This window comes from Telopea speciosissima, chromosome 9, assembly GCF_018873765.1.
Source record: "Telopea speciosissima isolate NSW1024214 ecotype Mountain lineage chromosome 9, Tspe_v1, whole genome shotgun sequence".
Lineage (NCBI taxonomy): Eukaryota > Viridiplantae > Streptophyta > Magnoliopsida > Proteales > Proteaceae > Telopea > Telopea speciosissima.
The window spans coordinates 4,119,104-4,262,538 of record NC_057924.1 but is presented as its reverse complement, the minus strand read 5'-3'; the positions used below and the strand labels follow the sequence as shown (position 1 = coordinate 4,262,538).

General features: G+C 38.0%; 10 protein-coding genes across 15 annotated transcripts; 5 read left to right on the top strand and 5 right to left on the bottom strand.

The window, feature by feature from the left end:
* Window positions 1-3,702: 3,702 nt before the first annotated feature.
* LOC122640255 lies at window positions 3,703-4,480 on the bottom strand. Its single transcript, XM_043833403.1, has 2 exons — window positions 4,007-4,480; window positions 3,703-3,915 (listed from the first exon to the last, which is right to left on the bottom strand). Exons 1-2 carry the CDS (start codon window positions 4,478-4,480, stop codon window positions 3,772-3,774), a joined length of 618 nt encoding a protein of 205 aa, XP_043689338.1. The 3' UTR covers window positions 3,703-3,771.
* A 1,104-nt stretch (window positions 4,481-5,584) lies between these two features.
* LOC122640254 (pentatricopeptide repeat-containing protein At4g21065-like) lies at window positions 5,585-7,897 on the top strand. Its single transcript, XM_043833402.1, has one exon. It carries the CDS (start codon window positions 5,585-5,587, stop codon window positions 7,895-7,897), a length of 2,313 nt encoding a protein of 770 aa, XP_043689337.1.
* A 3,525-nt stretch (window positions 7,898-11,422) lies between these two features.
* On the bottom strand, window positions 11,423-22,078 carry LOC122640369 (chitin elicitor receptor kinase 1-like). The gene is made up of 10 exons (XM_043833534.1): window positions 21,433-22,078; window positions 20,281-20,386; window positions 18,232-18,475; window positions 16,164-16,253; window positions 13,822-13,915; window positions 13,553-13,704; window positions 13,384-13,472; window positions 12,153-12,291; window positions 11,961-12,059; window positions 11,423-11,874 (listed from the first exon to the last, which is right to left on the bottom strand). Exons 1-10 carry the CDS (start codon window positions 22,067-22,069, stop codon window positions 11,710-11,712), a joined length of 1,815 nt encoding a protein of 604 aa, XP_043689469.1. The 5' UTR covers window positions 22,070-22,078; the 3' UTR covers window positions 11,423-11,709.
* A 6,542-nt stretch (window positions 22,079-28,620) lies between these two features.
* Window positions 28,621-43,966, bottom strand: LOC122640250 (cysteine-rich receptor-like protein kinase 10). Its single transcript, XM_043833398.1, has 10 exons — window positions 43,342-43,966; window positions 42,914-42,953; window positions 42,800-42,804; window positions 42,628-42,680; window positions 31,929-32,061; window positions 31,313-31,428; window positions 30,284-30,494; window positions 29,820-30,057; window positions 29,120-29,270; window positions 28,621-28,972 (listed from the first exon to the last, which is right to left on the bottom strand). The coding sequence occupies exons 1-10, from the start codon at window positions 43,964-43,966 to the stop codon at window positions 28,649-28,651; spliced, it is 1,896 nt and encodes a 631-aa protein (XP_043689333.1). The 3' UTR covers window positions 28,621-28,648.
* A 10,464-nt stretch (window positions 43,967-54,430) lies between these two features.
* LOC122641088 (chaperonin-like RBCX protein 1, chloroplastic) lies at window positions 54,431-56,820 on the top strand. Its single transcript, XM_043834406.1, has 6 exons — window positions 54,431-54,649; window positions 54,735-54,829; window positions 54,919-55,036; window positions 56,025-56,041; window positions 56,143-56,205; window positions 56,298-56,820. The coding sequence occupies exons 1-6, from the start codon at window positions 54,499-54,501 to the stop codon at window positions 56,367-56,369; spliced, it is 516 nt and encodes a 171-aa protein (XP_043690341.1). The 5' UTR covers window positions 54,431-54,498; the 3' UTR covers window positions 56,370-56,820.
* Window positions 56,821-57,678: 858 nt separating this feature from the next.
* On the bottom strand, window positions 57,679-67,198 carry LOC122640973 (malonyl-CoA decarboxylase, mitochondrial). Of its 2 annotated transcripts, XM_043834277.1 has the most exons (16): window positions 67,092-67,198; window positions 66,863-66,975; window positions 66,697-66,787; window positions 66,489-66,615; window positions 66,200-66,383; window positions 65,462-65,606; window positions 65,209-65,299; window positions 64,447-64,505; window positions 64,250-64,327; window positions 63,798-63,881; window positions 62,073-62,257; window positions 61,484-61,612; window positions 61,050-61,122; window positions 58,510-58,595; window positions 57,882-57,966; window positions 57,679-57,714 (listed from the first exon to the last, which is right to left on the bottom strand). In XM_043834277.1, the coding sequence occupies exons 1-16, from the start codon at window positions 67,173-67,175 to the stop codon at window positions 57,688-57,690; spliced, it is 1,641 nt and encodes a 546-aa protein (XP_043690212.1). In that variant the 5' UTR covers window positions 67,176-67,198; the 3' UTR covers window positions 57,679-57,687. The 2 variants fall into 2 exon arrangements, with proteins under 2 accessions (XP_043690212.1, XP_043690211.1); XM_043834276.1 differs by lacking the exon at window positions 67,092-67,198 and having other exon boundaries at window positions 57,679-57,764; window positions 66,863-66,960.
* Window positions 67,199-77,120: 9,922 nt separating this feature from the next.
* LOC122640970 (protein STRUBBELIG-RECEPTOR FAMILY 8-like) lies at window positions 77,121-91,725 on the top strand. 3 transcript variants are annotated; one of them, XM_043834272.1, is made up of 16 exons: window positions 77,121-77,397; window positions 77,582-77,714; window positions 77,852-77,923; window positions 78,039-78,104; window positions 78,191-78,262; window positions 78,371-78,442; window positions 82,161-82,232; window positions 82,328-82,393; window positions 82,465-82,530; window positions 82,625-82,965; window positions 86,870-87,129; window positions 89,644-89,915; window positions 90,004-90,139; window positions 90,486-90,625; window positions 90,770-90,926; window positions 91,404-91,725. In XM_043834272.1, exons 1-16 carry the CDS (start codon window positions 77,313-77,315, stop codon window positions 91,554-91,556), a joined length of 2,163 nt encoding a protein of 720 aa, XP_043690207.1. In that variant the 5' UTR covers window positions 77,121-77,312; the 3' UTR covers window positions 91,557-91,725. The 3 variants fall into 3 exon arrangements, with proteins under 3 accessions (XP_043690207.1, XP_043690208.1, XP_043690206.1); XM_043834273.1 differs by having other exon boundaries at window positions 77,582-77,722; XM_043834271.1 differs by having other exon boundaries at window positions 77,582-77,729.
* Window positions 91,726-98,111: 6,386 nt separating this feature from the next.
* LOC122640972 (O-fucosyltransferase 2-like) lies at window positions 98,112-104,974 on the top strand. The gene is made up of 10 exons (XM_043834274.1): window positions 98,112-98,836; window positions 99,455-99,544; window positions 99,668-99,767; window positions 99,879-99,940; window positions 100,086-100,174; window positions 102,970-103,090; window positions 103,193-103,336; window positions 103,516-103,850; window positions 103,945-104,185; window positions 104,518-104,974. The coding sequence occupies exons 1-10, from the start codon at window positions 98,261-98,263 to the stop codon at window positions 104,830-104,832; spliced, it is 2,073 nt and encodes a 690-aa protein (XP_043690209.1). The 5' UTR covers window positions 98,112-98,260; the 3' UTR covers window positions 104,833-104,974.
* An 11,716-nt stretch (window positions 104,975-116,690) lies between these two features.
* Window positions 116,691-123,871, top strand: LOC122639351. 2 transcript variants are annotated; one of them, XM_043832177.1, is made up of 5 exons: window positions 116,691-117,125; window positions 117,463-117,584; window positions 121,662-121,753; window positions 123,367-123,453; window positions 123,645-123,871. In XM_043832177.1, the coding sequence occupies exons 1-5, from the start codon at window positions 116,755-116,757 to the stop codon at window positions 123,750-123,752; spliced, it is 780 nt and encodes a 259-aa protein (XP_043688112.1). In that variant the 5' UTR covers window positions 116,691-116,754; the 3' UTR covers window positions 123,753-123,871. The 2 variants fall into 2 exon arrangements, with proteins under 2 accessions (XP_043688112.1, XP_043688113.1); XM_043832178.1 differs by having other exon boundaries at window positions 123,367-123,469.
* Window positions 123,872-125,760: 1,889 nt separating this feature from the next.
* LOC122640119 (serine/threonine protein phosphatase 2A 59 kDa regulatory subunit B' gamma isoform-like) lies at window positions 125,761-137,987 on the bottom strand. 2 transcript variants are annotated; one of them, XM_043833254.1, is made up of 3 exons: window positions 137,909-137,987; window positions 136,235-137,721; window positions 125,761-126,491 (listed from the first exon to the last, which is right to left on the bottom strand). In XM_043833254.1, exons 2-3 carry the CDS (start codon window positions 137,474-137,476, stop codon window positions 126,102-126,104), a joined length of 1,632 nt encoding a protein of 543 aa, XP_043689189.1. In that variant the 5' UTR covers window positions 137,477-137,721; window positions 137,909-137,987; the 3' UTR covers window positions 125,761-126,101. The 2 variants fall into 2 exon arrangements, with proteins under 2 accessions (XP_043689189.1, XP_043689188.1); XM_043833253.1 differs by lacking the exon at window positions 137,909-137,987 and having other exon boundaries at window positions 136,235-137,754.
* Between the last annotated feature and the right edge of the window lie 5,448 nt (window positions 137,988-143,435).

Here is a 143,435-nt window from a genome sequence, read left to right as displayed (position 1 = left end):
CTTTACAATTTTCATTAATTTTCACCAATTGATATACATATAAGGCATTCACCTCATATGGAAACATACTTGGAAAGCCAAATTTTTTTACTTGTTCAACTCATCCTTCTCAAAACCTGGTGATCCAGACAAGTCAAACTTGGTAAAAGTGAGTCATGTTTTTTTTTAATATATTTATGGGTAAATATACATAATACCAAGACTGGCATGACCTTTGGATGTTTTTCACAATTAAAAAGATAATTGAGGGACATTAAATATACCATTTATCAAAAGAGGCCAATGCATTATTATTATTAATATTCGTTAGTAATTGTGAATAAATGTATAATTATATGCATATAACTTATTATTATAATTATTATTACATATTTATAGATAATGGATCTATACCCTTACTTATGCAAAAGAAGAAAAAAAAACAGCTTCCCTATTGGAAACTAACAAAAAGTCGTTTGGTAAGAGAAAATTTTGGTCGAACTCATCGAATTTTATGTGAATCGGGCATAAATGCCAAGTCTAATCATTTTTAACACTAACGGAGTCTACATGACTTAGGACTAGGTTTGGCAATTTTATTGACTCAACTCGAGCGACTCACCCGAGTCAAGACCCGGTTTTCCAACCACGTTTGGAAAGTCAAAAAAAAAAAAACACAAAAAACCACCACCATTGACATTACATAAAAATGTAGTAATTTACGTTAATTATCTTACTTTGAACTTAATGTTGGGGAGGTACTCGCACTTCCCTTAATTATTTTGGGTTCATTAATGTGTGTCCTTTACCATCACATGGACTTTTTTGTTTTTGGGTAAAACCACCACATAGACTAACCGCAACACAAATCTTTTACGACACACTGCCCTATCCTGCCTGTGCTGCGTAGACATTGGGCCGCACGCAATGACTGCCTTATTCTTACTTGGACAAGGCGCTCAGACAGGGGTAAGGCGGTCAATGCGCACCACCTTGTGTCTACGCAGCACGACAGGACGGACAGCCCGTCGTAGAAGATCTGGATATGATGGATATAGAAGACACAAATTGTAAGAAAGGAATTCGACAATTCTAAAGAAAAAGGAGGGCACGGCATGCGAGAGAAGCATACACGGCCCTCATATGCTCTCTCTCCCTTCTCCTAAACATATATGATGGAAATATAAGTGCACTGCTTGCCGATCTCCCACTCTAATATAAGGAAAAGTTTCTATTAAAAAAAAAAGGGTTGATGTTCTCCGCAGCGCAGCTTGTGTCCAGACACATGGGCCTGCCATTCAGGGGGCAGGGTGGTCATTTCACCCACCCCCTTGTGTCTGGGTGCAGCTTGCGCCCCCGGCACAGAAAAAATTCTCTCTAAGAAAAAAAAAAATTTAGGGAAAAGGCTGGGCATGCCGCCATAGTACCTAGCATGTGTCATCATCTTCCTCTCCTTTAGAAAAGACTCTTTTGCCCTCCTATGTCCAATCATGTGATTGGTGCATGTTGTTAGCTTACCGAAAGCGCACGGCACACCCAACCCTCTCCCTTTAATTATACTGCCTAAATATCACCACTTGTGTGTTTATCATGAAAGTTAACTTGGAATCTTAAAAGATCCAAAATCTTTTTCAAATGAAAGGCAGAAAGAAAGAAAACTAGATTGCTTCATTCATAAGAAATCTTCACTTTCCTTGATGCCTTCTTTTAGTTTCTAAGTTCCCTTTTTTTTTTTTTTTTAACTTAAAGTTTTATATCGAAAAAGGGAAAGAGAAGGCTTGGTTGCAAAATACATGCCGCCCCTGCACCCTGACACAAGGGTGCGCAAAATGACAGTCGTGAACCCCAGAAATGACTAGGGTGTGGCGATAATTCGTGCATCTCTGTGTCAGGGCACAAGGGCGACATGTTTGATACGAATAAGTGGTGTTCTTTCTCCCATCAAATAAATAAATATGTCATTGCGCATCATTCTTCACTACCACATACTTATTTGCTAAATTTCAATTAGAAAAACAAGCTAGAACAAAATAGAGCATGAAGTATAATCCATCAAACTAAAAAATCTTACAAATTTCCTGACTCGTATGGTGTTCTTTTTCTTTGATATAATATTAAGTGATTGACCATGTTTGATTAATGGCTTGTAGACAACCATCTATGGAAGAATAGTGGGTCCCTCCCATTAATTGATTATCAACAACTCAATACATATGGATATGTTCTATTTTTTTCTTTTTCATGGTAGAAAAAGATCCAGTTTTGGAACAATTGGCAGAATTGAGAAGTTCAGATATTTACATAAGGTCTAAGTTTCCTTTCACCCATAGAGGTCGGACCACCCACCATCTTAGGATTTATAAATCACTCCTAGGATTTTAGTATATTTCAAAATACCCTTCCGATACCTTCTCCCGCTCCGTGGTGGTCCTTGACATAAGTATTCAAAAAGATGAATATTTTTTTGCTTCAACTATGGTGAACAGAGAATCTTTTCGTCAACTCCATCCAACCCTCTGGTTGAGAGTTGGGACCATTGAAGAAGTGCAGTTCACACCATGAACAATGAAGGGTGAGAGTTACATGTCAAGTACGAGGCTGAATGGAGTTCATTAAGTGGCAAAATAAAGGTTCGAAATCCAGAAAAAAAAAATAGAAAACATGCAATAAAAAATACAAGAGAAATACCGATATATGAGAAAGTAAATAATAGGATTTGAATATGAAATTTAACACGTGACCCACTTTCCCCCCTCCCCTCCTAAAAATATGGATCCCAAATACAATTTTCATGTGAGTTAGACACATAATTAGCACATTTGAAAGCAATAGTTATTTAGAAATTTTGGTCTTGTCAATTTAAATTGATAAAAAAAGACAAGCAAAATAAATTTCGATTCGAATTCAGAATCGAGAATTATTCAATCAAGATAAATATTCGGATGCTATTTTTAAGATGGTAATTGATGTTTCTAGAAATTACAAGATAAATCTGAGTCATCCATTTTTATAATATTTTTAATCTAAATTGTCTATTCTCAATCAATGTTGAGAGAATGAACAGTAATATCTAGAGTAACTATACAAATGGATGAACATACACGTGATGTATTCAATACAAAAGAGGGGGATTTAATTGAATTTTAACATATGACTAATCTAGACCATGTCCTTTTTATCCAACGATCGAATGGATATATCACTTGTCCACATGGCAAAATAGATATTTTCTGACATTTGAAAAATATCAGACCATTGTAATAATTAGAACTCACCTATTTTTAATGTTTGTAGTACCTATTTTACATTATCAATCAATTACCATATGTATTACCCCAAAAAAAAAAAAAATTAATTACCACATGTGTAGAATATACATTGAAATAACATTTGATTCATTAATCACAAAACATTTCAAAATTCAAAATCATAACATTCCAAGTAAAAGTAGTCTACTGAGGGAGCCTTGGCGCAACTATTTAAGTTGCGCTAATTGCAACCTGTTGGCTGTATACATTTGCCCTATGGGGCGCTGTTCTCTGTGCCGCAGCGCAGGCTAAGTCCAGGCACATGGGGTGGGCGTAATGACCACCCTGCCCCCATGCACAGGCTGCCCTTGTGCCTGTGCAATGTGGCACAGAGAACATTCTCCCTAAAAGTATTCTCTGCTGCATATTGTTCTCGTATAATTAATATTCCAAGTAAGTTCTTTCCCCTGCAGAAATTTCAGAAAACTAATACAGACAAGAGTTTTCTTCCATCCCATGCTCCCTTTCAAAGATCGCTCCGTTCCTAAGTGGAATAGGACTGGGAAGCAATATCTTTGGCTACCTGAAGGAAATCTTTGAAGTCATTCGTCCCCAACTCAAGGCAGTCCCTCAGCAAACCCCCTTCCACTTCTCTCTGTATCGTCAACACCAAATCCCTCAATGGACCCTGCAAATTAAAAAATGAAAAAGAAAAAAAATATTAATAACCAATATAACTAAGAGGAAAAAAGATGAACAATTCATATGCAACAACTAACCGATTCATGAAACACTCGCAGAAGCCTGAGAAAGAGCGATTTCGAAACCCCTAAGACTCTCTGGTAATTTTGAACAAACCAAGTCGCCCTATCCTTGTTCGATCCCATCCGAGCCAAATCGTTTACAGCTCTCAAGAGACTGTCCATTTCCGAAGTCACACCAAGCATCTCACTCAATGCAACACCTCTCCAGGCGTAGTTTCTCATGTAGTCCCAACCCATTGACAACATTCCTCTCCAAAACCCTAACCCAAACCCTCTTTCCAGCTTCTCTGCGATCGTTCTCGCTCTGGCGGCGCCTACGAGATCTCCTCTAGAAGCACGGAGGTTAGAGACTCTATACATGAGGGTGTGAGCCAGAGAGAATACGATTCGCCATTGTCCATATGGGAAACCTTCGACTGTGGGTAATGGCGTCAATAAAATGAGGAGTAACAGCAGAATCGGCAAAGGAGAACTCGTAGATGACGACATGTTTGGGAGGCAAAGGAGTGGGATCCTAAAGGAGTGACGGGTATAGAGCTGCAATGGTCTTAGAATCTCTATCAGCGGCAATTGGCATGGTTTTAACAAGCGTAGATCGGATCGGTTAATCGGTGATTCAAATCCGAATCGTCCTTGACCAATTCGATATGGACGATTCATTGGCTAAAACTCTAGAACCGTTAAGCTTTCATACATGAGTGCCGATTCTAAGATTTTTGGGACCGATTTCGGCTGATTCGATGAAATAGGCTCTGATCAATTTGATATGGTCGATTCATTGGTTCAATTAAGAAGACCAATTCTAAGGTTTTTGGGACCGATTTCGGCTGATTTGATCCCTAATTTCTGATTTTGAAACCTTGATCAGTGGAACATAGTTAGTAAAATTGGATTGACTATCCGCCATCGTCGTCCCATAGCAACACTAGCTCAGTTGCAGAGTCAAGGTCTCCAAGACAAAGTGGGGAGGGACAGATTCGAGTTCGGCCAAATAATTTGTAAAATGCAAAACGAAAGTAATTCGATGCATTAAATTGATGGACTTAAGGTTATAAAAATCAAAATTGAATTGGGCAAATTGATTGATTTCAATAGAAATTGGCTGAACCAGTTGCCGATCTTGACCCCATATACGATTCTGCCTTTTAAGACCTTGGTTGGCCAACCCCATTAAGTTGGGATAAGGTTGTAATGTTGTTGTTGGACGTGAATGTTTAAGCTTAATCTTGATTGATTCCTGTTATTATGTTATAACACTATCTTGGATCTAGTCTTGATGTAAGTTTAATCTGATCTGCTTAATCTCATAAGCAGGCTCCTCTCCTGCGACCCCAATGCCGCATACCCCAGTAGTCCAGCGCCGTTGAATGCCTCACTGGACACTCCCTAGGAGCTGGGGTCACAGGAGAGGAGTCGAATCCGTCATCTTAAGCCCTAAATCCGATTCAAATACAGGTTGGGTTGGACCAGGTTCGAGACATTCCATAGAAAATTTTCCATCTAAGAACATTAAAATACCGATTCTGATAGCAATTCCATGTTTTAAACCCTGAATTGTAATAACAATCAGAGTGGATATCGAAGAACAATGACATGAGTCAAACCCCACAAAAATGGACAAGAACCATCATCCACGAGCTCTTCCAATGGAACTCTGCAATTGCTCAGAATGCCTCCCAAAATCCCCAGTATTCTCTCTCAATCTATAAACAAGTGCAAGCACAGGGTATCTCACCAAACAACTTCACATTCCCACCCTTACTGAAAGCCTGCGCCACTCTTGGCTGCCTTCGCACCTCACAACAAATACACGCACATGTCGCCCGCCGTGGCTTTGCTTGCGACAGGTTCACCCTCGCCGCCCTTATCGATGCTTACGGCAAGTGTGCCAACGCTGATGATGCGAACCGATTGTTTGAAGAAATGCCTCAACAAACAGTGGATCTCATTTCGTGGACTGCTCTCCTTTCTGCTTTCTCTTCAAACGGTTATACCAGAGAAGCATTTGAAGCATTTTCACGGATGAGACACTCAGAGGATCCTGAGTGCTCCAAGGGTGATGTAGTTAGCATCTGTGCGCTTATATCGGCCTGCACTGTCGCCCATGATTTGAATTACGTGCCCCATGGCCGAGCTGTCCATGGACTTGCCTTTAAGTATGGATTTGAGTTGAATACCCGCCTGGCAAATTCTCTTGTACATATGTTTTCTGAATTTGGAGCAATGGAAGTTGCATTGAAAGTGTTTGATAGGATTCCAATCGAATGTAGGGACGTGGTCTCATGGAATACTTTGATTTCTGGGTTTGCATTGAATGGAGAACCAGAACGAGCATTGCAAACATTTGAGGATATGATATCGTTGGGGTCAGTGGCAGTAGCACCGAACAGAGTGACCATTATTGCTCTCTTGAAGTCTTGCGCGGAGCTGGGTTGCGTTGAGAGGTCTCGATGGGCCCAAAATTACGTATCTGTTCATCGTTCCTCGCTCATATCTAATGATATTGTGGTCTTGACGGCTTTAATTGATATGCACGCCAGGTGTGGAAATTTGGAGTGGGCAAGGAGGATCTTTGACGGAGTTGAAGTGAAGAATGTTGTCTGTTGGAGTGCCATGATTGCAGGATATGAGCAGAACTCGAGCCCTGAAGAAGCTCTCCGGCTTTTCCGTAAAATGCTATTGGAAGATTATAACCAGGCTGTTAAAGTTCAACCCAATGCAGTGACCATGATGACTGTCTTTGCAGCTTGTGCAGCTCTTGGAAGCTTTAGGCTAGGGAAGGTATTTCACAAGTATGCTGTGTCCACAGGAATAGACCGTGATGCCCGAGTTGCTTCTGCACTCATCGACATGTATGCAAAATGTGGGGATATAGAACCTGCAAGGCAGATTTTCACTGAGATGGATGACTCGAGCAAAACCTTAGTTTCATGGAGTACTATGATTGGAGTGGAAGGCCTTCATGGGGAAGGACGCCGTGCCCTTAATCTTTTATCCAAAATGCGGACCTTTGGATTACAACCCAATGAAGTTACTTACATTTCAGTTTTGTCTGCATGTAGCCATGCCGGTTTGGTTGAAGAAGGTAAGTCCTGTTTTAGTAGCATGTTGAGAGAAGATAGGGTCTTGCCTACTGCAAAACACTATGCTTGCATGGTTGATCTCCATGGTCGAGCTGGTCAACTTGATGAGGCATATGACCTCATTCGAGGCATGCCTGTTGAAGCTGATGTAGCTGTGTGGGGTTCTCTGCTTGCAGCTTGTCGCCTTCATGGAAATTCTGAGCTTGGAGAGGTCATCGAGAAGCAGATTTTAAATTTGGACTCACATTCTGTGGGGCATCGTGTGCTACTGGCAAACATATATGAGGATGCAGGTAGATGGAATGATGTAATCAGGATGAGAGTTGACTTAAAAAGGAGTGGATTACGGAAGATTGCAGGGCAGAGCTTCATTGATGTTGGAGAAGAAGTGTATAGCTTTGTAGCAGAGGATCGATCTCATCCTGAATCTGATAAGATATATGATGAACTAAATGCTCTTGATGTAAAGGTGAAGAATGCCGCCAAGTTTGCTAGAGAAAGCTATACGGAAGGGGAAGAAGATGATATAGAAGAAATAATTGCGAGATGCATGTATCACAGTGAGAGATTGGCCATAGCTTATGGGTTGATGATAATGAACAGAAGTAGCTCCAGTAGCAGCAATGACAGAAATAACAGTGAAACAGCCAAAAAAACTTCAACCAATCCCATTCGGATCACAAAAAACCTTCGTGTTTGCAGGGATTGCCATTTCTACACAAGACTAGTATCTAAGGTTACAAAGAGAGAGCTTATTGTGAGAGATGCTCGTCGTTTTCACCACTTCAAAGATGGGTGCTGTTCATGCCAGGATTACTGGTGACTCTGATCATGAGCTTCATTCAATCAGCCAGTTATAACATACTACAATGCATAGTGTATTCTTTGCGTGAAAGAAGAAAAGAATTCAGTTTCAGATGCATTTATGAGAGCAGCTCCAATTCAGTCACCAAATGGTTCCTGATTTGATGAGCATAAGACCACCCATTGAGGTGCAACAATAGATTTGTTTTTCCTCAAACAAGCTTAGAACCTTACCTGACTCAACTCAACTAAGCCTATGCCATTCTTATCTTTTCTCACTACTACCTGCTCGCTTCTTAGTCTACTCTTTAGTTTTTTTAATCCTCTATTTTGTATTTTGTATCATAGCACTCCTCATTGGAACACTCAATGGCTTCTGCTGGACCGCTGCTTATATCGAAACAGTGACAATCTGTTGTCTTAAAATTTACAAAATTATGGACTTGCTCTTTCTTATTTAAGTTTAGTTGGGTAGCACATGCATAGTCTAGGTCTTGTACCAAGTATGACCTCGGATAGAGCATATTGGAGGGCAAAGATCCATGTAGCAGACCCCATTTAGCTGAGATTCTCCTGACTTGCTGGGCTGTGCCTCTTTCCTCTTACTTTCATCTTTCATTTTTCCTTTAATTTTTTATCTTTTATTTGGCATTTTTCATTTCTCATCTCATTTCCTATTCTTCTTTTCCCATCTCTTCATTCCCCTTTTTTTTTTTATTTTGGCATCAGTTTTCCTTTGTTTGGATCCATGTAGCCGACCCCATTAAGTTGGGATATGGCTGAGTTTGTTTGTTGTAGTTCATATGCCTTTGAAGTGGATATTTGAGGCAATGGGAATAAAACAATTTCACTCTAGGTGATTAACATGCAGCCTCAAAAAATGACATCAAGTTAAGCACATTTAGCATAGGCTTCTCAGATCATTTCCTTTCACTTGCATATCGGGCAAACAACCATTATTGTTGATGTATCATTTGAGTTGAGCTTTCTTTCATACTTGCACCTATTTATGCTAGGAGAAATCTAGAAATGGTTGTGAACATTGTTACTTTTCCATTTTCTGATAAGTGAATAATGTCCCTTTCCTTAGCACATTGGTCCATTAGGATGGAGGTATCGAGGTAAATCATCCTCCCTCTTCCATCTCTTTCCCTCTCTTGCAACTCTACCTATGACCTCTCCACAAGATACGTCAATGATCTCTCTCTCTACAACTCCTATGATCTCTGTCACCCTCTCTGCCACTCTGTGAACTCTAGAAATCTTTCTTCATCTCTTTCTTCAGCAATCTCTTTGCAAATCCGGTAACCTAGTTCACTGACATTTTATTTCCTCTAACTAGGTTACAATGGCATTTAAATGAATTCGGAGGTTTAGATTTCATGGTAAAATTTGAGTTTCATGGTGTACTCCAGCAAAACTGCCGAAGAAGAAGATGATATTGTTTTCCAAGCTTTGAAAAGGCACTCCTGAAAAGTTCATGATAATACGAAATCTCACAAATGGGGTTAGAATCAATCCCCCCCTTTTTAAATTAGGGTAATTTACACATACCACCCCTCAGGTTTGACGAAAGGATAATTTTATCCCGCAGTTTTGAAAAATTCTGCATACCCCCCTAAGGTTTGCAAACAGTAACAAATAAGCTCATGCCGTCAGCTAATGACTAACAATGTTAAAAATAAGAGGTGAACTGATAAAATTACCCTTGCAAAAAAAGAACAAAAAATAAAACCTGTAACTCATCTTCCCCAAATCGATTGGGGAAGATGAGTTACAGGTCTCAAACCTCTTTTAGCTCATGCCTTTGACCACTGGGGGAAATTTTACTTAAATATCTATGATGCCTAGATATGGCGTACCTGTAAATCTTAATAGAGAAGTATTACAATGGACATGAGAAGGGATGTAGCTATGAGGTTTGAGTTGGGTGGCGGTGAGCATGTTCTAGATCTGGAAACCGGAGTCAAAGATGGGGTTTTGGGTGGTGGAGGTGAGGTTTGTGGATGTGATAGTGGTGAGAAATTGGATCTGAAGAAGATGATTCAAGAGCTGGATTTGTCTGATGTCCCTTGGGTCTTCATCTGCCCCATTTCTCTTGAACCCAAAGTTGAAACCCATTTTCTGATAACACCCTACAGCAGAGGCATTTGAAGAAACGAAGAAGATCAGGGTTCCTCTCCATCTCCCATTTCTCTTATTTTTTTAATTATACACCTTCGCCCTCTCTCTCTCTTTCTCTAATTTTTTAAGATATGGATGTGGGCGGCTTGTGGCGATGCTTGGTATGCCAGTGCATGGATGGTGGCGTGATTGCGTATGTGGTTGCAACAATGGTGGCCATCTGTTGGGTGCGAGATGTGGCGGAGAAGACTGGATAGGATGGTGGCGGGGCTACAGGGGAGCGAGAGAAGGAGGATTTGAGGTGGTGGTGGCAGTGGCAGCGGCGGCAAAAAATAGCAGAAGGAGAAGAAAAAGGAATGGGTTGCTCTACACTTAGTGCTTCAATTTTGAAAATCTGTAAAACCACTTGGTGCTTCAATAACCTCATGGTTATGCTCTCCTTCATATGTTGCAACAAATATAGACTTGTCCTCTACACATCTCTACACCTAATCAAGATCGATGGGATACCTGTAACTCATCTTCCTCAATCGATTTGGGGAAGATGAGTTGCAGGTTTTTTTTTTTTTTTTTTTTTTTTTTTCCTTGAAAGGGCATTTTTGTCATTTTACCTTTTGATTTTAACAATGTTAGTCATAAACTGACAGAATGGATTTATTTGTTACAGTTTGTAAACCTCAGGGGGGTACGCAGAATTTTTCAAAACTGGGGGGTAAAATCATCCTTTCGTCAAACCTCAAAGGTGGTATGTGTAAATTACCCTTTAAATTATCTCAGCTAAACAAGCATAAGATAAACATTTAGAGATTGATGGGTTTCCTTGTTCCTGACTTCCTGTACCAGGAATGATCAAGCAATTTCAAATATACGTTTTGGCTTTCCTGCTTCAAGTAGGTCTTTGGAGCTTGTGCATATTTCTATCAGATCCTAAGATTTCTTGGGAGGTAGAAGGGATGTGAATGCCTGGGACTTTAGAGGGCATCTGCATGAAGAAGGTAAAAGCGTACATGAGAAAGCAAACGTCTTCTACTTTGTTTTGCCTACTTTAACTCCTACCTCCACCCTTGGAAACACAGTTCCCTCATCCTGGGAATGGGAGCTTAATTTGCAGGTGCTCCCTGCTTTAAAATTGCCCAATCAGCATTTCCCGTAGGAAACAACCTCTCTTTTCCTGGAAACCCATTATGAATCAACCAAAAACTTATGGGAAGAAACATTCTAGGTCAAGATTTAGGGCACTGTTCTTTTGCCAAGCTTAATATTGACCATTCAACTAAAGCTTGACATGCATGTTTCACTAACCTGTTTATGAACACCAATAATTCTGAATATGAAAATGATAGTGAAAGAATACAATTGCTATTCTGCTATGAACTCTTTACAATGAATGCCAGCACACCAAAAGGAACCAAAAAAAAAAAAAAGGAATAAAATCTGCAGAATTGTAGATTAATTTACTTATTGTACACACTGTTAGTATTATGTGCTAAATCAAGGTGATTGAAAATACAATATGTTCATTTTCTTTTTCTTCCCCCCTACTGTCACTGCTTTATCTTCATTCCCTTAGTCATGGCCTCCATCCAGCAGCATTTCACATTGGTTCGACCAACAAAATCTCATAATGCATGCTTCTACACATGTAGAGATGAGGAATCCAAAGTCATTCTGGAAGGAGGTACTTACAAAATCATCAGCTGGCTCTTTCTACCTTCCTGACACTAGATTTACCATTGCTTGGTTTCCATAGAATGCTCTGACATCCCATTCCTCAGTTGAGGAGGAAAGGGTCATCAGTGCAACCACTATCGACCTCATGGTTGGCCTCAACTGGGGATTTTCTTTTGTGCAAGCCTCGGCAAGCTGCGCCATCTGCAACCAAAACAGCCACGAAAGTTTATTAGATTAAGTATACTAACCAAACCTTGACAAGATCTTTTTCTTATTTCTAATTCCACCTTAAGAACTGCATCAAGTGGATAGTCATTCCCAAGCCTAGGGTCAACTAGTTTCTGGAGATCTGCTCTTGGGTCGGGCTGACTAAGAGCATCGTCGAACTGTACAGCACCAAGAAGTAAGAGTTATGTCATGGATGGTAGTTTCAGAAACAATTATACCATCAGTGAACTGAAAGGGAGTAAGAGAATAACCAATGCCACGAGTCCTTTTGTATCAGCAATACATCCTGCTGCCTTGACCACAGCTTCCTTGGCTGAAATAAGTTCATAAAGGACAACTCCAAAAGCAAAGACATCAACCTTAGGAGAAATATCACCATATTGAGCATACCTACACACAAGTGATGAGAAAAACAAGTTGTAAGTGTTTTAGAAATTAGAAGTTCATCGACTCCTAGTTTATTTGATGTTATAAGAGGTTGCCTGATTGCAGTTCCACCATAAGCTTATATTAGGATAAGCAGAAAATGCCCTGGAAAACAGGCCTTTCAAGGATCATATGGATTCTAAGGAAGCAACTATTCCTATAACCCAAGCAAATCAAGCAGTGGATGAGACCCTATATTTTATTTTGTCCATCAGGAATAGAACTCTGAAATATCCAACCATCCACCTCATTAATAACACTGAGGCCATGGGAACATTTTATAATAAGAAATCCTTCTGGACATAAAAATAAGACTAGCATGGACATTAATTATCAATATAAAATGCATAACTGATGCATGACACTGCGTAGCTTAATGCATAATATTTAAAGTTTTGCATGGGAGGCATTTAAATATCATAATCCTTCTGAGTGTCTGTATCAGAAAACACACTTCTGTAAGGAAGGTTCTATCAATCATACAGTAATGAAAGGAAGAAGGAACTCCAACCATTATTTAACAAAAAATCCAAGCAACAAAAGAATTGACAAGATAAGTTGGATCTTCAAATAACCACTTTCAGGTTTAACAAAATTCTTACTGCGTTAAATTAGCCTTAATCCATGCTTCCATGACATTAGAGAAAGCCCTTCCTTATAGAGTCATAAATCTCAGACCATTATAAAATTTCCCCAATTTAAAAAAGAGCTATTCCCTCCTGACAAGTATCTAAACCATTTAACTCTCATGTCTTGTGAGAAGTCTATTTTCATTGATAGTTAATTCCATTGCTATTAAGATAGAATTTCACTGATAGCTGTTCTTCAATCCACCCAAAACACTAGAATAGCATCCTACAGTTCAATACATGTAGACAGCATACTAGAATCCAGAACAAATATACCAATAGAAATGCTTTTTTGGGTTAAAGCATTTTATGAATATATGCAAAAGGAGTTAGTATTATCTCCTCCCCCCCCCCCCCCCTATGACAAATAGTTAGAAGAATTGAATGACAACGAATATAAAAAATAAACCAACAGAAACTATCTTACTCTGGTGGCATGTATCCAAATGTACCCACTAGACGTGTGGGCAATGTATTTCCAACTTCAGTCAATTTGGCTAATCCAAAATCTGCAACCTACAAGATAACAATTTTTTCCGATTTAGATAAACAAATTTTTACTAAGTCTGGGTCTTGCCTAGAGTGATTGTCATAACCTTTCCATGATAGTTCTGGTCAATCAAAATGTTTGCTGTTTTAATATCACGATGGATATAGACAGGAACAGTATGCTCATGAATATATTCAAGACCTCTTGCCGAATCAAGGGCGATTTGAACCCTAGTAGACCATGGAAGTGGATCCTTCCCTGTAAACAGAGGAAAGTAATCACAATTAATAATTGAATGGACTACAAGCAGTTAAAGGTGTTCAATTGTTTGTCAGAAAAGAATTTTACGGCACAGTTGTGTACTACTGTTCTCACCTGAACCACGCAAATGTTGGCTTAAATTGCCATTCTCAATAAACTCATATACTAGAAACAAAGAACCTTCAATACAGTATCCTATCAAGCGCACCTGCATTAGATTTTAATGAATATAGTCACAGATAATCAGTAAAAACCAAATTATAAATAACTACTCCTATTAAGGATCATATAGGCAAAACATGTAACTCAAAGCTGTCATTCAATCACAAAAGTAATAACTGGATAGCAACACGATCAAAACATTCATTGACGAATAAGTTCTAAAGGTAAGAAAATATATATTTAAGAGTCCAAATTAATGTACTAATCAACTTTTCACCCTCAAAAGTCTTGGATGTAAGCAAACCAGGCTTGAACAAGGTGGAGGTGGGCCCAGCCCAGCCTGCAAGTTTTTGGTCAAGGGTCGGGCTTGGGCTAGGTTGAATTTTACAGTCCTTGGTATGGGGCATTGAGCTGAGTGGAGACTAGCCCAGCGGGCATACCCAATGCATGAGGCTCCCACCACTGTGGGGCCTAGGGAGAGGGTCATAATGTATGCAGCTTAACCCATGCTTTCGTAGAGAGGCTGTTTCCAGACTCGAACCCGTGACCACTTAGTCACATTGGAGCAACCTTACCGTTGCCTCCCCAGTCCAGCCTGGCCTTGAAAATTTTCAGGTCCAGGCTTAGTCATAAAAATCAGCTCCATTTCAGGGCCAAGATATGAACAGGCCTCAGGCCAGGTCAGCCCAGCCCAAGTTTCTTCAGGGAGTATTGGCTTATTTGGTAAACAATACAGTGCCATCTCTTGTATCACAATTCACAGGATTGAACACTCTCTCTCTCTCTCTCTCTCTCTGAGACTCTGACCATGCATCCCAAAGGGTGCGTGAGGGGTGTCATGGATACTGTGAAAACCTTTCAGTTTACTCTTACAGAAACTGTGGCAAGGCACAGATCACGGTTCTATAGATGCAACCAAAAACAGTTGTTGGCCATGGGAAACATCCACTGTAATGCATATTAAAGAAACAAAAATACTACAAAATACTAAATGCAAAAGAGATGAATCAGGAGTAAAAAGGAATTGTTTTATCTGTGGCTGCAGCATACGATGTGTCACAGGCCATGAAGTAGTGCTGGTCCCCTCCAGATGTAGCCATCCGGTAGAGCAGAGTGTCTGGGATCTTCCAAAGGGATTTAACTGAAGGCTGCCTTAGGCATGTGCAACCACATGGTAGTGGTCTCCATGAACAACTCAAGACATTCCTCAAAAGAATTACATGTCAAAAGAGGACTACGTAATCTAAGAAATAAAACATAGAAGAAAACTACTTTTTACTTGTCTCTGAGATTGAGCCTAAATAAATTTATCAATACAGTTGCCATATTGGGCACATCAATTAGGAAAATAACAGTGCAAGCAGCAGCCAAAGATGGAAATCCAATGGATCCAGTCTCTCTGGAGGACAGAAGCAATAAAGGAAAACATTAACTACCAATCTAACAAAACGATAATTAAATAGATGACTACATGACAGACGTCTCATCTGACCTCAGCTCAGTGAGCCTGAAAAGGAAAACCTGGTTGGGGGACTGTACAACGTGGGTTCCAGACTGAAGTAAACTCCTACCTTCTCTTGCAAACCTCTAACCTATACAAGTGGGCTTAGAAGTTTTGAGAGGCTTGCAAGATGAAAATGAATATGAGATTCAAGTCTGAGGTCTCAAAAGTATAGAAGGTAAAATCTCAAACCTTATAACAATATAATATAGGATATCAAAACAACTGAAACAGGTAAGCATCGGTTATATTGAACATCCTCAGATGGAGTCAATGTACAGAAATGCAGCGACCATGTCGACTTCAGAGCTTGCAGCAGCATGAATAAGCATCACATAAATACATGACCAAGGGGAAGATTCCTGTGGATCAACAATTAATACTGATTGGATTTCCTTTGTGGGTTACCAAGGATACTGAACTGGTCCAGTAAGACAGGCTGGTCACTAAATTAAATTCATAATTCAGTAAGAAAAGAGGAAATGGAAGCAATTGCAATTTGATTAGCCAAGGAATTTTTCTCTAGTCAACCACGCTGACCAACTTCCGGAACTCCTTAGCTACTATTGTTGTTGAACATGGAGATTATCACCAGATAGACACAAGGACTTGATATTTGATAACAAAACCTCTTAGGTGTGAAAATGAATAATCAAATATTTAAGGAAATTCTCCTCAATGATTTAAGCTTAAAATGTTGAATATAATATGCTAGATGAATCTTAGACTGAAATACTATTCAAATAAATGGTCATGTCTAACCAAAAAGACTTTCTTCAGGAAAATACGATACCAGGTTCAAGTGATGAACATGCGTGAGAACCTTCAATTCCGCAAGGAACTCTCTCGATGCTTGCATATCCATCTTCTTGATGGCAGCTTTCTGCATGACAAGTAGGAGAAACAGATCAAGAAAAATCAGATATACAACTCCAAGGGGGAAGGAATCATAAAAGACACTTCAAAGCATGGATAAGCTAGAGACACTTCATATTCGTGAGATATCGTGAGTGATATCATGGAACTCGTGAGATATCGACGAAATATGGTATTTTGGCTTAAAGTGTCACGTGAAGGGGGCTTTAATACAATATTTCGCAAATTTCGGTCCATATTTCGACCGAGAGCTGCATTTGCTAAGGAATTTCAGTCTTTTGCCTATTCTTCCACTCTTCCAAGCTCTCATCCAACACTCTAGCCATTGTTCAAGCACATTGTTGTCGGATTTTCGCCGGTAAACTCATCGGAGGGTCATCTAAGCTCATCATCCAAGCTTTTTCCACTATTTAAGGTAAATTCTATTCCTCTAAAACTATTTTTTGAAAAGACTATGTACAAATTTTGTTGGATGGTGATGATATTAATATATGTTAGACACGGAGGCCGATCTATAGCCTCACGATGTAAATTTTTTTCCATATGTATTTTTTTTTTTTTTTCTGGTTTTAAAAATTCATTTTCCTACAATTAAAATAGGAAATAATTAGGGGTAATATGACTTAGATGGTAATGAATTAAATATATGTTAGACACCAATGGCGATCTACGGCTTCACGGTGTCGGATTTATTTTTCTGCTCTTAAATAATTATTTTAATTTTCGGACTTACTAACTTTGACACTTAGTGTATTGCCTTTAAGGCTTTAAGCGAGTTATTGAATATTATGGAGTTTATGAGAATCATGGCACTCATCAATGTGTATTGGCTTTAACTTGATATGTGATAGTTAAATACTATTATTAAATATTAACTGCCTAATCTATGTGTATTTAACTATTTATACATTAGTGGCCGTATGTCAATCAGGGTGCAAGCCCAAAACACCAATTTGAATTCACATTTTACAATTTTATGGTTTAAATGTGTTTATTAAGCAAATAAGGCTGTCCATGAAGTTTCGGCCTAGATATGGCCAAAACCCCGAGATGGACCCAATATTGCAGAAAAATGCAATATTTCGGTCATATTGGATATCTCGGATATTTGGATATCTCGTAGGCCAGATACCGATATATCGATATAGTACTATGCATGGAACACATGATCCTATTATATGCCTCTGCATATAGAAATTGAATTATCAAGAAAGAAAATTATAAGGGTAAAAAATAAATAGGCTATAGATTCACATACAAGGGGAGAAAAGGTAAAGCTGTAAAATATTGAGTTCTAACAGTACTGTCCACCAGCTCCTTTTTCGGTAGAGAGTAACCCATTACTTTCAACACCTCCAAGGCTAGTTTTATTCAATTCTGTGAATGTGAATCCCTGATTCTTGATGGTTTGGATTGCCAAAAAAGGAAACATTACTATTTCAACGGAGTTATGAAATATCTGAGGCAAATTTCTTGTAATTTTCTCTGCATCTTCAGATGCATCAAGCAGTGGTTGGGAATTAGACACCATGTTGGTTAGAATATATTGTCCATGGCAACCTAAAAGAATAATTGAAGTCGGATTCTCAAATTCATTATTAAAGGACTCCCTCATAAACCAGTAGATATGCCACTTCAATAAGAGGTTATTGAACAATGCAACTATTATTTTGAAATTTTATTGACTGGAAACTAATATAATTTTGAGTCAAATTATCAAGCATTCTTAGGAGGCTAAAATCAATCATAACCAAATACAAGACCTTGTAGACAAATGTCGACAGATTTTGGCTGAAATGACATGAATGTTACAGTTTTGAGAGGAATCAAAATTTAAATCTCTGTCACGTTGGTCAAAATCATCTAAAAGCCATATTGAAAAAAACTTTTTATTTCAGTCAAAATCATGTGAACATTCAATTCCATCAATGACTTAAATAAGACCAAAATCAAAATTTGTATTGATGTCCTTCAAGAATACAAACCTCGCCTCTTAGCTCCGCATAGTAAACCACTCCAAATCCACCTTCACCAATTTTGCTAGCAATACTAAAGTTATTTGTAGCCATGGCAAGCTCTTCGTATGAAAACTCCACTGATTTGTCCACACTGATAGGTGTATGTCCCGGGGTCACTCCACCAACAAAAGTAGGTGGTACCGTAGCTTTATCCAAGGCCCTCCCAGAACCTAAGCATGCACAAGGATAAATGATAACTGATATCAAATGCCTTCCTCCACAGTATCTAATGTACAGTTTCATCTGATTAGAAACATTTTACCCAAAAGAAAAGAAAAAAAAAAAAAGAGCGAAAGAAATAGCTATTTCACCAAAAGGAACAGATAAACCATTCAGTATGTTGAAGTACTGTTCACGTGAACAGTGATTTGGCTGACATGTGTCTCTTCTTTTTGTATTTTACTGTTTTATAATTAGGATTATAAAAGTCCTAGTTTCTAATCCTATTAGCAATCTTAGTTACAAACAGAAATTAGAAACTAGGACTTTATAATCCTAACTATAAAACACAAATAGAAGAGACACACATTAACCAAATCACTGTTCACGTGAACAGTACTTCAACACAATAATTGGGTACTTCCTTTTTGGGAAAAAAAAAAAATACTAGCCGGTTACCTCTCTCTCTCATAGACAGCCACACCTGCCATTCTTTGGCACTTCCTCCCCTCAAGCCTTTCCCTCCATCTCCCACAGTCCCACACTCCTATTGATTCTCCCATTATTCATAAAATTTATACCAAGTTTTCTTTCACCTAAGGTGAAGAGAGAATTTCTTAATCCATGAGATCTGACCCTTCGATTGAACCTAGGAATGGTATTTCAGACTTTCTTTTATAGGGATAGGGAGTTTATGATGAGACTCACTGTTCCAAGAGTCCAATCATACCGTCAAATCATTTTCACGGAAAAAATTTCTTCAAAATTTTGTCATTTTTTATTTATTTTTATTTTTGTTCTTTTTTCCTTTTGTCATATGTTGAAAACATGAACATGATGTTCGTTTATTTTAATTTTATAAAATTGTTATGACTCCTCCCTCCCTCCCCCCCTCTCCCCCCCACCCCCCAACACACAACACAAAAAAATAAAAGGAAAAAATTCTTGGGTCCACCCCTCTTTCTAATGTACATACATGAAAATGATTGTGTTAATCCATCCAGACTGACAATCAATTCGACCTACAAAAGGATATGAATAGGCCAAAAAAATGCCTTTTGGACTGTAATGACCATCCAATCAGTTGTATTCTTCAGATAGAAAGTCCCAAGAAAGAAACAATATTTTTATAAAAAAACAAAAAACAAAAAACAATACTCCAGTTCAGATGGTTAAGGCCACCAGAACAATCTGATTTAATGGCTAGCAGATCCCTCAGATCCTCCCTTGATATGCAGAACAAACACAGTAGAGAGCCTAAGTCTTTCAACACTACAGTGGTATCCCCTTTTCATTATACTTTGTAAAGAAAACATAACTCCAGTATTAATCTGTGATGACACATAAATAAATTGAAAAATTTACTGGTAATTCACAAGTTCCATCGAAACTGTCAAATTTGGAGAAAAGCATAAATAGCAACAATGGTTCTCAAATTACATGCAAGTTCACAGATTTATTCTACAGAATAATTATATTATAAGTATAGATAAGAAATAGAAAACAGATTAACAGTCGGAAGCAATACACCATAAAACGATAGCTCACATAAAGTATATTTAAAATGAAATCAACTTTAACAATGAAAACAAGGTAAGGGTGGTGATATGCATTTTGATGTTCTCCATAGAAATTTTTGTTACCAAACAATGGCATAAGAAAATCTTGTCTTGTCTTGGTCATTTGACTTGTGTCCCAAATTTTCAGCAAGAGAACACATCTGTTTGGAATAATCAAAACCCAGGAAAATCCTGAAGAAACATCTTTTATAAGGGCAAAATATAGCCATAAAAAGAAGGATTACCAAGCTCATGATATATAGATGGATGTCCAGATGCTGTGTGAAACAATGCTGGCTTTTTAACCTTCTTCCTTCTGTAAACCAGAAAATATATACTACCTGGCAAAAGCAGAGCCACAGCTGCTGCAATAGCTATGCCGGCAATTGCTGCGCTTGAAATTCCTGCTTAGATTTAGAGGTAGGGCATGGTCAGCTTAAATAATATCAATGCCCCAAATTGGCTTATTCAGATAACAAGCATAAAAATGGCACGTGAAGAAGATGCAAGCCACCTGAAGGTCCTGAACTGCAAGATGAGAATAGTGTATTCATGTTAGACAGCTGGAAGAGGTAGAGAACTAAAGACATAAAGCATCGATCAGCTTAAATCATTGAGCAAATTGAATACTAATTACCTTATTATTGTACCCAGGCCTAGATAACTTCCATTAGCATCTGAAGAAGATCAAGAATACTAGAAGATATCAATTCCAAGCTCTACATGTTGTAGGAAAGGTTTTTTCATTCAAAGAAGAGGAAAAGCTAGAATTTAGCAAGAGTCATTCAGCTTTATATCAAAATTAGGTCAGTCACAAAGACGAGAAGCTAAATTCTTTTCAACCTATGCAACCCATCACCCCTGTGTATGATGGTATCTTACAACGAAGACCATCTCAGGGGCTACAACTATTGCAAGTACCACCGAGAAGTCAACACTTGTAAGTCTTATTGATTTGGAATACTTCTACAGTATCAAGAAAACATTTTGCAATAAAGGGAATAAGAGACATATAGAAACCCATAGAAAAATGACTTTAGGAGTGATTTGTTTCAGATTGAAAGAACTAAAAGAGCCAGGGGCAAACCTAAAATGACCTTAAAAGAAGTGATGAGGCAAGACATTCATAGTTTAAGGCTTGTTTCAAATATGACCTCGAATAGAACTGATTGGAAGACAAAGATCCATGTAGCCGACCCCATTTAGTTGGGATAAGGCTGAGTTGTTGTTGTATAGAAACCCACAGAACAATGGCCTCTTTCTGTTCATGATAAAAAAAATCAGCAAACAAGATACTAAATTACTCAAATCTCTTCTTTTTTTTCTATAGTTTTGTCCTCAACCCCCTCCCCCCCCTTTTACAAATATATGCAATGCTTTATCTCATTTATAGAATTGTGGATGATCATAAACAGATAACAACACTTGCTAGCATAGAATAAGAGGTCACCTTTGTGAGGAATGAACACTACACCACTCCCAGAGCTGAAACTCACGGTGGGGTTGTACTGCTCCACCAATTGGGTATTATTGAAGTTGAACAAAGCAGCAACCGAAGATAAGGTGTCATTCGGGCGAAGAGGGTAAGTCACGAACAACCCATAAGACTTGGAGATACTACTATTCAAACAATAACAATTGACGCTAACATTGAGTTGGGCATTATTTGGAATATTGACTGTATCATAGCTGTTCTCGCTCTGCAACGATGCCGTGGTCGTGAGGTTGGAATAAAATTGCGTAGCTATAGTTTGGTAGGAATCACCAGTATTAACAGAGTATTGGAACACATGAGCATTGTATCCATTGATGCAATCGCAGTTGGAGAATGGAACGATTATATTGTCGTAAGCTTGAACAGAATCCTTATCGTTTATTTGAGGATTGTAGCTCCTAATCGATGTAATCGAAGAGTTCAAGACTTGGCTGATGAATGTAAGGTTACAACCCGGCCACACATAGTAAGAAGCCAAAGCCAGGTTGCAGGGTTGACAAACGGCTTCTGCTCCGACGAAAAAGAACAAGAGCAAGACGGAAAATCCTACCTCTAACCATGAATCCAGTCTTGTACTCCCTGCAACCGCCATATGTGGAAGATCGAACTCTGAGCAAATATTACAACAATTCACAAAGATGTTCAGAGCCCTGAAAACTTTGCTCCATACCCATTCTTCCGAAACAGAGATCAACAAAACAAAGGAGAAGAAATTGAATTTTTCTGAATATATTATAAAATTGAAGAAGGAATTACAGAAACTATAAAATAAAAATTTTCAAATATTTATGCAGTTGACCTGCTTGAACTGTTCTTTGTCGATTATTTCCTTTGTCCCTATTGAAGATTTAATTAGGGAAAGAAAAAAAAAATTCCGTTATAATTCGAAACAAAAACTTCTTCTTCGTCACCCCTCGCGATTCGCGCCTCGTCGTTCTTCAATTTGATTAGTTGAGGTGAAGACGTGCAGTAAGCAGTTGGCCATTTTCAAACTATTTTAATGATGTTTGCTTCATCTGCTAACCGCGTTTACCAGTAGACTACACTGGCGGGAGATTGAAAAAATTAATTTCTTATGGCAGCGGGAGATCAAAATTGATTTATTTGTGGGAAAAAAAAACGTTGTAGGGTTGTGTGTCCCTGCACCCAAGACACCGGAAAGCACAAAATTACTGTCCAGCCCTTTTGAAATAAAAAATCTCACGTATATTGATGTCTCTATGTGCACTCTCATTCGTCCTTGCACAGGTGCAAGGATTACTAGACAACGATCTCTTGTCCATTTTTAAAAGGATGAGGATTGATGTTAGACTGTGTGGCCCCTACACTAGTGTGGGGCCAAAAGAGAGCACGCAACTTGACTACCTTTTTTTCTCTTATTCCTTTATTATAAATAAGGTGAAAAGACCTTTGTTTAGGAACATGACCTACGCCAACGTTCCTATGTGTCTATCTCTCTTTTCTATATGAAAAGACATCTTTGCCCCTTGTTTAGGAAAGAAAGAGATAGACATTGGAAGCGCTGGCATAGGCCACACTCCCTCCCATGCGCCTTTCTATAAATAATAAGGAAGAGCGTTCTCTAAACATGTGGCATAGGAAAAAACCTACCCACATGAGAAGCGGATTAGGTGTTTCCTACATCTCATGTTCTAAGAGATTTTTTTTCAAATAATAAAAGGAGAGGGTTCTTTGAGGAAGCAGGGTACACTACAGCTTTGCACATTTTTTTTAAGTTATTATTTCTCTTTTTTTTAAAACAATTAATATGATGATGAATGTGAGGAGGCGCAATGTACGCCTTACGCTCAGAAAGCCTTTTCCAATAATAAATTAAGGAAAAAGATCATCACGAAATTGGGGAAGATTCCTTTCCCCACGCTCTCTCTTAATGAGCCATGGGGTGCACACTGATATTCTCTCCCACATACAAAGTATGGATCTCTAGTAAACAAATCCATCTTCCGCATGCTCATTGGTGTGGTTTCCCACCCTAGTGTCATGGGAAGCCTTAGTCCACTAAATTATTAAAGAAATGAGAGGAAAATGAGGCGTTAACAAGACTCAATCTAACCGGCATGCGGCATGTACAGAATAGCCAAATTGTTCAATACCATCTTGAAAGGTTGGTTAACCCTTTTGAATTGGTGTGTGCATTTGACCCAAAAAAAAAAATAGCATCTTTGAAATCCTCTTGTAATAATAATAGTACCTATTTAACCAAAAAAAAAATTATAGTACTTAAAAATAAAAAAATTTCTCGCGGGTCTACTTGAAAAGGAATCTCTAAGTTGATTCTTCATTTTTGTATTCTATATGAGTAATATGATAATTGAAACTATTGAAAATCTAAATAAGGTATGGATTTCATAACCTACTTCAATCAAATATCCTCTTGTGTAGTATCTTAATATTTTATCATGTATCTTAATTAGAGTTTGTGATTTTTCAAAACTTGTATTTGGCCACCTAAAAATTTCAAATGAATTGAAACTTCAGATGTGAGAAAAAGACCTTGAGGTTTATCTGTTCACAAAATGTGAGTCTCACATAAACTACTAGACAACAAATATTTAACTCTTGCTTCAATCTTCTTGGCAAGCTACCTATTTAGAGATTCTTCTCCAAAATAAAAATAAAAGTAATGATGATATTTTTTATGCCATAAAAATATCATTTATTTTTCAGTATTCATTTGTCATTTTTCATCTCTTATCTCATTTCTCATACGTCTTTTTCCATCTCTTCACTCCACTTTTTTTTTTTTTGTCTAAACCTCAATTTTACTTACTTTCTTTGTTTGAATCCATGTAGTCAACCCCATTAAGTAGGGATAAGGCTTAATTTATGTATATTATGTTGACTTCCGCAAAGTCAAATGCGGGTCACAGTTATTGTGTCGTGGCCTGGCCCAATGGACTTCTAAATAAGCCCAATAGGCTTGGTTTTGCCCTACAGGCCCACAAGAAGAAAGTAACTGCCCACTGGGCTTACATTTCACTTCGACACACTTTTGTGCTCTCACATTTGCATTTGCCACATGCGAGAGCTCTATTTCTAGGATTGTGGCTTTAATCCACATGAAACATGGTATGAGGAAACATATATGAGTTCTGTACTAGCTCTCCCTCACCTAGTCACCATGTTGGTACTACTATTTTTTTTTATTCAAGCCCATGTTGTTTTACATAAATATCCCTAAAACATTCATGGCATGTGAAGGAAAACAAGGGAGATTGAGGTGTTTTACGCCCGCCGGCCGGTCTAGAGAGCTTTCTTCAAGTGGACCTTGGTTCTACTATTTTGGCAAATCAAATAAGATTGTAATTCTGTGAATAGGTGGATCCCAGAGTCTTATGTCAAATGTTAAGTTTCAACCTAAACAGAGTTCATCACTTGTCGAAGCAAGGCATTGAAAAACAATAGTCAAAGAGTATAGGCGGCAAGTATAAATGAATATACACTGAAATGCGTGCCAATATTTTCACACAAAAAAAAAAGATGCATGCCAATAGACAATCATCCTTGGCCTTTTGTTTTTTTCCTAGAATGGTAGATATATTACATATTTTTTTAATCTCTCCTTTTAAACCTCCCTAATAAAGTGGGATTATTAACCCAAAAAAAAAAAAAGTAAAGTGGGATTCAATCTTAGGGTGTCAATTTTGGACCAGAACCGATAACCGCACCGGAATTGAAACCGACCCACCCATTAGCTTATTGGTCCGTTTTCGATCTATTGATAAGTTATTGGTCCGATTCCAGATCTACCAATTAGGAACTGGTAGAACCGGAACAAATTTACATCATAACCCTATATATGTTATGTAATTCTTTTGGACTCAAAGGTTGTGAGAGCTAAAGTCAAACCCTTTATTTTTTTTTGGTCTTTCAGTTTTAGCTGGTACCATTTGTCTCATGTGCTATTTTACCAAAGATTTGGCTATAAATTTATAAGTCTATTTGAGAATGCTAACTTAAGAACATACCTTAAAATAATCCTAACTTATAAGAGTTGTGATGCTCCTGCTTATTAATTAATACAAATCAGGAGGTAATATAGATAAGTTTTGTGATTTAAAATAAAAAAGAAGCATATCTCGTGTAATTGAAATTAGTGTCTTATTATAATATTATTAGATATATGTAGCATGTGTTAGGAAATTTTTTTTTTTTATTATAAATATTGGACTGTTTGGGACTGGAATCGATCGACCAATTAGTTAACAGTCTTGGATCTCAAGTTTGGAACTGATTAGCTTATTGGTCTAGTCCAGACCCCTTAAGGTTGGAACCGTTAAGGAATCAGACCAATAGCTTAAAACCGGTCAAACTGACACCCCTATCAATCTCTAGACCCTGCCACAATTAGATCAACCGTTATCTTTTCCCTTTTTTTTTGGGGCTAAAGAATATATTAGAAACAAATTGAAAAATAATTACATGAAATACGTTTAATACATAACACAAAGAGTTATGAGACCCCACCTTCGGCATTGCCCTTACCAGAGAATCCAAAATTTTTTTTTTTGGGGGTGAAGTAGGGAACCCAAAACTCATCCCATAAAGCAAACTTATAAAATAACTGAAATTTTAGCCTGCATTGAGCATCCCTCGATATTTTCTCTTTAATATAACAAGGAAAGACCACTTGATACAATAAAAATCATTACTTAGCTGTCATTTTTGTAAATAATCTGTTACCAAAAAACATTTTTTGGTCAAATAATCAGCTATTGAATTTGCCTCCCTAGTATGAAATTTTACAATCAGTTGATAACAGATAAGATAGAAAGAAACTTCAATCTTGCACAAAATACCATGGAATCGAATTGGAAGACAACTCTCAGCATAGTTGGTCACGGAAGTGGCAAATCTTGATCACCAACTCATACATGTACGATTCACACTTAATTAGGCGATGGCATTTGTCCCATTTACTATCACTAAGAATGCATGTATATTGAATCATTATCCTCTCATGTTACAGTATGGTACAGTAGCGTATCGTGCGGCACTGCAGAGGCCATGTGGCACAATGGATCCCACATGATGCACATGACCTCTGTAACTGCCGCACGATACATTCCATACTATAACTGAAGAGGATAAAAATTCATGTATATTTATAGAAGCAAAAAAAGATACATGTCATCACCTAACCATACATGAAGTATACACTTTATCAGTAGATGATCCAATCTCGCAAATTAGTTGACACAGCAGTTGGCATCACCCAAAGTGGCACGAAACATCTGGGTACCAATCCGTTCCCAATTTACCCCTCGTTTCATTTAAATTTTTTTAGGAGAATGTTCTCTTTGCTGCAGCACAGCCTATGCGGGGGGGCAGGGACGCAGGGTGTTCATTGCGCTCACCCTCATGTGCCTGGGCGCAAACTGTGTTGTGGCACAGAGAACAACGCCCTTTTTTTTTTTTTTTTAAACCATTTTACCCTTGATCCATAGTGATTGGCTGATACAAGATCGGCCAGGAATCGATATCAGCGTATCGGCCGATCCGACACCAATACCTCAAACATTGGTCCAGCAGGTCACCAGGCCTTGCAACTGAAACGTGCCACGTATAAAGTATAGATCTATTTGTGAGGAAAAGCTTCCATATCCGAGCGAGAACGAGGAGGTGTAGTCAGTCTTCAGTCACAGTAGGAGTGATTTAGAGTGAACAGAAGAACGTTGAGAGGCCATAATGGAGTCATTTCCGATTGCTCCGCACACTCAGCTCTCTTTCTTCCCATCTAAACCTAATAGAAGCAGAGGTTTTGCTTCTCCTACTCGGCCGTGGAAGCAAGGACTACCCAAACCACTCGTCTTCATTGTCAAAAAGATGTTCGTTCCTGGTGGGTATTCCATGTATTACTCTACGTTCTTGTGTTTCTTCTGTAATCTGTCGTTTGGTTCCTTTACTTATTTCCTATGGAATTGTGGGTATTCAACGATTGAATCACCACTCTCATTGTCATTTCAAACTCAAAAATGAGTTCATTTAAAGTAGAGGAGAATGATGTACTTATGATGATGAATATTTAATGCCCATTCCACTCTCTCCGACATCTTTCTCGAGTATCGATTCTTTTTTCAAAGATATTCCAATTGCTACATTCCAGCAATATTTTAATAGCTCTTTTTTCTTTTTTCCAAGAGTCCCCTCCCAATCTAATGACTTTTTTTTTTTTCTTTCCCTTTAAATACGTGTTTTGTTTATTTTAAATGTTTGTTTTTTGAATTAATTACAATATAATCATTGGGAGTGCTATTTATTTTAAACGCTTCGATGTGACTCTGGGTGCCACATACACGTCTGCCAACCCGTTCTTCCATGCACACACCAAACACGTAGAAATTAATGTCCATTTTGTTCGTGATAAAGTCACCAAATACAACTATAGATGCAATTTATCTCTACCAAAGATCAAATTGCTGACTTATTGACCAAGGTGCTTCCTATGGCACGATTTCAATTTATGAGGGACAAATTGAAAATCCACTCATACAGCCCTTCCACTTGAGGGGAATTGACTAAATATAGGATTACCATATTTTGGAACTGAATATTCGAACTATCTTCAGTGCAATCTTGAGTGGTGTATTGACTTGTATTGTTGGAGTCTATTATTGACAGCACAATCTTTCTTTGTATAGTTGGAGTTCATTTTTTTTTGTCTTGGATCTCTTGTAATCTTTCCATAATGGCCGCCTAGGCCATCTTGTAATCACTTGTATAAATCCTTTCTTTGAAGATCAATTCTTTCACATACGAAATAATATCAACTCTGACAAAAGGTGATTTGAAGGCACGTGATAGGGCTAAGGGGCAGCTCTGGCTAGCACAGATGAGTTTTAGAGGATCTTCTCATGCACAATTGCGTGTGGTTTATGGTTGTGTTGCATATTTATTCGAAATTTATAGTGCTATTTTTCTCTTTCATCATTTACACTTTTTGTGAACAAGTCCTTTCCTTTTTTGAGTACTCAAAACTACTCTTTCCTTGCTTTGAGGAATAAATGAAATCCCTTCACTTGCTTCAGTGAATAGATTAGTTCCATTAAAGTCATAACTCATAACTAATAAAATGTTGCACAAACCAAACCTCACTTGATGACTAGCATACAGTTATTTAATATTTTACATTACCCTTGATCCATTCATATTACCGAGGCTCTAACTCAGTGATTGACACTTTATTGACAGATTGACTTAACTCGGCTTCCTGCATTTCTCCCCCTTCTATAAGCATGTCTGTTTCCATTCTGGTTGGCACAAAAAATGCAGGTTTTGAGGGTGATGGAGGAGTAATTAAGTAGCTGCTCAATATAAGGACTATATTCGCCGTAGTGGGTCTGTCTGCTACATTTTGTTGAACACACAATAACCCAATATGAATGCATCTCATCACTTCACTTCTTGAACAATTTTCTCTCAGGATTGGATCAATCAACTCAAAGGCTGTTCCTGCATTCCAATGCCTCCATGCCTGCAAGATACATATAAGTCATTAGGTTTCTTAGGTTTTCCTCAGGTTTTGAGGCAAACTGAAGGAGCTAGTAATGTAATGTTCTAGTAGATAGTAGCAATATACATTTTTACAAAGGAAAAAAGAATTGCAGACATCCATACTTACATAGCTTAAAAGGTCCTCGGTGTCGTCTACTTTATAGAAACTACTGTTCTTCTTTCCAATTACAATCTCCAAAACTGATACACCAAAGCTGAAAACGTCTGATTTCACTGAGAACTGCCCACGCATTACATACTCCGGAGACATGTAACCACTGCAATCAATTATTATAAGATAATTAAGCAACTAAGGGTAACTACAGAGATTCTACTAGATCACATTTCTCCTCAGTTAATCACCAGATGCTACACATAGATTCAAGGCCTAACCAAAACCATTTTTTTTTTTTTTTTTTTTAATGTTAGGGTGGGGGAGTTGCCTAACCTCAGTTGTGGCAACTGATATCAGGTTGCTAGTCCTAACCAAGATTATATTTTTATGTCAACTATTTCCAAATGGGCTGAACCATCTTCATGAAAAATCATACCAGTTATTTTCAGCTAGGATAAACTGCTATAAGCCTTGTCCAAAATCAGCTCAGGATAACTTCATACCAGTTTTTTTCAGCTAGAGTGCATAGGATTGTGCACTTATTTTTCCTCATCAAGCCTGGCCAGAGCCTACATGTACTAGCCAACATTTCATGTGATGGTGGGGAGGTGGGGGATAAAAAACCAAGTAATTAAGAACTTGGCAAATGTGAATGCGTCAAAATGCTTTCTCTAATCATAACTATGAGAAGGAATGAGGCTTTGAAATTTACTAAGTCCCAACTATTCTGTTTGTATTTGCTTCAGTTTGGTCCACACCAAAAATTCTTGCCATCCCAAAGTCTGAGATCTTGGGATTCATTTCCCCATCTAACAAGATATTGCTTGCTTTAAGATCCCTATGAATAATTCGAAGGCGAGAATCTTCATGAAGATAAAGTAGCCCACGAGCAATCCCTTCAATGATCTTGTAACGTCTCTGCCAATCTAATTGCATGCATTTCTCAGGATCTGTGGTCATCCAAATAAAGGGTAGAATCAGAATTTAGAATATGCTCAAATTGACAAATAGTTCATCATGAAAGGTTGGTGGGTGGACAAAAGAGGATGAAGTATCATGAGTTTCAGTTTTACTTCCACATTTGCATATAATTGGAAAGTCTAATGCATGGAAATAACATGAGCAAAAATAACTCCTGAAGAGAGAGAGAGAGAGAGAAGTGTGTGTGGGGCGAACCAAATAGGAAGTAGTCAAGACTTTTGTTGGGTACAAACTCATAGATCAGGATCTTTTCTTCTCTCTCGAAGCAAAATCCTAATAGCCTAACCAGATTGCGGTGTTGAAGCTTTGCAACTAACACAACCTCATTCTTGAATTCTGTTGCTCCTTGCCCTGAACTTTTTGAGAGTCTCTTGACAGCAATTTCTTGTCCATTAGGAAGTTTACCCTGATGATATAATACAAGTGATTAGAAAACTTATGTAGCTTTAGTGTTTGGATTTTATGTGTCCATCAAACCCAATTTAAATTGTTTCATATTAATTTGCATTGATTTATTATGGGAAATTGATTGTCCTAAGATTAGATCTTAAACTAGTCACAACTACGATAAAATTAGACATATTTTTTGGCACCAAAAAGTCCTGTGAGGAGAAAATTTATTAAGCCACGTTGTGCCAAAAAATAGATACAATCCTGAGAAGATCCTCAAAAAAGAGGATCCCGAAATTACCAACTGAGGGTAGCTCAAAGCCCCATCTTGAAATAGAATCCGCAGAAACATTAAGAGCTCTACTAACATGGGAGGAATCTTCCATATAAGTGTTGATTTCCTTTAAAGGTACTGTGCTTGTGATACAAAGAGGTAACTTTAAACCCCCCCCCCTCTAATGGTTCTTTAAATACCCTAAGTTGCATGATCAGAAAATATTATTGGAAAGAATTTTTTATTCAACATCATGATTAAATGAAAACTACCTTCAATCATTCCAAATTCATGACTAATCAGTTCAGATTTGTATTCTATGGCAAAATAAACTTTGACATACTAGAATGGACCGAGTTTCCCTCCACCCACGGTGAATGGGATCCCATTCACCAAGGGGCAGGAATGGGTATCGGGAGGGTATTTTGGAATATACTAAAACCCTAGGAGGGGTTTGTGAACCCTAGGATGTCGGATGAACCGTCCTCTATGGGTGGAGGAAAACTTTGTCCTACTAGAATTCTAGTTCAATTACTACATGTCTGTAACTTCCTTCTTACCTTGTAAACGCCACCAAAGCCCCCTTCACCAATCTTGTTGGCGAAGTGTTCCGTGGCTGCAAGGACCGTTTTGAAATCAAATTGCAACGACTCCTCAGTTATAATTGTATTCTCACCTACGCACAAGCCAAAAGCAGAGAGAAATTAGAAGTTTGACCTTTCAAATTGCAATGACTCCACGGTTATAATTGTGTTCTCAGAAATTGAATCACTAGCTTCTTTAGCCATCATTTGAGATAAAAGATGCAATCTTTCAGATCTTACATCTGTTTATCTACGGCTCCAACTCAAAGATTGAACCGTTTCATCATGTCATCAAGTTCAAGGAACCAATTAGAGTGAACTTTGGATGATCAAGTAGAGCTTTTAAGTCGGTTAACCTTTTGGGATTGGTCTGAGGTTTGTGTGGTTACACTTTCATAAGAAATAAAAAAAGCTGTGGTGTGTGAGCTGGGTGTGTGCGTATGGTGTGTGTTGTTTATATCTGCCATTCCACGGTCCTGAAAGTCGATTAACCTTTTGGAATTGATGTGTGATTTGTATGATTACACTTTCATCAGAAAAAAAATAAAAAAATAAACCTTTTAAGAGAGAAAAAAAGGGCCAAAGCTTCTACCATTCTCCTTTGACAGGTTCTTCTTTTTCTTCTGGATTAGCAAACAATACAAGAGAACAGAGAAAAGAATCACTCCTGTAGCGGCAACTGGCACAACAATGGAAACAATTTTTCTGGACGAGCTTGGTACGTCCTTTATTCAAAGAAGTCCCTGGGTATCTCTAGTTTGACTGATAACCTTAGATTTGTGGGTGAATCCTTCACCATGGATGAAGAAAACTATCCTTTCGTTTTTTTTTTTTTTTTCTTTGGGGGGAAGGAAAAGGTTTATCAGAACTGTTAGGCCTTTCTGATCAGGAGAGGACCCAGGGGGAGTGAGGGGGATATACACTTTGTACTACATGGCTCCTCCAAACATTGTAAACATGTACAATACATATATATGTTACATATGATACTGGACTTGGGTAATGGATGTTGGGCCCGGAATGATGAGCCAGTAAAGGGAAAAAGAAAACAAATACTAGCCGGTTACCTCTCTCTCTCTCTCCTTCTCACAGACAGTCCAAGGTTCGAGAACTCGCGAGATCTCGCCGAGATCTCGCCGAGTTTCTCGGTTTTGGGCAAAACCGAGTCGAGTTCCTAGTCGGTACAAAAAACTACAATTTCTCGACCGAGATCTCGCCGAGATCTCGAGATCTCGCCGAGATCTCGGTGATATCTCGAAGGTGAAAATCATGGTTTTTTTAGTACAAAAAAACCAATATCTCGCAGAGATCTCGAGATCTCGGCGAGATCTCGGCTGGGCCCAAAGATGCTAGTTAGTTGTATTTAGCCCAATTTTCACCCAAAAACCATTTCCAACATAAGAGAGAGCAGGAACAGAAGTTCTTAGGCTCTAAACCAAGGGGAAAAAACCTCTCCTTCAAATTTCTTCTTCTTTCTTTCGATTGTTGGATGGAATGCACTGTTTGGAGTTAGATTGAAGTGCCAAAGTGAAGATTCAAGTGCCAATTTGGAGCATCATCACCTATTTGCAAGATTTCAAAGGTGTTTTCTATTTCTTCCCCAAATCTATTTTTTCCAAAAAAATTTTGTAGTCCTTGTTAGATTCATGTGGTTTTAATATATGTTGAACATCTTTGCCCGATCTATCACTTCATGGAGTCGGATTTTTTTCAGTTAATAAATTATTTATTATAATTTCTGGAAAAATAAATGATTTATTTGAAAAAGAAAATGAAAAAAATAGGATGAATAGTGATTGTTTGAAAATGATTTTGATATATGTTAAACTACTTGGGATGCTCTACAGCCCCATGGATTAATTTTTTATTTTCACCCATTAAAAAAATTATTTTATTTTTCAGATTTAATAAATATATTATAAAAATTAAAAATATATATATAATATTAAGGAAAAATACTTATTGGTTATGGAAAATTATGTACAACATATGTACATAATATTCAACTTCAAATGGTGTCAAATTCATCATTACATTATATTTTTCTTATACTTTAAGGTATAAATAGTTTTAAAAAAAAAATTCAAAATATTATTTTTAATTAACAAATAAATACTTGGGTTAGGGGATAAATAAGATATAGTTATTTCATAGTTCTAGTAGCTTGACATTACGTTTAAGAGTTATGAATAGCATACTTTAAGTCTTGAATACCTTACTTTAAGTGATCCATGGTTATTAATACATGCTTTTTTTTAATGTAAATGTCAAACATAAGACATTTTGTATTCAATGTCCGATATAGCATGGCAACATGGAGTTCCCATGTCCGAGACAAAAGAAGTCCAAATGCAATTATTGTGGGAAGTTGCTATCCGGAGGAGCCACCAGGTTAAAGCAACACTTGTGCAGTAGAGCAAGGATGTTTCATCATGCCCAAATGTTCCTATCCAAGTGAAAGTGGCAATGACACAACATTTGAAAGGAGGAAGATTAAAAAAATCTGAGAGGGAAAGAATGCAACAAGAGTTTAATGAGGCAATACTAGAGAGGGCTGGTGCGAGAGGTTTGTGGCGAAGATGATCGACATTGGGCCTCCACTGGTGAGTTTCAATCAAAGGTGAATGGAGAATTTACCAAAGACTTTGGGCGAGTAGACAAAGTTTTCATTTTGATAATATAAGAGCATATGAGCAAGCAAGAGGAGCTGGTGGATCTGCTCAGTGCACCGGCAAGAAGATGAGAGGAGAAGAAGCACTGGGACAAGAAATATACCACGACCCCAAACCCGACCACGAGTACAAGGTCCGAACCCATTTTGAGCGGGATCCCACCACTTTTAGGCAACAAGATGCCTACCGCCAACCATCCCACAAGTATTTGGTGGTAAACAAGAGAAAGCACGAAAAGCCTTGACAAATTCATGCTTTACCATGGCATTCCAGCCAATGTAGCACAAGGAACATACTATGATGCATTCCTTGATGCTGCGGAGGGCTGGTGCGGGATGGAAGGACCTTCACCATTTGAATTATACAATGTGTATTTGCCTCGGGAGGTAGAGGAGCTAAAAGAATACATTGATGGTTTGAAGCCAATGTGGGAGACATATGGGGTTACTCTTATGGTGATGGTTGGACTGGACCTACTAGGCTGTCCATCATAAATTTCATGGTGAGTTGCATGGAAAGACTATATTCTTGAAGTCTATCGATGCATCAAAGCATATAAAGGATGCATCATACTTGTATAAGGAGTTGAAGCAAGTGGTGGAGGAGGTAGGACCAAGGAACGTTATCCAAATTGTGACGGATAACGGTTCCAACTATAAAAGCTGGAGAGAAGTTGATGAATAAGAAGAGTAAGAGGATCCGGCTCTTTTGGACCCCATGTGCAGCCCATTCTATTGATTTAATGTTGAAGGACATGGGGAAAAAGACTTTGGTGGCGGGTGTGGTAAATAGGGCAAGACAAGTGACAACTTTTGTGTACAACCATTCTTATGCTTTAGCCTTGATGAGGAGAAATGCAATGGAGATTTAGTGAGGCCTGGTGTCACTCGATTTGCCACCAATTACATTGCATTGAAGAGCTTTGAGTAAGGCGATAGGTCTAAGGTGTATGTTTGCAAGTCATGAATGGTTTGGTTGGCAAGGTTCTAAGTCGGAAGAAGCAAAGGTAGCACAAGACCATTGCAAATGATGGATTTTGGAAGGACTTGGGGAAAGTGGTTGGCATATTAGAGCCAGTGGTGGCGATGCGAGGATGGTTGATACAGAGAAGAAGCCTACTTTAGGCCACATTTATGCTGCCATCCAAAAATGAAGGAAATGGTTAGAGCTGCTATACCTCGAAGTGCAAAGTCCTACACTAACATCATTAATGAGCGGTGGGAGAAGCACTTGAGTCATCCATTGCATAAGGTGGTGAGTTCAACATACTTTATACTTTAAATGTTATAACTTTTTACATTTACATATTCAAAACCCTAAAGGCATTAAAGCGATTAAGTCACTAACAAATCATATTTGTGGTGTTTACTTTACCAAAATACTATTTGAATCCAAAGTATCACTACTCCCATGATCTTGGGCTAGACATAGAATTGTTAGAGGCGGTTCAAGTCTTACTCGAAGTTGGAGCCCCATCCAAAGACACAAGCGCTTGCAACGATGAGGTGAGAGTATGGGACTTTGGCACTTTGGTTTTATGAATGTAATTACTAAATAGGAAATACTAATGCCTCATATTGAAAATAGATCAAATACTTGAGAGAGGCCTCAGCAAGTTTCGGTCGACTAGGCTGCGGTGGAGGGTAGACAAAAGTCGGACCCTGGTAGGTGGCATGATATTACATTTATGAATTATAATTTATCTCTTTATAATGTACATATTCTTACTATTCTATATTTGTAATGCAGCCGATGGTGGGTGCTTTATGGTACAAGTTCACCCAACCGAGGAAGGTAGCGGTGAGAGTGCTCTCACAAACTTGTTCATCCTCCGGATGTGAGCGCAACGAGTACATTCTCATTGATACATTCAAAGAGGCGGAATAGGTTGGGTAGCGAACGATGGAGCAGCTTGTGTATGTGCACTACAATATGAGATTAAGGATGAGGCACATACGTGAAGGAATTGAGGCCAATGATAAAGAACCCATTGAAGCTGTCAACATTTTTCAAGAGGACTACGATGACGATGAGGATCCCTATTCCGGTGGGTGAGGATCGTGGTACACTGATATGGATCAATCGGGGTAGGCCCGACCCCACCATTGCGTCTCTAACCGCACCGATGTTGATGAATATATGTCGACGCAAGAGGGGCGTGCACATGCGAGTCACCGAAACCTTTTGAGCCGCGCGTAGGAAGTCCTGGCGATGATGATGATGGTGGTGGTGATGACACGTGATGCTAGTGATGGTGATGGTGATGGTGATGGTGATGGTGGTGAAGGCTGCTCGCGCTGTGGCATGCGGAGTGGCGGTTATTATGATGATCGTCATGAGGGGATGCGCGAGCGATGCAAGAAGTTGGAGCGCAGGGAGGACCTGTGCGTTTCACCGGTGAGTCTCGGTTCGCATGCCACTCAAGATCAAGACCATGGTGGCTACCCTAAAACATACAACGAGAAAGAAGGGTCGCAAACACTCACATCAGTCATATGCTCGGGAGGAGGACAACGGCGTATGAACACCATGCTTACAAGTTTCGGAAGCATGAGTATAGATACTACTAGTGAGCATCGAGTCATGGCAATCATCTCGGCATCATCATGGCTATGACTATGGCCAGCGAGCACCGGTTCGATTATAGTGCCTATGGTCGATGGGCGATCAATGAGTATGACGATCAAAGCTCTAGGTCGTGTTGGGCATACATTCCTAGTCCCAAACCAGTCATACATGCCTCAAACTCAATATGACAGAGTGATGGATCTTACACCTCATACCAACAGACCTCCCATGTACCCTAAGATAGGGAGATTGGTATATGTTGATCGGAAGACTTATATGGAAGGCGTGTCACACTATTTGCAACACTATAGCAATTCCATGACATGGGAATTATATGTGGATCGATATAGGGATGAATTTCTTGTTCAATCTCATTTTATGTAACAAATTAAGTGAACATTGATGTAATGTACATTTTATTTGAATGTTTTGATTGATGTGTGCTAATTAGAATGTTTTGATTGCTAATTTGCTATGTTTTACTAAATTATATATAGATTATGTTGTTTTAGACTTTTAGTACGACTCGTCGCCTACCAACCTATGGTCCAAAGTGAAACTCATATTTGGACTTGTTTTTTGGCAAATCTGGGCATGCCATTGTGTTTAAATGGCCTGAAATAGGCTGGATACCAAGTTTCAGACCCAAAATATGTGTACAACCCACCGAGTTGGGGGTCCGAGTCCAAAAAAAAAAAATTGCACCAACTGATCTCGGCTCGACTCGGTTTCTGGCCTAGCCGAGATGCCACCGAGACCCGAGTTCTCGAACCTTGAGACAGTCACACCTGCCATTCTTTGGCACTTCCCCCCCCCCCTCCTCTCAAGCTTTTCCTCCATCTCCCACAATCCCACACTCCTATTGATTCTCCTATTATTCATAAAATTTATACCAAGTTCTCTTTCACCCAAGGTGAAGAGAGAATTTCTTAATCCATGAGATCTGACCCTTTGATTGAACCTAGGAAAGGAATTTCGGACTTTCTTTTACAGGGGTAGGGAGTTTATGATGAGACTCACTGTTCGAAGAGTCCAATCATACCGTCAAATCATCTACACGAAAAAACTTTCTCCAAAGTTATTTTTTCGCTTTTTATTATTTATTTATTTATTCTTTTTTCTTTTTTACCTTTTGTCATATGTTGAAAACATGAACATGATGTTAGCTTATTTTAAATTTATAGATTATTATGACTTCCCCCCCCCCCCTCAAGAAAAAAAAAAAAAGAAGGAAAAATTTTTGGTTCCACCCCTGTTTCTAATGTACATTCATGAAAATGATTGTGTTAATCCATCCAGACTGACAATCAATTCGACCTACAAAAGGAGATGAATAGGCCAAAAGGAATGCCTGTTGGACTGTAATGACCATCCAATCAGTTGTATTCTTCAGATAGAAAATCTCAAGAAAGAAACAATACTCCAGTTCAGATGGTTAAGGCCACTAGAACAAGCTGATTTAACGGCTAGCAGATCCCTCACATCCTCCCTTGATATGCAGAATAAATACAGTAGAGAGCCTAAATCTTACAACACTACAGTGATAGCCCCTTTTCATTATACTTGGTAAAGAAAACATAACTCCAGTAGCAATATGTGATGACACATAAATAAAATGACGAATTTACTGGTAATTCACAAGTTCCATCGAAACAGTCATATTTGGGGAAAAGCATAAAATAGCAACAATGGTTCCCAAATTACATGTAAGTTCACAGATTTACGCTACAGAATAATTATATTATAAGTACAACAACAACAACAAACTCAGCCTTATCCCAGACATGGATCCAAACAAAACAAAGCAGGGAAAACAGAGTTCTAACAGAAAAGGGACTGAAAAGATGGGGAAAGAGATGAGAAACGAAAAAAGAAAAAGACAAATGAAAGATACGGAAAAAAAAGTAGAGAGATGAAAGATAGTAAGAGGGAAGAGGCACAGCCCAGCACGTCAGGAGATTCTCAGCTAAATGGGATCTGCCACATGGATCCTTGTCCTCCAATGGGCTCTGTCCGAGGTCATAATGGGTACAAACCCTAGCCTATGCATGTCCTTCCTCACCACTTCTCCTATGGTCATTATAGGTCTGCCCCTACCTCTTTTAGCTCCTTCAATTGTAATCATATCACTCCTCCTTATTGGAGTGTCCCTAGGCCTCCGTTGAATATGACCATACTACCTTAAACGACTCTCTAGGAATTTGTCATCGATCGGGGCAACTCCCAAGTCTGCTCTTACATGTTCATTCGGTACTTTATCCTTCCTTATTTTTCCACACATCCATCCTAACATCCTCATCTCTGCCACACAAAGCTTATCAATATGACACTTCTTAAGTGCCAAACATTCTGCCACATACAGCATGGACGGTCGAACAACAGTCCTATAGAACTTTCCTTTAAGCTTTAAAGGAACATGTTGGTCACAAGCACTCCGGATGCACTTCTCCACTTCAACCATCCCACTTTAATTCTCTATGAAACATCATCCTCTATGTCACCATCTTTATTTATGATTGACCCCAGATATCTAAAATAGTCACTTTGCAATAGCTCTCTTTCCTCAACTCGCACCATATCAGTATCCAGCGTAGTGTGACTCAAATTACACATTATATATTTTGTCTTCGTTCTACTAATCTTAAAGCCTGCTTCCAAGGTTGACCTCCAAAGCTCTAACTTAGAGTTAATCCCTTCTTTTGTCTCATCCACCAAAACGATACCATCAGTGAAGAGCATACACCATGAGACCTCGTCTTGAATGCACAGTTATATCGTCTATGATAAGAACAAAAAGGTAAGGGCCTAAGGCTGAACCCTAATGTAATCCAATCGTAATTGGGAATTCCTTGTCGTGACCTCCTACAAATCTCACACTAGTTACCACACCCTCATACACATCTTTAATGACATCTACATATTTACTTGACACTCCTCTCTTCACTAGAACATGTTGATTAGATCTCTAGGGACTTGGTCGCAGGCCTTTTCCAAGTCGATAAAGACCATATGGAGATCCTTTTTGCTATCTCTATATCTTTCCATGAGCCTCCTTAGTAAGTAGATAGCTTATGTTGTGGATCTACCTCGCATAAAGCCAAATTGGATCATTGAGATATGAGTCTCTCTTCTCAAACGAGCCTCAATAACCCTCTCCCACAGTTTCATAGTGTGACTCATTAGCTTTATGCTTCTGTAGTTATTACAGTTTTGTATATCACTTTTATTTTTGTAAACCGGGACTACAAAGCTTCTCCTTTACTCATCTGGCATCTTCTTTATGTTCATGATCTTATTAAACAGCTTTGTTAGCCAATAAGCCCCACAACCTCTTATGGTTTTCCACACTTCGATTGGAATCTCATCTAGGCCTGTTAACTTTCCTGTTTTCATCTTTTTTAGGGCTTCTTTAACTTCTGCCACACTAACCTTTCTTACATATCTATGATGTGTAGTATCATGTTGAATAGAGTACTCATCTGGGTCAATTCTACTCGGCCTATCTCCATTTAGTAGGTAGTATATTCAGCCCGTCTCTTCAAAATGTCCTCATCCCTTACCAACACTTTTCCATCATCACTCTTGATACACCTCACCTGATCGAAATCTCTACTCTTCCTTTTTCTCATCTTAGCTGTCTTGTATATAGCTTTTTCCCCTTCTTTGTTTAGGTTGATATAGAGATCCTCATATTTCTTCGCTTTAGCCATCCTCACAATCTTCCTAACTTCGTTTCTGGCATCATAATATCTCTTTTTATCATCTATTTCTTTAGTCCTTTGCTATGTCTTAAAACAATCTTTCTTGGTCTTAATGGGAACTTGGACCTCATCGTTCCGCCACCAAGTCTCCCTAGGGACCTGGCGACTACCCTTCGCTTCCCCTAACACATCTTTGGCAACCCTCTTAATACATGTCATCATCTCGTGCCATATCACATTGGTGTCTCCTACAAAGTCCCACTTTCCTTGTTTGACCACATTATCAGTAAAAGTCCTTAGGTACTCCCTTTTTAATCTTTACCACCTCATCTTAGGGTGCATAGGTTCTCTCCTCCTATGCTTTTGGGCACTGAGACATATATCCAGGGTCACCAATCTATGTTGGGTTGTTGACTGGTATGAATCCCACTTTTGTAGGTAACTAAGTGTTCCTCTCTTTTTTCAAAGAAAATATTCACAATGGATAGATCATAAGCTACCACAAAGTCTAGGATTGAGGTCCCCTCTTCATTCTTCTCCCCAACTCCGAAGCCTCCATGGACACCTTCATAACCTCTACAATCGCTCCTAACGTGGCCGTTCAGATCACCTCTAATAATAATCGATTCCTCTTGGCCAAAACCCTACACTAAATCATCCATGTTGTCCCAAAATTGGCGCTTACTATTTTCATCCAATCCTATTTGGGGTGTGTAAACGCAAACAATATTGACAACCTCTTTCTCCAACACAAGTTTGATGGATATAATCCTATCACTCACTCTTTTGACATCCACTACATCATTCTTTAGATCTTTATCCCTCCTCCGTTTCTATTACTTTGGTCTCTGCATACCAAAGTTTAAATTCGTCCAATTCTTTAGCTTTGTTACCTTTCCATCTTGTCTCTTGGATATAAGCTATATTAATCCTTCATCTCCTCATAACATCTATCAACTCCAGGCTCTTACCCATTAAGGATTCAATGTTCCAGGTAGCTAATCTAATCCTACATTTCTAGGCTGGCATAATTCCTCTCACTTGCCCTTGCCTACTTATAGCCGCATCCAGGCATCAATGCAGCGCATCGCATATGGGGGACACTCTAGCAGAAAGAGGATGGAAAGACATGAGATCAAGAAAAAGATCAAAAAAACAAAAGGATCCATGCAAAAGGTGATTGGCGAAAATACTAAAGTGTCAGCTACCGGCCTGATGCACCGCCATAGTAAAATAAATTTATTTATTAGAAAAGTATAAACAAAAAGTTCCCAAGCATTAAATATTGGGATAAGAAAATGACCAAGACAGAGAAATACTTAGGCATCAGACAATGGAAACCACGCACATAGTACAAGACACAAGTACCAAAAGATAAATTAATACTTTCAGGCAAGTAACTCAAAAAGCAGCTAACGAACAAATGAAACAAATGAATGCAACAGGTGAAACAAATGAAATATATAGTGCAATATAAAAGTACATAAAAGCACGTAATGCACTAACAATAAGCAATAAAAGCAAGCAGTGTATTAGAATATAGTGCACTAACAATAAGCAATGGAATAGGTTCAGGCAGTGGTATTAGAGCAATGTTCGGCAGCAAAACACAGTAAATAGCACGCAGTGATGATGCAAAACCAGGGTCAGGCAATGAAATAAAGTTGCAGTGATAAAGCAAACAGAGAAATAAAGGTGCAGCAGTGTGTTAAGACACTAAGCAGCTAAACACAATATATAACTAAACATAAAAAGCGGCAGAGGAATAAATGGTGCAGATTACACTAGAGGCAATTCACAGCAGCCTTTCACACTTTAACCGGGTTAGCGTTAAACCAAAAAAATAATCTAACCAGAGCAGAAGTCAGGTGTGGTTTACTGCAATTGTAAGATGGATTCGTCCAGAATACTTGGAAGAGTCTTATATTATAAGATATAAAACAGATTGACAGTTGGAAGTAATACAACATAAAACTATAGCTCACACATAAAGTATATTTAAAATAAAATAAACTTTAACAATGAAAACAATGATAATGATGGTGATATGAATTTTGATATTCTCCATAGAAATTTTTGTTACCAAACAGTGGCATAAGAAAATCTTGTCTTGTCTTGTTCATTTGACTCATGTCCCAAATTTTCAGCAAGAGAATACATCAGTTTGGAATAATCAAAACCCAGGAAAATCCTGAAGAAACATCCTTTATAAGGGCAATATATAGCCATAAAAAGAAGGATTACCAAGCTCAGGATATATACATTGATGTCCAGTTGCTGAGCGAAGCAATGCTGGCTTTTTAACCTTCTTCCTTCTGTAAACCAGAAAATATATACTACCTGACAAAACCAGTCCCACAGCTGCTGCAGCAGCTATGCCGATAATTGCTGCACTTGAAATTCCTGCTTAGATTTAGAGGTAGGGCATGGTCAGTTTAAATAATATCAATGCCCCAAATTGGCTTGTTCAGATAACAAGCATAAAACTGGCACGTGAAGAAGACTCAAGCCACCTGAAGTACCTGAGCTGCAAGATGAGAATAGTGTATTCATGTTAGACAGCTGGAAGAGGTAGAGAACTAAAGACATAAAGCGTCGATCAGCTTAAATCATTGAGCAAATTGAATACTAATTACCTTATTTTTGTACCCAGGCCTAGATAACTTCCATTAGCATCTGAAGAAGATCAAGAAAACTAGAAGATATCAATTCCAAGCTCTATACGTTGTAGGAAAGGTTTTTTTATTCAAAGAAGAGGAAAAGCTAGAGTTTAGCAACAGTCATTCAGCTTTATATCAAAATTAGGTCAGTCACAAAGAAATGGCCTCCTTTGTGTTCATGATTGAGGGTCAGCAAACTAGAAACTCAATGACTCAATCTCTTATCTTATATATTTTTTCTCAACCCCCCCCCCCCCCCTCCCCTTTCGTTTAACAATAGTTACATATTTGAATCCACTTTGTTTACAAATTTATACATTCTCAATTTGTGTTTGATCTCATTATAGAATTGTGGATGATCATAAACAGATAACAACACTTGCTAGCATAGAATAAGAGGCCACCTGTGTGAGGAATGAACACTACACCACTCCCAGAGCTGAAATTCACGGTGGGGTTGTACTGCTGCACCAATTGGGTATCACTGAAGTGGAACAAAACAGCAACCGAAGACAAGGTATCATTCGGGCGAAGAGGGTAAGTCACGAACAACCCATATTCACTGGAGATCCTATTATCCCCACAAAAGCAATTGACGCTAACATTGAGTAGGGCATTATTTGGAATATTCCCGCTCTGCAACGTTAACGTGGTCGTGAGGTAGGAATAAAATAGCGTAACTATAGTTTGGTAGGAATCACCAGTATTAACGAGGTATTGGAACACATGAGCATTGTATTCGCCATTGATGCAATCACAGTTGGAGAATGGAACGATTAAATTGGAGGAAGCTTCAACAGAATCCATATCGCTTATTTGAGGGTTGTAGCTCCTAATCGATGGAATCGAAGCGTTCAAGACTTGGCTGATGAATGAAATATTACAACCCGGCCACACATTGTAAGAAGCCAAAGCCAGGTTGCAGCTGCGGTGACAAACGGCTTCTGCTCCGACGAAGAAGAACAAGAGCAAGACGGAAAATCCTACCTCTAACCATAAATCCAGTCTTCTACTCCCTGCGACCGCCATATGTCAAAGATCGAACTCTGAGTAAATATTACAAAAATTCACAAAGATGATCAGAGCCCTGAAAACTTTGCTCCATTCACATTCTTCCAAAACAGAGATCAACAAAACAAAGGAGAAGAAATTGAATTTTTTTAATATAATTATGAAATTGAAGAAAGAATTCAGAAACACTAAAATAAATATTTTCAAATATTTTTGCAGTTGACCTGCTTGAACTGTTCTTTGTCGATTATTTCCTGTGTCCCTATTGAAGATTTAATTAGGGAAAGGAAAAAAAAAAAAAAGGATTTTCCGTTATAATTCGAAACCAAAACATCTTCTTCGTCACCCTCGCGATTCGCGCCTCGTTGTTCCTCTGCAAAACATTGGTCGCCGCGTTTACCAGTAGAGTATACTTGCGGGAGATTGAAAAAAATAATTTCTTATATTGCAGCGGGAAATTTAAATTGATTAAATTATGGGAACAAAAGATCGTTATATGGTCGTGTCGCTCCTGAAGCAAGACATTGTAAAACGCAAAATTTATTGTCCAACCCTTTTTAAAATAAAAAATCTCACTTATATTGATACCTTTACAAGCGCTCTCATTGGCTTTTTTTTTGGGTGAAAGCGCTCTCATTGGCCCTTGGGATGATGTGGGATTACTTAGACAAGAATCTCTTGCCCATTATTATAAGGGTGGGGATGGTTGTCAAGTTGTGGGCCCCTACAACGGTGTGGGGGCCAAAGAGAGCACACAACTTGACTGCCTTTTTTTTTCCCTTTATTATAAATAAGGGGAAAAGATTTCGTCTAGGAACGTGACCTATGTCGATGCTCCCATGTAGGCCTGTAAATGGATCAGATTCGGCTCGGATACGGATCAAATGTAATCGGATTCGGATATTTCTTGGTCGAATTCAGATACCTCTAAACAGATTCGGATGCAGATCGAATTCGGATTTTCGACCCTCCGTTTACACCTCTGCCTTGTGTAACCCGAACCTTCCTCCCCCTAGTGGATACAATTCACTCTCAATCCATAGTTTTAGATCATGATTCTCTTTTCCTCGTATTTTAGAACATGTTCTTCAAAAACCCTCAAGATCATTATTTACTTAATTTTTTATAATTAAGTATTTGGATTCGAATTTTTATCAGAGTATTCAGATTTTTTTTTCAGATATTTCTAAACGAATTTAGATGCTCCGAAACGGATACAGATGCAGATCGAATTCGAATTTTCGGTTATCCATTTACAGCCATACTCCCATGTGTCTATCTCTCTCCTTTATGTGAAAATATACCTTTGCCTCTTGTTTGGGAAAGAGAGAAAAATACATTATTGTGAAAAACCAAGAAGGTGTTTCCTGTAAGGGTATTTATATAATATCCCTTCATATGTTCTAATATAATCCTACTTGTGTTAATGCCCAGACTATGAGGGGCAATCTAGTAATTAGTCCATCTGACCTAAACCCTAGTTTCCCTATATATACTAGCTGGAGGCAGTAGTCTGGGTATTCCAAACTAGATACTCAGGGTGTAATGCTTTAAACAACCTTGTGCTCAAAACCCTAACCCTAACAATCTTAAAGCATTAGGATTTTCGTTTCTCTGCGATCAAGATCGGCTTTGGATTTCGGATTCACGTTTGACTTTGTCTCAATTCTGATTTTCTGATCGACTTTAGAGTTTTTATTTGATCGACCTTTTGGTGATTACGGAATCTGATCACGGTTACTATTTTATCAAAGACGACATCGATCAAAGCTCTTGCATCACGGTTCCAGTTTGAGAGGTAATTCTTTATCAAACGATCAATCAAGCTTGGAGATCTGCCTTCACGATTTTGTTCGAACGTGCGTCATGGCTTTCGTTTCTCAAAGTTTTGTTTTGATTTGGTTTTAAAACAAAGCTACAACGTTTGCAGACCTTGGCAGAGAACTTTATCAAAGGTTTTTTATTTGGTTGTTTGATTACAAAGACAAAAGCAATTAATCCATTTTGATTTGATTGGTTTGAAAAAAAAAAAAAACAAATCAAAAGAAGTTTTGGAGTTTACCTTTTGGCAGAGTACGTTATTGGCAGGAAGCTTCTATTTTTCAAAGCTCTTTTCTACTTCCTTGATTTGACTATTAAAAAAAAAAAAAAGTAGAAGAAGACAAAAGGCTTTAACTTTTGACTTGTTTTTGAGATCGTTCACTACCTACGGGTTGCGATCAGTGTCAGTCATCACCAAACAGCAGCCAGAGACCCGTGCCTGCCAGCACTAGAGTGCCCACCACGACTGTCGACGTCGCTGCACCGCCGCCATCCTTCCCTCCGTCGTCTAAATCCAGGGTTCTTCATATCAGGTGTGATTGTTCTTTGAAATATTTATTTTTATTTGAATTTTTGCTTGGGCATATAAACAAATCACATAAATATGGAGAAACACGCTGTTCCAATTGAGGTGATCAAATTGGAAAGTTTTAGTGGCTCTAAGTTCAATTCTTGGAAAATGAGGACTCAGTTTGGACTGAAGTACCCCAATATTTTCTACACTGTAGTAAATAAATTTTCTAGTTGTACGGACCTAACTGAAGCCCAATGGATAAGTGATGAGGACTTTTGCAAAGACTACCTATTGAACTGCCTGTCAGATAGGCTGGCAGAGACCTATAGTAAATATGAGACTGCAAAAAAGATTTGGGTAAACCTAGAAGCCCAATTCAAAAAGGAGGATGATCTATCAAAAACTCACTTGGTTGACAAGTTTATGGACTTCAAGTTTCAAGAAGATAAGGAGATACTTCCACAAGTACCAGACTTTGAGAACTTGATAACAAAATTGAACCAAGAAAACATCCCTGTTGTTGATGCATTCTTAGTGGGTGCAATTATCTTTAAGTTACCCTCTACCTGACATTCCTTTAAAACTGAGATGCACAGAAAGAAAACACAAGTGGGGCTGGATGATCTCAAACGGTTCATTAGAATCGAAGATGAGAACAGAGCCAGGAATAACTTGGAGATGGTGAAACAACAACAGGCATCTGCCAATTTGGTTTCCCAACCCAAGAAATATCCTAGGCAGTCCAAGCCACCTAAGAAAGAACCCTAACAGTTGGAGGCTAAAAAGACTAATTTTAAAAAGAGGGACAAGTGCCGCAACTTTGGAAAGTGGGGCCACTATGCATCTGAGTGTATGGGTCCTAAGAAAGGGAACACTGACACACCACAGAAGGAAGTTCAGATGCTGGTGGACAAGACTGAGCCTACTAACTTTGTTGCCATGGTTGGCAAGGGTAAGGGGTTGGCCAGTACATCTTCAGATTGGTGGTTAGACTCTGGAGCGACTTGTCATGTTTGCAATAGCAAGGACCTGCTCACTGATGTTGTTCAAGTAGCAGAGACTGTCACTGTTGCAAATGGAGACGTCGTGGAAGTGGCTCAACAAGGGACAGCGAACCTGGTGTTATCATCAGGTAAAATTTTAACTTTGAAAAATGTTACAATCTTTCCTGGTTTGGAAAAGAATTTAATTTCCATTGGAATTTTGCTTGATGCTGGCATGTCTATTACTTTTAGTAGTGGTAGAGTAATATTGTCTATTAACTCCTTTTCTTTTGGATGTGCTTATAATTTGAATGGTATGTTTAGGTTTAGTTTAGCTAATGAGACAATAAACCAGGTTAACCATAACTCACTTGATCCCAAAATACTACATTGTAGGTTAAGACATGTGAACTATAGGAAAATGCTCAAACTAGCTAAAACTCATAATTTACCATTAGACACTTCAATTAGATTTAACAGATGTGAAGTGTGTGCTCAAACCAAAATAACTAAAAAACTGTTCAGACCGATTTCTAGGAGCACTCAACTTCTTGAACTTATACATTCTGGCATTTGTGACTTTAAAAGCTACACAACTAGAGGAGGTCGGAAGTATTTGATAACATTTATAGACGATTTTTCTAGATATTGTCATTTATACCTGTTAAAATCTAAAGATGAAGCATTTTAAAATTTTAAAATTTTCAAGAATAGGGTAGAAAATCAGTTGAACTTGAAAATTAAAAGATTTAGAAGTGATAGGGGAGGAGAATACAAATTGACAGAGTTCAAGGAATTCTGTGCCTCTGCAGGCATAATTCTTGAAACTACTGCTCCTTACTCACCTCAATCAAATGGCATAGCTGAAAGAAAGAACAGGACGTTAACAGAGATGTTAAACTCCATGTTATTGACAGCTAGCATACCCTCTTGCTATTGGGGAGAAGCAGTGTTGACTGCAAATCACATTCTAAATAGACTACCACATTCAAAACTGACTTCTACACCTTATGAACTATGGCATAAACATCCCTGTAGATATGACACTCTTAAGGTTTAGGGTTGTATAGCTTATGTTAGGATACAAGACCCTAGGAGACCTAAGGTGGGAACTAGAACAAACACTTGTGTATATCTAGGTTGTGTAGAAGGCAGTGCTGCAGACCGGTTTTTGGATCTATCAACCAATGTGGTGATAGAATCTAGGGATGTTATATTCTTTGAGGATAAATTCCTTAGAGATAAAGGCCTGACCTTGCCTGGTTTGACTGAAGTGGTTACAAAATCACCTTTGGAATCTGAACCAATTGTTTCTGACACTACTTCCACAATGCTCATTGAATCAGAATCTAGAAGAGTATCTACTAGAGATCGAGTTTCCAAGAATTTTGGTGATGATTTTGTAACCTACCATTTAGAGGTTGATCCATCCACCTATAAGGAAGCGATGAGATCTAGGGACTCACTGTTATGGAAAGAAGCCATTGATGAGGAAATGAGCTCTTTAATGCAGAATGAGACCTGACACCTTGTTGATCTGCCTAGAGGGGCCAAGACAATAGGGTGTAAGTGGGTACTGAAGAAGAAACTTAATCCGGATGGATCTATAGCCAGGTATAAAGCACGATTAGTAGCTAAGGGCTATAAACAGGTGAGAGGGATAGATTATTTTGACATCTACTCCCCGGTCCGCCATTTGGTAACAATAAGGATTCTTTTTGCCATAGCATCTATTGAGCACTATGTTGTGCATCAAATGGATGTAAAAACGGCTTTCCTTAATGGAGACCTAACAGAAGAAATCTACATGAACCAACCTGAAGGGTTTGTCTTGGAAGGTTCTGAAAAAAGAGTTTTTAAATTAAACAAATCTCTCTATGGTCTTAAACAAGCACCTAAATTGTGGCATGAGAAGTTTGACAAGACAATAAAGAGCCATGGTTTTCAAACCAGCAACTCGGATAAGTGCCTTTATTTTTTGTCTGAGTCAAACAAGGTCGTGATTATTTGCTTGTATGTAGACGACATGTTGATTCTTGGTTCTGATCTCTCTGTAGTGAGTGACATTAAAGAAACCTTGTCCAAAGAATTCGACATGAAAGATCTTGGTGTGGTAGACACCATTCTTGGGATGAGAGTAAGCTTCAGTGAGCAAGGGATCACCATTAGTCAGACTCATTACATTGAGAAGCTACTTTCTAGTTGGGGATACAGTGATTGTAAACCGATTGAGACACCCTATGACTATAACAAACGGTTGAAACCTAACACAGGTGACACCGTGAATCAGTTAGATTATTCTAAATTGACTGGTAGTCTCATGTATGCAATGAATTGCACTAGGCTAGACATAGCCTTTACGGTAGGCATGCTGAATTGTTTCACTAGTAATTCTGAAAAAGAGCATTGGGATGCCCTATCGAGGCTGATGAGATACCTTAAGGGTACTCAAGGTTATGCTTTATATTATACTGGACATCTTTCAACTTTGGAAGGATATTCTGATACATCTTGGTGCTCAGATTTGGGAGACAGCAGATCCACCAGTGGTTATGTATTTACACTAGGAGGAACAGCTGTAGCATGGAAATCCAAGAGACAGACTAGTATTGTTCTGTCATCTATGGAATCGAAACTTTATGCTCTAGCTTCTGCGGGAGATGAAGCAGAGTGGATAAAGGATCTGATCATGGATATTCCATTGAGGAGTTTTAAGTTAAAATCTATATCTATATTCTGTGATAATCAAGCAACAAAGACGATTGTGAATAACTCACTCTTTAATGGCAAGAGGTGACACATCAGGCTAAAACAGGCCATGCTGAATTATAGAACAGAACAAGGGATTATTACTTTGATTGATGTGAGATCAAAGGATAATACGACAGATGCCCTTACAAAGGGATTGAACAAAGATCGAACAATCAAAACTACAGGGGAGATGGGGTTAAAGACCATTTAGTCAGGTCTTAACCTAACCCAGTATTATTTTGAATTATTTGAATCTCATCTAGCTTTGGTAAGCATTCGGGACAGTTTACATGTTTCAAATAACTTAGTTAGGTTACTAAGTATGGGGGTTTGTGAAACCATTCCAAACTTGATGGTGTAGCAAATTTTCATGTGAAGTCTCCTTACTTTGTTATTCCACAAAGGAATATGAAAAATGTCTTATATGTTTTAATGATATTGTGCTAGTCTTTATGTCATTCCAAATTTGATGACATGTCTTTCATAGTATGGTGTACCATTCCAAATTTGATGATACAACATAAATCTATGACTGATATGACGAACACAGTATTCCAAATGGGAACATGGTATGGTCCTTATGATAGAGACTATATAGGATCGAGTTCTTATAAAGAAACTTGATGATGATGCTTATTGTTTTTTTATTTACCTTCAGCCATATATGAAATGTACTAAGTTCTTATTGTTGAACTAGATACTATTGTGCAAATGATTGAATTCATAATATCTTATGAAATTCATATTTGACAAATTACAGAGAATGACGAAGATGGAGGAGAACGGTTGAATCTGGATCTCGATGAGGATGATTTACTTGATGAGTAAAGTCACATGGATTGCAATGACTTTTCCTTTGATTATTTCTTTTGGTTTAGCCACTTGCATGTGGAACTTTGGATTTATTGTTGGGTTTAGTTTTGATCTAAAACCCTAGTTTTATTTCTTGAAGTTTACTTATTTCTTATTTGATTTATTGGATTATTGATATTCAATTTATTCAATTTATATTGATTCAATTACTGATTGAACAATGGTTCTTATACATGTGTAATGGATATATGTAGAACATATGAGGAGATTGTAAGGGTATTTATGTAATATCCCTTCATATATTCTAATATAATCCTACTTGTGTTAATGCCCAGGCTATGAGGGGCAATCTAATAATTTGCCCATCTGACCTAAACCCTAGTTTCCCTATATATACTAGCTGGAGGCAGCAGTCTGGGTATTCCAAACTAGATACTCAGGGTGTAATGCTTTAAGCAACCTTGTGCTTAAACCCCTAACCCTAACATTTCCTACATCTCATGTTTTGAAAAACTTTTTTCAAATAATAAAGGAGAGGGTTCTAAGCAAACAAGGTACACCACTCTATCTCACATTTTTTATTAGTCATTATTTCTCTCTTTTTTAAAACAATTAATATGCTGATGAAGGTGATTAGGCGCAATGTACGCCTTAGGCTCAGAAAGCTTTTTCCAATAATAAATCAGGGAAAAAGATCACAACATTGGGGAAGATTCCCTCCCCCATGCTCTCTTTAATGAGCCATGGGGTTGTTCACACTGACATTCTCTCCCTCATACAAAATATCGATTCCCATCAAATAAATCCATCTTCCGCTTGCCCATTGGTGTGGTTTCCCATTCTAGTGTCATGGGAAGTCTTAGTCCACTAAATTATTAAAGAAATGCGAGGAAAATGAGGCGTAACAACACTCAATCTAAATGACATGCGGCATGTACAGAAAATCGAAACTGTTCAATACCATCTTGAAAAGGTTGGTAAACACTTTAGAATTGGCATGTGCGTTTGACCAAAAAAAAATTACCATCTTGAAAAGGTTGATTAACCATTTTGATTTGGCGTGTGCGATTGACCCAAAAAAAAATACCATCTTTGAAATCCTCTTGTAATAATAATAATATCTAAAAATGAAAAAAAATTCATGGGCCCACTTGAAAAGGAATCTCCAAGTTGATTCTTCATTTTTGTCTTGTAGATGAGTAATATGATAATTTTGACCATTGAAGATCTAAAAGAGGTATGAATTTAGTAACCTATTTCAATCAAATATCCTCTTGTGTAGTATCCCAATCTCTTTCCATGTATCTTTATTAGAGTGTGTGATTTTTCAAATCCTGTATTTGGCCACCTCAAAAATTCAAATGAGTTGAAACTTCACATGTGAGGAGAGGACCTTGAGGTTTACTTGTTCCCAAAATTTGAGTTTCACATAAACTATCATATGACAAATATTTAAATGTTGGTTCAACTTTCTTGGCTGGCTACATATTTAGAGAATACTCTCCAAAATAAAAATAAAAGTAATGATAATATTATTCTACACTATTAAAATATCATTCGCCAAGTCGTTACTCGTTACAAGATTACAGCTAACACAGGCATACATACAATTGGTTGGAATCCTGGAGCCCCAATAAATAAATATATATACATATTATCTTTTATCTGTCACTTTTATTTTTCATTATTCATTTGTCATTTTTCATTTTTCACCTCTCATCTCATTTCCCATCCCTCTTTTTCTATCTATTCATTCCACTTTTTTTTGTTTAGACAACAGTTTTACACTTTTACCTACTTTATTTGAATCCATGTAACTGACCCCATTAAGTTGGGATAAGGTTAAGTTTGTTGTTGTCGTTGCATATATAAAATGTTGACTTCCATGAGGTCAAATGTGAGAGCAGTGATTGTGTTGTGGCCTGGCCCAATGAACTTCTAAATAAGCTCAGTGGGCTTGGCTTTGCCCTACAGGCCCACAAGTAAGAAAGTAACTGCCTACTGGGCTTACATTTCACTTCGACACACTTTTGTGCTCTCACAGTTGCATCTGCCACCTGCGAGAGCTCTATTTCTAGGATTGTGGCTTTGATCCATAGGAATCATGGTATGAGGAAACATTTATGAGTTATGTACTAAGTCTCCCTCACCTAGTCACATGTTGGTACTACTATTTTTTTTACTCATGCCCTTGTTATTTTACATGAATATCTCTAAATTATTCATGGCATGTGAAGGAAACCAAAGGAGGTTGGCGCGATTTAGGCTGGCCGGCCGGTCTAGAGAGCTTTCTTCAAGCGGACCTTGATTCTACTATTTTGGCAAGTCAAACAAGATTGTAATTTTGTAAATAGGTGGATCCCAGAGTCTTAGGTCAAATGTTAAGTTTCAACCTAAACAAAGTTCACCACTTGTCAAAGCAAAGCATTGAAAAATAATAGAGATGTAATAGTCGTCAAAGTATTGGAGGCAAGTATGAATAAACATACATTGAGATGCATGTCAATATACAATCATCCTTCGCCTTTTGTTTTTTCCCTAGAATGGAAGATATATTATATATATTTTTAATCCCTTTCTTTTAAACCTCCCTAGTAATAGTAGTCAAATCGAAAAATAATTACATGAAAGGCAAGAGATCTCTACTTGGTCGCATGGTTTCTACACAAGTATCTGTTCCAATGGTTGAGCAAAACTCACGATGTCCTGTGAGAGGGTGTATGAAACACCACCAAGTAGAGATCTTTTTCCCTTATATGAAATATGTCAAGGCATTCTCAAACTAATACAGAACACAAAGAGTTATGAGATCCCACCTTCGGCATTGCCATTAGCAGGAAACACGAAACTTTTTTTTTGGTAAAGTAAAAAACCCAAAACTCACCCATAGAACAAACTAATAAAAGAACTTAAATGCGCATCCCTCAACATTTCCTCTTTAATATAATGAAGGATGACCACCTGAGACAATGAAAATCCTTACTTAACTATCATTTTTGTCAAATATTCGGCTGTTAGATTTGCCTCCTTATAGTACTGTGATATATTATAATCAATTGATAACAGATAAGATTGAAGGAATGGAATCAAATTAGAAGACAACTCTCAACATAGTTGGTCACAGAGGTGGCAAATCTCGATCACCTACTCATACATGTACAATTCACATATAATTATGTGATGGCATTTGTCCTATTTGCTATTATTAAGAGTATATATATTTATAGAAGCAAAAAAAGATACATGTCATCACCTAACTATACATTAATTATGCACTTTACTAGTAGATATGATCTCGCAAATTAGTTGATACAAGGAGTTAGCATCACCCAAAGTGGCACGAAACAACTAGGTACCAACCCTTCCCAATTTTACCCCTGGTTTCATTTAAAAAAGGATTTTTTTTACCGTTTTACCCTTATCAGTACCAATCTGCCGATACAGAATCGGTCAGTAATCGATATCAGCATATCGGCCAATCGACAGCAATACCTCAAAAATGGTTCCAGCAGGTCAGCAGGCTTTGCAACTGAAACGTGCCACGTATAAATAAAAGATCTTTTTGTAAGGAAAAGCTTCCTTATCCGAGCGAGAACGGACGAGGAGGTGTAGTCAGTCTTCACAGTAGGAGTGATTTAGAGTGAATAGAAGAACGTTGAGAGGCCATAATGGAGTCATCTCCGATTGCTCCTCTCGCTCATCTCTCTTTCTTCCCACCTAAACCTGATAGAAGCAGAGCTTTTGCTTCTCCTACTCGGTCGTGGAAGCAAAGGACTACCCGAACCACTCGTCTTCATTGTCAAAAGATGTTCGTTCCTGGTGGGTATTCTTTGTATTCCTCTTAGTTCTTGCGCTTATTTCATTGCGAATTGTGAGTATTCAATCGATTCGGTTTGTTTTGCAGGATTTGGAGAAGCATCACCCGAAGCCAAAGCTGCTACAAACCTTCATAATTTCTTTACTTATATAGCTGTTAAGATCGTTCTGGCACAACTTGAGGTTCCTTTCCATACCCCCAAAACTTTGATATAGTCATGTTAGTCAGTTATATAACAACTTCGTCTGATCATAATTATTTACCAACGCAGAGTTATAACCATGAAGCGTATGAGGAGTTAATGGAATTCTTAGGAAGAACCCCATTGAATGATGGCAACAAGTTCTGTGCAAATTTGATGCGAGAATCACCAAGACATAAAACTTTAGGTATGGCAAACACTCCACAGTCTCTTCTGTAATACTTGCATTTTCCCCCTGATTTCTCTTTGAATCAGTTTGGGTAGGTCATGGGGTATAATCACTATCCAGTTCTTTGTAAATCACTAGTAATAATGGGATTTTCTTAGAACTACACATTTTACTCTCTCTGTCTCTCTCTTCCCTCTGGGCATCAAGTAAGTGGCATTTATATTCTTGTTAAAATGTCTAACCCAAAAGCTTAAGACATTAGGTAGAGAAGCCCAATGGTATATGAAGTCATCCAAGGTCTGAGAGTTAATGTAGGATTATCCTAACACTCCCTCTCAAGTGTTGCCCTTCTTTTGAGTGGCACTACTCTTGTTATTTGTGGCCCCTTTTTTTGGATTTCTTTACACAGATTTTAAACATAATGGGCACAGTATTTTGATACCATATTGAATTGTCTAACCCAAAAGCTTAACTTATTAGGTAGATAGGTCGAATTGGTATATAAAGTCATCGTCCCAAAGTTGGCTGATGTGGGTTATTCCCAACAATCCTTAACGTTCCCTAGTGATTCTCATTTATCTATCTATGTTGCGGGCGAGGTAACTTGTGGCAGGAATGTTTTCCAATATCTTCTTTGTGCTGTTTCACATTTTTGGGTCTTTTGCTCCTTATTTAGTAGGTAGCTTACCTATGTGGCAATGTTAGTGATTGTTTTGAAGATTATTTGTTCAAAGGCAGTTGACATGGCAATAACATCATCTTAGATATTCATTCAATCCATATTACAGCATCTTCAGCTACTTTGATGAAGTAGAGTTATTTGCTTCATTTTTGTACATTGTTCCCATAAAGGCCAGAAACCATCTGTCTTCTTACTCCAATATAAGGCCTATGTTTTTATCTTCTTTCCATGGAGGTTTTGACTTCTATGTATATCTGGTGTTTGTTCTGTGATTAATTCCATGGATACTACCGTGTATGACACACTTTGACACCCATGTGGTAGCTCTACGGATTTTGGAGGTCAGTATCATATATTAAAGACCTGGTTCTTTAATTCCTTCTATGTAAACCACTTTCATGGCAATGACCCATCACCTGCATATTATCACATCTTAATCCAGGTTCGATCTGCTTACTGCAAAAATGATTTTGAGTGGGAAAACATGAAGAGACTAGCTATTAAGGTTAGCAATCCCTTCCTTTATCAAGTTGAACTGCTTTTCTATTATTTCTCTCTCATTTTTCCTCGTCTATGGATTATTGACTTATTTTCCAGATGGTAAATGAATCCAACACAAAACTCATGAGGGATTATGTTTTAGAAACCAGTCATGAGAGTGAAAAGTGATATGTTGTTGCCCTGCCTCCTCATCTTTCTCCCTCTACCTAATGGATATTCTCTAATATATGATGAGAATCAAACCCAACATGTCAAGAATAGCATTACTATGGATGAATAGATCTGACAACTAGTCCCTCAGGCAGCACTGGTTCTATAGTTCAAGCACAGAAAGGTAATACTTTCAGCTCTGCCAGAAAAAGTAGAGAGAAGACCTCAGTTGTTCAGCTAGATACTGAAGAAAGTGATGCCAGGACTGACATTCCAATGCTCGACAAAACTGAAAATGGCAATCTCTTGCTCTGCCTCTGGTGAAGCTTGGAATTTCAAGTAGTGTCCTAATGTAATTATATATTCTCATCTTCTGTATTTGGTTTCCCTCCAAATTTTTTCTTATGTAGTAAATTGAAATCTTAATGGTACTTGAGCCACTTTGTGTATTCAAGAGAGTATGTCTTTTCTCCTCCTGTTTTTATACCATTTATGATCAGATAAGAGACCAGTAGGTTGCAACTGGGAGCACCATCATGTGAACGACAGGCATAGTTTTGTTTCTCATTAAGTAACAATCTCTCTCTTTTTATCTGAGTGTGGTGTCCAAAGCTTCAATTTCGTCCAATTTCAATCATGTTTAAATTTGTTGGAAAAGACCACCTGGAATAGTAAATAGAAATTCAGATGGAGGTTGTAACTTGAAGAAGAGTCAATCTGGTCATGATGTCATATTCGCGGATGCTCAGTAAAAGGTCAAGAGGATAGCTTCATATAAAAAATTTTATTTTTTAAGGAAAACAGGGATAAATTTGTCCGATACTGCCGATCCGTGCTGATATCATATCGGTATTTTACCGGTTTTGCAAGTGACCGAAACCCAATCCGATACAGTGCATTAAAACCATGTGTTTGTTCATAGAACTGTATGGCTAAATGGAGGATTTTCCCTGTCATTTCTTACCATCCAATATATTTTGCCATGATTTCCGATTTACCTTTTGGAACACACAAATGGTACAAATATAAGAGAGCAATATCTTTTCGACCTTATGAAAGGGAATGAATGCTACATCCCGAAGAAATTAGGATGGTTTCAGAAGCCAAGAACATAGAAAGGAGCATGCTAAGCCAAAGACGAATGGTGCAAATGTCAGTTATCTGACAAAATACTTTGGTTTGCCATTTTGTAGATTTATTTTCATATCCGTACAAAATCATAAACTTATTTGAGCTATAATAACAACTCAGCCTTATCCCAACTAAACTGGGTTGGCTACATGGATCCTTGCCCTCCAATCAGATCTATTCGAGGTCATACTTGATATGTTTGTTCTTAATGCGCTTCTTGTTCCTCGTTCAGCTGCAAAGCAGAGCCAACAATAAAGGCTATAGAGAAGACAAGGAAGGCCCCTACACAAACACACACCGAGAACAACAAAGAGAGTCATTTATATTTGAAATATTAACATTTCACCAACACTCAAAAAAAGAGGAAAAAAACCAGTTCTCCCATGAACAAGAGATTACCTCGAGACGGCAACGAAATTCGGAAGAAGCCTGGATATGCCCTGTGCTAAAATATGACTGAGCATTCTCCTCAATTTTGTCCAGCCTGCAAATTACTTGTTAATAAACATCCGCATGTTGTTTACTGGTTCAAAACCTCAGCCAAGTGGAACATAAATCCTCATAAATACAGTACGTATGAAGAGGGAGGGAGGATCTAATGAAGAATCCCGCACGTGGGATCTCCCAAACCAAAAACCATCCAGATTAGATAAGCACGATAATTGGTCTTGTTGGAATTTTTATCATAACTTATAAGATATGAGAACAGATTCAGGCCTCAGGGACTCGTTAAAAATTTATAAAATAAAACAGTACAGACTGGATTGGGTAATTTTCCAATGGAAGCAAATGAGTGTAAATATAACCTGCTAGTACTGGTCTTTGTGTATTGATTTGAGCAAACATCTAGCTATTAAATGGTTTAAAAAAAAATTTTAATCTAACTTTATATGTACAAAATCTTGCAGATGTCATAAAATGGCGCCATGAAGCTCTAGAATGTGGTCAAAAAAAATTATGCCTACAATGACAACAAAAATGAAATGACAAAAAGGGAAAATAGGTGCTGATATCTGGTAGAGATTACCTATAGACATAGTTTACCATGATACCTCCACTTTGGCGAAGGCCTTTTTCTGATCGATCAGCCATCCAATTCAGCCTCTCAATCATCTAGAGATGTTCAGAAGATCTTGGTTAGAACTTAGACGATGTCATTAAGCATTTTCATAGCTCCTGAAGATTAATATCTCTAGGTACCGAACATGAAGAACTACCACATGCATTTGTTTTGATTCTTAGAAGAAACATGTAAGTTGGTTGATTTAAATCAAATTTGATTGGGTTTGGCAATTCAAGAATGGAAGATGTTCAAAGTTTTTACCATTCCTTGGCTTATTATTAGTTGTCAGGTACAAAAATTTAGTTATCAATATACCCCATATAGAGGCTACTAGTCAAAATTGAAAAGTTCCATCAATTTTCAAGGCAGCTTTGTCTGGACTTGACACAAAGGATTCCAGCTTGCTTGACTAGTAAAGCATATCTGCATCATACTCCAGTAGGAAAAGGAATCCCGTCTTCACTGTTAAGCTGTAATTTAGCAGTTTTTATCAGCTGGTGAAGCAGAAATATCAGAAAAAAGGTCTTTGTTGGTTCCTAAAACCTTGTTTCAGTTAGGTAAAAGAAGCCCTGAAAGTACATATGTATGTATATTACAAGAGAGCAAAAGAATGCAGGGGAAGGGTGGATAACAATATCCTCAAGAAACTTGGCGATGTAATGACAATACTCAGACAACCACTAGAGTCCAGGCCTTTGTCAAAGCAGCACAAGAAATTAGGGATAAGAAAAAGTTTGTAAAGGAACAAAGCAACTAACGAAAAAGCTAAAAAACTATAAGCTGAGGTAAAGTCTTTATCATACATTAAGTAAGAATGATGGTAAAATGTTTATTCAAAAAAGAAAAAGTAGAGACCTAGATCATTTCATTCAAGGCGAGGATAAATGAATATTTGGGAAGAAATGGAGAGAGTACCAAAAATGGAAGAGCTATAATCAGCAATCTTTAATCTGTTTGTTTCCAGGAAAAAGTTGCATAAAAGGAAAATTCTTGGGTAAAAATGCAAAATCAAATAAAAAAACGAAAGATTTTACTTGAAAAGTTTTCATTTACATGGCTTTAACCTGGAAACAAACAGATTCTTAATGAAAGCAATGCAAGGAATAATCATCAAAGAAAATGGCATTGGACAAGCTAAAACCATGGGAAAATCATGTAGGTTAGCTTATATAAAATTAAAGAAGCTTTTTGAATACTATGGTATCCCCAAATGACGTTTAAAGCATGGGAGTTACCAATTATCTTTCCTACCTATATCGTTTAACTTGATCATTAGTGCTAAGGAACTGCCAGATGAATTAAGGGAAAATTTCTTGATGTCTATCTACAAGAACAAGAAATATATTCAAAGTTGCACTATCATCAATCAAAAATTATGAATGATGCTATGACGCATTAGCAGAGAATGGACTGATAATAGAATAAGATAAAGATTTAGAATTAAAAATCATACACCAGGAAAATTGACAACAACAAATTATTTGCTTAAGAAATTGAAGGAAAAGTTTAGCAAGAAGAAAGATATTTTACATGGTCTTCAATGCATTAGAAAGACATGGTTGGGTATCTAGAAGAATCATTTAGTGCACTTTGTATGGGTAAAGTGTTTTAAGTTGATATACTAATGTATGTGACTAAGGATATTTATAATTGAGCTGCAACTATTCTGAAACCATTGAGAGAGAAACTAGCATGTTTTCAATCAATAGCAGGTTTACATCAGGGGTCCTAATTGAGCCAATACCTCTTTCCATTAGTTATGGATACATTGATTAGACATATACAGGACAGGATCTTATGGTGTATGTTGTATGTTGGTGATACAATATTTGGTTTACACAATTAGATAACAACAAATGCCAAGCCAGAATTATCGAGTGCTCAAAATCAAAAGGTCAAAGATATGCCAGAAGTGAGGAATCCATAATGTATGAATAGTAAAAGTAGGAGAAGAAATTAGGTAATGAAAAGTAGGGGGGTTCCACTGCAAATTAAATTTCAAGCCTTCTTTACAGACCCGATGAACAGCATATTCTTTTTCTCTTTCTTTTGCCATCATATGTTACCAGCTTTCTTTTGCATCATATGTTACATCATATGTCACCAGCTAATTATTTTCTTAATGATAACAATTTCATTTCAAGCGTTGACAATAATAATCAGTGACAATACACTCAAATCAATTCAACAAACTCAATATAGTTATTATGTTCATTGTTTACCAACAGTACATTATGTTTCAACTTTGTAATATCAGCCTATCTTAAATTCTTGAATTTCTCAATTCAATTTTGTCAGAGATATGTATGTCAAATAGAAGTATATTCATGGATATATATGATGAATGATATTAATAACTCGAACAACCAAAGATGATGTCAACCAGACAGGACAGTGAAGGAGGTATTTAGCTGCTATTATGCAAAAATCTTAAGATATAATGATGTTAGCTATTGTGGATTACTCCATTATAAATGTCAAGATCACAGCATTGCAGGACTCACCGCTCCATTCTGCAAGTGGAAGTTTGCAACAGAATCTAGAGCTTTACCTCTCTTTTTCTCTTGAAAAAGGTACCTGTAGACATTTTACAAACATCTGTCAATTGTTATAAAGTGCACACCATTGGACCACATATTTTTCAATGCTTCAGAGAGCTATCCTTAACGAGCAATTCCCATGTTGCTCCTTTGCATTCTACCTTTAATCGTTGGCCATACAACGACCAATTTAACCTAAATAGTGGATGGTCCCCAACAATAAAAACTTAGGTAGTTAGGTGTAACTTGAACTCGGGGTCCATAATCTTCCCTACTCTTTTTTTTTTTTTTTTTTGGGGGGGGGGTGGTAAATGATCACAAGTTGGTGATGGATGATGGATACATTAATGTCAGATCTTGGGGGTTTTGAAAAGTTTCTTATAGAAAGCATAACTTACCTGGCACACAATCGCATGAGAGGGGCTTGTAACACTGACGATAATGTATCAGAGTTTACCCACTCATGTTTTGTTGAAGTCAGCAAGTTCAACATCACTTCCATGCCATTTTTCCCATCACCAAATTCCCTGCACAAGGGAATTTATTACAGATGTAATATTTTGCAACAAAAATCAATGTTTTTCATTAAATCCAACTTCATTTCAGTAGGGATATAGTAGCAATTTCATACAAGATCTTTTGGCTGCCATGACGTAAGGCCCGTCGTCAAACAATCCGATAAAATTAATATTCCAATTTGATATGAGATGGTTTTCATCAAGGGTATCAATATATAAAGAATATAACCGAAACCGGTCACGAAAATCTGTAAATTATTTAATAGGTGCAGTTCTTACCAAGTTACAGTAACTTAGCTCCAACTCCATCCCACCAAATGTGTCACAAGATTGTGTGTTGGGGGGTGAATAAGCCAGAAAACATACAAAATGGTTGTACTAGAGTTGTCGACCAATTAAGGATCAAGCCCAACACAATTCATAGTTTTTAGATCATACTCATTATTACTTCATAAAATATAAAGCTCACCCCAATTCTAACAGCTTTCTTTCTTCATCTGGCATAAGTATGTTCTCACTGAAAGTAGAAACCGATCCCCCCGGTGATGAATGTGTTACATCTCCTGTATCTGCGTCAGCAAGCTTTGATTGATATGCCAACTTGGAAAGGAGCCATGACATAAATCCTGGCACAGGGCTAAGTGTTGCAAATGTCTTCATGAAGAAATAATAAATAATGTCAGGCTCATCACTGAGTATGAGATACATGAAAGTTGACTCTACAGAACAATCCTGTGTTGTTTAGCTAAGCTGCAATTCACTGACTATTATGAGGTAATAGTTTTTATGATTCAACCAGGTTTTTAAAATTCAACCAACTATTATAAAGAAATAGTTTTTAAGATTCATGAAATTGCAAAAATATCTGGGACCCTTTGTCCCTCTCTCTTTCTTTATGCAAAATATATGGCACTTTTTCCGAATGTAAAACTCCCATGAACACTTTAATAGACTACAGGATCATATAAAGCTCCCATGAACACTTTAATAGACAACTACAGGATCATATAACACCATATTCTGCAGAAACCATGTATAAGGTTTGGTAGACAAAATATAGATGGAAAGTTCTATTAATGCTCAAGAAGCTATACAGTGAACCTTAGAGGCACATATAAAAAAGTATGTGCAAAAAGTACATCAAGATCACAAATATCTTAGATCAGTCCTACAATGAAGATTGGTCCCATATCATAGGAGTTTTGCTCCTTATATCCTGAATGAGTTCGAAAATCTCAATTAAACCCAGTTCTCAACAATAAAGATACAACCAAACAAGGTCCCATCCTGCCAATGTTTGGTTGAAACTATCCGTTTTATCAATCCTAACAACTAAAAAAATCTAGAAATAGATTAGAAAAAAAAACAAGAATGTTGTTTGAAGGATGATTTAGGTACTTGAATCCTTTCAGCGTTATAATGCTGGTTCTTAAAAATTTGAAGATGGAAAGTATACAACATATCCAGTCATACTCCTGTCCTTTTCTTATTCATCCTTGAGAAAACAAAAGAGTATGCATGTGCTAACAGCTCCCAAGTCCCAAAATCTAGATAATAGAAGATCAAATTTATGTAGGTACCAACTGAACCACTTGAGTATTTCTGTATTCTGTAATTATCTTGTGATTTGCACTTTGCCACAGGGGAAAGAAATTGAAATGTTTAGATAATAGCATCAAGAGGCCATCCACCAATAAGAATGCTTACACTGAAAATGCATAGGAACTCAGATATTAACATTATTACTGTCATGTAAGGCATGCAAAACTAGTAAAATATATAAATGATTAAATATTTGGTATGCTTAAGAGAAGAATATATTATGTAATATGGTGGGGGCAGCGTGGGGTTGGGGAGAGAGAGGGGGGAAAGAGAGGCTATGTTCTAATTTTCTTTAATTTTACCAATTTACCCTCACTTAAGTAGCAATTCTACACATGTTCATTAATGGTACCCGCATAAACAAACATTAACAGTTTATGGTGATAAATCATAAACAACTCTCGCGCTGTTTATGAATTTATGCTTATATTGATTTATTTTAATGAGAAATAGAGATCATAAATCATACCAAACACATCTATTTATGTTTATGTGTCAGATAAACATAAATTTAAACTATACCAAAGAGAGCCTTAACCGTGCTCTCTATTGTCTACTATTATCCGGTCCGGAACGAGAGAGAGATATTTACCGAAATATATGGCATGTCTCTTTTCAGCAGTTCAACAACTCGTTTAATAAGAAACTTTCCAAGGTTGATTCCCGATAAGCCTGGCTGTCAGCTTGGAAAAGTATGCGGCAGATTAGACAAAAGTAAAGAATATTTGTCACCAAAAACAGATTCTTGTTTGAATCAGAAATAATGTTTGCTATCGAGAAAAGACATAGACTAATGGGAACTAACATTTCATTGTAGGAAAGCACAAAATGTGTTTCAGAATCATGACAAGTGCCACAAATTGTGGCAGTACTGGTTCCCACTAATCCTACTTATCTAAACTTGTGTGCAATAAATTTCAATTCTAGGACCATGCGGAACGCAACCTCTGATATCTTCAATATGGTCATCAAAGACTCTTCTATTCCAAATATTATCTTCAAAAAATGGATGAGTTAAAAATTCTACTTTCCAATGCCTATTACCTGTGTTGATGATATAGAGTAAAACAATGCACACTTCGCTTCAAATTCAGGTGTGAGAGGATCATTACACAAAACGTCCTGATTTGAATGGAGAAAGAAATGTCACTATTACATAGCTAATGAAAGAACAAATGTGGATATTTTCATTCTTTCTCTCTCTCTCTCTTCTGAGGGGGGGGGTGGGGGAGGGGTGATACCTGTACTTTCTGAGCCACATCCTTCAGAAGAGCAACTTCGATAAAAACAAGGGGTTCACCTGAAGGAAATTTCCTAAATAGGTCAGTTTAACTGATTTAAGCATGTGAACAGAGAAATTTCATGTAAATTTATATATCTTGTTTGAGATGGTATGAAATCCTTGAGTTTTCAAGCAGGTTCATGAATATTTTCAGCAGCAAAGTGCAACTCATAGTAAAATTCCAGAACTAAATTTCAAAGAGAATTCATGGTTGATTTGATATGCATATAACATGAAACCAAGACTTTCTGGTCCACCGTAAGTAACTCCACAGGTCAAATTGTAGTTTCATCCATAATGTTGTTGGGGCTCTTGGAAAATATTATTGGGAGAATTACTGAAAAGTTAATGGTGGTATACAGTTAGCACTTTGGAGCACATATTTTTTCTCTTATAGGCACACTTTTTCTATAATAAAAGAACAAACAGCATTGACAGTTTAGATGGAAATTAGGGTTGGTACATTAGTGAACCATTGGATGATTTATAGCACACCATCACAAAGGAAGCATATTGTGATTATGGACCGCGTGTAGAACCATAAATCTCTAACCCCAAATTTCCGCACAAAACAAGGACAACCAGAAAGAAATAAGAGTGATATTCCAAAAACAAAAACAAGGTTACCACAGAAGTCGAGCCACTTGAGCTATTGAAGTAACTCTTGACAAAAACAAAGGAGGAAAATAACATTTTTTTAGAAGAAGAATGAACAGTCAACCAGGTATTGCAGGATGTAGATATCCAAAGCAACGACGACCGACACCCAGCCTTCTTTTCAGATCGATAAGATTACTGATTGGATGAACAGCCTAAACCAAACATAAATAAATAAATAAATCAGAATACATATAATTACACTCTCACATAGTGCCAATGTAACAACATCAGATATAACAAGAAGAAAAGAATGATGAACTAGTGCCAACGTAACAACATCAGATATTACAACAAGAAAAGAATGATGAACCAACCTCATATGCGACAATCTTCTCCAGCAAAGATGCTGGATCATCCCATGTAATACGGTGCAGCTCTAATGCAGCAGGACTAAGCCATGTAATCAACTTTTCTTTTAAATAGGAATCTAGTGCCCGCAAAGAGGCATTATTTTCTTTCCTGTATAGTTGGACAACAATCAGTTCACTAGAGGCATCATGGTGTACTGGGAATTGATATAAAACATGGAGCTGAGGTAAACTTGTGGGGGAGTGGGGAAACCTGGTTTAATTTTTCCCACAACTGGCAGAAACAATATCCCACTCATGCGATCTAGGTTTTGTTAGATAGCTAATTGGAAAAACTACTCGGATACCAGTTGTCCAACCTGCTACTAGGTTCTTCTTTTCCCACAAACCATGCTACCTTACTTCAAATTACAGTTTCTATTTTCTTTTCCTAGAAAATATTTTGAAAGGCAGGAAAAAACGAAAGGAATTATTCAGCTTCTTATATCCTTGAAATTCCATAAGAAGTCGTCACAGTAATCCCTCCCTGAAAAGATACGTAATTTCATACTATGTTGTACACCAATATTCTCTCAGTGCCCAATAGAAGATTAGAAGCCGCTACAGATTTTTGTTCTGAAGGAATGACTAATGTCATGACTTCCAAACATTTGTTATTTGTTATTGGGAAAACTACGGATCAGTTTGAAAGGGGGAAAAAAAAGAAGGAAATATGAAATGGAAGAAATTGGAACAAAACCTTACGCAATCATTGCGAGAAGGTCGGCCCGAAGAAGAGTCAGGAACTTCAAACCTCCAGGGTGGGTGTTGAGCCGTTCGAAGAGAACTTCGTACATTGGCTGGAGAGCGTGTCTCAGATTTCTCTCAGTTCTATACAGAGCAGAAAGCAAGCCTTCTTCGTCAATGTCAGATGATTTAGCTTTGTCAACTGAAAACATGCAATTTCCATTAAAACCCACTTTCATGGAAGAAGAAGAAGAAGATAATGATGATGAGAGCATGCCCTGAATTGAATTATTAGAACAAAACTCACCATCTGGAAGCTCAAGACCAAGATATTTCCCTATGAGTTCACGAACTTGTGTCCTATTGACATCATATTCTCTGGCGAGTACAAGAAGTAGTTTCCGGCGATTATCGTGCGAGAGAATAAAGTAACCCTGCATCATTAATCCATTACTTGAACTACCAAGAAAAAATAGAGTTTCTTAACATCATCACTAATGATGTCCCTGACTTACCTCTGAGAAATCGCTCATAACCCCATCTAAAACTTCCGTTTTGTTCATAGAAATGGCTGAATGCATAGACTCTTGTACCAGCTTCAATTCTCTGAAAATTAAAAACGAATTATAAACATACTTTCATTCCAAGCCAACAGAAAAATCTCCAAATAAAGAAACAGACCTCTCAGTCTGAAACGATGTTCTTTCTTGCTCTTCTCGAGCTGTTCGCATTTCATGTTCATCGGATTGATCGTGCTCACTTCCTGACTCTGATTTGATCCGACCATTTTCGTTCTGCACAAATTGCAAGCGAAAACGAATTTAATTACAACCATTCCCCCAAAAATTATGAATAAAAATGGATTGAATGAATAGATGAAGACGATGATTCAATGAAATTGATTACTTACAGGAAGGATGGAAAACTTGTTTGGGTCGACAGGTTTCATTCTCGTTCTCATCAAAATCGCCAATCCTTTTCTGTTTCTGTTCATCCTCTTTCACAATGTTCTTGTTAAGATACTCTCTATTAACAGATTGTAAAAATGTTTCACGAACAAACTACCAATCGGTTTTGGCATTAAGAGGTCTTTCTATGTAAATGCAAAATTGACATAAATTGAGAAAGATGCTACTCATCAAACGGACAGCACCCCTGACCCGGTGGGTTCTGCCTGAAAGCAGCCTGTGTTCAGGATGATCGGTATCGGATCGGCTGTATCAGCCGGATCATGTCCAAAACTGACTTCTAACTGATCGGTATCGGATCGGTTATCGTAACGGATCAAGTGTAAAAAAAAACCCCGATTTTTAATGAAAAGTAGGGGTAAAAGTAAAACCAACCGATTTGAATTAATACGTACAAATTCGGATCGGTATTGACAGAGAACGATATCTCAATCCCTCGAACTGATACAATATAACGTTATCTAGAGTTGTCAACTGGTCAGGCCCGGCCGGTTTTGGTCAGATCTAATCGGATATCATTGATTTTAAGGCCCCCTACCATTTCTGCCCATTTAGGTATTGGGGCCTCATAAGCCAGGGCATGGACATGTTTCTATTTGATCGATAAGTTATCGGTCCATAATTGGGCTATAAACGGGTCATTAAACAGACCATGAATAGGTCTTTAAAAGGCTATAATCGGACTAAATGGGCTTAAACAGGTTATTTGGGCTATAAACAATTCATTACTGGTTGGTCACAATATTTGGTTGGTCTTAGTTGGGCAACTGCTAGGCCATTATATTGCACTATGAACATTTGATTATTAATTAGATATTTTTTTTTTGGTAAATAGACATTTATTAATTAGACAGTGCTTGATCTTAGCACGTTTAGTAATCGATTGGACAATTTTTGGGCTTCAGTCGATTCAAGTCAGCCCTACCAACGTGGGATAACTTTTGACACCTTTATTGCTATTGATTGATACATCCGATCTAATCTTATACGTAAAACTATGCTTAAGTGGAGTATACAATCCTAATATAATAAATATACACATTTAAGACTCTTTCTCTATTAATGACGTAGACTTCTGTATATGAATTGATAACAATGGACAATTGAGCATGTATGTTGCCAATATAAAGGGGGAACAATCGGAACATGTCCCTCTCTCTCTCTCTCTCCAAGATTATTTCGCTTTTCCCTAATAATGTAGAAGAAAATTTATTACAGATTAACCACATGTCGAATTTGGGGTCAATGGCCGTGGTACAACCTATGATTTAACACTTCTAAGTGTGAATCACTCATCTTTGGTGGTCATATTTAATTTGACTTTTTTTGGCTTTTCTTTTTCGTGAAATTTGACCTAAAGGTTTTTTATGAAAACTTTTGACCTGAAGTTGTCTTAGTTTAGTAGCCATCCATGCTGTTGATTTTAGGTTTGTTCCCTGGTCCTCCGATAAAGAGGCTCATGTAATAGCTTCAGGGGCGATGCATTTGGGATTTTCGCAGAGTTTGGTGGGTCTCTCCACCTCGTGTTCTTTTATTTCCTATTTTGAGTGGAAGCTTTGCTTCCTCTCTGTTTGAATAAATTGTTCTCTTTCTTGTGATAAAAAAATATAATAATCCCTTCACGGGAAGAATTGAATTGTGTTAAAATTTTTCAAAGTGATAGAAAATGATGTAAATAAAACATGTTTGGATGATTCAAATACCAATTGGCAAATATTTAGACCATGAAGATATACCTCTGTTCATGGAACAATTTTAAAAAGTTTTTCATTTTCTTTAATTGTGAGTCCTTTTTTTTTTAAATATATATGCATAATTAATTTACTAGCATGCTTGCCACATGATCACTTTCCCATAGAAGTTCAATAGCTGTTTTTTTTTTTTTTTTTTATTTAAAAAAAATTATTAATAATTTTTTGAATAAATTACACGAATCTCCCCGGTAACTATGTCCAATTCAAAGAACACCCCTGTTTTTGCAAAAACTCCACAGACCTTCCTTATTAGCACAAACTTGGTTACACTCGGCTCCTGCTCGTTAGTGAGCTGCTGTTAACTGATGACGTCATGTAGAAAATAAATTTATAATGATTAAATTACCCTTACTTAGAAGTGACATTACCCTTTTGCCCTCTCAAATGACTTGCCCCAAATAGTAATGTTTCATTTCCTACTCTGGTCTCTTCTTCAATCTCTGTAACTGGATCGACCTGGGAGCGATACTGGGCAGCGTCTTTGCAGATTTGGCTGGAAGAAATCCAACTCCAACTGAAGAAATGCAGCCATGTTGCAGTGAACTCCTTTCACCGTCTAGCTCCCATCTCCAGCTTCATCTGAGACCACCCATCTCTCTCCTTCCCTGCAACCCTGACCCAGCCCCTTTCCAAATTAGAAAAAACAGGGGAAATAGCTAGAACCCTAGAATCTAACACCAAATTAGATGGGTAATAGTCTTCGATTTCAGATTCCACTAATTGGTTCCACACTTCGAATCCAGCATATTTGGAGAAAGCTTTCAAAGGCTGCAACAAAAAACACACGAGCATCTCTCTTTTTTCGTTTTTTTTTTCCACCTCTGCAAAACCACAACAGAGCTCTAAACCCCTAAATACCAAACTCAAGATCTCAATTTGCAAAAACAGGGGTGTCCCTTCAATTTCTAATCAACTCTGATGTTAATGTCTTCTCAATTTGAAGATTCTCTATAGTTGAACTGTTTAAGAGCTGAATTGCAGTTTAAAGGTTAGAGATAGAGAGGGAGAGGAAGAGAAGGGAGTCACATGCTAGAGGACGAGAGAAGTCTCTGAGAAAGAGCTTCGACCCTCTCTCGTTCATGGCATGTTCACACCTTAAATTGTTTTTTTTTTTTTTCAATCTCTTCTTCCCAAACCCTTCGTATGTTCCATTAAATCACCTTTGGATCTTTGAATCCATCTGGATTTCAGATTAGCAGGGGGAAACGAAAAAGGGTAAAAAGAAGCCCAACCCTTCTCTATTGATTATGCTGTTAATCATGGAACCGAGGTGAATTGGGATGAAAGGGATGAAGAACAGGGGTTGGGGTGGAGGTGGGGCGATGGATTGCACCATCATTGTACCAATACGGCAGTTCCCCGTCATCAATTTCTTCCCTTTCAACTCTCCTGACCAACGACGAAGATCTCCACTCTCATTTCACTCATTTTCACTCAAGTGAGAGAAGAGAAAACGTGGAGAGGTGGAGAAGGAAGAGGAAGAAGAAGAAGGAAGGAGAAGACCCATTGCTGTCTTCTCCTTATTCTCTGTGTCTGTAATCTTCGACATCGACAACTTTAGTTGCGTTTTGGGGAACCTGAGGAGTCGAGACATGTACTTCTGTTGTGCCTTAACGGAATTTGAAGAATGGTTCTGTGAAAACCTTTCCATTCTTACGGGAGGAACGTAATTCTCATCTCTTTCATCCTTATGATTCTTCTTCTTCTTCAGAATCTTGTGCTAATTCTACTAATTCTGGTGTCACTGCGATTGCATCGTCTTCTTTCCATCCAGAGTTAGCAAAGCTGTACGGCATTTGGGTGCTTTCTTTCTTCACTTATGAGAGGGTTTTCTGTTTCTGTGTTGAGGGAAGACGAAGGAAATCAAACCGTGAAATCGTATGTGCGTAGGTCAAAGCAAGGAAGAAGAAAGGTTTAAATGTTTCAAGTGTTTTAGGTGTAAGGGTAGTAGGGTCATTTTAGTACTTTTAAGTGTTTTAGGTAAAAGGGTAGTAGGGTCATTTCATTATTCAACTTAACAGAATCTATCGTTCTGGGGTCGACTGTAGTTTTTAAAGTATCAGGAGTGTCCCTTGAATTAGACATAATTACAAAAAAGGTCTGTGTAATTTAATCTAACTTTTTAAAATGAGATTAGAGGTCAATGTGATAGCAAAATTGTTGGAATGCAAGCCTAAAACCACAAGAACCCAATGGTGTTCATACCTGCAACTCATCTTCCCCAAATCGTTTGGGAAAGATGAGTTGTAGGTTTTTTATTTTTTTCTTTGAAGGGCATTTTTGTCACTTCATCCCATACTTTTAATGTTGTTTTTTTTTTTTGGTAAATTACTTTTAATGTTGTTAGTCCTAGACTAATGGAATGGAGGAATATATTAATTATTAAGAACTTCAAGGGGAGGCGCGCAGCATTTTTGAAAACTAAGGAATTTTTTCATAATTACGTCAAACCTCAAGAGGGGTACGTGAAAACCCTTTTTTTTTCAAATTCTTTAGGTGGATGTAGGTATTCATATTGTTTTTGGTAAAAAGGTATTCATATTGAATCATGTTAAATTCTTCGTATTCATAGTATGATTATTTATTTGATTTCTTTCTCGTTTTTATTCATTCCTCCATGACCCATGCTTATTTTGGGTGAGGGCCGTGAGGCATGGCATTGACCATGCTTAGTTTGGGTTCAGAGACGGATGTCGGACTTCACAGTTTCAAGAATGGGCCCTGGAGTTTACGGCCCAAGCAAAGGCCATGAGCCGATTCGATCTCGATCATAATAAGCCCAGATCGGTGTTTTAATGCTTTCTAGAGTTTTTCCTTACAAAGATCGAACAAACCAAATCAGCCAGAATCGGGAATCGTTTCATCTGCAACGAACCGACCAACCTGACTTGGCCTGAGCTGAACTGAATCGAGCCAAGCCCTTAGAGGGCAGGTTTCGGATTCAGCATTTTAAAACCCCTCAGTTTAGGCACGGTTCGGGCTACACCGATGGTCCCCCAATAAGCCCGAACTGAAACTGAGCACCACGAAACCGCAACCCGCCTCCGGTACAAACCGATAGAAACGTCATCTTCCCATGCCATTGCACTCTTTCAAACTTGTTTGGATTAAAAAATGGAACCCACTCCATTTCAAAAGGTAAAAACTTAAAAAAGGAGCCCAGCCTATTTGGAACAGGCCATTTGTTTGGATTAAAAAATGGATCTCAACCCATTTGAAAAGTTAAAAACTTAAGAAATAGATCCCAGCCCATTTGCCTTAAGGCAAACAGTTTCGGTCTAAAACCGTGCTCTAAACAGTTTGATACCGGTTTTAAAGCCGGCACAAACCGTTTAGAACCTGTTAACATAAATTGAACCAAAACCAAAAAAACCTTATAGGTGCGGTTTTGGATTCAGTCATTTCCACTATTAGCAAAAACGTGTTTAAAACGGATTTTTAAACGCCTTTCCGTTTTAAACACGTTTTGTCGAATGTTTCCCAAACATACGGAAAAAAACAGCAAATGGCAAGCATTCTCATTTTAAACGCGTTTAAAACACGTTTCTATTTTTTTGGCGTTTTTTAAGACTTTTGACTTAAGTGACCATCCTTCTCTCTCTCCCAAATTCTGATCATCCTGATTCTTTCACCAACGTAAAGATGACTCGAAATGCTACATTTTTCATGATATCACCATCTACTCAAGGTTAGTGCACAAATACCGAAATTAAAAGCATATATTTCAAATAAAAATCCCTCAATTTATATGAGAATAGTATCGTATTTTTTGTTCCATTTTTTTTGAAATATAAACGTTTAAAACATGTATCATCCGTTTTTCGTTTTTTACCGTTCTCTGTTTTTTTGACCGTCCGTTTGTAAATTTTTACCCTTTAAAACCCATACCGTAATACTCCATTTTTTAATCGTTCCCGTTTTTGTTAACTATAGTCATTTCCACATTGAAACAAAAAAAACGAATCAAAACCGACCCGAACCAACCTTTTGACACCTGCTCTTGGTTTCAGTGCACAGAACTAGGACTAGTATAGGTCATCACTGACAACGATATCAATATAGATTGGTCGTATCGGGTCGCATCATACACTTTTGCCTCTTAATACACTGATAAATTTTCTCCCAATTATTTTGTGTTATCCTTTTTTTTTTGTGTGGTAAGATGTCTTATCCTATTTCGATACCAATAATATAGTATCAGACAGAAATCATTACCAGTCACAGCCGATACCGATACAGATACATACGATCTACGTAAAACCAGATTCATACTTCATACTAGTGGTGTGTCGGCAAGGGAACAAGGGAGTGACAATAGCCCTTTGGAGTTATCCACCATTATTGATGCAACGACTATTGAAACGAAAACAGCGAACATTGTTGGGAGGAGCTATTTCCACGCCCTCCTTTTTGGTTTTGTCTTCGTCTTTCACATTTGATGATGGTGAGTGTGAAACATATGAAAAAATTGAAAAGTAATAGCAATGTCATTTCCACATCATTGCTCCTCTCCCAAGCTAATTACAATTGGAAAGAAAAAATTGGGAGAACGAATATTATCTGGGTGCGTGCGGTGTGCTGTCTTGTGTCAGACACAGGGGCGAGCGGGATGTTCATCACACCTCACGAAAAGAAGGAATTTCTTGAGGTCGTAGTGGTCATTTCACCCACCCCTTTGTCTGGGTGTAGGGACAGCGTATCCCATGCACCAAAGTAGCATGCTCTTTCCCAAAAGAATTACAGTTGAAATGAATGATATAAGTGTTACAGGAAAGGGTTTCCCACGCTGCCAGTGTGTGAACACACCAATTGGTGTTATACAAAAAAAAAGTACCATTTCATATGAAGCACACATTTTCAAATTAAAAGAAATAAAAAAAAGGGAACTCGTTCTTTGTCTGGGGGCTTGGCCTTGCGCTGATGCATGGAAGCATTAACAAGATGAGATTTCAACCTTCTGATAGCAGTTTCGCCTCATCGGGGGACTTGGATCCTCTCCAGCGCATATCCAACAAATGGCTGGCAAGATCCACATTGGGATATAGTTGGTAGATGGTGGTCTGACATTTTTTAATTTTGAGTGACAATTTTGAATTTTGAAAAATTGCCATCTACTAACAATTGAATTGACATAAAATCCACATGACGGCCTGTGAATTGAGCGTAGCACGATGGCCGTTCAACCTTAGACCGCAGAGGATCCAAATCCTTTCTTTTTTTTCTTTTTTGTCGAATCTAAAACTAAAGAAGACTCCAAATATAACCTTCTTTGTCGCCTAACCTATGCTTTTTAGATCCTAAACCTTTGAGTTGAGGTAATCACTCTAAACTTTATTTAATAAAGCTCCTAGGGAATTAATAATCAATGAAATCAAACATAGAATGTTCATGTCTTAACGTCTCATCAAAACTTTACTTTAGTATCATTAATTCTTAAAAAAAAGTTTTTTGGTCCGCCGATCATATTACCGATCATGTAAATCAAATATATCTCCTCCCTTATATAACGAAAAGCCGAAAATATATTCTCTTTTTGTTTTCTTTCCTTCCCATGCCCTCAAATCTCCATGGTACGCCAGCAGAGAATTCCTTCCCTTAATTATTATTAAGCAAAAATTCCTCCAAACAAGAACTTCGGAAAGAAACCTCCCAAGCGAGAGTATAAATTTTTTTTCTATGTGAATGCGTGATATGACAATTTTGATAGTTGGATATCTAGAGAGTGTGTAACAATTGGCCGAATCGGGTTCACGTGAACGTACAAGAACGGTTCATAGTTGTTCAGATGGAATCTACCCTTGTGGGACCCATATAGAATGGATTCCATCTGAAGAACTATGAGCCATTCTCGTAAGTTCACGCTCAGGCCAAGTGGAAAGTTCCAATTGGCCTAAAACTTACATGTAAACAAATGACCTTGGATCTATTTATGTATAAAATTTGAACCTCATTTGATCATGCATATTATTCCCCTTTTTTCTCATCATTCTTGAGGTGAGTAGCATAAAGATTAGACACCACGTGAGTTTTCCTCTCAAAACTTTCATTACTATATTGCTGACACTTTAAGATAGAACCTGGCCATATACGAGTATTAATAAAAAAAGAATGTGACATGTGGAATTAGGGTTTTTGGATTGTTCACGAAAACTATATTAAAACCATGGGAACTTGGGTTTAGCGTGTGGAATTTTTTCCTTGTCTTGTTCTCTGTCTGGTACAGTGATCTAGTTCCACTGATAGGGAGGTGGAATTGACGTTTTAACCTCCTTCGGACAGGGGGTTAGATTGTCATTTTTTGATTTCTTATGAATGGAACTGAACCACTGTATCGGGCAGGGAACAAGAGACGATAATGATCCATGCTTAATTACCCCAAATAACCCGAAAGTAGAACACCATGTCCTACTATTAATGTTATGTGCCAGTTCAAGTATGGTTGAATATTTTATGCATAAGTGGATCCCAAGGTCCGTTCCTCACCCATCAATTTTTAGCAAATTCCAAATTTACGAATTTACAGAATAAAGTATTAAAAAATCAGAGACAACTAAAATACTCTGAGATGCATGGACATTCATGGGAGATAGGCTAACATATGAGATAAGTATCACATTAGCCTAAGAAGGGTTGCTATTCATCCGGGCTGTCAGATTCTAATTAAATGCTTGGAAGATGAAAAGCCCCAACCATCTGTTGAAGTGTTGCCATTTTTTTGTAAATAGATTGGAGAATATTTACTCCCACTCTGTTGCTAAATGGGTGATGACCTACCTCAATAGGGATTTTTGGAGTTCTCTTTCTCTAGATTGGGCTCCTCTCCTGAGAGCCTAGGGCCCAGAGAGTGCCTAATGAGGGTATCCAATGATGTTGAGTTGGCGGGTGTGTCGGGATACACATTGAGCCCCACATAGGCACACATCCCTTGTGCCCAGCAACCCAACGCCATTGGATGCCTCATTGGGCACTCCATTGATGTTGGCCTTGCAGGTGAGGAGCCGGATCCTCTTTCCCTAGGGATCTTTTAAGGATTTCAAATCATCTTTTGATCTTTGAGGTTTCATAAAATCGTCCCTATGTCATGGATTTAGTAATTAGTATTGGATATGATATGATACCAATATCGGCCAATACAACATGAGATTGATCTTGATCAGACGGATTTATCCATGTTTTTTATTAAAAATTGGCTTTTAAAACTTTTTTACCCTTGGTCCGTATCAATCCATTGATACAGGATTGACTAGAAATTGGTATAGTTCGATTCGGCCAATTTGATACCAATTACTTAATCCCATGCCCCACGGTGGGTTTGTATTAAAAAAAAAAAAAAAGGAAGAACTCGATCATGTGGCCTTACACCAACGCAGTTGCCAATGAAAATGCATTTAGAGTATTATTCCCTAAAATTATATTGGGGCATGAAGATGGCCAAATATTTCCATAAATAACTTATGGGAGAAAAAAAGCTACCAGGGTGTGTGCTGTATAGTGCCCCTGTGCTAAACACAGGGATATGTGAATTGACTGTTGGGTTCCATGGAAATGTGGAATTTTCTGGAGGTTTGGTGGTCATGTCGCCTGCCCCTATGCTTAACTTACCACACTCGCCTAGATAGCGTTCTTTTTTCCATAATTTATGATGTGTATTTTCAAATTTTTGGAATAAAGAGAGGATGGAACTCATCCTCCCCCAGGTGCACAACTCGTGGCTTTTTATTAACTTTTTCAAGGCCAAGAAAATGAAGATTCCAATCGGGGGAGTCAGGACACGGCCTAGAATATTTTCCAGTGCAAACCGATGCTAAAGTTGTCTTTTCCGTCACCGGCCCGCCGCAAAGGGCTTAATTAGTACGTAAACAATACAAAGTCATCTGCTTCTATTCTGGCGGCGTCAACACGACTCGAGGAATAATGGCTTTAATGCAAAAATTATTCATCTTTAGGGATATTTAAGTACTTTCGTCCTACAGGTATAAATTCTCGTGGAGTCGTGGTATTCGCATTCAGAACCTTCAGTTAATACGCGAGAGTCGAGACAGAGAGGTACAGAGTACAGACACGAAGAAAAGCTCAAAATTCTAATGCTCTTACAGTCATGGTTTACACTTCTATACCTTGCTTACATCGACGCTAGTCACCAAAAAAAAAGAAAGAAAAAAAAGCTTACTTCGACTCTCATACTCGTTCCTATTTCTTTCTACTTTTGCCGACACATTCTCTCCCTCTCTCTCTTTCACTCTCTGTCCCCGCTTCGAATCTCTTTATCTAGTTGTGATTCTTTAATGGAGGAGAAAACCATAGCTAATCCGAGTTGTCACAGCTGCTTATCTCCATTTGTTCTTCCATGTCTCTCTTGCATGCATGTTGAACTAATCGAGTTTCAAGTATAGAGCTTTGCGAAATTTGATGGGGCTGTACACTGCTGCTCTTGCGACTATTGCTATTTTTCTTACTCTACCTCTCGTTCTTGCGATCACTGATGCGTCTGATGGTAATTTCTATTCTAGTGGTTGAATCATGTAGTTCTGTTTATAATGGCATTACTTCATAGAAGATTAGTAGCTCAAGTTTTTCGATTTATACACTTTGTGGATCTAGGCTGTTTCTGTAGCTTTCTTTAGATGATTGGATGCATTTTGTTGTTTAGTTACTGAGAAATGCTTTTTGATTTTCAGTTCAAGCTCTTCAGGTTTTGTACAGCTCATTGAACAGTTCTTCTCAGTTAACCGGGTGGAAGTCCAGTGGCGGTGATCCTTGTGGAGAATCATGGAAAGGGTTAACCTGCGAGGGTTCTGCTGTTGTTGCCGTGTACGTATGTATTCGGTTGATTACATTTCATCTCCTCCCTCCATTTCACTCTTTTTTAGCTCATGCTCAGTATTAATGTGATCAATGTTATTCATTGTTTTTTCCCTCCCTTTTTGGCGACGGTGCTACTCCAACAGTGTAGTTCCTGGGTTGGGACTCAACGGGACCTTGGGATACTTGCTTTCGGACTTTTTGTCGCTGAGAACACTGTGAGCTAACTGATTCTGTATTTCCTTTTCATCGCATTCCGTAAGTGTGAGATTGACACTTTATATTCTCTCAATAAGTTCTCTTATCTCTCTATTTATTTGGGTGTGTTTTTAGGGATTTGAGTGACAACAATATCCACGATTCGATTCCATATCAATTACCGCCAAATCTCACAAGCTTGTAATGTTTGATCTACTTATTTCAGTATTCTGTTCCTTATTAACTGTTATTTCATAATTTTAATGCTTGTCCATTATCAAATACAGAAATCTTGCCAGTAACAACTTAAGCGGGAATTTTCCTTATTCCGTTTTAGACATGGGTTTCCTCAATTACTTGTGAGTAACGTTTGGGTTGCTATATTGCTTTGTTTATATAGCTCTATCCACACAGACCCTTGTCAGTTTCAGGCTCTTATACAGTTGTTCATCTAATATTTTGTTTAGGAACCTTAGCCAGAACTTGCTCTCCCAGTCGATCAAAGATATTTTTGCACAGCTTCCGGGGCTCTCGGTCTTGTAAGAAATTTGGTTTTGCCAGTTGCCAATTGATATTCTATTTATTTGTTTTAAAATTTTCTTATGTATCACTATTTGTTATTATGGCCCATGGAAAAGGGTGGAAGTGTAACTTGGTGCAGGTCCCACCTTCAAGTCATCCTCAGATTTGACCTGTGTTTTAACTCTGGCAATCCAAGCTTTTTGTGAATAATAATAAAACAGCAGCAACAACAACAATATTATATTTGTTGTTGATACTGTACTATTTGGCATGACCTTATGTGTTATGATGCTCCGAGGACTCGGATGTCATGATGTACTCTGTTTAAAATATCCTATGGGAACCACCAACGGTGAAATTTGATAACTCCTCCACCCCCCTCCCCCCCCAAAAAAAAAGGAGGAACCTATAATGGTGGCAGCTGCTCTTAGGGATGATGTAGTATCTTTCTGTTGGGATGTTAACATAAGGGTAGTTATATGTGTTAGTAGGAAACATGCTTCTTGCACTTTGTTGGCATTGCCTGCCAGGATCTTTGTGTTATATTTATAGTTTCCAAAATTTCAACTGTTTATCTCAGTTTTGACCCTGGTCGAAACGAAACCACCAACAACTTGACAGGTTTATATGGTTTGGTCGAAATTTTGACGGAATGACCGAAATGTTTGAAATTTCTCCCAAAATGGTCTAAGTTGTCAATATTTCACTCGAAATGGTTGTTGAAATTGTGTTTTGCTTTTCAATTTTATGGTTCTTCATTCTTATTGCATATTTCAAATTATTTTTATTGAATGATGTATATTATACAACTGAATTATATGTAGAATAGGCTATATAACGGAAAAGATATAGAACGCTACGGCAGACACTAGCAACCTAAGGTCCGAACCCATATTACGGTAATACCACTTTGAGGGTTCCCCGATCCTCTCCGCCCCCCCCCCCCCTGCATCTTTTGATCCAAACTGTAAACATGCTAAAATAGGTGCCACAAGAAGTTTCAAGGAAAAATTCCATCATTTGGCCACCAAATGCCCATTTTGAGTTTGATCTGCAAAATGGACCAAATTTTGAGCCTATTTCACAGATTTTGATGGTATACTTAGCTTTCGACCATGGTTGAAATTGAAATTTGGAACCTTGGTTATATTGGGAGTTATTTGACCCATGTACATTAAAATGTCATGTCAAATATTCGAATGGACGACAATTAGGAACTTCATGATAGGTTGTAGTTACCTTTGCATTGAGAGATATAAGAATGTCTTGTAGGATTGAGTATTCAAAGGGTTCTATGCATCTGTTTGACATTTGATGATCATAATCGTATAAAACTTCAAGCTTAGGTCTTATATCAAGTATGACCTTGAATAGAGCTGATTGGAGGGCAAGGATCCATGTAACCGACCATATTTAGCTGGTATAAGGCTGAGTTGTTGTTGTACTCATATAAAACTCCAAGTTATGTGACTCTTATTGTCTTCATGTTCTTGAACATGAGCTGTCCAAGACGTTATGGGGATGGAACTGTCATTTTCTGTCAATTTAATACACATACCTCAACCAAATTGGAAAAGGGCTGCCTTTCATCAGTATATTTCCATGTCTGTAGATAATCTCTATTTTCACTTGGACTTCCGATTAGTTATTTCAGGACTCAGGTGACTATAATTTTAAAACATGGGAATCTCTCCTTTTCACACTTGAAAGATGAAGTGCCTAATTTTCCTAATTGTTCACCACTCATGACTTCTAATCTCTCAAGTCAATTTTCAGTCTAACCATGGTAGGTTGGGTAGGTGGTTAATTGTTACCCACTAATCTCCTTAGAGATGGAACCGCCTAGCCATTCATTACATTAGGGAAGCTGTGCATGTGGAGGGTTTCTTTTCTTCGGCTGTAGTACTTAAAATGCTCAAAACTAATGAAGCAAAGCTCCATATATAGATATATAGAGTTATCAGGTTATAGTCATTGATCGATAACTGTATGTAAACTGCACATAATAGAGATAATTTTTATCTGAAGCTAATTTGAACCCAGAATCTGTGCATTTAAGAGTTCAGTTCTCCTAGCAACACCTATTAGCAACCGTTTGAATTTTTTATCTGAAATTAATTTAAACCCAGAATCTTTGTGTTTAAGAGTGCAGTTCCGGAAGTTCTATTTTAAAATCCTGCTGGAATCACAGTCTAAATTTTGTTTCAAGCAAGCTGGAACCTAGTTTGACAGTGAAGTCTAAAACCTTCCCTACATGCTCCCATGGGTTCTGAAGATATCCATCATGTACTATGCCATTCATTGGAGGCTGCCATCAGTGAATTATCAGCAGTTTACCAGTGAGTGCAGTTAGTCTAGAGTGATGCTCGCTTATTGTTAAGGGGCAATATATTTCATATTGAGATCAAAGGTAATTGACTTCAACAATGACCTTTGAACTTTAAGGTATCATGTTCTAAGAAGTGCATATCTTAAACTCATTTTGCTCAACGAAATATAAAATGCACAAAAAAGTACCGAGTTTCTAACCCCTGGCATAGGGATCAGATGGATATGTGGGTAATATATCAGAATGCAGTATGCTGAGTGAGTTTCAGAAAAAGAGATCTTCTTAGATATGTATATATATATAAGATATGGGAGAAGGCTCTTTGAGCAAGCAGCATAGAGGAGTGCACCAATGAGGTGCAATGGAACAGTTTCGTAAATAAGAGGACAGCAACGTAATTTCATGCGAGGAAGAGAGAAATGGAGACAGAGGGGGAGAGCTTACCCTCTCCAGAACATTTTTCCATAAGATATATAGTAAATTATTATTATTATTATTATATTTATTATTGTTATAATATTTTTCTGCTTAGACTTAGGCTTGCGTTTATACTGTACAATCCATCACTAGCTGTCCAGCATGTTATAATTAATGACTGCTCCTGGCCCTTGTATTTGGATTCAATCTAGTCTGTTGGATGAAAAGTCATATTCAGAGTGGTGCGTGTAAGAATCAAAGTTGAGAAACATCCAATGGCCTCTACAGCTCTATGGAAAATAGGAGCATTTTCGTGTATGTGTACTATTAATTTATGGATGTATGGTGTTGATAAAATTCAGGAGACAATTTCATGATAGGCTTATGAAGTGGGGAATCAAGATTGTGTTCCATGAGTTGCTGTCCCATCACTTTACTCGTGGCTTAAGTATTTAATGCCAAAACCTGCAATAGAAAGGTTATTCAACAAGTCCATGATCATGCGAGTTGGAAGCAAATTGAGGAAGATTTTACCAGTTTACAGACAGGATATTGGTTTGTGATAGGGACTGTCCATTTTAGCTGGGTTTATGTACTTTGAGTAATTACTTCTATTTCATAAACATTGGATGTAATTATTGCGAGAAGAGGCGAGTTTTTAAAGATAAAACTTGCAGCCGTTGTGTTGCTTATGCTATTTTGTTTTCTACCATCTATTTATTCTTTGAATCCTTCTTTCCAGTGATGCAATAAACTCTGTGTTGCTGATCTTGTACCTGTTCCGTTGATTTGCCATGAAATGTAGGATGCTGTGCCTGACCCATATCTTTATGATGCGTGTTGTCTCCCCAAGGATTATGTATAGATTTTAATATAAATAGTCTCAGTTTTGTGAGTGCTACTTGAGTTTTGATGTTTCTGTTTTGTTCCTTCCATTTTTCTTGTTCCTCAACTGTTGGATGTATTACATTTGACTACTTGTGAATCAGGGATCTGTCATTCAACAATTTCAGTGGAGATCTTCCCAATTCCTTCAGTTCATTGTCCAACCTTTCTACTCTGTAAGTTTTTACTATGCAACATTTTCATATATCTGGTTACATAATTTGCAACTTTGCATAGTTTGCACTTTTCGTGACTTTTGGATTTCTGGCAGCTATATGCAGAACAATCAGTTGACAGGTTCAGTTAATGTTCTTGCAAATCTGCCTCTGACAAATCTGTAAGTTCTTATTGTTCTTTTGACTTCTAGTGTGTGGCCGCCTATTATTTGACACCCTTTATTTTCAACAGAAATATCGCAGACAACAAATTCAATGGCTCGATTCCTCAGGAGTTAAATTCTATTCCAAATTTTATGTAAGCTATTAACATGATATATTGTTTTTTTATCTTAATTGATTTGTTCTATTGAATATTTACATTTTTTAACTTCACATCCACAATAAAACAGATATGCTGGAAATTCATTTAATAATAGTCCTGCTCCTGCTCCTGCTCCTGCTCCGCCACCATATTCTGCACCTCCTCCTGGTAGGTCAGATAATAATCGTAACCATTCTGGGCCAGGTACACATACAACCCGGGGCTCTGATGGTCAATCATTGCATTCAGGGAGTGGGAATAAGCACAAGGGTTTAACAGCTGGACCTGTTGTAGGCATAATTCTTGGTTCAGTATTGGTGGTTCTGTGTCTGCTGCTTTCTATTGTTTTTTGCCTTAGAAAAGGTAAAGCTGGGAAGAAAAGTAGTGCACGGGCTTCTAATGAAACTCCTTCAGCTGGGGCTGATAAAGGTACACTTTTTTTTTATAATAATTTTAAAGCTAGTTTGTCATGTGTGTGTATGTGTGATATGTTTTGCATGTGTGGTGCTTCTCATTTCTTGAATCTGATCTTGGATTTCAAGTGCTGAAGGATTTTGTTACTGTAAATCCTGGCTGACTATGTAAATGATATGCAACTTATATTAGCGCACGATCCAAGCACACATAATGAAATACCAGTTCCATCATATTTAAGTTATTCCTACATCTAGTACCCGTTTCTGTTTGGTCTTCAGCTCATGCAACTTTTTGGAACTTTCCCAATCATAGATTGCATACTTATTATGGTTTTGTAGATATCTTCTGGGACTTTCTGGTGTTGACGTAAACAGTGAAAGCATGCACATATAACATTTATTTCCTTGTTATGTTTTGTCATTTTATTAGTACTTGGTAATCCATTTTTGCATTAGCAATTGAACAAGGAAGAAAAATGTGTTATTTACTTCATCGTGCAATTTCAGATTCCCTGCCAGTCGCTGCTACTGAAAATTTTCAAATAAAACTGATCTGGGTGATTGACGGTGAAACGTGGGCATACTGATTACTGTCCTTATAGGGAGAATTAAAAAAAACATAAATATATATATATTTGTTTAACCTTTATGGTCCATGCAAGATACTGCAGATTGAACAAGGGAAATGATTGTTACAGCAGATGCCTTGGCAGAGGGGAATGATATGTATCCACTAGATGATAAAATTTGCCCAAGGTAACTCTGGGAGCTTCCTTGGATTTGATTGAAATAAACATCGTAAAGAAAACAATTAGCGAAGTGTTACTACTTTTCTGCTCATCTTAAAACAATTGTGGGGATTAAGTATTGAAGTAACTTGAGATGTACGGCCAACCCAAGGTACTGAACATGACAAATTTTGTGAATAATTTTTGACATGGAGGAGAATAAAGGAAAAAAAAAATAGAGATTTGAAACAATTTTGAAGATGAGAGGTGTGATTTTGTCTTTCAAATGTGAAGCGAGAAAGAGATCAAATGGCAATGAGTTACAATGAATTTTTTACAGGTCATGCAAGATTAATAAAATTGAATCCACCTATATGTTCATCATTGTCGAATCAAACTGGTATTAGAATTTCTTTTTTCAAAAAAAGCGGCATTAGAGTTGACACAGTAAACTTGCTTTCCTTCATTTTTCTTCATTGAAGAAGAGAGTTAGGGGGTGCCAAACCAGATTGTTGCTTTCAGAATCCAGTGAAGATCGTTATGCTGTGTTTATTAATTATTACTCACGACAATTTTCTGCAATGCTGTGATATTTATTCAGATATAGCTTTGTTAGTACATAATAAGATAGGGATAGGACACATTCAAAGCCAATATGACTTTGTGTACTGCTTACTTTGGCCATGGAAATCACAATCACCCCACGGGTTATGCTCAGGTGTTTGTTTATTAAGCATGCAGATGAGGTGAATTCATAGATTTGTATGGTGGACATTTTGAAGCAGGGAGAAGTGATAAATGAGTGTGTTGCTTGCAACCCTGTTCTCCATATTTGCAAAATAATGAAAAGTTTTGCAAAAAATTGTTTTGGCCCTTTGAATCTCACGATTTCCTTTGAAAATGGAGCTCTTCGTATGAGTTCATGTGATCCCGTATTAGTAGTTATTTGGTTGTCAATTATATAGCTGTCGTGGAGTTAGATTACTTGAATCCATCTGATGGCAAAGGGGGGGGGGGAATGGATTCCATTCAGGGAACACATTTGTATGGTTGGTTGGTGGGTATTATAATGTTTACAAGACAATCTATAAGGTCATCTCAATGTGAACACACATTTGAAGATTTTCAGCAGTGCCCTCTCTCTCATCTATGGGGTTGGTCATTGGTGATACCTAGGGGTGTCAAGCCCTAAACTGAACCGGTCAAACCTAACTAAACAAACCTAAACAATTTGATTCCCTATCCGCCCGGCTTCGGTTTGGGATATTATGAAACTGGTTGAAAACGGAGCGCATCGAGCCGACCGAAAACTGATACAAAATGAGACAAACCCGAAAACCAGAAAAGCCATTCCCCCCCCCCCTAATTGTTTATATATTTACATGGCAAACTGAAACTGAACCGGTTGAGCCCGATACCAAACCAATAAAAGCCTGAAAAAAGAAAACGAAATAAACTGAAGCCAAACCGGACTGAAATGAAACCGGGCCTTCCCTTATCGAGCTGGCTTCGGTTTGGCCCAGTCTAGCCTGAAGACCGGTTGAGCCCAACCCAAACTGGACCGAAATGAAACTGAGCCTTCCCTTATCGGGCTGGCTTCGGTTTGGCCCAGTCCAGCCCAAAGACCGGTTGAGCCCAACCTAAGCCGGATCGAAACAACTGTTTTACCCCCCTAGTGATACCTGCGAAGCTTACGTTCATTTGTGACATTCTTTCATTGTGGGTGAGACCTTAGAAAACATCTGTGCACATATCTTTGACTATTGAATGCAGGGTTAACTGGGAGAAACCAATCTTTTATTGAGTCATGGTAGCTGATCTAATAAAAGGATAGCAAACTAGTGAGGGCTACAACTAGTTTACCTGATCATTTAAGTCCAGTGCTAGCATTCGGTATTCCTTGTTTAAATTTTGCAACAATAAATTGAAATAAGCCTTGTGTTTGCATCCCTTTCTAATTTTTTCTTTTATCAGTTGAACATTTTTTATGTGTTCGAATAACTGTTACATTACCTGTAGTTTAAAGAATTCATTGTGGGATACCTCCAGGGAGGAAAATGCATAATTATACAATTATTTTTTAATAAAAATTGACAGGAAACTTGGTGCAACTGTGACTACATTATTAAATTGTGCAGCATATTACCATTGCAAGTTGATAACCTACTAAGATGGTGAGACTTGATCTTCTGGAAAACCTAGCCAGATTGGAAGGAGTAGTAGCATACTAACTCTTTCATGGGATCTGTACTGCTGAGACTGTGGTCAGGCTGAGTTATGCCCACTAAGGCACTAGCCCATCATTTCCACCATGCAAGCAATCTGCTCCTGTTGGATCGACATAGTCCAAGGGACAAGTACATGCAAAATGAAAATAGTAATGTCATCTTTAGGCTGTGGTCCATTCTAGGGTAGCACCTGGATTGAAAGCATGGATAATAATCTCTGGCTTCCTCCAATAGATTGTCTGAAAGTTCATTGATTGGAGCACTGAATTATGTGTTTTTTAACCTTGTCATTTTTCAAGCCTTGTGCTAACTGGTCGGATTGGTTGCATGAATCCTTTCAGGGCGAAGATTAAGGAATTTCATGGGAATTGAACTCACTCCTTTTTAAAACCCAGACTAGTATTTCTGTTATTCTGAAAAAAGAATGCTGATCTTAACGTATGTGGCTGTAAATTTGTTAAAAAAAAATGTCTCTATGTGTAATGTGCATTTCATTTTTTGGGGTTAAGTTACAAAAATCAATTTATATTGATGTATAAAATGTACAAAGTCCTAAACAGTAAACAGGCAGGCATTACCTTTCTCTACATGGAAACCACAACAGAAGGACATCAGGTAACAGACATGCACCCTAGTCTGTCATGGGTATGGAATTCTCAGAACTCTAAGACAGGCTGTCAAGTCCTTGCTTGGCCAATAGATCTACAATGCCATTTTCTGATCTTGGCTTGCAATCAATTTACTAGTGATGTGCATTTTAGACCTTTATATTTTACAAGGTATTTGCCAAAAAGTTTATATTTGTGATGAAAAGTTGTGTAGAATTCATATGGTCCTATCATTAAAAAAAATGCAAATGACAGAAGTGTTATGGCATGTGTATCATCATCACTCCTTTAAGTTTACCCTTTTTCTTCTTGTGTTTTTGATTTAATCGTGATGCATTCTGTATCTTTTGCAGTAATCAATTCAGAGTTGCAATCACAGAGGATCAGAAGTATGGCTGTCGTAACAGATCTGAAACCCCCACCTGCAGAAATGTGGATGGGTGAGAGAGTACCTTCGAAAAATGAATCTGGAAACAGAGGGAAAGCTTCTATTATTGCTACTTCATATACCATAGCGTCTCTTCAAACAGCAACAAATAGCTTTAGTCAGGAATGCCTTATTGGTGAAGGTTCCCTTGGCCGTGTTTACAGAGGAGAGTTTCCTAATGGAAAGGTGATCAGGATTTTCATTTACTGAAAGTTGGGTTTTGGCATTGAAATTTCCATTTTACTGATGATTGTCAAACTCCTGAATCCATGTGTACACCCTAGAATTGATTGGCCCAAAACCTATGGCATAGCCAGGACTTCTCTGTTTGGGGGGGGGGGGGTGAAGTCATGACATATTTTCTTTTAAAGGAAAAAAAAAAACCCAACTGCAACAAGTGCTCTTAAATTGGAGTTTTCCAGCACAAATTACATTAATGACAAAGTAAAAATGCTAAACATAATCTCAATTTGTATTGAAGACAAAATGAAACCAAGATACATTACATTCAATGAACATAGATCATGGTCCAAAGATATGAGACATCCTTAACTTGCATTGGATAGTACGTAAAATTTTCTTCAAACTAGTTTGGAATTAATGCTATATTTTAAGAAAACAGTGGTCACACTGTATAACTAAGCCCCTTCTTTTTTACCTCCTAAGGAACAAATCCTCTAATTAGATATTTTAAGACCCTTCTTTGTTATTACTTTGACCAATTTTATGTTGGAGCAAACAGGGCCTTAAGACAAGAGACAGGGAGAGGAGAAGTTAATAAAATGGATTGTCTGAATTGGTAGGGGGATTACCTTTGAAATCATTTTTCGTTATGTTTTGTTAAAATCTTGAGAGAAAGAAAGATGAAAGGGAATTTGAGAGAGAGAGGGGGATTACCTTTGAAATCATTTTTCGTTTTGTTTTGTTAAAATCTTGAGAGGAAGAGAGATGAAAGGGAATTTGAGAGAGAGATGCGACTACAGTTTTAATTCCTTAGCTTTGACCTTTTGTTGGGCACCCATGGAGAGGTAGGAGGTATAAGTATGGTCTTAGCCTTCCAGGTTTGCCTTTTTATGGTTAATGATGAATAAGGAGAGGAGATTGGAGAGAGGATTTGGAAGGAAGTGGACCCCTTAAGTCTAACTTTGCTGATTTCTTGGAAGTCCTTGGAGTTTGTGTGTGAAGAGGAGGAGAGAGGGAATGCTTTGTGGCATGTGCCACATATATAAAGTGGATGTTTTTTTTCTCAAAAAATTGGCTCCACCCATCCCAGAAACTTCCAGCAGAAACTGAATAATATTTTTCTATTGAAAAAATGTTCTTTTATCTGTTTTGAGATAAAATATAATTCTTTTGACTGCTACATTCTCTTACGTATGTGGAACTGGGTTTCTAAATCATTCTGCTGGCTGTCTTAGTTGTGGGGGAGAAAACGAATTGGTTTTTGTTGAAGTAAATCGAGCTCCTAGGAGAAGGAGGAATCTCGATTAGAATATTCCCTTTTTCTAGTCGAGATTCCCCCCTCCTTAGGAGTCTCTCCTATTTTGTGTTTATGTTTGAGTTATATTTTCTTAGTCCTAGTTGGAGTCTCTAGTTCTAGTTTCCTAGTTCAGTTCAAAGTTCTTTTCTATTTTCCTATTGTAATTTGGATTTTGGAGTCCTAATATGATTAGGAGTTCCCCTTTAATGTAACAGTTGAGCATAAATAGATACAAGGTGAGGGAGACTGTCACATTCGATAGTACTCTTCTCTTCACCATCTTCTTCTTCTCCTCTTTCTTGGTTCTGGTTCTCTAATAAGTGTTCTTGTTACAGTTTTCATTTCTTAATAGGAAAACAGTGGCTGTCCAACCCAATGGCTTGGATAAGGCCCTGTTGTTGAACATGAATAGTGAAACATGAGTGACATTATGCAAATCCTAAGGATGAAGGAGAAATCACCAGGCACTTTGGAAGAAGCAACTTTGATAGATGTTTTATTTATTGATTTTTTAATATATATTCTTCAGCACTAGCTATCAATGTTCTATAGAACAAACTGGATCATGGTTCTATTACCATGGGCGGGCATACAGAAAACTGTCTATTTCTAAATTCAATTTTGACCAACCAGTTACGAGTCTGGTTTTCAAGGCATGTGTGACCATTTAATTCATGGGTGGACATCCTTAGGAGGATACTATCATTTCCTGACAAATTGATTCTTCTATTAGTGTTTTAGTAGTTGATTAATTAACTTAATTCAATTGGATAATTCGCTTGAAGCCAAACTTAATATGTTGGTTCTGGAGCTGCAGGTCTGGCACCAACTGTTCAATCTTCAACAAGTTGGCTCCTTCTGGAAATTTCACTGCTTGAGTTTTGGTAATAGCTGGATCAACTAATTTGAGTTTCGGAGATTGGGTCAAAGACAACGGCTTGGTGCTCTGCACCACGTTTGATATCTCTATCCCAGACTTGCCCAACATCTCCGCACCCTCTTCCTGTGTCCACCCAACCCCCAGTCCCTGATAAGAATAAAAGAAAAATCAACCTGCTTTCCGTTTGACTTGATTGTACTTCATTATTCCATTACTACCACTACTAATACTATGTGTATTTTGTTTTATGTAGAACCTAATACTGTTCACGTCTTTTTTTCTGACAATGATCTGCTTTTGGTTACAATGAACTTTGGGCTAATATATCTCTGTCAACTAGGTTCTAGCCATTAAGAAGATCGACAATGCAGCATTGTCATTACAGGAGGAAGATAACTTTCTTGAAGCTGTTTCAAACATGTCACGCCTTAGGCACCAAAATATCACAACTTTTGCAGGGTATTGTGCGGAGCATGGTCAGCGCCTACTGGTTTATGAATATGTTGGAAATGGGACTCTGCATGATATGTTGCACTTTTCTGAGGATAGCAGCAAGGTGCTTTCATGGAATGCTCGTGTTAGGGTTGCACTTGGTACTGCTAGGGCCCTAGAGTAAGTTTTTATTATGTATGGCTAATGAGTTCCTCCCCCCGCGTGTTTTAATCTCTTTGTAAATATTGATACTTGTAACTCTCTGCAGGTACTTGCATGAAGTTTGCTTACCTTCTGTAGTGCATAGAAATCTCAAGTCGGCAAATATTTTACTTGATGATGAGCTTAATCCCCAATTGTCCGACTGTGGACTAGCAGCATTAACACCAAACACTGAACGACAGGTATTACAAATGGTGGCAGACATTCTTATGCATAGCTGCGGGAGATGCTTTGTGCCATCAATAACATGTTCTCTACCCACATATGCCTCTGTGCTGTTGAATAAGTGCAGTGAAAAGATTGTCTAGTTGGATAATCTTTCCTTTCTGGGCTTGAACTTAAGAGGATCTGAAAAAAAAAGTGCTAGTAATTAAAAGTAAATAAACGAGTTCTTTGACAACTGGAATGAAATACTTTGTACAGTGGAGTTTGTGTAAATAAAATATGTATCTATTTCCATTTTCTCTACAGGGGTTTTTGCTACGAAAGATTGTTGCTCTATTCTAAAATTCTACATGTATTTGTCAGGTTTCAACTCAGATGGTTGGTTCTTTTGGGTATAGTGCTCCAGAATTTGCAATGTCTGGAATTTATACAGTTAAAAGTGATGTGTACAGCTTTGGAGTAGTGATGCTAGAACTTTTGACAAGTCGGAAGCCACTGGACAGGTAAATGCATTGTTGAAGTCATCAATTTATTGTGTTTGCTCGCCAGGAGTTCATTTCATGTTTCCTTCAGATCTCTTGGTAGTGGTCACTATATGCTTTGTTTTTTTTTTTTTTCAATTTTCTCTGGATTGTTTGTTTTCTCAGTTCTAGGGTAAGATCAGAACAGTCCCTTGTCAGATGGGCTACTCCTCAACTTCACGATATTGATTCGTTGGCAAAAATGGTTGACCCAGCACTAAATGGCATGTACCCTGCAAAATCACTTTCACGTTTTGCTGACATCATTGCCTTGTGTGTTCAGGTATGCTTCTTTTTCTGATGATCACTCTAAAAATGTCTCTCTCTCAAGTTCTCATCAATGAATGCTCATGTATAAGCATTCTGTTTGATATTTGTGTATGGAGACATGGTTTGATTTCAGTTCCTACTAATATTTGTTTGCCACTAAGTAATCTTTTTTCCTTTCATTGTCTAGTATCTATAATGAATAGCAGAATAGGCACTCAGTTCTATATTCCAAGGTATATGGTATATTTGAACGAGTCATATATGATATATGAGATAAAGATGATATTGCTAGGTGCTTCATTATGTATTCTGACAAAAAAAAAAAAACAAGAATTATATGGAGACACTGCTATACTCTATGTTCGATTCACCTATTGTCGTTCATTCAAGCTTTGAACCATGGGTTATTTTTATTTCTAGTGATGTTTCCCCTCGTGGTGAATCGAAGTTCTAATGCTTAATGAGGGTTCTCTATGGTTTGTTTTTTTAGCCGGAGCCAGAGTTCCGGCCTCCAATGTCTGAAGTTGTACAAGCATTGGTTCGGTTAATGCAACGAGCAAGTGTGGTCAAAAGACGGTCTAGTGATGAACCAGGGTTTATCTACCGAATGCCAGATTATGAGGCCGTTGAGATGTCATTCTAGGTATCTGATAATGAAGTTATTCCTCTTTATAAGTGGAAACATGTAAATAAGTGAAAGGTGCACTTGAACACAGGCAGAACATAGTCAAGAAATGAAGGATGCTGTACTCTCCATGATGCAAATGAAGGTGTGTATTATTTAAGAAGAAATCCCACTGAATTGTATTTAAGGTTTATTTTTTTCTCTTTTCTCTTTTCTTTTTCATTTTTCGGTGGGATGTACTCTTGGTATTTTATAGTAAAATAAAGGAAAATCTTTTTCAATGAATAAGAAAGAAAATATTTGTTTCATTCAAGCATTGTAGTTGAGGAGTGCAGGTCGAAGGTGGATTCATGTAATTGTTGGGTGTTTGTGCCACAGGTATGGCTCAGAAGACAGAATATTCCTTAACTTGGTAAACCTAATCTCCATTACGAGTTCAGTTCCTCTGCACGTACCAACAGGTGAACGTACATGTGAGAGCCAATCACATTTTAATTTTGTTTCCATAAAAACCCTTCCTCCCCTGGTAAGTGACAAAAATAGGACAGGTGGTTGGCTCTCACATGTACGTTCACCTATTAGTTCGTGTAGAGGATCCATTCGTCATTACTGGCTTGTCTTTCTTTTTCTTTTTCTTTTTATTTTTTTATTATTATTATAATTTTTGGGTAATTTTATTCTTTGAGAGGGTGGGCCTTGGTGCAATGGTAAGGTTGCTCTATTGCGATCAAGTAGTCACGGGTTTAAGTATGGAAACAGTTTTTTTTATATTTTTTTTTTGGGGTAAAAACTATGGAAACAGCATCTCAGCGAAAGCAGGGTAAGGCTGAGCACATTAAGATCCTCCCCAACTCTGGTGGAAGCCTCGTCCATTGGGTACATCCTTTCCTTTTTTGTTTTTGATGAAAGGAAAGAAAATATATTAGAAATTACAAAGAGGGTGGGGGAGGCATACAAGCATTTTTTGCTAGGTTTTTGGCAATAGTCATACAGAAACCATTAGTAATAAATCTAAAATGTACATCCTGTGCTAAGTTCGCTATATATAGAAAACTATCAAACAAATACCACGGTCATAGACATTTGGTTGGAGATGGAAGAGATTGAGTGATGCATAGATTATCACACCAAATTTCTTTTATCTGCAACCCATTGTAGGCAACATGGGTCAATCCTTCACGGATAGTAAAAATGTAATTATTCAGTTCCATCGTTAGCATTAACGTCCTTGCATCAAAAAACCTAAACTATCCCTGAATCAAGATGAGAAAGGCCCAGCCAGTCACAGTTGGTCTGGAGGAACTGAAACCTGCACAAATTAAAATAGGATAATCATAATAAGGTATATGAAATGACAATGGACTTAATCCGAATTGCGAATTATTGGTCATGGAATCTAGTGCACAGAAGGACGACGGATACAGATTCAAGTCCACAATTCATCTTTGAACTGCCTTCAAAACCCCAGAGGGATCAGGCTTATCAGAACCGACCACAACCTTGTTTCTAAAAGTCCAAATAAAGTAGCAAGTAATTATAAAGACACTAAAAAACCAGGACAACATAATAGTATCAGAGCGAAACTGATGGTAGAAAAAATGACAGAAACAACTAAAACTAGCAAACCCCAGACAATCAGGCCTTAAGCCAAGTGGTCATGCAGCCCAGATTCGTTTGACCCAATCACAAGAAAGGAATAGGTGCCATAGAGATTCAACACCATTTCCACAGAGAGCACAGGTAGAGTCAATTTGGATCCATTTCGATAAAATATCATTGGTTGAAAGTCCTGCATTGAGCAAACGCCAGAAGAAAAGTTTAAATTTAGGGTGGAGCCAAAGATTCCAAAAAATTTTCCACCAACTAACAAAAGTGTAAGAACGAACAGCAAAGGAAGATAAAAAACTAGCAGCAGCTTTAGTGGTAAAATGGCTCGTTTTTGTGTTACTACACCACCACTGATCATCAGAAGTAGAGCTCTTAATTGTTTGAATAAGATTTACCACAATTGGAGGAAGATATTTATGTAGTAGATCAATATTCCAATGGTCATGAGTGATAAAATGACTAACGACAATAGTTTATCATGTGGGGGGGGGGGGGAATGGGAATGGATAAGCAATAGTCTGAGATAGGTTACCTGACAGAGAAGGAATCCATTATCATACCAGAATGAAGTGTTGCGGCCATTACTAATACGCTGGCACACCATACGCTCCAAATCCGGTACAACTTGCGTAATGCTATTCCAAGTCCATGAACCCTTTTTGGCCTTTGTGGCAGGATCAAAGATGCTACAGTTAGAAAAATACTTAGCTTTCAAAACACGAGCCCACAGGGAGGATGGTTCAGAAATCAGTCTCCAACCCAGCTTTAAAAGGAGGGCCCTATTGTGATGGTCAGCCTTTAGAAAACCCAACCCCCCGCTTGACTTGGGACGACACGTTCTGTCCCAAGAAATCAGAGACAGTTTCTTCTTATCCGAGGACCGATTCCCAGCCTAGAAGTTAAAACAAATAGAATCAATCTTACGGCAGATTTGACTTGGGAATTTGAAGCATTGCATCAAGAAAGCAAGTGTAGATGCCAGAACAGATTTAATAAGGACACTGCGTTCAGCGAAAGATAGGAATCTAGTTTTCCAAGAAGCCAGTTTCCACTGCATATGCAAAATCAAACTGCTCAATTCAATACATTTAGATCTGGCATGAAAGAGATTGGTTCCTAGATACACAGACTTTTTAGACATCTCCTTATTGCCAATAAGAGAAGAAAGATGCTGCCGGGCAGTAGGGGGAACATTCCTACTGAAATGAACTTCACTCTTAGCAAAATTAATCTCCTGCCCAGACAGATCAGAGAATAGATCCATAATAGCTTTAATCGTGAGCAAATCTTCATCAGTAGCTCGATAGAAGATAAAAATGTCATTCGCAAATAAGAGATGTGAGATCTCAGGCGCCGATCTAGAAATTTTAACCCCTCGAAACATATCCAACCCACGATAAGCCAGGAGTAACCTGGACAAGACTTCCATAGCGGCAACAAAAAGATAGGGACTGAGAGGACAACCCTGCCTAAGACCTCTAGACGCACGGAAAAATTCAAAGGGACTACCCTAAAGCTTAATAGAGAATGAAGCAGTCGAAATAAGAGCAGAAATTAATTGATTCCATTTATCCCCAAACCCTAGAAACTAAAAGAGTGAATAAACCAAGTTCCATTCAATCCTGTCATAAGCCTTAGACATATCAATTTTAATAGCAACAAAACCCCCTTACCTCGAGTATGTTTAAAATAATGAAAAATTTCCTGTGCCATTATGATATTATCGATAATCTGCCTAAGTCTGGATGCAACAAGTTTAGATAGGATTTTATAAGTAACATTGCACAGGCTGATAGGCCTGAAGTCACCTACAGAAGAAGCCTCATCAGTCTTAGGGATAAGACAAATTAAAGTATGGTTCAAGCCAGGAGGTAAACACCCTTTTTGTTTTTATTCTTTGAGGAGGTGGTGTTAGTAGTGGACTCCATGTCTATGCCACTGGGTCTGCCGTCCTTTGCCAAATTGTGTCCCAAACAGGAATTTAAAATAAGGAATCAATATCAGCTCTGGTTACATGGTCAAATCTTAAAGGGCCAAGTAACCTGAGTGAGTGAGACCATGGAACTTCCCAAAATAATCACTGGGGCTAGCACGAGCAATGGAGCTTTTTGTCTCTTCAAATAAAACTAGAAAGGGGACTCCAAGATACTCTACCACTGGACTAACTACAGCTGGATGGTCCTAACTCTTTTTGATTGATGGCACACTAAAGTTTTTTGATACAGGAACTATTCCACAGTCATCAGAATTGGTGGCTACCCTTTTTGCTCTTTGGAGAGGTTGTGACCGTGCTGCATATATTTGGTTGAAGATTAAAGCAGTCTGGGTTGATCACAAACTGATTGCGCATGCTCTTCCATCTCCAACCAAATGCTCATGGCCATGGTTTCTGTTTAAAGACTTCCTTTATATTTCTCCTCGAACTCAGGATGTAAATTATTCTATGTGTGGTGATAGGGTGTGTCTAACTTTAGCTAAAAATATAGCTAGGAACGCTTGCTCAGGGTCTGTTCTGTCAGCTGTATAACCCTCTTTGTTTTGTGTTTTCCTTTCTTATCATCAAAAAAAAAAAAAAAAAAAGAAATCAAATCAATATCCTGATTTCGATTTGATTCTGTTCTGAATTGGTCAGATTCTGCCTGAACTTCAGAATCATTGCATGGTTTCCCGCTCTGGAATGACAAAAATCGGGATTGGGCTCTGTCAATTTGATTCCGATTTCTAAATCGTTGATCTTTGGTTATATGTTTTTGTATTTTCATGGCAGAATAACCCAAGACTGAAGACGCCATTTTGTTCGTCCTCACATATTCCACATGTGGATCCCACACTCTTCACTCTGTAGTTTGTGTTAGAAAAACAACACTTAAAAATGGCGATTTTACAAAAGAAATCAAAGAAAACAAAAAGAGCAAACACACAATCACACAAGACAAAAGATTTTATGTGGTTCACCCCCAAATAGGTAGGCTACATCTACGATCGAGCAACATGAATGGTTTCACTACTTCTCTGAAGAAATATTACAAAACTCTCAAATTTCACATTTTTCTCTCAAAATGAGATAAGAACACTTTATAAAGAAGCCTTAATTCAAAAAAGTACATTAATGCCCCTAAAAGCCCAAAAGACACTCCCGTCTGATTTGGACCAGAACTGAACATTGTCGAAATACATATCGATTCAAAGGTCTCGATGAGCTCTTCAGGGTTAGCACCTTTGGTGCTGAGAAATGCACTTTTAGACCTTTCTGACACGTTTTAAAGCCTAAACAGCCATCTGAAGATTCCCACAACACTTTCTAGATTGAGATCAGGCTTCACCAATAACAATTTGATGTCGTAGCGATCTTTATCCCTTTTTTAAATGTTTTGTTTTATTCTACCATGGAGATTATTTTTTTTTTTAAATGTTTACTTTTAGTCTTAATCAATGTTTCAAGAATTGTGATTTTTTGGGGAATCAGATCGGTTAGTCAGAATTGATTGTGACCTATGTCGGTTCCAACTGATCCTATACGGCCGATTGATTCCCAAAAACCCTAGAATCTGTGTTGAGCCGATTCTAAGGTTATTGGGGCTGATAACGTCTTTTAAAACCTTGGCTTTTATACAATTGCCTTTGGGATGCTTAGGATAACTGACGTTGGTAATTCCATGCATTATAGAATAATACTCCAGGAATGATGATGCCTAGTAGGGAAAACTTGAATCAGAGTTGTTTTTGCGGTTTTTATGTGTAACGTATTGTAAATACTGAATTATACGCGGTATTTTTGCATAACATATTCTATGATTACAAAAAGGGAGAAAGAACACCACTCGGTCGCGCCAGACATGTTGCCCCTGTGTTAGGGTACAGTAGTGGCGTGTTCGGCATGACCGGGTGATGTTCTTTCCCTTAAAAATACATAATTGTACTAAATATATAGTAGTGAAAGGGTTCCTCACGTCACTAACACGGAGGAGGGAAGGGGGGGAGAATCGAGATTTTACCGGTTCTTTCCCTTATGGGGAAGATACTAATCACAATGAGAATGAAATTTTCATAATGACTTCAATCCCCTCTGATATCATTTTCAGATCCAAATTTGATTTTGTTTAGAACTCACATCTTTATTAGTTTTAGTTTGATTTGATCCGTCATGTCAATTCTTATTCCTATCATGGATTTATGTATTGGTATCGTATAGGTCAATATGTATCGGTATTGTCAGTACTAAATATCGATACAAAGTATCAGCAAAATATTCGTGTATGTTTTAATTTGTGTGATACCAGCTCTATACAAAGCCAATCCATATCGATCAGTATTTTTTTCTCCCCGGTAATATATATCGATCAGTATTGACGGTGATCAATATGGGCATTCATATCAATACCTATAAACTTGATCTTTTAGGAACCCTTCATTTTTTTTTCTTAAAATTAAAAAACAAAGAATTGTATTAAACACGTGCCGTATTATTACCGTGTATCTTATTTTACATGAAATTAAGAAAAATATTATTGAAATCCGTTAAATACTCATGCATATATATATGAGGAAAAGATCTCTACTTGGTGGTGTTTCCTACGCCCTCTCATAAGGCACCGTGAGAGTCAACGCCTCTACCCCATGGGTAGATACCCAGGTGCACTCACCCATTGGCTCAGACGCTTGTGTAGAAACCATGCAACCAAGTATATATATACCATTTTTATTTTTTTTTGTTGATACCTGTATTTTACTAACTATGGTATAGTATATACATAGGCTTTTTACTGTTTCAGCGCTGCGTATATAGAATAGGTTCTCGTGTTGTGTGTTTATTTGGAGATTTCATGGTTTACATTAGATTGTTAAACAGGGTTCTTTTCTACTGTAAACGTTTAAATTCCTAAATTTAAAACTATTTTCAGTTAAAGAAAAAGGTCTAAAAGAAGTTGGGAATGAACAGTAGTTCCCTTGTATTTCGCTTCTGTTTTACAGGAGAAATGTCAAACCAGTCGTTCCGATTCCATCGGTTTCTTGTCCGAAACAAAACCCAGTAACCATCAAATGAAAAAAAAAACCAGTTTTTATGCTTTTTCTGGTTGTTCGTTTAAATTCGAAGGAGCTTCGGAAGTTCGATTATGGCTTCTGATTTGATTATTGAAGCTGGTGACAGAACTGAAGGAGAAGAAGAAGAAGAAGAAGAAGAGGAAGCTAGATACCCTGAGATTGCGGAGATCAAGGTTTCAGATAGATCTGAGGTCAGCGCATGGTCAAGTTCCTTCCACGCAAGGTCCCACTCTACAACTCCAAGAAGCAGGCAAAGCTCTCCGAGAAGTCCCGTGGGATTCCGAGAGTCTGCCTTCGGGCCTAGCTATGGATCGTCTCCTAGTAGATTCTCTAATGCTCAGAGATCTAATTATTCATATCGGTCTCCTTTCCAGTTGTTGGGTTTCAGCTTCAATAGTCGATGGTGGAAGTCAAAGTTTATTGGGTTTTGGTCGGAACAGAAGCAACAACCGCAGGTTCAGCTGCAACAAAGGGTGAAAAGAAAGGCTGGAAGAGTATGGTATAGGAAGCGAACGACTGGCTTTCTGGTTATTATTGGTCTATTATGCTTCTTTTTCTTGATGAATTGGTGGATGCTTTCGCGTCTCCAGGACAACGGTCTCACTCCCAGCGACGGGTTCGTCAATGGGAATTCATCGTCTATTCGTGTAAGTCTCTTCCAACTGCGAATCTGTTATTTCTAACTGCTACGAATTTGTTTCATTAGTAACGAAACCAATTCCAGAGCAAAAATGGAAAAGAAAATATGGAAACTATAAAATTGTTAATCTTTTTATTGAGTTATTTTCAACATGGAAACCATCCTTTCTTCGGGTGAATTGTGGGTCCTTATTCTCATGAGAAAATTCCAGCTTAGAAATTTTCCCTCTGTAAGGCGTGGACGATATAGTAGGAGCATTGCCTGTCAATGAAATCTATGTAAGTCCCTCAAAACAGGTCAACATTCGATGCCCACCACATCGATCTACTGGTAGCCACCATGGACTCAATGATAACTTGAGGCATGCCAGAGATGACATGAAAAATTAATTATTATTGCTACTGATGATGGGTTGTACTTGATCAAGTTGTTTTCCCTCAGAGGTTGAACTAGAGTAATAAGTGGGTGCTTCATCATAGTGGGATAGTAGGAGTATAGAAGATTTTATTTTCACTTTATGTTCTGCTACTCATAATCAACGATACTTTTATATTGGAAAAATGTTCGAGTTCATATATCAAGGAATAATTTGAGCCTCGCATGGCCGTATTGGTGGTATTTTCAGGGAGGATGGAGCAAGCTTGCCAAAAAAAGGCGGCCACAGAAACTTCTATATGCTAGGATGTTGGCTTTGGCTGCCCACGCACTAGCAGAGGTAGGCTTTGCAGTTTCCATATAGAAATTTTATCAGTATGTAATATAATTTGGGCTTTGTATACTTTAGTTTGATGGATAAGTGTCAGTAGTTTCGCTCTTTATTGAGATCTCCTGCATTCAGGGGGAGGAAAAATCTGAGCCAAAAGATTTGTGGGAGGAACCGTTGATTCCTGCTTCTGCTTGGACGCCCTGTGCAGATCAACGCAATTGGGAACCTTGTGGTAACATCAATTATTACTGCTCATTTTGAAGTTTTTTTTTAAGATTCAGACCACGTCCATGTGTGTGATGCTGATCATCCCTTGGCCTTGTTTGTGAGTCGTGTTTTGCAGACGGAAAAAATGGATACATCCTTGTCAGTGCAAATGGTGGCATAAACCAGCAGCGAGTAGCTGTAAGTAATACTTAAAAAAGAATTTCTTGCATTTACAAATCCGTGAGGTTATCCAACTCCAGATGTACTCATTCTATACTGTATCATTTATTTTGGCTGGAACAATATTCTTACATTTGGACTCATCTATTATTCTTGGTAACAGGTCTGTAATGTTGTTGCGATTGCTCGATTACTGAATGCAACTCTTGTCGTTCCAAAATTTTTGTATAGTACTGTTTGGAGAGATGTGAGGTAATTTCCTTTCCATTCCCTATTTGTCAGTGTAGTTCATTCTTTGCTTGGAGAGGTTCTTTTACCATGTTTATCCTTCTGCATAGGAACGAGACTAAATGGCATTATCACATCCTAAAGCATATCTCTTAATTAGGATTTATAGCTTAAATAAATGTATTGTGAAACCTTTGATAACTTTTAGGTCAAAATCTACTTTAATTGCAGGGTAGTAAGCAAAAGTTTTTATCAGTGTAATATATCAACTAATTAACCATTTGTCGCATACAATTGCTTCAGGATTTCCCCCCTTCTAATGTCTGTTTGCAATTGTTCTTGAAAGTAATTTAGCTCTTCTATATCCTCTTGAAGGAAAAAAAAGCACGTCCTCCCTGATTTGGGTTGAGATTGTAAGGAATGAGAAGCCAAGATAGATACTTTGACAACATTGGAGACTAGAGTGATGGATTATCCGAAGTACTGTTTTCTCATACTAACATGCAATCTTCTCACGTACATTGAAGGATGGAGAGCAGCTATGCTTCTTCTTGCATTAGTTCTTTGTCTGCTTGAGTTTAGAAATAAATTTTGAACAGCTATTTTTTTTTAGTGGGGGTAGGGGAAGAAGGTAAAGATGTTTGGAACAACCTTTTGAAAACTTCGAAATCATCTTAATTGAAATGAATTGTTTAGTTCGTACCATTGTCAATTTGTACACCCCATAATGAAACAACCTCACCAATTTTCATAGGTGTAAGTGTGTAACATCTAACATGCTAAAACAGCTTGAGAGACCAAGAGGTCCAAAACTCGTCATTCTTAGACCAGTTCCCCCCCCCCCCCCAAGGAAGAGGCTAGGGAATGACAAAGTTAGGTATTGGCAAGGTTTAAAGTATCGGTACCGGGTATCATATCAGAATGGTGATTTTCAGAGACATAACGTAACTTATCAGAGAGACGCAAGATATGCTAGATATGTATGGAAATGATCAAGAAACATATGGAAATGCTTAGAATATATGTAAAATACAGTTTTGAAGCATAAAACACTATAAATAAGTGATATGTAAAATATATCATGTATAAAAAAGAGAACAAAGTATGATGAGATAAGTGCATTCAATTGATTATATATAAAGGATGAGGTTTCTTACATGTACTAATACCAAATTATTTTTAGGTATCTTATCCGTACTGTATCGTATCGGTACGTTAAAGATATGATACGTATCAGTTAGTATCGATGGATAACGGAAGGATACTTAAAACCTTGGGTATCGGAGTGCTATTTTAATTGAATTAATTAACGAAAATAAAAGATGAAAATGCATTGTGCATTATCGTTATTATTGAATTTTTATGGCTATCAAATGTTGGTTGATTTATTGAACTAGCAGTTGGTGAGGATACACAAGCTTTGCTACTTATAGAAGCTGACAATAATGCCGCAAAGACCGCAAGCACAAGTACGAGAGGGCCGGAGGTCCCAAAAAACAAACAACAAAAAAATTGCAGAAATTGAATGCAAAAAATATCTTATAATAAGGAAAGGGTCAAACCATACAAGCATATGCTTCCAAAATTTTTTGAATCAACAGTCATATTAGTCCAGAGGGAGGAAACAGGGGAGTTGGCTGAAATTGGTAGAATATAAAATGAATTTACAACAATTCTTGAGCTCCCTTTATTTGAGGGTGCTCTCTTTTCTTCAGCCTTGGTCTTCGGAGCCCGGAACTTTAGAAAAGACCCTTGAAGATTATTGCCAGGAGTTCAACAAAACAGATCACAGTGCTTTGGATAATATAACTCATGTCTGGATGACTAAATTGTCTAGTTAAGTAAGCTTACAAAGTCACTTCTCTGATGAGGGTAGGAGTAGTGTTCTGATACAACAATCCTTTGAAATGGTTGTTTCTTTTCTCAAGTATCATCCATTGACTGGACTTGAGCTGATTTTCATTGGTTATTCATTAGCTAAACTGTTACAACCGCTTATTCCAAAAGCTTGAGCTGTTAACTAAGGGCAACAACAATGTATATTAACACATAATGAGCAACAACAATTTATATCAACACATAACGACACTCCCCTAGTCCCCTAGCACGTGCAAGTCCACACACGGCTCTGCACGTGACTCCATCATGTGGCACCAAGGGGGCACGATCAACACGTAGGGGCACAACAACACACAAAATCCTCTCACTAGGGATCCAACATAAACAAATAGACTAATTTCACCATCATACAACTTGTAGCGAGGAGCTTTGGCTTTAGGACTTGTGGCCACACTTATCGTTGCGAAAACTTGTGTTGGTGCACTGCAAGTGAGCAAAGAAGCAGTCTTTTTACACAAAAATAAACTTGTTGCCTTGTCCTGGATCATGATGTGCTGATTGATACCACCAATTCAGTGAATACCACTTGTTGATGACCCTACTGATGTTTAAACTATGACCAGGCCTACTGGTGTGTAAAATCATGTTGAATTGGTCATTATCTGTATTTGTCTAAATGAACTCAAATCCTTCTGCTGAAGATTGGTATCATATTTCCTTTGATTTATCATGAAATTTTTTTTTTTTGCATTGTCAGCTATGTGAAGTTGCAAATTGTCAAGAGTTATTTCCATATTTTTGTGATCACTTGACATGAACATCCTCCCCCCCCAAAAAAAAAAAAATAAATAAATAAAAGGAGCAGGGGGTGGGGTTTCTATATCTGAGGATTCTTTTGTATGCTATTCATGGTATAGTGGTTTATGCTCTCTGCATTTTGGGGATGGAAAGTGATACTGTCATATTCTATATATTCTTAGTCAGTTCAGCGATATCTATCAGGAGGAGCATTTTATCAATTACTTAAAGCCTGATATCCAAATAGTGAAGGAACTCCCAGTGGAACTGCAGTCCTTAGATTTGGAGGCAATTGGTAGTGTTGTGAGTAGATCTACCATATCATTTTCTTCATGTATACTGAATTTACTCCGCAGTGTGTTTTCCTTCTCTTTGCTTGGCATTGCTTATATGAATTCCTACCAGGTGACTGATGTGGACATCGTGAAAGAAGCAAAGCCAAGTTTTTTTCTGAAACACATTCTTCCAATCCTACTTCAAAATAGAGTTGTCCACTTTGTTGGGTTTGGCAACCGATTGGCTTTTGACCCTGTACCATTTCAATTGCAGGTAAATTGATTTGGGAATTGTTAGGTACTTGACATTTGTTTGGCAGTTGTATGTTACTATTAGTTTTCAAACCAAACGTATTTACTTTGTTCTCCTTCTCCCTTAGTTTTATCTGGTTTCTCTCTAAGTTCTACCTGCTTTCCTTTCTTTCTTCAATCCTAATTGAAGGCTTCATCTAGAGACTCCGGTGCAGATGTAACTTTCATGCTCTGGAATTTGTTCCCAAAATACAAGAAGCTGGTGCCTTGATTATTCAGAGGTTGCGTCAGCATAAATCTCATCGAGGACCACTGGATCATAATCTGGTTGGTCTGCTTGCAGAACCAAATACTCTGGGAAGAACGGACCCTCCTTCAAAGTCGTCCAGATATTTAGCTTTACATCTAAGGTTTGAAATTGACATGGTAGCTCATTCATTATGTGATTTTGGTGGTGGTAAAGAAGAAAGAGAAGAGTTGGAAGCATATCGTGCAATCCACTTTCCTGCATTGACACTTCTCAAGAAGACCACAAAGTATGCATAATACGGTATCAATTGAACTGTCTATGTAATCTTATAACTATTTCATATTTCTTGTCATTTATTGCAATCGCTTAATATCATGTAGGCTACCTTCTGCTGCGGAGCTGCGGACTGAGGGAAAATGTCCTCTAACACCAGAAGAAGCAGCACTAATGCTAGCTGCCCTGGGTGTGAACCGTAAGAGACACGTATTCTTGGCAGGAGCACAAATTTATGGGGGAAAGTCAAGATTGAGAGCATTGACCAACTTGTATCCTAATTTGGTTACTAAAGAGAACCTCCTTTCACAGTCTGAGATTGAACCATTTACGAACTTTTCTTCTCAGGTAGTCTGCAGTTTATGTTTTTTTCTTATTGTGATTTTCTTTCTACAACAGTCATGCATACTTAATTGGAGTCCTTGCATTTTGATTTTAGTCTTCCAGGATCATTATTCTGGTTGCAGTTCATTTCTGGAGTCACAAACATTCCAAATTCAAGCTAGTTAAAATAAGAGGGGTTGTGGGTGGGGAAGAAGAAGAGACCATTTTTCTATCCGTAATTTCATCAAGCTTGCTTTTTACCATGAAATTCACAATACTTCAACATGCTCCAGTGTCAATCGTCTTAATTCAATTGCTTTATACTTGATATTGATTGAATTGATTGGATTTTGCAGCTAGCGGCATTGGACTTCATAGGCTGTGCTGCTGCTGATGCATTCGCCATGACAGACTCTGGGAGTCAATTGTCGTCATTAGTATCAGGTTACCGGATGTACTATGGTGGAGGAGGAATGCCAACAATACGTCCAAACAAGCGTAGGCTTTCAAGCATCTTCTTGAAGAACTCCACAATTGAATGGAAGGAGTTTGAAGTTAGAGTTCGGAAAGCAGTTAAGGAGAGTAAGCAGGTTCATGACAGACCTGTTGCAAGGAGTATTTACAGGCATCCCCGGTGTCGGGAGTGTATGTGCACCACAGACATAGAGTAGTAAATGTGCATTGGCTAGGAATTAAATGTTGATTAATATATGCAAAATCCATTGTTTATTGATTATGGTTTTGGGTAATTAACATTTGTAACATTAGTTGTATAATTTTTTTCCTGGGTTCCAGTGAATTAGAGGGCTCAATATGTTCATAATAATTGATTTGTAGGCATTTGTTCATGTGTTAATTCTGAGGTAGAAATAGAATCAATTGGAGAAAAGTGGTTCAAACCCACTCATAGTTGAAGGATTTTGAACTGTTGAAAAAACAATTAAACTTTTGCGCATTAGTTAAGGTCTAGAATTTCACACTTGATCATTACAGGCTGATCTCTTTCCATTCGACAGTTTAGACTGTACCAGTTGAATGCCTCCCCCCCCCCCCCCCCCCTCCTCTTTGTTTCTCCATCTCACACACCCTTCATCTGCTTTTCCCCTCTCCCTGTCCCTTTTCCTCCTCCGTTGGCTGGATCTGCTCAGTCCACATTACTTGATCCACTTACCTCTGCTCCGGATTGGTGGGAATCAAGATCGGCCTCTGCCCTGAATAGGGATAATGTTTTCTGTCCAGAAGTGTGGCCTACACTAGCGTTGTTCAGTCTCTCTCTCCCCTCTCTCCCCTCTCTCCCTATGAAATGACATCTCTGCTCCCTATTGAGGGAGAGAGAGGTAGACCTGTGAGCGTTGGCATAGGCCATGCTCCCAGATAGAAAATACCTCTCCATATATATATATATGGAAGAGTGACCTGATTCAATTTGAAGGAGCTAAAAGAGGTAGGGGCAGGTCTAAAATGACTATTGGAGAAATGATAAGAAATGATATGCATGTGGTAGGGCTTGATCCTAGTATGACCGCAGATAGAGTTGTGTGGAGGACAAGGACCAATGTAGTTGACCCCTTGTAGAGAGATGTTTCTGGGATGCTACTTTGAATACTGCATAGACTTTTTCATTTAGTAATTTTATTTATCTTTTTTTTAATTTCCTTGTACTTTTTTTTTTAAAACTCCCTTCTGCTTCTCTTATTTCTATTCTATCATGGCCTCTTCGAATCCATGTAACCAACTCCATTTAGTTGGGATAAGGCTATGGTTGTTGTATGTATATATATGGGAGAGGAGAAGGTTCTCTAAGCAAGTAGCATAGATGAACCCACTAATGAGGTGCATCAAAATGGTATTATACATTGGAGGGCAACAAAGTCATTTCATGTGAAGAGGAGAGAGATACACACAAAAAGGCTAGCGTACCCTACTCTAGCGGCTCATATAACCTTTGCCTTTAAATATATATTTTCTCAGAGTTGTCAAGGAGGTTATGCTAGCACCCTTTCACTATGTCTCTCTCCTCCTAACATGAAATGACCTCATGTAGATGGTGTGCTCCTCTATGCCACTTGTTCAAAGTACCCTATCCCGATATATTTCATAGAACCTGATTGGTGCACTCCTCTATACCACTTGTTTAGAGAACTAGGGGTGTCAATCAGTCAAGCACAGTTGGCTTCGATCAGGCCTAATTGGTCCCAACCAATTTAAACCTCACACCGTTACCAAACATTCTCAGAGGCTAGGGCATGAACACACTTCTATTCAGCCGGTTGATTACTGGTCCATAAACAGATTCATGGTAATCAGGTTATAATCAAACTTTAAATACTCGTTTAACAATCGTTAACAGACTATAAACTGGACATAACCGAGTTATAATCAGACTAAATGGCCTTAAATGGGTTAATTGGTCTAGAAACAGTCGTTTGAGAATCGGTTAACGATGTCGGTCAATGTCGATTGAACGCGTCAGGCTACAACCAAATGTTGTTACCGGCCCTTTCCATTATTGGACTAGGCCTGACATGGGCCATTCACTAATCAATTGGTCCAATGTCAGGCTTCAACAGGTCAGGATTTAGCAATCCGTGGGCTAACATTTTACTTCTATATATATATTTTGGGAGAATGTTCTCTGTGCTGCAGCGCAGGTGCGCCCAAGCACATGGGCAGCTGTGCAGGGGGCAAGGTGGTCATTGCACCCATCTCCATGTAACTGGGCCGCAGCGCACAGAGAACAGTGCCCCATATTTTTTTGAGGGCAGCAAAATCATTTTATGTGGAAAGGAGAGAGAGAGAGAGAGAAAAGTGTCATAACCAACCCTTCCCTCCCCTGGCTGCTCAGAGAACCTTTCCCACTATTTTTTAGGTGTGAAATATGACAACCTTAATTAGTTACCATATTTTTTCTTAATTTATTTCCGTGGGAAATCAATCTGAAAGCAACCTCTCGATGTGATGAAGGAGGAGGAGAGGAGATACTCAGGCCGGCAAGAGTATGAAGTTGCAGTTCTAATGGTTGACAGTTTGTCTCCATTACTGATAACTTGGAAGCTGTAATGGATCTCTACAGCATTCAACAACTCTCTCTCTCTCTCTATATATATATATCTCTCACCCTCCCAACTACTATTCTGGCTTGTTAATTAACTTATTCTGTGCTTTCATCAACATTAAAGAAGGGGGACAGCCTGGACTGAGACAGCAGAGAATGTAGGAAATAATGGGTAATTAAGTAGCTAGTAATTGAGGCCTTGAGGGTGGATGGATGAGAGTAATCAGTAATGGCGAGACAGAGAGAGACAGAGAGAGACAGTCAAAAAAGTGCAAGGAGAATGTCAAAATGTTAAATAGGGTTGGTGAGTTTGTTTATGGTGGGTAGGTGAGTTAATCTATAAATAGTCTGTAATAACTTCAAATTGGGAGATGAACTCTTCATATGCAGATCAAGAACTACCAAGTGAGCCAAGCAAAGATCTGATTTTATAATTCCTTTTAAGACCTCAGAATGCAAGAAAATTTCTGGAATTCCAGATCAGATCAGATCAGATCAGAAGTGCTTCTCCCAATGATATGATGTGACTTGACTCACCCATGAAGCTTTTTGGTTGCTCTGTTGATTCTACTGGTGAAAATTAATGAAATCTAAACAGAACAATCCCTCGTTCCCTCCTCTTCCGCTGAATCGTCTCCATCTTCATCGTCAACCACACAAGAACAAATAAATTTTACAGTTTTACACACAGAGACAGAGAGAGAGAACATGGGAAGACTCGATTTTTATAGCACCGAGTCATTACTTCCATATTTCCAAGCTTCTACTTTCAAGAAGCATGGGGAATTGGATCATTCCATCTGGATGTGTGGGAAGGGGTTATTAGTATACTAGTTACAAAAAACGGGAACGGTAAAAAAAAATGGAATCCTACGGTGAATTTTAAACGGTAAAAAATTACAAATGGATGGTCAAATAAATTGGTAAAAAAATAGAGAACGTGCCCTTAAACGTTTACATTTCAAAAAAACGGAACAAAAAAAAGGATACTATTCTCATATAAATTGGGGAATTTTTATTTGAAATATATGTCTCATATAAATTGAGGAATTTTTATTTGAAATATATGTTTCCATTTTCGGTATCCATGCATTGACCTTGAGTTGAAGGTGATATCATAAAAAAATGTAGCACTTCGAATCATCTTTACGTATATGAAAGAGTCAGGCCGATCAGAGTTGGGGAGAGAAAGATATGGTAAGTTAAGTCCAAGACATTTAAAAATACCAAAAACGAGAACGTGTTTTTAATGAAAATGCTTGTCGTTTGCCATTTTGCACGACAAAACGTGTTTAGACCGAAATTTTAAATGCGTTTTTGCCAACAATAAATTTTAGTACTCCTTAAGGAACACAATCACATCCATGTAATAATGATAAATGACAATTCGGTTTCAGTTTTGGTTTAGTTTGATTTATTTTGGTTTTTTTTTATCAGGCTTTTATCAGATTGAATTTCAAATTTTCCTGTTCAGTCACGATATTTAGTTATCCATGTAATAATGGGAGGTGATGTTTTTGAAAATAATAGGACAAATTTGAGCCATCAATTTTACGATTTTTTAAATCTAAATTGTTTGTTTCCATTTCTCACTTAGAGTTAGAAGAGTGCACAGTAATGTCTAGAGTACTACTGGTACACATGCATGGATATTCATAGGATGTGTACCAATACAAAAAGAGGTATATGATTGAATTAGATTATGAAGTTTAACATGTGGCTAATCTTGACCATGTCCTCTTTATCCAATGGCCGGAATAGACATATCATCTTTCCACGTGGTAGAATCGATGTCGTGTGACATTTAGAAAAATAACAAACCTTCTGACAGCCTTATTTTTCTGTTTTGCTCGATTAATTTGGTCAAGCTGGTTTTCAAATGGATTTCATAATGCCCTCATACCGAAGCTAACTTTATTGGGAATTGATTCGATCGGTTTTTCCGGTTCAATATTGTTTTGGATAAATTACACGTCACCCCCTGGTTTTCAAACAAAACTCAGATCACCTCCTAATTTTTGAAAAAACTCAAATCACCCCCTGGTTTAGACCCCAATATGACAAATTAGTCATTAACGTTAGTTTTATGCCGTTAAGTGATGATGTCACCTAGTTAAATAAATTTAAATCCCTAAACTACCTTTTAGCAGTGTACTATAAATTTAATTCTAATGTTTTAGTACAAGGGTAAAATAATCATTTCACACTAATAACTAACAACAGACAGACATCGTTACTGTAGAGGGGATGATTTGAGTTTTTTCAAAAACCAAGGGATGATCTGAGTTTCGTTTGAAAATCAGGGGGTGATGTGTAATTTACCCTATTGTTTTTGACACCCCTAAATCCTACATTCGATTTAGTCTAGGAAATAAGTGTCTTCATATATCAATTGAGCCCATTCACCTAATAGTTTGAGCTCAGCTCAACCCTCCTCAAGGTGAGTAGTTAGAATTCTTATCTGAATCGGATTGGAAACGACTAGAATTGATCCCCAAAACCCTAAAATCCATTACTCCAAAATGGTTGGAATCAAAATCAATCATAGCGGATTCCAATCCGAATCAACACCGATCAGATTTTGAATTTTAAAATACGTTGACTTAAATTTCTACCAAAAAAATGTTGACTCAAATGCATACATTTTTTAATATTTGGCAACTTCCAACTGTTTTCTTCTTTATCGAAAGGGTCTTAAATAAATGAAGGGAGGACCACATGCACTGGTGCACCGATCCACAAAACCTTTTGGCCTTCTCATTCTCCTACTTCTGCGGGCTGAGTCGGTGGCCTTCACTCTTTGACTTGGTTGAAGACTTGAAGTGAAAGCAATGCAACTTCTTCAACGGTTCAACCGGCCAGGTTCTCAATCTTTCCATTCCCACGATCGCAAGTGATCCTTTGACTTTGTAAATGTAAATCATATTTTTTATGGAAAGTGATTCCATAGTACCAGAATCATTTTAGATCGAAGTAAGATTGGAATTGGATTTGGAATTGGTTGGTGGGCCCTCCACTACACTTATTCCAATCTAACGTCAAACTATTTTTGCTATAAAGTCAAAAAAACATAGAAAGAAAAAAAATAGTTTTTAAAGTTTCAACGAAGCCAATTGAGTGCGTCGGCGTGTGATCTGACATTTTTTAGATTTTGACTATGTGAGATTACCAAAATACCCAACACGTAGTGGACAAAGCACTTCGATGACTCCGCACTTGTGTGTGTTAGTGTGTTATCAATACCCACTTACTATTGCTTAGCATCATTTAGGTGTTGAATTGTTCAAAAGTCAAAGGTTGTTTCTGTCATTTCAGTTTTCTTATAAAATATTCACCGAAGCAACTTTTCCACGCAGTACCTGTACGTCCTCATATACAAGTTATTAAATCACGATATCCAACGATACCGATACCAAGTTGTATCAGTGCATCTATTAAAGGGAGAGAGAACACTACTTGATCACGTGCCCCTATGCCAACATCAGGACCAATGGTAGCGCATGCTCAAGCATCCAATCTGGGGGCCGGGGTGTGTGCCAACCATCCCAACTGTTGGATGCCTCATTGGGCACTAATTGAACGATCTCTTTATTTTATCTCTCCTTCCTGATCTCTGCATACCGATTATAAATATCGGTATTAGGATCCTAATTGGTCATACCCAATACCGATACTAATGGGCCATATGGGCCGTATAAGATAATTATGCCTTCAATTTCAATAAAAAATTTATATTTTAGATCAATTTGCCCTTACTAAGAACTGTTCCACCAATATAGAATCGAGCAAGTAGCGGTATCAGGCACGGCCGATACCCCCGATACCGTACCGATATGTATAACCATGCTCTCTAGGATTCCCCACAATTGGCAACGTGGGGAAGTCTCTCCCAATAGTCAAATATATGAATGGTGGTAACCTAGCAGCCCTTCTACATTCAAGTTCACATCTATCTTAGGTTTCCCTTTCCTTCCTTAAAAAGCCTGGGAAAGGAGAGACTATGGGAGTCACCACCTCTCACCCCCCTCCTCCTCTCCTTTTGTGTTCATTAGCCTCTCTTTAACTAAAGCTATTCAAGTGGGGTCTCCACCACCACCACCACCACCTCCACCTCCACCTCCACCTCCAATAGCCCTTCTCAAACGGTGACCTTCATGTTCTAAGTTTCTTCTTATACCTCACTCTGTCTCTCTCTCTCACCACCACCACCATCAGCATATTCTTTCTTTCTCCCTCTCTCTGATTCGATATGAATCTGAATCGCCTTTGTTCATGTCTACTACTTGCTTTTCTCCTTCTATCCATGTCTCCAAGGATTGATGCCTTTCGGAAGAGATTCACTTTCAGAGTTCTAACTGCAACTGATCAACAACAAGTCTTCCACCCCTCAATAGGCACTACAGCCCCCATTGGCCAACCAAGAGACTTGGAATCAGAGAAGCGAAAGGTACCAACAGGATCAAACCCACTTCACAATAGGCGGCTTTAAGCTAGTTTTGCTGTTTCTTGATGAGCTCTGTTCTTCAGCTTCTCTGCTTCTCTCTGCTTCCCTCTTCCTCCTTAGAGTTCAAATCAGAGATTAAAGACCAAGTTCAATACGGATTCCCAGGTGGGTCTGCAGCTTAATACAGATTATATAGATAGTATTAATACAGGGTAGAGATTCTGTACAAAAGATTAATTATCAAGGTAAGACCCATATATGATTTGGATCTAATTAGAGTTTTTTTAGTCTTGTTGTAGGCTTGTAATCCCTATTGTTTAATTATTCTTGATGAACAGTTATTTGATATGGAAATCTATACAATTTGTTTTTGGGGTCACAGCTGGGTTTTATTTAAAAAGAGGAAGAAGAAGAAGAGGGTATATGGAAGGTAGCTCAGTAATCTCAGCCATGGAAAAATGGAATTGGGAATTAAGAAGGATTACAGGTTGGGAGGGGGTGAGGAGTAAAAGGAGAATAGTAAATTCTCATTAATTCGTTCAACAACCCAACAACACTATTGATTAAGTGAAGGGCATGAGAACCTTCTACAAAAGGAATATAGGGTGGCTGTCCTTTCCATAGGATAATGCCTGAGGAACTCCTGACCTTCCATCCCTTTCACACATTTCCCTTTCCCTTTTGAAATTCTCTTATGGGGGGTCACACACACACTCACACACACACAATAGTTTAGGCTGCTCCAACCATGTGGTGAGCCCTTGTCTTCACACTTCTTGTTGTATACGAGTGTCCAACGGGTCGGTTTGGTTTGGTTTTATTAAGCTTTCATCCTAAAATCAATTAATTCACAGTGGGGTGGCCTCTTATGGGCTCTGTCTTCATGGGTGGAGGAGGCCCAATGTACACGCTCTGATACCATATTAATCTTTCATCTTAAAACCAATTGATTCAAAATGGGATGGTCTCTTCTAGGCTCTGTCTTCATGGGTGGCATCTTGTGGTTCTTATACTTGATAATCGGAGCACCCACAACCGATGTGGGATTATTATCTCAATAGGTTTTGCAGACATTGACCGATAAGGTGTTCGATCTATAAAAGTTAAACCAAAATCGATAGCTATTGGTCTGATCAGTTCCAGTCTTTTATCGGTTTTTTCATGTCTCGGTCCAAACAGTTGGCTTTGATCGGTCTTATCCGTTGGTTCAATCGAATTTCAGTATACCGAACTGATAAGATGTTCAGTCAATCAACTTAAATTTGGTCCAACCAATTCGGTCTGCTCAATCGGTCCGGTCTCATATTCAACAACCCTAGTGTTTGATTCTCATTGTGATCGACATAAAGAGTAGTGGACCACACTCTGTAGTTTTCATCTCCTGAAACAAAAAAAATAAAATTCAACATTGGACATAAACTTAAGAATCCTTTAAGGAGATGATATTTCTTATTTTCTTCCAAGCTCCCATAACTCCATGAACGGTGAGCCACTACAAAGATGAAGTGATAGCTAAGCCACGTTAAGGATCACACACCTTGCAAAAATGTACTTTTTTTGTTTCTATCAATTAATTGCACACCATTGCAGATTCATATCCGAGAATGAGATGAAGAGCTAATATGGTGGCACACATGGTATACATGGTCTCTGCTGTGCCGTCGAATGTGCACCACCGCCCAATCGATACTGCAAAGGATTTTAATACAAGTCTCTAACAAGAGTTGCTTACATGTCTTATCACATTCACAGATTATTGAAGTGGGTCTCGAAGTAATAATCCACCATGTGGCTGCTTAAGAAAGGGAGTATGCAATGCTGCAATGCACAAGGCTTCTGTCACTATGGGCTCTTTAGATGATCATAAAGTATGCAGCCTTACCCCCACTTGCTTAGAGACTGTTATCTGATTCAAACCTGCAACCATTAGGTCGTAATGGAGCAATCTTACCATGTGGCTGCTTAGTTGGTACTTAAATTTTGCAAAGGCATCACCCTCTATTTCTTTGTATCAGGCTTTCAGTCTTATCATGCAAAATTAATATCGTGGCTCGATAAGATCATGAAAAATTATAGAAGTTCAAAAGGTTTGGCTAATATTACAATGCCAATATCAACTTGTTTTGGGATAGGGGTAGGGAAATAAAAGTTTTGAGGAAAATATTTTCCACAGCACCAATATACTATCACCCTCTCACATGGTTGTTTTTTCTCCTACTTTGACCATGTGGGATCTATGCGGATGATACCGTTTTTCGTGTCACCATTGGTTTGGGATGAGTGATTCAATCTCATATTAGCATTGTGGGGAACCTTCTTAAAAGTTAGAGAAAAGGTTCTCTCAACCGTTGGGTAGGGTTACATCAGCATGTATGTGTCTTTCTCTCCTCCTCATATGAAATGTCTTCGCTGCCTTCTAATGTACGATACCGTTTTAATACACCTCAAATGTTGACTTCTCTACGCCGCTTACTCAGAGAACCCTCTCCCAATTTTTATGATACATGCACCCATCTACTAATGACTTCACTTTGATTTTTTAACTTGATCATCAAGGCTTTAGTAAGGTTTCATCCCCTTTTTCTGCTATGAGTATTGGTTAAGGTCCATGCCTTGTGCTTTACTCTTTAGTCTTCTCCATTGAGAGAAATCTCACTATAGGAAATGGGTATCATCATCCTGTCAAATTGTACCCAATACGGTTGTATCCATGGTTACTCGAGGAATCAAATTTTGGTTGATTCGAATTGATCGATTTGTATTGGATTTCTATGGTTCAGGCTGATTGTAACTGATTCCAACTGATTCTAACTGAATCGAAATCAAAATCGATGGAGACCGATTTCATTGCCAATTCTTTACTTGAACTTTGGTTCTACCTATATGCACCCATAGACAATTTTTATGGTCTAAAGACTAAACCTAAAATTCCCAACTTTGTCAATTAAAGCTAAAAAAATTCATATTTCCTTGTAGGTTTATGAGAAAGTACCATGAAAGGAAAAGGGATTACCTTAAGTTGAGAATTTTACAAAACAAGTAAAAACCTAGAATTAGAACTTCAACTCATGGTTTAAAAAATTGGAATAAGATCTGTTGAATCAGCCAATTCGGATTAGAATTGATCGTGATCAATCTTAATTCGGGACATTTCAAAGACTCCATGTTAGGTACTTGACCGATATGTCAAAAGCTCCAGAGCTGATGAAATATTTAAATTAAGCCATTTAACCTATACCATACTAGACTAGCCCAATCTAGTGTCTATACACAAGATCGAACCCCATTAGGCACATAATACACCACCATGCTCTTTAAATCAAGCCTTTTAACCTATTCCATACTAGGCTAACCCAATCTAGTGGCTATACACTAAATTGAACCCCATTAGGTACATAATAGATTAATCATTGTTCCCTCTAATTCGCTGCCCCCTCCAACTCTTTCAATTCCTCACATGGGGGCGGAAACGACCACCTAGCTCCTGCCCAAAAACACTGCCCAAGGTGGGGTCCACTCCCCCTTATTAGAAGAATTGGAGGAATTGGAGGTGTCCACGAATTGAAGGTGATAATTATTCCATAATAGACCACCATGCTTCCGCAACTGCCGTCCTCGGCGGCTCTCACATAAGGTAGCTCTCACTCTGGCAGGTTGACCTTCTCTAAGGTAGTCCTTTCCGTGATGTGATGCCCGACTTTGATACCAAATGTCAGGTATTTCACTGATACGTCAAAAGCTCAATAGCTAACAAATCAAGCCCTTTAACCTATCTCATACTATGTTGGGCCCAATCTAGCGCCCAAACACTAGATTGAACACCATTAGGCACATAACATCCCAATTCTAGGTTTTTTGTTTTTTTTTTTTATTGATTCTAACCGATTTGGATTCAAATTCTTAGTTTTATTTCTTTAATTTTTCGTGCAAATTAGGTTTAGTTTTCTTATGAGACCAATAAGTAAGGATGTCAAGACGAAACTGAAACCGAATACCGAACCCAAAACCGAGTCAAATTAACCAAATCAAACCAAATAAACTTGGTTTGGTTTCGGTTATGGTATATAAGCATTTAATTTCGTTCGATTTTTGTTTTAGTTCAAAAACCATCAATTTGAACCGAAACTAAACCGTTAATTTGGTTCGATTTTGGTTTTAGTTCAAACTACCTATATTTGTCTTTTTTATGGTGTTGCTTTTCCTTTAGGAACTATAATTTTGATATGTTTCTCTTACTTTATTGATAGGTAAGCTGAATGATATGATATCTAAATGGAGAACTCACTTGTGATTCTTATTTATTTATTAATATTTTTGGTTCCTTTCAAATTTTGTGAGCATTTTATTTATACAAATGGAGTTTCTTGATAAGAGAGCAACACAACAACAATTGACAGTCTAATAGGATGGAACTGTATTGAAGAACCGAATTGGAATCATATCGGAGAACCGATTTAGACCCATATTGAAAATTTAAATTAGAACCGTAATCAAACTGAACCGAGCAGGTTCGAATTCGGTTTTTATTTCTAGAACCGACTCGATTTCTGCTCACACCATCAAGGCATGGAACCGAAACAAAACTGAACTGAATGACCGAAACCGAACCGATTGCCACCCTTGCCAATAAGAGAGTTAGAATTCTAAAGTTTACCCTCTTAGGTTGAAAATTTTAGTTGACAAATTTGGATCATGACTCACATGAATCTTGACGGTAGCAGGTATTACCAATGAGGAAGTCAGGAAGCATGAGAGGAATGATTAGCGTAAGCTAAAATGGAATAAAAAAAGTCAGTAATTACCAATGTTTGTTCAAATGAACAACCCAGTGAACGTATTAAATTTCGACACTCCTTTCCAATAATTCGATCGAAATTTTGTGCAAAGCAAACTAATTTTAAGGATCCTTGAGAGCCAAGTTTGATCTAATGGTTAAAGTCTTCGAGGGTTTAGAATTGGAACTAATTGTTCTCAACAAAATTTAGATATTTTTAGAAGTTTCTTCCTAGAATTAGAACAAACTGTTTTCAGAAGTCAATTCTGAACACAAGTAAAAGACGAAACAAGAGAAGAGGAAGGAGAACCCAAAAAAGAATGAGTTTCTTGGCAGGGAGATTGGCAAGCGCAGAAGGTTCTTACTTCTTACAGGAATCCAAAAATGCCGCAGGACGTCTTGCCCAGAAGAATAAGATAAACAATAAGCTCCCCTCTTCCTCTTCCAATTCTTCTTCTTCTTCTTTGATTGTTGATGAGGAAGCTAAAGCAGACGTTCTTCCTGAGGTTCTCAGACATTCGTTGCCTTGGAAGCTATTCGACCAACCCTCCTCCTCTGATTCTTCTCTCTACACCGCTTCCAAATGGGCTCTTCGTGCCGATCCCAACAAGGCACCTTCTGTCTCCGCCGATGCTCTCAACCCTCTTCGCGCTTACGTTTCTCTCCCCCAGGTCACCTTTGGCCCCAAAAGGTTCGTTTCTTACTTTCTTTCTTTCTTTCTTTTTCCCTCATGGGTATCTGTGAGATTGTATTTCAGCTTGATTTTATTTGAATTTGATTTATTGCTCGTTTGTCCCGACAATGTTTATTTCTTCAATTTCGTTTCTTGGTCGTGGCAATCTGTGAATCAAACTCCTTGGCTTCCAGTTTTCATGAATTTGAGCTCATTGCCTTTCCTCTTGCGTCTGCAATTTTCCATGATTCCTGGCATTTAATTATAGCTTTTACTGAAGATAGGAGGAAAATTCTAAAAGAAAAAGAAAACCGGAAAATAATTATCTGGGTTCATAATATGCTATTTCGTGCAGATGGGAATTGCCTTACACAGAACACTCCAATTTAGCCTCGACAGCCAATAGGTTACGTCGTGACGGGTATACTCCTGTTAACGCTGAGAAATTGAAGGCCGCAGCTGAAGGGCTCTCACGAAGTAGGTTTATCTTGTTTCCGCTTGATTATCTTCACTTGAGATTTCTCAGTTTATCCACGTTCACAGTGCACATATTCCTAAATATATAGATGAAGCATTTTTAAAAATTTTGAGAATATATCTAATGGCTTATGTTCCAGTGTTTCAAAGTAAATTTGAACCATTAGAGCTGCTAGTGAATCGCTACTTTCTCATATGAATCAAGTTGGCTCATTATTAGGTAAAACATGTTAGGGTTAGGGTTTTAAGCACAAGGTTGCTTAAAGCATTACACCCCGAGTATCTAGTTGGAATACCTGCATCGCTGCCTCCAATAGATATATATAGGAAAACTAGGGTTTAGGTCGATAGGCTAATTACTAAATTGCCCTCACAGCTTGGGCATTAATACAAGTAGGATTATATTAGAACATATAAAGGGATATTACATAAATACCCTTACAATCTCCTCCTATGTTCTACATATATCCATTACACATGTATAGGAACCATTGTTCAATCAGTAATTGAATCAATATAAATTGAATATCAATAATCCAATAAATCAAATAAGAAATAAGTAAACTTCAAGAAATAAAACAAAGGTTTTAGATCAAAACTAAACCCAACAATAAATCCGAAGTTCCACATGCAAGTGGCTAAACCAAAAGAAATAATCAAAAGGAAAAGTCCTTGCAATCCATGTGACTTTACTCATCAAGTAAGTCATCCTCATCGAGATCCGATTCAACCGTTCTCCTCCATCTTCGCCATTCTCTGTAATTTGTCAAATATGAATTTCATAAGATATTATGAATTCAATCATTTGCACAATAGTATCTAGTTCAACAATAAGAACTTAGTACATTTCATATATGGTCAAGGTAAATCAAAAAACAATAAGCATCATCATCAAGTTTCTTTACAAGAACTCGATCCTATATAGTCTCTATCATAAGGACCATACCATGTTTCCATTTGGAATATCGTATTCGTCATATCAGTCATAGATTTATGTTGTATCATCAAATTTGGAATGGTACACCATACTATGAAAGACATGTCATCAAATTTGGAATGACATAAAGACTAGCACAATATCATTGAAACATATCGACATTTCCCATATTCCTTTGTGGAATAACAAAGTAAGGAGACTTCACATGAAAATTTGCTACCCCATCAAGTTTGGAATGGTTTCACAAACCCCCATACTTAGTAACCTAACTAAGTTATCCGAAACATGTAAACTGTCCCGAATGCTTACCAAGGCTAGATGAGATTCGATAATTCAAAATAATATCGGGTTAGGTTAAGACCGACTAAATGGTCTTTAACCCCATCTCCCCGTAGTTTTGAATGTTCGATCTTTGTTCAATCCCTTTGTAAGGGCATCTCGCCGTATTATCCTTCGATCTCACATCAATCAAAGTGATAATCCCTTGTTCTGTTCTATAATTCAGCATAGCCTGTTTCAGCCTGATGTGTCTCCTCTTACCATTAAAGAGTGAGTTATTCACAATCGTCTTGGTTGCTTGATTATCACAGAATATAGATATAGAGTTTAACTTAAAACTCCTCAATGGAATATCCATGATCGATCCTTTATCCACTCTGCTTCATCTCCCGAAGCTAGAGCATAAAGTTCCGATTCCATAGATGACAGAGCAATACTAGTCTGCTTTTGGATTTCCATGCTACAGCCTGCTCCTCCTAGTGTAAATACATAACCACCGGTGGATCTGCTGTCTCCCAAATCTGAGCACCAAGATGCATCAAATATCCTTCCAAAGTTGGAGGATGTCCATTATAACATAAAGCATAACCTTGAGTACCCTTAAGGTATCTCATCAGCCTCGATAGGGCATCCCAATGCTCTTTTCCAGGATTACTAGTGAAACGACTCAGATGCCTACCGTAAAGGCTATGTCCGGCCTAGTGCAACTCATTGCATACATGAGACTACCAATCAGTTTAGAATAATCTAACTGATTCACGGTGTCACCGTGTTAGCTTAAAGCATTACACCCTGAGTATCTAGTTTGGAATACCTGCATGCTGCCTCCACAGTATATATAGGAAAACTAGGGTTTAGGTCAGATGGACTAATTACTAAATTGCCCCTCACAGCCTGGGCATTAATACAAGTAGGATTATATTAGAACATATAAAGGGATATTACATAAATACCCTTACAAAACACTCCATTGTCTGTTGGGAATAATCCCATGTTAGAAAACTCTTAGACTTTGGATGCCTTATCATATCAGTTGGGCCTCTCCACCTAATAACTTAAACCACTGTAAGTCTATAACTGTCTTGGAATGTATTATCTTATTTCTGTAGAAAGATGTGTAGGAGAATTTTCTGAGTGGTAATGAGAGGGGTTCACCAGTGATTTTCATGTTTTGGATGCTTGACAATATTATATGACACTAATTGTTCAGGTTCTGCTTTATAATGAGTTGAGTTTTAAAGAATTTTGTGAATTTACTCTCTTCTTTGTTAACCAATTGGTATTTTCATTGAAATTTGATTTAATTGCTTTTCTTACATATTTCAGGGAAGTGCTTCTTAAGAAATGTCTATATATATGTTCAATTCATCTCCTGTTTCCTTTGTGGTGTTTCTTTATGTTTTTTTCAGACCGGGGGGGGGAGAGAATTGGGTTGGGTTTTCCTTCATTCCCTTGCTTGTGCCACTGCATATGAAGGCTTTTCGCTTTTAACAGAGGGTAGCAGAGTTACAGGGAAAAATAAAAAAGGTTGGACAGACTTTTCCTGTATGGACTAACAGAAAATGATACATAATATGAAGTTTAAGGAGAAGAAAATCTTGTTTGCGTGGAAAGCATGTGGAAAAGAATAGGAACCCCCTCCAAGTATGGTGCATGAATGTAATTTGTTGCTTGGGCATTTAGAAGGTGGAGAAAAATGAGTAAAAAAGGAGGGAAAAAGAAAGAGAAGATTCATACTGAGTTTGTGAAAATGAATATGGTAAGGAGGCATGTATTCCTTTTGTTCCGTTAGGAATAGCCTCTCATCATATTTCAGCAGGGACATTGGGCATATTAGTGGGCCTATTCCATCTTCCTGTCCGATAGCCCCAACGTCTATACAAAGGATTACGTATGGGCAACATTGAAACTGTACTTTCCAGTAGTATCTCTGTTGTCTTTTTTGCAGCCTTTGTTGTTGCTGGAACTATGTGGTATGGTTCAGCAACTTCCCAATTGAATTATTTGGGCCCACTCGTTATCAATGGGATCAGGGATATTTCCAGCAAGAAATATATCGAAGAATTGAAGGCGTGCTGCCCCATGCAACCAAGCACTTGGTCAGAGTAAAGCTGATCTACAAGCACCCAACCTAGCAAAGAAAAGGCCTGACCAACACTGAAGAACAGGGGGCACGCTTTACTCAAATTGGGGCTCAGAAGTTGCTTGTTCGCTGAGGGAGTTTCTTCTTTGTCCCAGGCAGGGCGGGTGTCTACGATCAGCTAGCGTGCTTTGTCTGATGCTTTCTTGCATGGGCGCTAACGCATCCATTTTCTTGCTTTGTCCGCTTAGGGAAAAAAAAGAGAACATACAAAAAAGTATCTTCGCAGGCGGTTCGGTTGGCTTGTACCTGGGCACGAACTTGGAAACTTCCTATTTGCCATTTGGCTATGTATATATATATTACCTAAGGTAGGCTATGTACCATTTGGCTTTTTAAAGCACTAACATTTTATAATTTTCATCCTTTAAATACCAATCTGATATTGGTTTAGCTACCAATTTATTCATTCCAAAACGTATTCTTGGTGTTCTTTTCTATTTAGAATACTCTGGTCATACCTAACAAAGGAAGTTTCAGTTATTGGACTCATGTGTATTTTGTTTTTCAAAAAGGATAAAGAGATAAGTTCCAGAACAATAATTTTTATTAACACAATATTTCAATTAGTTTAGCTAGCAGTTTGTTTGATTCGAATAATGTTTTGGTCTTCTTCTTCTTCTTCTCCCAAAATTGGTTGAATGTTCATGGTTGATATTTTCTGTATCCAGTGGTAGTATGCCGTTAGGCTTCTTGTAACAGAAGGTGTTTTGTCTTGTAGTTGGAATGGCATTTTTTGTTGCCACTGCGCTTGTCTTTGGTGGGTCCACTTTAACATTTGCACTGATAGCCTCCAAGCTAGAGCTGCACAATGTAAGTAAACCTTGTGTTAATTTACTTATTTGGCTTCAAATTCCTCCTGTATTGTGTGTGTGACTTCTTCATTTAATGAAACAGGAGAATGTTAATCAAGTTGAAAAGAATATTTTTTATTGTTCCACTGATAAGTTGAAAAGGATAATGTTAAATGGTCAATATTTTGTATCAATTCGCTTGGGTGCAGGATCTACATATTGGGCATTGTTGTTTCTCAACAAACCGGAACCGTTCCCATTGTAGATTCCTCAAATATGTTGATATTGATGGTGTTGCAGAAAAGTTGATTTTATCGTGATGCATTGCTTTGCTTATATTGTGATTACTAGTTAGGATTGAAAATTGGGCAGGTTCTCTCCAGGCTGACCAAGGGAATAGGCCGGTCTGGCTACATGCACTGCCTGAACTTGTCTGATTACTAAAAATGGAGGGATGGCTACCCAGTTCAATAATTATGGGGCAAGTTTAGGTGATCTGTATAATCTTCTTAAGGACTTCTTAATTTTAGTTTCACACTTTCATAGTTACAGAAAATTAGAAAATTTTTTTTTGGGGGGGGGGAAACCGAGCAGGTTCAGTCAGTCTAGGAAGGGTATTGATATTGGCTGGTTGGTGCCCCATTAGCTGACCCCATTTAGTTGGGATAAGGCTGAGTTGAGTTGGTTGGTGCGGCATCTTGATTATTGATGAGGCTGGTATCAAAAGCCCACTCTAAGGGTTAATATAAGCCAGGCTGGATCAACAATTGCCACCCAATTTCTGGTATGTGTTTCAAATGAAAAAGAAATCTCCGTTAATACTGATTTGATATATTAATTAGGTCTTGAATTGTTGAATGTGGTAGATTTATTTTTAAATGAAGAAATGCTAGATAGTAAATATTTAATCATTTGAAGGACAGAAAAAATTGAATGTGTGTTTTGATTGAAAAAAATAAATACACTAAAGGAGAATGAAGAATGTGATTTGTGAACTTTTCCAATTGATATACAGACTTCAAAGGGTCTTTGGTGAATAGGTAATACTCCCCAGTGAGTTCAAGTCCTAACTACTAATTATATTTCTGTCAGCGGTTCCCTGGGAGATTTGGTTAACTAGGTAGAGAAGTTGGTAATTCCAAGGGTAAAGGGATCTGTGGTTGCTTTCGTCTTTCCAATGCAACTGATGGGTGATGGTGGTATAGGTTCAGTCGTAGATGTATTGATATGGAGTTCAACCATTGAGGACTAACAGACCTGATCATAGCTGATCTTATTTAGCTTAAAGGCAATAGTGGACTCCACTATTGCCTTTAAGCTAGGGTTGAAAGCTGCAAAGGGGAGGTCCAAGGTACGTGGATTATTAAGCATCTGCATTCAGCTAATTTTAACATAGTTGTTCTCTCCCAACCCTCTCCAAAAAAAAAAAAAAAAAGACATAGAAGTCCCTTAGTTTAGTATCTTTTAGAGTGTTGACGGGTGAAGTCTTATAATTGACTTTACTAATGCATCTTCCATTCTTCTCGACATTATTTATATCATCCACTTGTTTTTTTCTTTGTTTCTGTTCTTTTCCCTGTTGGTACAATCTTTCTTTCTACTTCTCATTGAAAAATTGTGTTATTCTGACAGAGTGATGACATCAAAACCAAAGGCAAAGACATCCTCCAGCCCAAATTTGAGACGGTTAGGAAGCAATTCATGCCATTACAAGTTTGGGTATGTTGCTGAACAGTTTACTTTCCCTTCTTTTTTTTGGGGGGGGGGGGGGGTGAGGGGGTTTTGTTTTGAATCAGGAATGCATTAGATAGTAAATAATTAATCATATCGTAACTGCATTCCTTAATCATAACTTTGAGTTTCATGATAGTTGCTTTTATAATTGAACTAACTCTAGCTTTTAATTCCAGGCTGAAAACATGTCAAAGAAATGGAATGTCAAAAGAGAGGAAGAAATTAAAGAGAAGCCTATCATTAAAGAGCTTTCCAAGAGATTAGGTGCAAGGACATCCAGCTGATTCATGCATAATTTTCCATTTTGTTATACCATCAGTATATCACTTGTCATGGCTGTATTTACAGGTTTTCAAAGGGAACATTTGTAAAGTATGTCAATAAATTAAACTTGGTTCTTACCCTTTGTGTGTATGTATAGATATGTGTCTGTATTTCTATATTTTGATCAGCCAATTTGTGAGTTTGCTTTTTGACATGCATGCTTCCTAATTGATTAACCAATTGGTCCAAGGTGAGATGGTTCAAAGTTGGGTGGTGCATGGAGAGTTGAAGTCTGATCACACCTATTTAGGTGCTGATTGGCAGGGAATCAAATTTTCATGTTGGCTTTAATTTCAATCGTAGCGACGTTAAAATAGTGGGTCGATTTCAGATTGGAATTTTGTAATTTTAATTAAAATCATTATGTTCTTTACCAAAAAAATGATGAAAATCATTATGTTGATGAATCTAGCCATTTTCATTTGAAATTAGTTGAAGCTGAGAAATAGAATCCAATAATAAAGGTTTGATGTTGAAGGTGCTGCAGAACTGACATTACTTTGAGCCATTCAGGAAATAAATGATTACCGAGTGGGTTGCCTGTCTTATAACTTACTTTCAAGACCTCTTCTTACTCTTCCCTGCTGTGTTGGCTTTCAAATGGTGAAGCGGAACTCATGTAACATGTATTCTTCCTCTATTCTCAATTCCTCAATTCCTCCATTCCTCAGTTACAGATGAACAGATGAGGCTATGGATAGAAAGAAAGCTGGGATGTGCGTGCAGGGTGTTCAGACTAACAACCTCAGAAACTCACAACCAAGCGACAATTCACATTTAACAACAAAGCCATGAGCCAATGACACTTAGTTCTAACTTTAACATAGACGACTAGGCATTGTGGAATCTGTATTCGCAATGCTGCCTTTAGTCTACTTCAACTAGGGATGTAAACGGATCGGATTCGGCTCGGATAATGCTATCCGCATCCGCATCCGCATCCGATTAGCTTTCTGACGGATTCGGATAGTGCTAAACGGATACAGATACGGATATTTTATCCATTTACATATAAATCTAGCTTTTCAAATAACTACAGTCTATCCATATCCGCATCCGTTTAACTTTCGGATGAATTCGGATGGTGCTAAACGGATACGGACCCAGATTCGAAAACGGATTTCGACTATTCATTTACACCCCTAACTTCTACCAGCACCATTTAAGAACGCTCTTATGTTTTGCTTTAGTCTGGGCCTCAGGCATCTTTACCCTCATTTGGATTTTGTCAAGCTTTGTTTCAAGCTGTCAATGATGACTGTTCTGCTATCCCTGGTGAAGATCATTGTGTTCTGGAGGACATTCAGAGGCTTAGAACCAAAGTTTTTTCAATTCCGCTCTGTGCTAAGAGAATCCAAGATTTCCATATCTTGGCTACGTGGCCAACCTATCCTAAACCTTTTCTTTTTCTTATCTCGAGTGAAGGCTTTTCTACATCAACAATGTTTGAACAGTTAACACATTCCCACTGTCAATCATCTACCAAAGGGTTAAGCTCAAAATGATCCTACTTCTCTATCAATCTAAAGTGTACTTGGTTTAAGTTTAGATTAAAGAAGTAGGTCAAGCATGTCAGCCTTGGCAAATCCCTTGCTCGCCGTAACTAGTCCTCGTAACCACAAAGCTAGAACAGATCAGAAACAGCAGGAACAAGCCAACAAAGCACAAAACCTATTTGTCAATCACAAGTTAAGTTAATACATCTTAAGTCGTGATCAATTTACTGTTGTCTATTTACAGTTTAGAGCTTTATACTATGCTTGCAGCCATTTCTCTGATGAAGTGCTCTTGTATGCTCCAGTTCTAGCACTTGGTTGTGCGTCAGGAAGGGAGATGAAACGTTCTCTGTTAGTTTGCGTGTGAGAGACAAAGAGAGGTTATGTACAAACACTGCCTTACAATTTCATTCTAACCGAGCAAATTTGAATGCCTCAACTAGGGAAAGTATAACCTGGCAAGAGCAAGAAGGGCAGAATCTCTTGCATCATCATTACATAAAAATAAAAATAACGATCAGCAGGTAGGAAATTCGCAGACACTACCTCTATAACCAAATCCTTTTATGATACACACATACAATTCGCTGGCTGAAGAACCCTAAAAGGAGATCAATAGCCCAAAATAGGACCAACTCTCAATAGCCACAGAACCCCATCTTCGTTCATCATCTTCACAACCTGCAGGGTTAATTCAAAATATATATGTAGAAGAAACAAGGGGAATTGACCAATCATTAGGTAGACTCGCCATGAGGTGCCCCCCCCCCCCCACCAACCATGAATTAGATGATTTGCAGGATTCATGGCTCTCTAACTACCAACAGCAGCTCGTGGACTTGTGGACTTAGCAACAGCCAGGGACGACACGAACCGGGACACCAGCACAGCCTCATTGCTAACAGCCCTGGAGGCTGCTACATCTTCCAAGCGCTTCCAGACTGATTCCCGTTTCTCCTGCCTCTCTCTTTCCTTGGCCTCATCTTCTTGGAATTTTAACAAGCACTCCTCAATGAGCTCTGGGTCAAAATCCATAAAGACCTTCCTCACATTCAATGTTAAACTCTGAACAGCCTGATTCCAGTGGCCCCGGGTGTTCCTCTCTAAGGCTGGGAATATTATGGGCAATATCACCTTACGGTTCTGCGTGATAAGATTTCTTACATGATCATTGTTCCACAGGAATAATGCTCGCTCAGCCACCTGCAACAAAAAAGAACCATAATCACAAAAAGATGGATCTTCGCTAACATTTTCTTCTCTTGATTCTACTAATTAACATATTCTTTTGTCAAAATCACATTCTCAACAACCAAAAACAATTGCAATGAAGAATGGAAAGAAAGTGGGAAATGAGTTGTGACTCAAAGTCCTTTTTAAAGCAAAGATTTCTTAGAAAAAAAATTAAAACAAAAATAAAGATTTAAAACAACATGGGCTGTGAGATAATTTTTACGTACGGAGGTATTTACAAAGAATCACACCAAAATACACTCCCAAACAGATTCCAGTTTCAGCAAGCACAAAATTCAGGAAGAGAGTAACAGTTGGTCCACACTCCAAACATGACCACCATTACAGAATTTCACCACTACAAACACTTGCCTGTTTAAAGTTTTTGGTTCAATTTGCACCCCCGACAAGGAAAACAATAAGGCGACCAAATTTGATAGGAAACATGAATCTTCATGTGAAACCAGAGAACCAAAGTAGAAAAGAGAGAAAATGGGGAGAAAGGGAAGCAGCTAAGAGACAGAATCGATACTCAGCAGTTCCCCTAAATTCCTTTATTTATATTAAAGTAGTATTACATAGCAAGGATTCCTAAACCTACTAGGAATCAGATCTAGAAAATAGAATTACAATTAGGAAACTAAACTAGGACTAATCCAAACTATAGTAGAAAGCTATTTCTAATTACAATAGGACAATATAACAAACTTAGACAGATAGAACAAAACCATCCACCGTATGTATCTTTAACACTCCCCCTCAAGCTGGAGTATATATATCAAAGACTCCAGCTTGGAACAATAAGAATAGATATTAAAAGCAGCACCAATCTTGAACAGCAGTTGTAGACACTAGTGAGCACAGAGAGAGAGGAGCATCATTTATGTAGCAACATCAATTTAAGCACACAAATCATCAACAACATAAATAGATAATAACCGTCGTATGGAACAAATCCAATCAGCAACGAGCAAAATGTGGTAGTGAACACTAACCACAATCCACAATATCATATCAGCAACAGCAATATCAAAAGCACTTCACAAAGAAGGCCAGTAGTAGGTAGTCATCTTTTCAAAGAAAGATAAAAATGCAGTATCCAACAGCTACAAAAAAACCCCTTATCAAAGAAGGCAGGTAGTAAATAGTATTATGCTCAAACAATGGGCAGGTAGTAAATAATATTCTGCTCAAACAAAGGGCAGGCAGTAAATAATATTCTGCTCAAACAAAGGCAGAGACATTGAGCCCCAAACAGAGGTCTCAGATAAGAAGTCCAATGATAAATAGACAGTATAGGTTACTGCTACTGCGGACCAAATAGTCATATAGGTTAACTGTGGACCAGATATGCAAAATATAGGTTACTGCAGACCAGATACGCAAAATATAGGTTCTTGAAGACCAAATATGTAGTATAAGTTACTGTAGACCAAATATGCAGTATAGGTTACTGTAGACCAAATAGGCAGTATAGGTTACTGTGGACAAGACAACATCAGGTTGTCGTAGACCAAATAAGTATGAATTGTTGGTGAATACCATATTCACTAATAAAATTGTCGCTGAGGAAACGAACAAATAAATAATAGTAATCTTAAGATCATAGTTGTCAAGGCGTCGTGTTGCCTAGGCGTCCAGGCGCATTGGTCGCCTAGGCGGGCATCTTGGACGTCTTGGTCGCCTACTTGGTGTCGCCTTGATTTTTTTACCCTCTCCAACGCCTTGGGTCGCCTAACTGTCGTGACCATAGTTGTCACGGCAGCATGACGGTCCAAGGCGGTGGAGGCCTGTCTAAGCGCTTAGGTGGTAGAGCGGCCGCCTAAGCGGAGCTTAAGCGGTAAAGGCGGTCTAGTGTTAGTTTTCTCCCCCCCCCCCCCCAAAAAAAACACTCAATAGTGAAGCAGGGAAGCTACATCAGTATCTAATATTCTAGATTTCTAGTATCTAACTATCTATTTTAGTGATTCAGGTATTCTCCATTACAAAGAGAACATCAAAACAGAGAAGAAGCAGCAGCAGCAAGTGTTAGACTGTTAGTACTTAGTACTACAGAGAAGAAGAAGAAACAGCAGTAAGCAGTTAACCAATAAAAAAAAAAACAGAGAAGAAGCAGCAGCAGTTAGAGCGTTACAGAGAAGCAGCAGGCAGCAGTTAACCAAGTTACTATAATACCATTACCAAGCCAAAAAAAATAAAAGCAGCAGAGAAGAAGAAGCAGAAGAAGCATAGAAGAAGTAGCAGAACTGCAGAAGAAGCATAGAAGTTACAGACTTTAAAAAAAAAAAAAATACAGAGAAGAAGTTACCATTACACACCACACTACTACACTCTACACAGAAGAAGAAGCATAGAACTATAGAAGTTACCGTGCAAAACACTCAAACAGAGAAGAAGAGTAGGATTTATTCAACAGTAGCAGGCGTTAAAAAACAGAGCAGCAGGCAAAACACTCAAACAGAGAAGAAGAGTAAGGAACTAGGGGCTTACCTTGCCGGAAGAGTCACGTTTCAGTTGGCGGAAGTGGAACAGGAAGAGTAGAGATGCTGTGTTGGGGGAAGCAGTAGCAGCCAGCAGTCGTTAAAATAAATTTAAAAAACAAAAAAGGGAAAACAGAGTTACAGAGATTAGAGAAGTAGAAGAAGAAGAAGAGTAGGGGAGTAGAGACAAGAGACTTACCGGAACTAGAAGAGAAGATGAGTCGAGTCTTTGTTGCCGCTTGCCGGAACTGGAGGAGATGAAGACTCGAAGAGTTACAGGAGACGAAGAGTTGCAGGAGACGAAGGCTTTAGAGAGGAGTCGTTAGACTATTAGAGTAAATTTAGGTTTTCACTTTTTCGTTTCTACTTTTAGATAGATTTTTAACTTTTAAGTATTTAGTTTTTTAAAACTAAATAATCCCATATAGCAGCGTACATTAGACTCTTTATACACAAACCAATAAACAGCAAGCAAGAAGAATAAAAAAAAGAACATGAAAAAATTTAAAAAAAAAACCATTAGTCATGGATGGCGGACGCTCTGACCATATGGCGCACCAAGGCGTCGCTTTGACCGCCTTGGCGACGCCTATATGGTCAGAGCGTCCGCCATCCGTGACTCATGGAAAGCGTAGCACTGCCTAGCCCTTGAAATACCGCCAGGACGCCTAAGCGCCGCCTAGGCGACGCCTTGACAACTATGGTCGTGACACCTATGCTTAAGATAAAAATAGTCCTAGAGCTAATGACTTGAGCAAATAAGAGTATAATAATCTTCAATCTCCCCCTCGTGTGTAGCATTACACGTGGACAAATAATGACCACCAATAATCAGCATCTCAAAGGATGAGTATCACAAAAAAATTCCAATAATCAAGAGTAGCGCTGCAACAAGATTCCAATAATCTCCAATTCACCCCTTCATGGTTGAAATAATCTCCATGCAAGTTCCCAATAAATAATTTCCAATCTCTCCCCTCACGGTAGCAAATACTTGTCATGCAGTGCCAATCTTCAAAAATTGGAAATCCCAAACTGATGTAATCAAGGGCCCACCAAAGGAATAATATGGCAAATATATACCTCAAGACAATTCTTTAGTTACTTCATTCAATCCCCAAGTGATGAAGAAACCGAGTCAAAATACCCAATTGGGTTCAGTGTGGACCCACCCAATTCTGTAATTACTTCATTTAATCCCCAAGTGATGAAGAAACCGAATCAAAATACCCAATTGAGTTCAGTGTGGACCCAACTGAATCACAATACCCAATTGGGTTCAGTGTGGACCCACCCAAGTACACAATAAGCAATAGCAAGGGTTAATGGCAGAATTGTAATTAATCATAATGTCGAAGGGGTACTTGGTAGGTAATAAGGTGCAATTTAGGAAACAAAATAAAGAATTAAAACCAACAGCCACGCATGCGATAATCTTCAATCATTCACAATGGGATATGAAAGGAATTGGAAAGATTCACAAAAGGTATACTTGGAAAGAAAGTAAAAATAAAGGGCAAGAGTGAATTTAGAGATAAGGATAGGGGTAATATGGGAATTCAACAATAAGGTAGAAGAAGAAAAAATACAACCCACGATTTGGGTTGTCTTCAACTTCAACCTTGCAATTATGGGAGTTAAAAAAAAAATTTAAGATACAAACGGGGGTTAACATAGGTGGTGGAAATCAAATTGATTCCCACAACCTTACCTCACACAATAGGGAAAGAAGAAGACAGTGAGAGGCACGCCTTGGACTCCAGAAAGGGAGGGAGTTCACAGCTCACGGAAGGTGAGAAGTTGCAGCAGATTAAATTAGATCGATCTCCTCCCATAGCAAAACGATAACAAAGGGATTGCGAGAACTAGCAGAAACCATCAATGAAGAAATCATTAATCAGTGAAAGCAACTAAGAATTTCATTACAAAGTTTTAGATCTGCAGAGCAACAGACCAACAGTGGCGGCAAGAGCAGAGAACCAGGGGTCGATTTCCAATTTTCCAAACAGTGACAAAGAAACCCATCGACCATAAAGCACACAACCGAACTCGAAACCCTCCATCATGGACTGGTATTTTCAGATCTGCAACTCCTGTAAGAACAGAACAGGAATCAACTCAGGTGTTCAATCGACACCAACAGTAACACAACTGACGATAGTAGTAGCAGTAAACGATAGCCAGCGATAACCAGTATTTCCCTGATACAGCCAGCCACATGATTTTATCAACCAGCAGTAAAGATAGCAGATGTAAACGTGGCTAAGAGCTCAGCGGCAAGATCTGACGATTGCAGCCAAAAAAAACAGTGGCACTGATGGATGCAACGGCAGAGGCTAACATCAATGGATCTCCACAATTTTTTTTAATAAGAACAAACGAGATTTAACCAGAACCAGACGGAATAACAAAGAAGGAACGAACAGCAGGTAAGATGTTTTTTTTTTTCAGACTTGCAGATATTTTTTTTCCCTTCTTCCTCATCGCTTTGATACCATGTAACAAAGTTAAATATGTGAAACCAGAGAACCGAAGGAGAAAAGAGAGAAGATGGGGAGAAAGCGGGCTGCTAAGAGACAGAATCGATACTCAGCAGCTCCCCCCAATTCCTTTTTTTATATTGAAGTAGTATTACATAGCAAGGATTCCTAATCCCACTAGGAACCAGATCTAGAAAATAGAATTACAATTAGGAAACTAAACTAGGACTAATCCTAATTATAGTAGAAAGCTAGTTCTAATTACAAATAGGACACTATAACGAACTTAGACAAATAGAATAAAACCATCCACCGATGTATCTTTAACATTCATCATCAAGATCCCAACCATCAGAGACCTAGAAACCATCCTTAATATATTCCAATCATCATCATTATCATCATACTTGTTCAAGCATTGTGCCAACTAGAACCGATCAGCCACAGGTCTTCATCTCCAGTTCAATTCAGTTTAATAATGAACAGACTACACAGATCAGAACTAGTGATGGCCCTAAAAGCTAGGGCACCATTGATGAGGTATGGAAGTAAAATCTGTACAGGAGAAGAAAAAAACTCATTATTGGAGCAAAATAAGACCCTTCATACAATTTTATGACCTTCAAACAATTATACAAGAAGGATTCAAAACTACTGATTTTAATAAGCTCATTGGCGATGCCATGAGACAATATGGGCCTCCCCAAATCAATGAGAAATTCAATCTCAAGGAAACCACTCTCTTCTCCAAAGAAGATAATCAGCTTCCAAGGGCAAGTAGCCAATGATCTGGATAACCAACTGATAGCCAATCCCCTTTCACCACAAAGTTCTGATAAACCATACTCCATAGCTGCTATAAATCTGAGCCTCTGAAGGATAGATAAGTACTCAGGATTCAGCCTGAGCCAATCCCACATTTTAATTAGACAACATTAATGGGCCTGCCATGGAAGAAGAACTCGCGAGATCTCGACGAGTTTCTCGCTTTTTGAAGTGGTCGAGACGAGATGCTAGGCGAGTTCAAAAAATACACCATCTCGGGCGAAATCTCGGTCGAGTCAAGGTCTCAGGTCGAGATAGATTTCGACCCCTTTTTTTTTAAAGACTTCCAGAACTCAACAGATCTCACGAGTTCTCTATCAAATTCCAGATTTCGACCCTTTTTCCCCTGTGAGCACAAGTACAAGATCAATTCAATTCCCTAAGCCGAGGGACCATGACTGTATTTGAGTATATGCAGAAGTTTGATGCTCTTTCTTCTCGCACTGGCACGAGAAAGAGTACTACTCAGATGTTATCTCGGTTTCGACTGGGATTGAGGGCTGATATTGTCAGAGGTATTGGAGTAGCTGATGTCAGAGATGTACGGGACTGTTTTGAGAAGGAACTGAAAGCTGAAGAGTTATTGGCTGGAAATAGAAGGTTTAGTTCCTCCACTGAAGACACCAAAGCATCTTTCCAGCATCCAAGTCTACCACTACTGATTACACACGACCTAGCAACTCCTACTACTGGTCCTACTCGATCAGGTTTCTCTAATGGCAATACTTCTCGTCCTACAGCTTCCCCACATGTGGATAACAAGGGTAAAGCTCCTATGATCAATAATGACCCCCGTAGGTGTTATCACTGTAATGAGTTGGGCCACCATGCCAAGGACTGCCCGCAAAAGCATAGGCAAGTTAATGTAGCTGAAAAGGAAGATGAAGACCCTGATCATGAAAATGAACAAGGTTTATTTGCTCTACCCCCAGATGATGATGATGATGTGGCTGGTTATTATGAAGATTTGGGTGACAATACTCGAGGTATTCATGTTCTTACTCAAGTATTGATGGCTGATACAGCAGCAAATGAAGAGGAGATTCCACAGGAGAACAAAGACCTTCAAGATGCTGTTCTTGAAGAGGTGGAGCTTGTGTCTCAAGCATTAGACAAGAAGGTTGCTAACACTGAAGACTCTATGGACAGGACATTCATAGTTGTTGCTGATTCAAAAAGGAACACATAGAGTTTGTTATGCCACCATGGTTCTTCAAAGAGAAAGCTCCACGCCTTGAAGATTTTATTCCTAATATTTCTGCCTCACCAGAATTTTGTTTGGGGACGATCAAAGTTGCTAATCACATGTTGATTCCCCCCCCTAATTGCAAAGTTCGAGGACGAGTTCCTTCAAGCCAGGATAGCACGTGGATTCACTCCAATGATGACTCCCATTCATCGGAGATGAATGTTTTTAAGCAGGGGAGAGCTGATGCAGATCCAAGCACCCGCAAGAAGAAGAGGAAGAAGAAGAAGCCCTAAGATTAGGGCCTAGTATTTGGAGCCTTAGTTTAATACTTAGTTTATTTTCAGCTTTAGTTTTACCCATACTTAATTTATTTTTCATGTTTTAGTGTTTTAAATTGAACCGGTTGAACCACTAGCCCAATTTAAGTGAAATGTTCCTACTGGCTGATAGGGTCTTATATCCTATTGGTTACTTAGGAATCTTTTAAGTTGTTTTAATTAACTTTTAATTTCAGTCATACCCTTCCACGATTTATGAAGGAGGGATTTAGATTGTACCAGGATTTGGCCTATGGCCATCTTATAAACAAAATAAAATCGTGGGAGGCTCCCCACAGTTCAAGTTTTCAAATTCTGCGGTAAGCTATTGCTGCCATTGTTGCTGCCCTGCTCCTAGTGAGTGTTTGCCTTGTGGATCTCAAGATGAAGGGATTCGGGGATTACCAATCAACTCCTTGCATCTGTTAAGATCGGGAGGTCTTCTTCTTCACTCCTTGCATCTGTTCAGATCGGGAGACTCTTCTACAAGCTGATTCAAGTTGCGGCTATTGACTTCCTGAAAAACCAGTAAGTTATTTAATTTTTCTGTAACTACCTTCTTCTCCTAATCCTCTACAGCCTACCCTAACATCCCCCCCTTTTTATTTTATTTGAATTCCATAAACCCTAACTTCCATAATTCTGTCCAAACCAATTTCCCCATTAGTTTACCTTCAAAATTCAACCACAGCTCCTACTCATCAACCCTTCCACTTGACCTGAACCCAAGGCCCATCCTCCCTTCAAAAACCCTAATTCTTCTCAACCCTACTAAAACCCAAAATCCTAAAATACTGCCTAGACCTATCTAGCCACCCAAACCCATCCAAACTACAACCGAACTACTCTCTCACTGCCCTGAATACTCGACCAGAAGCCCTGCCCCAAAATCCCATCCTAAACCCTAATTTCATCCTTTTTCCTACTTCCCAAAACCCGAAACCCTAACCCTAATTTTCTGAAATTCAAAATTTCAATTAAACATCATTCATAGTTGTCAATCGGCTAGTAGGTTGCAAGGGTCTGAATTTACCTGGCTCCTAGTAGATTTTATCATCTATCTAGGACTACATTACAATTCCTTCAATTCCAAAAGTGGAGGATGTTGATTACATTCTTTATTAATAGAAACTGAAATAAAATATCCTAGATTGACTCAATAGACTTTCCTAACTAGACAACTAATTAGGAATCTAACTTTCCTAAAGTAACTTAAAGACTAACAACTTAGGATAAGATTGATCCCTACAATATGAGACCCACTAATAAAATAAGTTTCATGCACCCACTTACGACCCTACTTTTGGGCCTAATATTTCAGCCCATTACAACAATAAATACTAAAAACTAAAGCCCAACCCAAACCCATACCAGAACTGGCCCAAATTTAAATCAAGCTTTAAATTGGGACTGCATTAGACAATGGGAGAAGGATGATGTCAATACATATTGAAAGTAGAAAAAAAAATGGTATGATTGATGTTGTTGTGGTTTTATAGGGGTGATTGAGATTATCACAGTTCCCTGTCTTTTATTTTTTTTTGGTGGGGGGGGGCGGTGTTCACACTATACAATGCTTTTTCAATCGTTAGGGCTCAAGGCAACGTTGCAGGGCCCTAAAACCTGTCCAGTGGTGTATATGCTGCTTATATTCAAAGGAAAAAGTTTTCCTCCACTGTGGGTGAAGGAAAACCCACGCCCGAACTGCCATTATTAAACCCCTACTAGTTGAAGGTCAAATATCCTTCCCCCATTTATGACACCCATCCCATCCCCATTGTTGCCCACGATGAAGGAATACCTCCTTCTCTGTGGGTGAAAGAAAATCGCTCAAAGGAATGCTTCTACTGTTATCCACTGAATCTTTATCTTTGCCTTTTGTCATTCTGGTAGGAGATTTGACTCCTGGCATATGTCTTGTATAAGCTCCACTAACCCCTTTCTGCAAACCTCCACATAGATTACATTATGTTATTAAATTAATGTACTATTCCTATCACCTATGATAAAAGAACAATAAACCAAAGTGTATCAGCCCGAGCTCAGCTGAGGCTAATTTCACAAAAAGAGGGGAAAATTAACACCAGGTTCAATTTACAAACTACAATTGATAAGCCACTACGATGAGGTATACTCAATGGCAAATAGAGCTCATGATTGAGCCACCCCACTTATCAGTTTATTCACAATCTTAAAGTCTCTGTGGTAGTGGTCCCACTACCAAATGTGTGATACTGAAAGTGAATTATCCAAGAAGACACTATCAATATCCATGGTATAAGATAACAAAAAGGTCATCATTAACCTATAATTTAGAGCAGCGTTTCTATCCTAAAAACATGTCTTAGATATCTACCCAAAACCAGGGAACCACAACCATGAAAAGAAAAAGGGGGGAGGGAAAAAATAACTAACCCAGTACCTGGAAATGTGAGCTGTTGAGGCAGCGACCAATCTGGCGGAACAAAGGTACCATGCATCGCTGGAATTCTGCTTCTTGGGTGGCTTCTAGAACCTCTTCCAGCTCACTAAGAAACATAACCTCCTTTGAACTGTTAGTTATAGGCCAATGCTTTAGAAGTCCACGAATCACTGTATCTACCAACTTGAAGTCCTTCTCCACAAACTGAGTTATGCAATATGAAAGCTGCTGATGATACATAGACACACACTTGGGTTTGTGTAGTGGGATCAAAGCCCGGACAAGGAAAAGCTTGTGCTCTTCCTTCAGTGGCAATGCAAACCCATTGATTATGCTGCCTAAGATCTCGAGCAATTCTGCAATACCATTGTGCTTCTCAGTTTCAAAGATGAAACGGTAAAAGATGTTGTTTATGGCTTTCCTGATGAATGGACGGTGCACCATGAATTTCCCATAGATGCGATGTAATATGGTCTTCAGGTATTCTCTTTCCCTCTGGTCCTCTGAATCAAAAAGGTCAAGCAACCTCAACACAAATGAGTGATCAATGTATCTCTTGGCCAGCTTGGCATCTGTCTCTGAAGAAGCCACAAACCTCAGGAGGAACTCATAAACAATTTGAAGGTGAGGCCATGCCGGTTCCATCATGGGCTCTTCTTCCTCTGCGTCAAAGGTTTCCAGGAGCTTGTTATCGTGGTTTGAGGATGGAAAAGTGCGGAACAAATTGGCAGCTACCATCTTTGTAATCTCTTGCATCACAATATCATTGATCTTGGAAGATACAGAGGAAATGTAGTCAACGAGTTCTAGCAGGGTCTGCCGCTTTATATCTTTCTCCTTAAGATTCTTGGAGGGTTCAGTGAAGTCAAATACAACACTACACCTGCTCAGCTTCCATATAAATAGATTTTGCTTCTCCGAATTGGGAACATCCCGAAAGCTAGGAAGTGCCTCGTAGGGGCTCGACGACGGCAAAGACCCGGCATGGGAAGCAACAGCTGCATATTTCCCATTTGGCTTATTCATACTGGACGATTGCAGGGCGGGAGCCCCATTGTTAGTACGGGAAGCACCACCGCTTGCATTTGAAGCTTTCCCAGCACCTACGGAGTTCGGCCCCTGAGATGAATTTATAAATGGAGGTGCGGCGCTGGCAACACCTCCATCATTAGAAACAGCGTCATTAGGGCTCGATTTCGAAGAGGGCTTTCGAGGTAGCCTACCAAGTAACTGTTTTATCATATTTACAAACCCTAACACCAAATCCTATTCCTAACCCCTGTCAACAATCCGCGGTTTTAGGATCTCCCCCATCCAGATAAAACATGCAACCAAAAGCCTCTCCTCGAAACATCTCAGAGTCCAGGCATTTCTTTCAATTCAGAGAAATGAGTTGCGGAATTTAGGCATATATATGTATATTCAGACGTAAACCCTAATCAGAACTCCATCTCATCCGCCTGAAATCCAAACCCATGAAGGATTATCTGCGTCATGAACACGATTCAAACGCCCGTAATTCAGAGCTCTTAACCTCAAATAATCGACCAAATCAAAACATAAACAAAAGTTTCAGACACCGGAGAAAGGAAAGTGTTTTCACAACAGATGAAGATCAAGTAAAGAGAATTACAAGAGGGAAAAGAAGAAGAATAGAATGAAGAAATAACTTACATTGCTCGTATGATCAGTAACAACAACCAGCGATTTAGGAGAAAAAGATAACCCTACATAAATCGAGCTATTGATTCCGGGTTGTTTCTGCAAATTTCTACTTTCAATCTCACGCTCTTTTCCTCTACAACGCAAGTCGACCGGGGATGAACGGAAGAAGAGAGAGAGAAAGGGGAAAAAACCAATGCAAAGTAAGTAGTCCTCTCCCGGTACAAAACAGACCTCCCCCTCTCCGCCCTTCGTCGGTAGATTAGGATTTAACTTTTAGAGAGAGATGAAAACTAATAGAAAAAACATTGAAAGTAAAGATCAGGTCGAAAGGCATGGGACCATCGGAACATCATGTAAACACACATTTATTAATTTTCTGTTCATATAATGACGTGGACTTTCTGTATATGAGTCAATATCCACCAAAGCTCATCTTTTTCAGATGGATATATTCCATTTTGTTAGAAGAACAACTTATTTTAATAACTACAGGTTTTTTGGAGACATAACTTTTTGGTCTAGCTTAGGGTCTAGATCATGCTTCTCAACTAGGTTATAAGATCAAATAGATCTGGTGTTGCAATAAGGATATCCCTGCCATGATCCTAGCCCCAATTGCTATGATGTGACCCTGGCATGTGATTCCTCTATTGTTGAAAGTGTCTCAGTGTTCTTAAAAAATTACCACTATCAAGAATGGCCATATGTTTTAATCTCTCTGATTTTTTAATTGGATTTGTAACTATTAACCAAGAGACTTTTGTTTTTAGTAAAGGATAACATTGTATATCTTATATTCTCATTAAAAAAAAAGCTCCTCTTTCCCCTATGGGCATGTATATGATAACATGAGGAGGGTTTCTTGTACATGTATCAACATTTATTCTTGCGGTCTTTGTCCTAGTTAAAGTTGTGAGCTTCTTTATGCCGCATCAACACCTACAGAATTTTCCTCTCTTATATAAGATGCAATATAAGCGAGGCAGTGTGTCAATCCACCTAGGGTTTAAAAACCAAAAAACGGCCTGAATCGATTCAAATGGCCTAAAAAAATTGGCATATTCTAGGCATCTAGGGCTCATACAAGATGGCCCAAGCCGAATAGGGGAGAATCAAGATCAGCCTAACAATCCGATTCTCAAAACCTTGGATCCATCTCCCAAAAAATAAAATAAAATAAAAACAAGATGGTAAGAATACCTTCGAAAATAAGAAACGAAAGCATGTATCTATGATTCAAGTTGTGATGCAGCTGAGATGGGAGCCTTTGGATGATTATCTATGGAGTTATTATCCCAGTCCAATATCCTAAAGCAATTTTGAGAAGATGATAGCTCTAATATGTGAGATGACGACTGGGACAGAGCTTCATCATTCTTTACTTCAAAAGAAAACTGTTAGAACAAGTGAAGATGGTAGACATTTCTCGAAAGACAAGGAAATTCCACTATCTGCATCTCGGGATGTTCTCAGAATCTGTAAGTTAGAGGACTACATCAGGGGATTACAGAGGGTACAACACTAGGGGTGGGAAAGCATAAAAGTATGGACTGATTATCAAGATGTTGTGGTATGGTTGTCACGAGAGAGTTAAGTAAACTGACCATGGGAATTATTTTCATTATTATATGAGGTCTCTAGAGTACATTTGGTAACGTTCAGAACAGCGTTTTGAACAATTCTTTTGTTAAAAAAAAACAAAAAAACATGAAAAAGTGTTTGGTTTTACGGTTCATTTTTTCGTTCTTTTAGAACGAACCAGAGGTCTTGAGCACCAAAAGAACGTTCTTAAAGAACAAGAACGAAAAGTTGTTGAGATCAATCGTCAACACTCGTGATTTTGGGTTAGAAGGCAAAAGCTTGTGATAGATCTGGGGAAGAGAAGGGAAGAGAAGGGAAGAGAAATAGTAGGCGAAGAAGGTAAACCAGGTCAATCTCATCCTCTCTCTTCTCTCTCTCTCTCTCTCTCTCTCTCTCTCTCTCTCTCTCTCTCTCTCTCTCTCTCTCTCTCTCTGTCTAGCTCTCTATCTCGCTCCCTCCCTCTCTCTCTGTGTCTCGCTGTCTCTGTCTCTCTCTCCGTCTCGCTCTGTCCCTCTCTCTCTCTCTCTCTCTCTCTCGCTCTCTCTTGTCCCAATTCTTCTGTTTCTTTGATTTGTTTGTTTCCTCTTCTATTTCGTCTTTCTCTTGATCCTGGGTGATGAAGCCTGATGGGGAATCTAGTTTTGGAGGGAAATTTGCTCGCAAGGGTTCTTCATATGGGTTGCATCAATCTCTAGATGGTTTTTTAGGGGATCAAAGGAGTCCGATTTCCGTAAGGGACGCCATGAGTTGCGTAGGACTACTACTGAGTCGGAAAAAAAAGAACATCATCATTCGCATCGGAAATCTCAGGCTCATCGACATTCTCCTTTCAGAGGTAAATATTATAGCTCGGTGATCGTGTTTCTCTTTCACGATCGATTTCTCACTTTCTCTCGCAACCCCTTTCTACTGCAAATTAGATTTTATTTAATTTGAAGCGGAAGTTATGCTCATCTACAAGGTTCTCAAGTGAAAAAGTCACTGTGATATCTGCTACTATAAAGTTTTAATGTTATTTTGCATTTTCTGAAAGAGTATGGACATTAGGGATTGCCCAAGCATATTTGATTTTTACGATTGTTTCTGTTTTAGGTATACATTTGTTCAATCTGTTTGGTCTTTGCTCTATCTCTCCTATGGATGTTCATATGACCACCCAATGCTTGGGCTATGTTAATAAATCAATCAAAAGGCAGAGGCTAGATTCTAACCAAGAGATATCAAGAAAAAGCAAAGAAGTTAAAAAACAAACATAGATGATGATCAGGAACACTGAGGTTGATTGGGGGTTTCATTGAGATTTATGGAAATTTTGCATTGAAAACAGTGAACAAGGCAGTAATATTGATTGTCGCTATTAATGTTTTAAAAACCACATTGTATCATGCAAAATATAGGGTATAAAAAGTGAAATTTATTCCTTTGAATTGTACTATTCTAATAAAAGTTCTGAAGATTTTAAAGGAGAGAGATCTTTCCACACTCTCTGTTTATAAGCTTTGACTATGAGACTTGTTTTTCTGGGACATGAAAGCTTAGCTGACATCAAGCATTTGTGTACCTATTATGCCCATTGGTCTCTAGCCATGAAAGCTTAGCAGACTTGTTGTTCTATCTTTGTATAAAAGATTGGTTGGGTGTGACTTGTGAGGCCAAAAGGTAGAAAACAGGGCCATAGAGGGTTCCTCAAGCACTTCTATTTGAAAGAGAAGATAAATAAAGAACAACCATACTGTACTCTGTTGTTTTCATGTATTCATGTTTTAAAATTTCATTGCTACTTGATAAAGGCCTCTGAGAAGTATCAAATATCAATCCCCTCCCCTGTTAAGTGTGAATCGGAGAGAGAGAATGAGTGATGCATTGGTGTGTATCAGCAGTGAGGGATATGATGAAGAAGATCTGTTCTGAGTTGCGAGCCAAGGGAGGAGGAATGATGTATTTTTGTTTTAGACCTTTGCTCATTGCATTCCTCATGTAGAAATTCATGCTACTTAATTTTTTTTGTTATATTTCTGTTTTGGTTCTCTACTTGATGGGTCTTTAGCTCAAATTGGTAGAGCATTTGGCACATGAGCATGTTCCAAGGGGATGGTGGTTCGAATCCACCAAGGCCCTTTTTATTCAACTGTTCATAGCATAGTCAATTATGACACTAATCCACACAAGAACCCAATTTTAATGGCATCTTTCAAATTTGAAATATTTTTATACTTACTTAGATTATGTTAATGAGATATTTTAATTTTATGCTAAGGTTGGTAAGAGAAAGATTTTTTTACAAGTATTTTTTTGGTATAATTGACTAAGAATGGCATTATTATAATTAATATCAAATAGGGAAGAATAGATTTTACCAAACACCATTTTCATTCTGAACAGCGTTCTTGAGAACGTTACCAAACGGTCATTTTCGGTCTCAGAATGCCGTTCTATACCAAGAACACAAAAGAACGTTTCTAGTCAAGAACGGACGTTCTTTGTTCAGACCGTTACCAGACGCAGCCTAAGTTTTTTGCCACTCTTGAGTTAGCACACATTTTAAAGAAGGATAGACAACTTGTTTCTGTAGCTCATCAGCTGGCTGGTTTACTGAGTCAAAGTTGGAAAACTAAGGGCAAAATTATGGTAAATGTACATTTAACTTTGTTTTCATAATGCTATATTTCATTTTCTTGTCATTAAAAAAAGTGAACAAAGGAAAGAAGAAGAGAGGCATAATACGACAACAAAAATAAAAAGGTGAAGGGTTAATTTTAGGCGTGTTAGAACATGGTTTAAGATATTGGTTTCAGACTTTCAGTATCGTTGTCACTCTCATACGATAGTGATACTATATCGATACGGATTAGAGCGGATCAATCTAGATCAAGTTGAAATGATCAGAAAAGACATTTTTTGGGATTGGACCCTGGTCAATCGAAAAAAATATATATATAAAAATTATAAACATTGAAAAATTTTAAAACACTATGGAAAATGTTAAAAATCAAAATGGGAGTTTTTTTGGTGTGAAATATTGATAAAATACACAAAAATAAATGTGAAAAAAAAAACTTATTTTTTTGAAATACAAAAAATATATTAATTAATTGAATATTAAAAAAAAAATCATAAAATGTTACAACAAATGGACCACAAAACTAAATAAGGGTGTATGAAAGAACTAGAAAAGTTTTTTTCCTGAAAAAAGTACACAAAAATATATAAAAATGTGTAAAAATCTTTAAAAAAAATAATTATAAAGATAAAAAAAGAACTATATTGATAAAAAAAATATAGAAAAGTAGTGCATAAAGTTACCTACTCACATACAACAACAACAACAACATCATCCAAATATTATCTCAACTCAATGGAGTTGGCTACATGGATCCTAAAAGATAATAAGGAAGTTAAAAAAGGATGGTGGGTTAAACAACAACGACACAATAAAATGGAATAGAATAGAATAAAAATAAATAAGTAGAAAAGGGGGGAGGGACATACACATCGATATAGATAACATATAATTTAAAACATGACAAAAAATAAATAAAAAAGTAATGCAAAAAATTAATAAAATCATGATGTTTGTCATCCCACAAATAGAATTATAACTATTATCCCATAAGTACAAAAATAGTCATATTACAAATTGTCTATCATCTCACAAGTACAATGTTTATCATCCCACTAGTACAAATTACCTTCATCTTGTCATCATCACTAATCCTGATGCAAATTCAGCGTGTAATCTGCAACAACAATTAGAGTCCATTTCTTTTGTAGATTAAGTATAAAACCTGTTAAAATTCACCATAAAATAAATACGACATAACCTAAAAAAAATTTAAAATTATATACCATACTATCAAATGAATTTTGTAGATCCATGTTTGTTAGAAATATCGAACACCAATAAACAGTAAGAATCCCAAAATATGAATTCAATCAAGAAAAAACCAGAGAGATA

Excerpts from the sequence above, each read along its gene's own strand:
- LOC122641088 (XM_043834406.1), top strand. The coding sequence starts at position 54,499 with ATGGAGTCATCTCCGATTGCTCCTCTCGCTCATCTCTCTTTCTTCCCA. Across the intron at positions 54,650-54,734 it reads TCAAAAGATGTTCGTTCCTG|GATTTGGAGAAGCATCACCC; the intron begins GTGGGTATTCTT and ends TTTGTTTTGCAG. Across the intron at positions 56,206-56,297 it reads TGAAGAGACTAGCTATTAAG|ATGGTAAATGAATCCAACAC; the intron begins GTTAGCAATCCC and ends CTTATTTTCCAG.
- LOC122639351 (XM_043832177.1), top strand. The coding sequence starts at position 116,755 with ATGAGTTTCTTGGCAGGGAGATTGGCAAGCGCAGAAGGTTCTTACTTC. Across the intron at positions 117,126-117,462 it reads GTCACCTTTGGCCCCAAAAG|ATGGGAATTGCCTTACACAG; the intron begins GTTCGTTTCTTA and ends TATTTCGTGCAG. Across the intron at positions 117,585-121,661 it reads AGCTGAAGGGCTCTCACGAA|TTGGAATGGCATTTTTTGTT; the intron begins GTAGGTTTATCT and ends TTTGTCTTGTAG.
- LOC122640250 (XM_043833398.1), bottom strand. The coding sequence starts at position 43,966 with ATGGCGGTCGCAGGGAGTAGAAGACTGGATTTATGGTTAGAGGTAGGA. Across the intron at positions 42,954-43,341 it reads AGTGTTCATTCCTCACACAG|ATGCTAATGGAAGTTATCTA; the intron begins GTGGCCTCTTAT and ends GATCTTCTTCAG. Across the intron at positions 32,062-42,627 it reads CTGCAGCAGCTGTGGGACTG|GACGTACCAAGCTCGTCCAG; the intron begins GTTTTGTCAGGT and ends CTTTGAATAAAG.
- LOC122640970 (XM_043834271.1), top strand. The coding sequence starts at position 77,313 with ATGGGGCTGTACACTGCTGCTCTTGCGACTATTGCTATTTTTCTTACT. Across the intron at positions 77,924-78,038 it reads TTTTTGTCGCTGAGAACACT|GGATTTGAGTGACAACAATA; the intron begins GTGAGCTAACTG and ends GTGTGTTTTTAG. Across the intron at positions 89,916-90,003 it reads GGTACTGCTAGGGCCCTAGA|GTACTTGCATGAAGTTTGCT; the intron begins GTAAGTTTTTAT and ends AACTCTCTGCAG.
- LOC122640255 (XM_043833403.1), bottom strand. The coding sequence starts at position 4,480 with ATGTCGTCATCTACGAGTTCTCCTTTGCCGATTCTGCTGTTACTCCTC. Across the intron at positions 3,916-4,006 it reads TGCGAGTGTTTCATGAATCG|GGTCCATTGAGGGATTTGGT; the intron begins GTTAGTTGTTGC and ends TTTAATTTGCAG.
- LOC122640369 (XM_043833534.1), bottom strand. The coding sequence starts at position 22,069 with ATGGCGGTTGCAGGGAGTACAAGACTGGATTCATGGTTAGAGGTAGGA. Across the intron at positions 12,292-13,383 it reads TTTGGATACATGCCACCAGA|GTATGCTCAATATGGTGATA; the intron begins GTAAGATAGTTT and ends ACTTGTGTGTAG. Across the intron at positions 12,060-12,152 it reads CAAAAGGACTCGTGGCATTG|TTCGACGATGCTCTTAGTCA; the intron begins GTTATTCTCTTA and ends GGTGCTGTACAG.
- LOC122640972 (XM_043834274.1), top strand. The coding sequence starts at position 98,261 with ATGGCTTCTGATTTGATTATTGAAGCTGGTGACAGAACTGAAGGAGAA. Across the intron at positions 100,175-102,969 it reads ACTGTTTGGAGAGATGTGAG|TCAGTTCAGCGATATCTATC; the intron begins GTAATTTCCTTT and ends ATATATTCTTAG. Across the intron at positions 103,091-103,192 it reads TGGAGGCAATTGGTAGTGTT|GTGACTGATGTGGACATCGT; the intron begins GTGAGTAGATCT and ends AATTCCTACCAG.
- LOC122640254 (XM_043833402.1), top strand. The coding sequence starts at position 5,585 with ATGAGTCAAACCCCACAAAAATGGACAAGAACCATCATCCACGAGCTC.
- LOC122640119 (XM_043833254.1), bottom strand. The coding sequence starts at position 137,476 with ATGATAAAACAGTTACTTGGTAGGCTACCTCGAAAGCCCTCTTCGAAA. Across the intron at positions 126,492-136,234 it reads TCAACAGCTCACATTTCCAG|GTGGCTGAGCGAGCATTATT; the intron begins GTACTGGGTTAG and ends TTTTTGTTGCAG.
- LOC122640973 (XM_043834277.1), bottom strand. The coding sequence starts at position 67,175 with ATGAACAGAAACAGAAAAGGATTGGCGATTTTGATGAGAACGAGAATG. Across the intron at positions 63,882-64,249 it reads ACTCTATATCATCAACACAG|CCAGGCTTATCGGGAATCAA; the intron begins GTAATAGGCATT and ends CCAAGCTGACAG. Across the intron at positions 61,123-61,483 it reads CTCATGCGATTGTGTGCCAG|GTACCTTTTTCAAGAGAAAA; the intron begins GTAAGTTATGCT and ends AAATGTCTACAG.